Genomic DNA, 123,209 nt, shown 5'->3' on the forward strand with positions numbered 1-123,209 from the left:
TCACAGTGCAGGGTACTTGACAACAAAATTCTTTATCTGTTTGAAAGTTTCAGTGATGATAAGAAAATCAGTGTGGTCGGCAGTTAATTGAGTTACAGTAACGAGACAATATTAATATCAGAAGACTTATTATTCAAATCCATTTGTAATGTTCTAATTTTTACTGATAAATCAAAGACATTTTTACTTTCATCCATGATCAATATTTGCAGCTTCTCACAGATTTTCTCACCCAAATTTTTGCAACTTCCCTGTCTTTAGTACTTTAACCTGTTTGCTTGAAATGCCATATTTAGTCATTTTCAGTGCACACAAACATGCAAGCATGCTTAAGCATACAAAGAAACAGACATGTATTTTACCATACACCATGGAAGTAGGTGGGCTTCTGAAGCAAGTTGTTCAATATCACACTCAGACTGTGCACAACTTACCATCCAGATTTGCATCAGAATTGTCTAAGATACTTTTAACATGCACTGTATGTACTTGATAGAATTTTTGGCATCATTCAAAATTTCATTGGCTGTACCCCCAAGACAAACATCAGAAAAGATTTTTTCCATGAAATTAAGTCTACTCTAATTTTTCTAGAGTAGAGTTACATAAAGCAAAATCTGTATTCTAGAGAAGTACCATAATTTGTATGGGAAGTGCTGTAACCAAATACTGTATGTAAAGAAAAAGATCTCTAATTCTAAGGCAAAAGTATGTGTAACTATTCTCAGTACCAAAGCCTAGCTTATCAGTTAGGATGTCCAACGGATTGAATTATTTAAGGGGTCATAAACAGCATGTAGCAATAAAAAGGCCAAGAAAGACTAGACCATTCTAATGTTCATCTCTCCCTCATCCATTATAGCTTTAATGAAAGTGATAGTATAGCTGTTGTATTAAATGTTATTGCTTTTTCATATTGTATCAGCTTATGATCAAGGCTGAACTGTATAGACCATATTATGGAAAATACAAAACAAAATAATTTTGTAACATTTATAAAAAAAAAAAAAACTGTAAGGATACTCATAAAGGATAAATAACATCAACAGAGAAATTAACATGAAGGTATTACACATTGAAAATGTAAGGAAAACCAGACAGAACTAAATCCTCATGCAACAGAAAACTTTAAAAAATGAGAAGAGACTAATGGGTTTTAGTCTAAAGCTTTTATAACTTGGTACTGATACTACTCACTTCATTCTAAATACATGATCCTGACTGCTAATCCATAAATCATTCGCCAGTACATAACTCGAATACAGAATGAAAGCAGTGCCCAGACTGTGAAAAAAATAAAACCCTTAAAAAAATGAAAAATCCAAATAAGAAAAGTACTCTTAGAAAAGTTTCTTGAAACACCCCTGGTTCAGCAATGAAACATTGCTAACCAATCAGTGGGCCTGAGGTATCAATATATACATGTGCCAACTTACCAGGAGCAGCAGATTATCATCTTCCTTTTTCAAACAGTAAGAGTGATTGTCTAAGCTTTTCACAATGCAGAGATAGAATGTGTTAAAATTATTTGGTTGAAATATATATAGAGTAAGAAAATTGGATAGCTTACTTGTTTAAACACCTAACATAGAAAAGTAGGTAATGTAAGAACATAACATAGAAAAGTAGGTAATTGTAAGAACATATATGCATCCGTAAAATGCTCTCTTTACCTAATTAACTCCCTACATCAAACTTGTGAAACTAAGCAAGAACCCAATATGTATACAAAGAACTGAACTAGCATTTATATAAGCTAAGGAAATACATTCATTCCAAAAACTAGAAAAGCAATTACTAGAACTTGCCAAGAGCCAGTCAACAAGTCTTCGTTACCAGGATAGTTGAACTACCTGACAAGAAGATACTGTACTAGAAAAGCTGCAAAAATTATTAATTAAAATTCAAAAGCATGAATCAGATTAATGGAATAACATCAACACTTGTAATCCAAATCTGGGACATCTTATATGTTGATAACTGGGGAGACACATGTAAAGTAAGGCACATTGCTTAGTTTGTGTGGACCAGTGAACTCAAGTGACACATGTGCAGGTTTGTTCCCACTTACTTTGTCTGTTAGATGAGACAGCAGCATCTGGGGGCATATGAAGACCATGATATGTTATGGTGAAATAAATCAGGTTTTGGAAAGTTTCATTACAGTATATCCAAGTTTTCAGAATTTAAGTGTGGCATTGCATAATTTTGTTGTATTGAATTAGTTTAAAAGTTTAATAGAGGATGAGACTGCCGTTTTAAGTACAATGAAGTTTTAAGAATTTGACTACCATCACTTACGTCAAGCAAGACTGTTATAGAGTTATTTTTTCAGTGACCCTCTTCAGAATCATGATGCATTTCAAGTGCTGAAAGAGAAGAGCCTAACAGATTCGCAGGAAGCTGTAGAAGCATTAGCGGCACATATCATCTCTTTGTTGAATATTCTCCCTACGCTTACTCATCAGCTGTTGAAGCAATACGTTATTCAGTTATTAGAGGTAAGAATGAAAATATAAAAAATTTTTGCATTTCATATCATTTTTGTGGCTAACATCTGTATTATTGAGATAAAACACAGTGCTTGCGTGGAACTGTTGAATATAGCACTATTATAAAACATAAAATAAAGGCTGTTATTATTATATATAATTGGGTTAGGTTCGTGAAAATATATTGTCGGGCAATAGATCTGATTATGACCCAGTTATAACTTGGGTTTAATGGGGATAAGGTAGTAGCCACTCAAAAATATTAAAGAATCATAAAGAGCCTACTCTATACTACATACTATAATGCACTTATTTGCAATGAAATAACTTAAGAAAATGACTAGAAATACAAAATATTTTATGTAGTGTACTTAAATGTAAACAATAGAAACTGTAATTTAATCAAAAGGAAATTAAAAGATCAAAGAGAAGCACAAAGAACCTGAAATTAACAGAGTGGTAGCTGATTAGATACATGATGATGATGAAAATGGAGTATTCGGTGGTGTCAATTTATGTTAAGTATAGTGTGAATTTATTTTGTATTTCAGCATAAAATGACTTCCAAAGGCTAGAGTTCATCATAAAGCCCCTATAATTTTTATAGTATGTTCATATGTTTGCTTATTTGAGAGCACCTCGTATTTTTTAATGTTTGTTCTGTCTTCTACAATATACAGAAGAAAAAAGTTGTCAGCTATTCAGTATCTCATAGTAGCAGGAATGGTATCAGTTACAATTTTGACCTTTTTTATCGGGTGCCCAGGGCATCGTGGGAACTATCAAATACCCAGTGAGCAGGTACAGATGCCAATGCTCCTGGATCACAATTTTTTTTTTTTTCTTTTTTTTTTTTTTTTTTTTTTTTTTTTTTACCGGATTTCCAGCTGGCACTAGAAGATTATCCTAATGCTAAGACCGAAGGTTTGTTATATATGAAAAATACAAATTGAATAAAAATTTGTCATGTTAGTTAAAGCATTAATAAGAGAGATGCCTAAAAGAGTTACCGTATATTTCGGCGTATAAGTCGACCCTTTAGCCCCAAAAAATCATGCCAAAATTAGGGGGTCGACTTATCTAACGGTAACAAAAAGTGAATCTTGATTATTTTGGCATATCGGTACAGGAATCCAGGCTTTACAGTTGGCTAATAACAATGACAGCCTTGTTGAGGTAACTATGTATGTAAATACCAGTATTAAAACATTTTCGCAATGTAATACGACAACTAATAATACATTAGAACATCCATTACTTTTAAATAAAATGAAAAGAAAATCAAAGTAACTTGAAGAAACACCAATCGCACAGCAAGTGTAAACAATTGCTTAAGCCATTTGAGTACCGTAACTAAGAAGGATGCGTTCACTCTGACAGTTTTGTATTACGGGGTATTGTTCAAAACATTTTATATATGGTAATCAAAAATCTTTATTTATCACATAAAATAAAAATAAAAAAATTTGTATTTATGGTAAAATAGTATTTAAAATCCTTTTAACAACCAATCAAATCATTAACTTGAGTGGCAGTTTGTACATACATATATACGTAGGCTGTTATGCAGCGTTAGTTAGCGCTTTGTTTGTTTACATTACACACGTAACGTATCTTTCGTTATATCATTTCTAATCCTATTTGCCAGTATCCATCTTTTATATATTACACAGATTTTTTAATATACCGAGTATATTACCAGTATTTCATATGGTAAGTAGAGCAACTTATGTACCGTAATAACCAAGGTATATAGAATAAGGGAGATATACCTTGGTAATAACATTCAGGTTATTTTATATGATACGTTTTACCCTGCTGCTTATTTTGAGCGTACGGTTGGCCTCACATTTTATAGGTCGACTAATATACCCGATATTAGTTAAAATCATAAAAATTTACTCAGAATTGGGGGGTCGACTTATCTTCCGGTCGACTTATACGCCGGAATATACGGGAATTAATGTTAAACCATTGAAAATTATATAAAATTAACTTTGTTATTTCTTTATTTCAGGTTACGTTATGGGGCAACAAATGTGACTTGAGCATATCTGGTGGTGCTGAGGTAGCTCAGAGTTCTGATTTTTTGAAAAGTTTGGACGAATTTAGGGAAAACAATTCTTGTGAATCAGTCAGAATCCTTATGGCAGCTCCTAGTCGCTCTTCCTGAAGACCAGAGAGATATTGGTAATTACTTTCTTTAGGCCTACTAAAGCTTAGATTACTATCTTAGTCTTTACATATTTAAAATGTCATCTTTTCATACAGTGGAGGCACCTGAAACTCTTGTTGTCTTTGTCTGCAGTAAGTTTTTCATTAATGTGCTTACAGATGTTTACAAATATATTTTAGATATGTCTTGATTTTAATTCCCAACTTCAAGAAATATAGGCGGCCATAATAATTGAAGAGTCCTGATTTATGGGTCAATAAATGTTATAGCATTCAAGTTATTGCCCTCTCATGCCACTATCCTCAGTGATTCATATTCTTTTCTTCCTTATAATCTTTGTAACATTTGTCTCATGTTTATTTTGTAGTCAGAGAGGGATATGTGTACATACATGGAAATGAAATGTGAGATAAAATTGTGTAATGAAAAGAGAGAGAGAAAGTGTGTGTGTTCCTGGTGTAAAAGATTGGGTTATTTTTCCTTTAAATATTTATAATTATTTTTTAGGTCATAGTAAGGAAAATTTAATGGTTCAAGTGTATGCTGAAAGAGCAAATTGGAAAAAGTACAGTTTTATGGTAACAAATAAGAAAGTAAAAAGAGAAGATCCTGAAACCACTCATAGTTCAGCCTGATACTAGTTTTGTTTTGGGTTATTTTAAAATCAATGGAAGCAATCAGCTTGTGTAGGACTTTCCTCATCACTGCAAAGTGAGGAAATGCATACACCTCCATATTGTCCCTTCAATGTGTGAGTGCATCCACCTTCCAGGCAGTCAGTTCTGCAGTGTTTGAACAATAAACAAGTAAATTACTGCTAATGTTGGTAAACAAATTTTCACAGTATCTTGCAAATATCAGGATGAATTTACCATTTCATGGATAGAACCTGATTCCTCTTGGTGAGACTATGCTAGACTATTTTGCATTCCAGAGACAAATCTTGGAATAATATTTACTTTGTGTTCCTCAACCCATGAATAAATTCCCATGGCTGGATGAGTTGAGCTTACTAGCCACTGTCTTCTTTACTTTGTTGCTGACCAGGATGTGACAGTCCTGGCTCGAAGATGAAGAAGAATTCACTCTTATCCTCTTGGCCCGAGGATCAGTCACAAAGTCCCGTGTCCTCCAACGCTTGACTGGTACACGCAGTGACATCGAACTTTGCGATGACACTGAGCTAGAGGAAGAAGACGAAGAAGACGATTCACGTCTCTTCTTTTTGTCTTTCTTAACTATCTTCTCCTCTAGATCTTGTAATTTCTTCATGACTGGGTGTGTACCAACGAGTTAGAAAGTGTATTTGGCTCAGGAGGCAACGAAGTAGATAGAGAAACAGTAGGCTATGACGTCATCGCGTCTGCCATGTCAGTGTGTGACGCAGGTTGTGACGTCACCAATCTTGTAGGGAGAGACTGAGCGTCTGCTGCTGGCAGCGCTGCGTGTGCTGCAAAACTACCTCCAACATTCTGCATCGCCGGAAACATTGATGTCGTTGCCATGGCATTAGCTCCCATACAGTGCAGGCCAGGGGGATGAGGAACATTCAACGTTGTCGGGCCCTGATGGAATCACGACGCCATATAAGGAGATAGCAACCCCTCCAAGGTTGGTACGCCTGGTAGCCCTAATGCCGATCATGTTCCTTCCATTCTCTGCGCATCAGGAGCCGACACCTGGAACAAAGATGGCGATGCTCCCCCTCTCCCTGCCGGGAATGACGGAGCATAATTATGCATAAAACTGCCCAAAACCCCTCCTGGCGTTTCCAATAATGAATCACTAGAAGAAACTGAAGGAGTATGGGAAAAATCAAAAGCAGGCGATGAAACATATGGAGCAGTCTGGTGTATTGCTGATACAAAAGAAGCCGGCGACGCTTGGTCATCCAAAGATGACGTTGTCTCCTTTCTCTTGTACTGGCCTTTCTCATAAAACTTCCTCCACTGTTCCACCGACCAACCACGACAAACTGAACAAGGATTAGTAATAGTGCATACGTTTGCTCTGCACCTACTGCTGGATCTGTAGACACCGAAGTTATAAAATCTTGAACAAGGAAACACACTCACTCCAGAGCATTTCCTTTGTCTCTTCCAAGAACCCGAAGAAATTTCCATTGGTGAAGCAAAATTCTCCATCTCACAACGTACACACACGTAGCAGATCACACCCACACTGAGAACACCCAGAGAAAGAAAAATTAAAAAGTGAAAAAATGAATAAAATCGGGCAAACTAAAAGCGGCTTTAAAACAGATAGAAAGTAATCACGTCCTATCTTAAAGGTGGTAGGAAAGTAACTGTTGGGTCACGGGAAGCCAAGGGCATTCTGGGTACTACATGCCCCGTGACCTGGTATGGATACCAATAGTCCCTGGATCTCACAAGTTTAATTTTAATTCTACCGGTTTCCAGCTTGGCGCTAGTATTATCCTAATGTTAAGACCTCAGGTTTGTTAGTTATGAAGAATACAAATTGGTTAAATATTTGTCATGTTGACCTTGATCTATAAGCCAAAAGGCCTGTTTAGCAGACTTATCAGAATCATAGTGGACAGAAGTCAGACTATTGCAATGTGGTACAAGACCTCTTTATAATGCCATTTCCTAGACACCAAACTACTAAAAATTAAGTTATTTTCAAAGAATGCAGAGCTTGTTTGTTTTAAGCAAAGAAACTGCAAGGAGATAAAAGTGGGCAACTTTTGAATCATTGTCAACAACAGAACCCCAGTGTGTGGCAGTTGGAGGAAAATAGAAAAAAAAAAAAGATTGCCGAGAAGTTTGCTCTTAATCTTCAACCAGTGGTTGAAGTTAGCAATGTTCATGTAACCATTGTTAAGGATGTTGGTAACATAATTGCAGGACATTTTGCTTGGGTCTTCAAAAGCAGACATTTCCCAGGATCCAGTTTAGAAGAAAGGAAGAACAGCAAACCATAGGCTTTCCCTTAAGTAGGGGTGAATCTTCAAACATACCCTTTACAATTTGATTCTGTTTTTCTGTGACTTGCTATGCTGTTCTTGGTCCAGATGATATCCACAAGAAGTGTTTAGACTTTAGACATTTCACTTTAACTGCTTAGTAGTAATAATTATCAGGGAATTCAGAACATTTCATTTTTACAAGAATGGTATGGTATGTAGTTTAATAATGTTCTTTCACCTACAAAAGGTAGATTTTGAAAAATTATTCCCTCTTTAAGCCCCGTCCACACGACGGGCAAATGCCCGGCAGGCAGACACTATTCCCAATTCTCTGTGGTATGAGGTGAAGTGACGAAGCTATACTGGTAAAATAAAATGTCAGGTTAAAGCAGATCATCTTAATCTTCAGGTCAGAGTGTTATGTACACAACACTTTCCCCTTTCATTTTGTTCTTAGCTTTTCCAAAACTGATGGAGAATCTTGGTTGGGATTGACGAAATATAGTAAATGTAGTCATTAATTAGGATGTTGTATGGAAAATGCGTATAGTAATGTCTGTTAATGTACATCATCCAATGAACAAGCAGATAAGCTATATACTTGTAACTTGACAAAACTGGAAAATAATGAAATCCGGATAATTCCGTTACTTAATGATAAACATACTTAAATGCCTATGTGTATGTTTTGCACACATGTATGTATGCATGTGTGTTTTTCTGTCTACGTATGTATGTGTACTATTTGTTCACATGTATAAGGTCAGGGGACTTACTGTAACCCTTCTTATGGAGAAATTATTGACATGGATTAACCAAACCTTTAGCCTTGACACGGAATCCAGAAGCCATCAATGTGTTGTTTACATTTTTCGATGTTTCGTAATGTAGAAATATTGAGTGACAGATGACAAACGATTTTGACACGTTCGGGGATGCAAGTGTGCTGGTAACTCTGCTCTTGTTATCTTTTAGTATATTTTCCACTGGAATATATGATAGAACTAGGATTTTGCTAACTGAAGGGAAGGTTATCTCTCTCTCTAGTTGCTAATGGTTGCGTGAACTCTTGATTATATTCCTGATCATTTTTTCATTACCAGGCGTTGAAGCAAATGTTAATTGGGCTGTTTGATCTGGTAACACTGTTTCAAAGCGAGAGAATTCCGGGCAAATCAGAGTGCCTGCCGGGCATTTGCCCATCGTGTGGACGGGGCTTTAGACACATTAATGCAACTGGAGACCTCTGTATGTGAAGCATTTGCCTCCAAACAGCAACATGTCACTATATTCTTTTGATGGATAGAGGGCATATGATACTGATTTGTGATATGGAATTCTCTGGAGATATTTCTACTAGATCAAAGTTGGAAGTTGGTAACATTTCATTTTATTAAAAGGTACTATGAAGGTTTCCTCAGGCTAGTGTACATACTTGGTGGTTTTAAAGTTTTGCCTGTGCTGTTAATAGTATTGCATCTTGTCATTCCTAACAATGTTTTAAGTACTGCTACTGTACAATGTAGATAGTGTCTCAGTATCTTCAGCTGTGTCGTGATTAGTTGTAGCTGTAAGGAAACTTCATTAGTTATAAGCAAATTGAAAGTGGAACTGATAAGTGGTACTTCCAAATCTACAAGCAAGGCTGCAGTTGTACATTTTAGTCTTATTTGAGGATAACATCCAGACATGGACCCTTACTGTATGGTCATGACATTACATTTGTTGAGGAAGCATGTTATCTAGGATTGATATTTTATAAGAAACTGGTGCTCCTCATCTGAAACATATTAAAACTAAATGTCTAGAAGCCTTGCATACTCTGACAGTCATATCTCACACTAAAACTTGTATATTCCTAAAGTCCCCAAGGATGATAATTATATTTGCCAGGTATGCCTAACCAAATGGAAAGTTTAAATTATCTCCTTCATGCTGGCATTTATCTTGCGACTGGAGCTTTTCCATCCCTTCCTATTTCTGGTCTGCTTATGGACACACTTCATTGCCTTGAGCACTGAGTGGCCAAAAGTACCCCATATGCTTGACTTGACAGCTTAAATCTCAAAAAATAAGATCTGATCAAACATGACTAGTATACACTTCCCATCCTCACTGCCTCAGATGTCATTAAGTCAGACAGTATGCGAAATTTATGTTAATCCAGTCAGTACTGGTAAAAGAAATTAATTATTGTTTTTTTCTTTTCAGTATTAGTCCTAGATAATGCCGGTTTTGAGTTGGTTAGTGATCTCTGCTTGATGACATTTCTAACGGAGGCAGGTTTGGCAACAAATGTTGTTATACACACCAAGACCCGGCCCTGGTTTGTGTCAGATACCACATACAGAGACTTTACATGGACATTAGAAAAAATGAAGTAAGTGAAAGATAAAATTTATTACATATTAATTGTTGACTGAACTGTACCTTTGGTAAGAATTGGTATACAAGATATTCTTTCATATTAATTGTTGACTGAACTGTACTTTTGGTAAGAATTGGTATACAAGATATTCTTTCATGCCATTTGTAGCAACGTGTGCTATGTTTTCATCTGCAAAAGATAGAAAAATTTTCTTTCAAAATGCTGTACATAGTTAGCAAGCAGCCACTGAGATGTAATGGGTGTGTGTACGTACTAAGCAAGGGTTAGTAATCATGGGAAGGTTAGGTGGACAGCATTTAACCTTGATTTTTTTATCATAATTCTTGAATTGGTCTCTGAAGAGTAAATTCATGATGCGTCTGATACCTTAGCTCTTCCTTTTCATTATACATACTACTGTACAGTAATATGAGAGTATGTTATTGATAGTTGTAGATTAATAAAGTACTTAGAGGAATTATCCCCATAAGTAGGAACTGTTTGCCTGAATGCTGTAGTGCTTGTCTTTGGAGTCTTTAGAGTGTAAACAGAAGCAGGAAGATACACTGGTGGAACTGTCCCTTATTACTATACATAGACTTAATTATTAAAATTTTGATTAATGTTAATGATTTGTTTGATTTTTGCATTACTGTTATAGAGATATTGCAATTTTGCAGTTTAAAGGAATTTTGTTGTTTGTTGTGTTTGCTATGGCAGTCACTTAAATGATGTTGGGTAGCATATTTATTATGAGTGAAGCAAAGTCTTACTGGAAACAGGCTCATTTCTGGCGACCCGGCCCTAACGCTATTCAAATACTAATATCTCCAAAAGTATTGAAGATAAAAGAAAAATCCTTTTGGCAGATAAAGCCTTAATCTTGAAATTTCATCCCATATAAGATTTATTTTCAATCTTAATTTTAAAATATCGTAAATTCACATTTAAATTGTTTTAATTATTGCATTAGTCCCTAACGCTATTCAAATACTATTACTATCTCCAAAAGTATTGAAGATTAACGAAAAATTCTTCAGCAGATGAAACCTTAAATCTTTAAATTTCTTCCCACATAAGATTTATTTTTTAAATATCACAAAATCACACTTAGATGATGTTTTAATTATTGCTTTAGGCCCTAATGCTATTCAAATGCTAATATCTCCAAAAGTATTGAATATAAAAGAAGAATTCTTTTGACAGATAAGACCTGACATCTTTAAATTTTATTCCATATAAAATTTATTTTCAAAATATCATAAAATTTAATTTAAATGTTGTTTTAATTACTACATAATAATTTTTGCCAAGGCTGGCCCTAACACTATTCAAATGCTAATAACTCCAGAAGTATTGAAGCTAAAAAAAAAATTATTTCAGCAGATAAAGCCTTAAATCTTTAAATTTCATCCCATATAAGATTTATTTTAAAAGATATTAGTCATACTGGAAATGGGCTCATTTCTGACGCCTCCTAATGGCATTCAAATGATTAATATCTCCAAAAGTCTCGAAGGTAAAAGAAAAATTCTTTTGGCAGATAAAACCTTACATCTTTCAATTTCATCCCATATTAGATTTATTTAAGACTACAGTAGTACCTCGAGATACGAAAGGCTCAACTTACGAAAAATCCAAGTTACGAAAGCCAATACGAAAAATTTTACTGCTCTACATACGAAAAGTTTTCAAGATACGAAAGGTTGTTGCTATAAAGTCCCGAGATTTGCCTGGACCACCGAGAACAATTTTAAAACTCCCGCGCCGCCAACTGAGTAAACTCGCCACCATCCTCCCGCTCTCCCATGGGTTCCTGATGCTAGTCACCCCATAAGGTCCTGCTCTCCTATTGGTCAGCATCTACCCCTTGTGCTTTAAGTATTCTATTGGTAAAAGGTTGCTGTAAATTGAAAAACTTAGTATTCATGCAATACATTTAATAAAAAAAAACATTAGGTAATGATAGAATAAAGAATAGAAATGAATGGTTATTATACTGTTTGGTAGTTTCAGTAGTTGAAGAGAGAGAATGAAAATTTATGGCTTACTGTGTTAAAGTGATTGCTTGGCGATCGTTCGATACTCATAAGTGCTGGATGTAAACAGACGTTTGGAAGCTTTTTTTTTTGTTTGTTTGTTATAGTTAATAGTTACTTAATAATTATTTGAAATGAGTACATGCAATACATTTAATAAAAAAATGTGAATTAGATATCATAAAATATAAAATAAATCAGACTGCCAACAAATACGCATTTTTTAGAATTCTTCTTCTGTTTTATTATTACGTTACGTATACGTATTACATATGTTTCATTATAGCTGTCAGTAACTCGGTATCTCCGTTAGGTAAAGATAGAATAAAGAATAGAAATGAATGGTTTATTATACTGTTTGGTGGTTTCATTAGTTGAAGAGAGATACTAATGACAATTTATGGCTTACTGTGTGCTAGGAAAAATGATTGCTTGGCGCTCGTTCCATACTCGTAAGACGGGTAAGATCTGAATGTAAACAATCGATTGAAAGGTTTGTTTTTTGTTTGCTTGTGTATTATAGTTAATGATTAATTAATAATTATTTGAAATGAGTACATACTGATTATTTATACATTTTATTGGCATATTCTAAGCTTTTAGCTCATAGGTTTAGATGTCAGAATCATAGACTAGGCTACAGTAGCAACTGCTAACATAGGCTAGGCTTATTGCTAAGGGACATATGCCAAAGTCCTAATATATGCAGTAAAAATGGGGTTGAATATTATATGCAGTTGAATAATACTCAAGTATGTACAGTATTTTGCCTTTTTGGAGTCATATTTCTTCCGTCGTAACCCAAGAACATGTGTTTTAGGCCTGGAAATATAATTTACTGGGGTGTTTTTGGAGGGCTTGGAACGGATTAGCCATTTTACATGTTAAATGTGTTCCAAGATACGAAAAACTCTTGATACGAAGGCCGTCTTGGAACGGATTAATTTCGTATCTCGAGGTACCACTGTATTTGAAATGCAATTAATGTAGCAGAGAGTTCAGAGATACCTATTTAACCCTTTTGATGATTTAACTTGAAGCTTCGTGAGTATAATCCTCTAGGGTGTCCTACTGGTGTTTAATAATTATGTCTGTAGCATCTAGTATGACCTGTCTGCCTTTTTGTCTTGTTTATCTGTCCAGTTCTGTGTGCTTTTTCATTTTCTAAAGTGGAAGTTTTGTAGAGTGCATCAATTTCAGTATTTGTAAAGCTGAAGACTATGAACTTTATATGATTATTGTGCTGTTGAGGAGGGTTCACAGTTTTATGTGGTGGATTTAAGTTTGTCATATTAAGAGATCAAAAGCCAAATTGAAGTTGAACTTTGTCTGTAACGTTTGAATTATAGAAGGTATATCATAATTATTTGTTATGCTTACTCCACTAATGAAGCCAATGTACAAATGACATTGTGGAAAAAGTCATAAGAGTTTAGATCAAAATTTAGTTGTTCTGACAGGGATACAAACCTACACTAACCCTTAAGAGCCTGGCAAAAAAACAACATGCAGTACCCCGGGCTAGGAAAACTTTGAGGTCAGTCAATAAAAAAAAAAAAAACACATTAATGGAAAGAGAAAGACATGCAAATGCACATGATGTAAGAAGAAAAATTCTAAACAGTTCTCCCTACCTTCCACGGGAAGTTGAAAGGGACTATTTGCTGCTCCTTTTTGTGCCTTTTTACGTGACAGTTGTAAGTTTTACCAATTTATACATGTTTCCTTAGGAGCAGAGGTCAAGGGGGCTGTCAGTAGGTTGGCCGCCTCTCCCTCTCCTGTGCCACGGGTGGAGGGTTGCCTGGCTGGCCATTGGGCCAAGTGGCAGTGTTATGGGGCGGAGAAGTGAGTGGTAGATGTCCTTCGGGTGGGATACCTGTTGCCATTCGACTTCTCTCCTCCTCTGTCGGACAAGCCGCAGCTCAGGAAGACGTATCCCCCAGAATCTCTGAAGTTCTTGGCTCTTCAGGAGGAGGTGCAGAAGATGCTGGACAAGGATGCAATAGCGGAAGTAGTGCGTCCGTCCCCGGGGTTTTACAGTCACATCTTCTTGGTGCCCAAGGCATCGGGAGGATGGAGGCCTGTGACCGACTTATCCACCTTGAATCACTTCATCAGAACGACACGGTTCAAGATGGAGACCCCGCGATCGGTGTTGGCAGCCGTGAGGGAAGGCGACTTCATGCTGTCGATAGACTTGAAGGACGCATACTTCCAAATCCTTGTTCATCCCACGTCCAGAAGTTTCTGTGCTTCTCTCTGGCGGGCAAGATCTTCGAGTTCAAAGTCTTGTGCTTCGGGTTGACCACAGCCCCTCAAGTGTTCACAAGGGTCTTCTCTCTCATGTCAAGTTGGGCCCATGCTCAGGGGATCCGTTTGCTGAGGTACCTCGACGATTGGTTGGTCTTGGCAGTTTCCAGGGAAAAGCTGCTGCAAGACAGGGATCGTCTTCTTCGGTTCTGCCTGGACCTGGGCATATTAGTCAACCAGGAAAAGTCAAACCTCGCACCCACTCAAAGGATTCTCTACCTGGGCATGGTCATCGATACGACAGTGGCGAGAGTTTTCCCGTCGGATCAGAGATTGGAGAATTTGCGGGCTGTGGCGCGCAACTTCCTCTCAAAGTCGCATCAGTCAGCTCATCAGTGGCAGGTTCTTCTGGGAGTGCTATCTTCCCTGGAGAAGCTGGTCCCTCATGGGCGTCTTCATCTTCGGTCTCTGCAATGGAGACTGGGGGAATTCTGGTCTCTGGCGGGGGACTTTCCCCTGTTTATGGTCCCACTGTCTTTGAAAGTGAGAGAAGACCTTCTTTGGTGGCTGGACGACCAGAATCTATTGGAGGGCGTCCCTCTGCGCTCTCTCCCTCCGGACTTCCTTCTGTTCTTGGACGCCTCCCTCGCAGGTTAGGGCGCGCACTTAGGCGGCCTCATCGCTTCAGGCGTTTGGGGTTTAGAGGACAAGCAGCAGCATATCAACGTCTTGGAGTTGAAGGCGGCTTTCCTGGGTCTGAAGGAGTTTCGGGGGATGGTAGAGGGTCACTCTGTCGTTCTCATGTCGGACAACACCTCGGTGGTAGCCTACATGAACAAACAGGGAGGCCTAGTTTCTCAGCAGCTTCATGCCTTGACCGTCGAGCTTTCAGCCAGGCATATCCCAGGGAAACGGAACGTAGTCGCAGACAAACTCAGTCGCCGGGATCAGATCTTAGGCACATTGTGGTTTCCTTCGTCAATTGGTGGCGGACAGGCTTTTCCAGATTTGGGGGATACCCATGCTGGACCTTTTCGCGACACGTTACAACAGGAAACTAGAAGTGTTCTGTTCAGTGGTCCTAGATCCCTTGGCATTGGCAGAAGAACGCATTCCAACATCCTGGACAACCTGGAGGTGTGTGCCTTCCTCCGTTTTTGTTTGATCTGTCAGGTTCTGAACAGGCTGTTGGGTTCACAGGGTCTCCAGAATGACTCTGGTGGCCCCTCTGTGGCCTCAGGCGGAATGGTTTCCAGATCTGTTATCGTTGTTGTCGGAGTTCCGAGGAGAATCTGCCTTGGCGCCATCTCCTGTGTCAGCCTCATGCAGAAAGGTTCCACTAGTCAGCAGAATCCCTGTCTCTTCACGGTTGGAGGCTATCAACTATCTCCTCCGAGAGAGAGGCTTTTCTCAGAAGTCAGCTGGGCACATGTCCAGCAGTCTTAGGAAGTCAACCTCCGCAGTTTACCAAGGCAAATGGGCGATCTACTGTGATTGGTGTCGTTAACGAGGTTTTTCTCCACTCACGACCTCTATTCAGCGAATAGCAGACTTTTTAACCTTCCTCAGAGACAAGAAACGTTTGTCTGTGTCTGCTATTAGAGGGCTACAGGGCGGCTCTGTTTGGTGTTACGCCTGAAGGGTATCGACGTCTCCTCTTCCTGGGGAACTTTCCCTGCTAGTTAAGGGGTTTGAGCAGTCGTCTTCTCCTAGAGAGCTCAAGCCCCCAACGTGGGATGTTTCCTTGGTGCTTAAGAGCTTGACTAAGAGCCCATATGAGCCCTTGTGCCGCTCATCTGATAGGAACCTGACGCTTAAGACAGTTTTCCTTTTGGCTTTAGCATCTTCCTAAAGGGTAGGAGAGCTCCATGGTCTGAGTTATGAGGTGAAGCGCACCAGGGGTTGGAAGTCAGTGTCCTTCGAATTTGTTCTGGAGTTCGTGGCCAAGACCCAAAATCCCTCGGTGCATGATGACAGGTTCGCTTCGTTCTCCATTCCCTCTCTGACTGGCTTTGTGGTGGTGGTGCTCAAGAGCTTTTGTTGTGCCCTGTCTGGGCCCTGCGTTACTATCTTAAAAGGACTCGGCACCTTAGACAAGGCTGCTGCAGGTCCCTCTCTGGCTTTCAAAAAGAACTTGGCTGTACATAGAGTGCTGAGCGCTGGTACTTGGTTACGCCAGTCCACGTTCACCTCTTTCTATCTTAAGGATGTTGCCCACAGATCTATGGACACATTTTCCCTGGGTCCTGTGGTGGCTGCCCAACAGGTTGTGTAACTCATAGTTGCCCTTAACGGGGAACCTTTGTATCTTACCTAAGATGATTGTGTGGATGAGAGAATGAGTGAGTTGGCTGACCTCCTTTCTCTTGTACCTTTCCTTCTTCCTTCGGGCGGTTTAAGGAATTGACACGTCATTTGCTGGACTGGTCTGATACAGGTGAATGAGGTAGTCATACTGGTAGTGTGGTCGTGCAGTATTCAATATCTTACCCACTATTTAGTAGCATAGGCTCCGCTCCTGGGCAAGGAGGAGTCGGGAGTACTACAAACCCCTAGTGCCCTGGTTTGTTTTATGGACAGTCACAGTTTTTCTTGGTTCCTTATACAATAGTTATCCCATACATCATTGTATGTCTCTCAGGTTCTGAGTGGTTAGATTTTTGGTGTATCTAGCTTCTCAACGGCTTCACTCCCTCTCTAGAACTATTTCTTTTGAGAGCTGGACTGGCCGGGTAGGCCCCCCAGCAGGTCCTGTAGGATGTCTTATACCTCCCTTCAAGTATGAGTATCCTATTTGTTAAGACCAAGGGTTTGTTCGCGTATGAACAAATGACAAATTTTCTAAGACAATTGTATTTTCATAGCTACAAACCTGAGGTCTTAATGTTATACTGCCCGCCTCTAGCCGCCCCTCTTTTTGTTAAGTCATCCTGAGTTGGGAAAGACTGGCGTAGATGTTCGTCGTTTGACCACTCTTCACCCGATCTACACATGCGTTGCCAGATACCACAAGATTTCTTGCTTTCATCTACTTTTTTACTGGATCCAGTTAGGCACTAGAAATTATCCTATTGTTAAGACCTCAGGTTTGTAGCTATGAAAAATACAAATTGTCTTAGAAAATTTGTCATATTTTGTAAAATTATTATTACAGGTCACAAAATATTTTAAAAGATAAAAACTAAAATCGGTAACAAATTCTGAGTACTATATTTGTTGTAAAATATTTATGTAATTATACTGAAATTGAAGATGTAGTAACTGTTTTGGATTATACATGTTTTTTTTAATATTTCTTTGCAAAATTGCAATTATAACTAATATACTATCATAAAAGCTAAGAACTAAAACCAACAGTAACCCCTGGGTATATTTATGAGCAAAGATTTTATAAGTTGTTATTTGAGAGAGAGAAGCACAACATGCCTCCTTCAAGTCAAGAACACAACTGACTCATGAGACACCCACAAACATTGAGCTGAGCCAGTCTAAGTTGCCATTAGTAAATTTATAGACCATTGAAGTAATGGAACTTCTTTCCCGCCCGATTCCTACAAGTCAATGGCATGTAATATTGATACTCACCATGAGATAATCCACCCACCACTCAAAACCTGTTATTGTTACTCATATGATAGTATCCATCCATTAATGGTTAATACTGGTAAATGGAGTTACTCTCACTGGCCGCACTTCAGCCGTCTTGACTCAAAAACAACATCTTTGTTGAAAAAGGAGCTTCAAATCTGATTCAGATCTGCAAGAGGAAGCAAGTTTTATTGGAGGGAACTCTCAATATAAATAAGCAACTTGTATGGAAAGATTAATTTTGTTCTCCAAAAAAAAATGTCATTTATTTCACTACAAACTCATTACTTTTGATTAGCACTTTAGTTGGGAAGGATCTGTTTGCTAAAAATACTCAGATTGACTGACTGAGACTTGCAGGATCTGCTTGAAATCACATTGGTATTGATCTAAGTATCAGAACCCCTGCCTTTTATACGGAGGAGTTAATTTGAGACAGTGTGTGAAGTACCACTAGAAGGATGGTAATTTGAGTATTGAGCCAAGTTTCATAACACACTTTCCAATTCTGACCTGACGAGATTGTAGGCAAAACCTTAGGCAGACCCAAATTGTAGAGTATGTGATAATATAATACCTCCCAATGGTATGAAATGAATTACAACAATGCAGTCACTGTATTATCCTCCAAAAATTGTTCAAATATGCTTAGTAGCAGTTGAGGGTAGAAGGTCTGCATGGCTTGGAGAGATTACCAGCCATCTATAATGATAAGTATGTCTGAGAGACTGCCAGATGGCCTCTAAGCATGAAAGTTAAATGGAATTTAATTTTAATGGTAGTTGAGCTTAAACTCTAAGAGCCTTTTGAGGCAATACATCAGCTGCCTCAGAAATGGCAAACCTCTTCCTATAGTCAAGAGGAGGCCAGGGTCAATGACTAGTTCCTAATGCTCAGGATCTTGACTATTACTGGCCTGATCTTGTTGAATAATGAATACGTATCCAGGAAAGTGTGTATTAGAGCATCTAACTCCAAACTTATATGTTATATAAATTTTCATGGAAGGTAATCCAGAACACCAAAATATTTTATGAATTATAGTAGTCAGTTGTATGCTTTTTAATTTCTCCATGTTTAATATTTTTACTTTATCATAATTGAGGCCTTGGTTAAAATTGCCATAAAGTTATACCAGAATATCAACTCCTTCCACCTTTATTTGCACTGTTCAGAATATGTGACACATTGGGTCTATTTTATACTTGATGAAACATGATGATCAATTTAAGAGCAATTTCAGTGTACATATATAAAAAATTTATTGAAACGATAACCACCTCATCCCCTCATGGTAACTTGCATTTACTAAGTAACTATTAGGGTATCAGTGATTGCTTTTGTTGATATGAATGATGTTTTTCCACCATGGACAGATAAGTCTATATAAAATTTAAGTTTGTATATTTGATTTTTTAATCTTAGTTATATCTTGCTTAAACTTAGTTATATTTTGCTTCAAATTTGCAGAGATATTGGTAGTTCTTCAAGAGAACTGTCCATTAGATGGTCAAACTACTTGTCAAGTGGCAGATGGAAGATAAGTCAAAGAATGTTTTGGACAACGCCATGTGACTACACATGTATGAGTGAAGTTGAACCTGATCTTTATGCAGAACTCAGTAAAGCTTCATTGATCATTTTCAAGGTAAGACATGACATTTTTTAAATTTATCCAGAGTCAAGTTTTGTTATGAAATAAATATATATATAAATTAAGAAGGAATTAATGAGTGAAAAATGTAAGTGGTAAAATAATTAATTTTAATAAAGTAAATTAATATCATTAATGTAAGTGCAAAGTAACAAAAATATACAGGCCACTAGTAATGCACATACTCTTAGACTTTCGAACAGCAACAAGTTAATATACGTAATAGGCACTGTAAATTCAGAGTTAGTAGAAACAACACAATGAATAGCATACTAAAGACAGTAATATTACTAAGATAATGAACAGATTGACAGAATTAAAATATTAGATTTCCTATAAAAAAAAAATAATAATAGTAAACATAGACATCATATGACATACCCTATTGACGAAATAAAGGCATACGTACATAGATGTAAGAAAAATAAAAATTCAGCGGCCAGAAATTGCTCAAAAGAAATGAGAAATCAAACTGTTTCAAAATATTTTCAGCGCAAAACTTGCAGAAACTAGGACCGTTATAAGAAAAAAATATTTAGCCAAAAGGTGCATTGTGCCAATCAGGTGATCATACAACTGTGTAGAATCAGAGCACCCCCAACACAAATCAACTTTGTCCAAAATCATCAAGCTTAATCTAATGGATTTTCATTTTATATTTATAGATTTAATACTGAACTTAAGATCTTACAAAGTAGAACAGGTATGACTTCAGGGAAAGTCAAATTAGGGATTTCAGTAATTCATCCAAAAATTAGAATATAAATAATAGCATCCCAAAATGTTGAAATTGGCAAACAAAATAATCCCTGCATGTACGTATCCTGAACATCCTAAGCATCATACAATAAAACAGTTATGAGTTCACAGTATGCAGTGCATATGGATGGATCAATATTTATTTTGGCATATGATTCACTGCAATATTGTCTAGTGAAACAAGTCCGTTTTCATTACCAAATAATTAAATGTTTGCAATATTAGTTACGAGTTAAGATTTTCAATGACTTCAGGAATGCTTTAGATCTTGGAAAATTATTAACCCTTAACGCCGAAGCGGTAAAAAAAAATGTCTCCCGTGTGCCGGAGACGTTTCAGAGTGAGCGCGGGAGCGGAAAAAATATTTTTTTCAAAAAACATAGCGCGCTTAGTTTTGAGATTAAGAGTTCATTTTTGGCTCCTTTTTTTGTCATTGCCTGAAGTTTAGTATGCAACCATCGAAATGAAAAAAATATCATTATCATATATAAATAATGCGATATATGATAGCGCAAAAACGAAATTTCATATATAATTGTATTCAAATCGCACTGTGCGCAAAACGGTTGAAGGTAACAAGTTACTTTTTTTTCGTTGTAATGTACACTAAATTGCGATCATTTTGGTATATAACACATTGTAAAACGATAAAAGCAACACAGAGAAAATATTATCACAAAATAATGCATGAATTCGTAACGCGCAGACGTAAACACATATTTTTTTTTTTTTTTCAAAAATTCACCATAAATCTAAATATTGTCCTAGAGACTTCCAATTTCTTTCAAAATGAAGACAAATGATTGAATATTACTATACTCTAAGAATATTAGCTTACAAATGCAGTTTTCGACATATATGACGAGTTAAAGTTGACCGAATGTCGAATTTTTTTATATATTTTTTTTTATATGCAATTATTTCGGAAATAAGAAAAGCTACAACTTTCAAAATATTTTTTGTTTTATTCTACATAAAATTCCGCACATTTTCATATACAAAACTCTATGAAATGCCTAATATGAAACGGAGCAAATATTCCGAGAATGGGACTTAGCATTTCGGAGATTTGTGGCGGAGAATCCGCGCGCGGAGGGAAGGAAAGTTTTTTTTTAAAAATTCACCATAAATTTAAATATTGTGCTAGAGACTTCAAATTTGTTTCACGGTGAAAGATAAATGACTGAATATTACTAGACTGTAAGAGTTTTATCTTACAATTGTGTTTTACACATGCAACTTACCCGGCAGATATATACTTAGCTTATGTCTCCGACGCCCGACAGAATTCAAAACTCGCGGCACACGCTACAGGTAGGTCAGGTGATCACCCCCTACCGCCGCTGGGTGGCGGTAATAGGAATCATTCCCGTTTTCTTCCAGAATTTTTCTGTCGCCGGTGCTGACAACAACTTTGTTGTTAGCTCCTGATTAGAATTTCTTGCTTGCTTCGCCGAGGATTATTTGGGAAAGTATTTGATCTTTGGTTGTTGGCATACGCTTTGTGTTAGTAATTATGTCCGAGTTAACACCTGGAACTCTGTTTAGAGTATGTGTAAATGAGGGATGCAAGGTGAGGTTGCCTAAGGCTACTTTGGACCCTCACACTGTTTGTGTAAAATGTAGGGGGAGAGGGATTGTTCGGTTAATGGATACGTTGTGTATGTGAGAACTTAACTGAATTACAATGGAAAGAACTAACTTCGTATGTTAGAAGTTTAGAAAAGGATAGGATTAGAAAAGCTTCAGCTAGAAGTTCAAGTAGATCCTGTTCTGCGGAACAGGATAGTATTTCTAACCCTGTAGTAGCTTCGCCATCTTCCTTTTGGTTTCAGCTCCTTCCCCCGCAGCGAACCCGCAGATGTGTCTGTCGAGAGAGCCGCTGTGGAAGCTTCAATCCGCAATTTGCAACAGCAATTGCGGGATATGAATCAAGGTAAGGGTGAAGTGTCTAGTGATAAATGCAGTGTCCCCAGTGCAGTGGAGGGGGGCGTCTGACCGACTCCGCATCGCTCCTAGGCCTAGACCTCTTTCAGACTCCCATGCCCAAGGGAGGAGGAATGTCGAAAGCCGCAAGGGGGATGTAGAGTATCCCCAACGGTCAGGCGTCCTTTCAGCAGGTCCTGTAGACTCGTCCCAGGCTTGCTATAGAGAGCTATAGGAAAAGCCTCTTAGGAAAGTGTTTTTCCGACTCTGATTCGTCCTCTCCTAAACGAGGATGGAGCTCTTCTTACAAATCGCGCCCTCTCAAGAGAGCCTGGAAACCTCCAGGAGTAGGCGCTCTAGACTCCAGCCCGGAGCCTTTTCCGGAGTATTCTCCTGCGCCTAAGAAGGCTATGAAGGATCCGGAATCCTCTCCAGAAGGGATTCGGTCATCTACTAAGAGATTCCTGTTGGATCTCCAAGAGAATCTCTCTTCGTTAGTAGGGCCGCTTTCGACTAGTAGGCGCAAGGAGCCTGCTCGCAGGAAGGACGCCTCTCTTCCAGTCAAGAGATCTGTTAGGAAGGAGGAGTATGATAGACGATCTTCTCCAGTAAGAGCCTATTCGCCTCCTAGAGTAGACGACTCCTTTGAAACTTCGTCGAGGCAGGGAAGATGGTATTCTCCTCGTAGAAGCTCCGGAAGCTAGGAGTCATAGCGCACGGCAGGAAGGAGTCGCCTTGCGAGAAGACGATCGGTTCGTATCTGTCGAACGATCTCCGAGGAGTAGGATCTCCTCTGCAAGTGGTAGAAAAGGACGAGAACGCTCTAATAAGAGAGATAGAAGCGAGAAAGGCTCTCCTTCTAAGGATGAGTCTAGAAGGCGCCAACGTTCGAGAGAGGACGACTGGATGATCGAGGTCTCGTTAAGTTACTCAAGACCCTTATGGTAGACTTTCTTCGAGGGAGTCAAGCGCTTCTCCTAGTAGGTTCCAAGAGTCTACGAAGAACCTAAACAGGGGTTCGCGCCCTACTCCTGGAAGAGTATATAGAACGGACGCTTACCGTTCTCCTAGCAGGCTTCGAGAGCCTGAAAGGAGCCTAATCGAGGATTTGCGCCCTACTCCTGTAAGACGTCAAGAGTAGGCGCAAGCGCTTCCCCTCAAAGGCAGCAAGAGCCCTAAAAAGAGCCTTTCCAAGGATTTGCGCCCTAATCCTGGTAGATCAGGAGTAGGCTCTGACGCCTCTCCTCGTAAGATTCAGGAGCCTGAAAGGAGCCTTCTGTCAGGCGCTCTCCCTACTCCTAAGAGTTACAGAAGAGTAGGCGCAAGCGCCTCTCCTCACAGGCACCAAGAGCCTGAAAGGATCCTGACTTTGGATTCGCGCCCTACTCATAGTAGGCGCTCGAGAATGGAAACGAGTTTTTCTCCGGATAGGCGCCAAGAGCCTAATAACTCAGGCTCTCGATCCTCTCGATCCTCGCCTAGTAGGTATCAAGAACCTAGGGAGAGAAGTAGCGGACTTTTGTTCTTTACCGAGGAAACAGATCTCGGGGATTGAACGAACGGCTCCTTCGGACGAGCTCTTGAAGGATAAGAGTCACATACCGGCCAGGACTTCTTCACCGAAGAAGTCTCCCTCTCCGAATGTAACTTTGGAGGAAGTCTCGGGAGGAGGAAGAGACGAAAGAAGTAGGAGTCTCTGATTATAAGAGACTTTCTGCATTACTTCTTCAGGATTTGTTTTGGGGACTCACTTTGTTCAGCTGATCCTCCTTCTCCGGGATCTTTGCTATCAAGTACGAAGTTTGGCAAAAATAAAACCCCTTCTTTTGTCAAGATGCGGCCAACCCTTTCTATGAGGAAGCCATCAAGAATCTGGAGAACTGGCTCCTTGGTTAAGAAAGGAGGCAGGTAAGACGGTGTTTTTGTGTCCATCCGTCTAGATTGACAGGTAAGCAGGGTCTGGTACGACACGAAGGAACCCATGGGGTTAGGCCTTCCGGCTTCTGCAAACGCGGATTTTTCTGCTTTAGTAGAATCTTCTAGAAGACGCTCTCTACTGTCGGCTAAAGCGTCTTGGGGAATGTGCGAGATGGACCATTTACTCAAGGGTCTATTTCGCACACTTGAAGTCTTCAACTTCATGGATTGGGCCTTAGGAGCTCTAGCAAAAAGAGCGCAAGATCCGGAGTTCGTGAACTATGGAGGTGCTATCAAGTGTCCTTTCATGTTTGGACAAGGCAGTCATGGATGGATCCACAGAAGTAGCATCTCTCTTTGGGGCAGGAGTGCTCAAAAAGAGATCTGTTTATAGTCCGTTCCCTCTCCAAGTCTGTTTCGCCATTTTATTGCAGAGATCCTCTTTGCTTTTTTCTCCGCTATAGGAATACCTTTTTCCTCAGGAGACAGTGAGGGGACATTTACAGATCACTGTCGGAGAAAGCTACGCAGGATCTTGCTCAGTCCGCCAAGAGGCTTAAACCGGCGGTGCGATGGCTAAGAGAGAGGGAACAGCGAATAAGGTGTCGTTCCAACAGCCCTTTCGAGGAAGAAACAACCTCAAGACCCGCAACTAAGAGTAGAAGGCCGTTCAAGAGAGGAAGATCTTCTCGAAGGCCATTCTCGAAGCCGCAGTGAGACAGGAGTTCTCCAGACTCCAGTAGGAGCCAGACTTTTGATGTTCAAATCGAAAGTCTGGGATCAGAGAGGGCGGACAACTGGTCCCTCTCGATCCTCGAGAGAGGATACCTGATCCCCTTCAGGGAAAAACCGCCCTTAACTTCCACTCCAAGGGAGTTAGCGGCAACGATACAGAGATCCTTTAAAAAAACCAAGCACTATTACATCTGGTGCAAACAGATGCTAGAAAAGAAGGCGATAGAAAAGGTGTTAGACAATTCACCAGGATTTTACAATCGTCTTTCTGGTACCAAAAGCCTCCGGGGAGTGGAGACCAGTGCTCCGGACGTAAGCGCTCTTGAATCAATTTGTGATCAAAACAAAACGTTCACGATGGAGACGACGTCTTAGTTCTTTCAGCGCTGAGAAAAGGAGACGGATGTTTCATTGGATCTCCAAGACGCCTACTTTCATGTAACCATCAATCCATCGTCCAGAAGTATCTAAGATTCAGATACAGGGCCTAGTATATCAGTTTCGCGACCTTTGTTTCGGTCTTTCCACAGCTCCCCAAGTTTCACGGGATTGATGAAAAATGTAGCACATTGCTGCATTTAAAAGGAATAAGGATATCGCTGTATCTCGACGATTGGTTGATTCGCTCGCAATCCAGGGATCAGTGGTTCTGGAGGACCTAAGATCAACGTTGGACCTTGACTCAGTCTCTGCGGGACTGTTAGTGAACCTCGGGAAATCCCAGATGGATCCCCAGCAAAGCATTGTCTATCTGGGGATTCTGATGGATTCTCGGGGTTTTCAAGTGTTTCCGTCCGTAGAAAGACAGGAACGGTGCATTCTAAAGTGAAGACCTTCCTAGAGAAAGAACAATGTTCCGCGAGGGAATGGATGAGTCTTCTGGGGACCCTCTCCTCTTTGGAACAGTTCGTTTCTATAGGGAGGCTTCACTAAGACCTCTTCAATTCTTCTTGAAGGAGAATTGGGACCAGAAGAATCAGGATCTGTGGGGGAATCTTTTCCTCTGTCCAGAGAGATAAAGAAAAACCTCAGCTGGTGGTTAGAACCAGGCAGACTGAACGAGGGACTATCGCTGCAGTTACCGAACCCCTCCCTCCCTAGTGTTGTTTACAGACGCATCGGAGACGGGATGGGGGGCGACGTTGGGACCCGAGAGAAGTGTCAGGCACCTGGAGTGGGGAACAGGTGTCCTGGCAACATCAACGAGAAAGAGTTAGTGGCGGTTGCATCCTGGCTCTCGGCAATGGGAAGCCCAAGTCGCAAACTCAGTGTTGCAGGTAAATTCCGACAACACGACAGCTCTAGCCTAACGTAAGGAAACAGGGGGGGACTCACTCCCGCTCACTGTACAAGAAGGCGAAAGAGCTTCTTCTATGGTCAAAGGAGCGGAACATCACACTCTTGACGAGGTTATACAAGGCGAGAAAAACGTCAGAGCAGACTTGTGAGCAGGAGAGATCAAGTCATTTCCACGGAGTGGACTCTACACTCAGAGGTCTGCAATCAAATTTGGAACCTTTGGGGAAGGTCAAACATAGACCTGTTTGCAACTCATTGGAATGCCAGGCTGGAGAACTACTGCTCTCCGATTTCAGATCCAAGAGCAGTAGCGATAGACGGCCTACTCCTAAATTGGGAAGGAATAGACGGCTACGCTTTTCCTCCTTTCAAGATCATAGAAAAGTAATAAGGAAGTTTGTTCTGACGAAAGGAGTAAAATTGACCCTAATCGCCCCATTTTGGCCAGCTCAAGAGTGGGTTCACAGAGGGTACTGGGAATGGATGATAGATTTTCCAAGGTACCTTCCTTTACGGAACGATCTTCTCAGACAGCCCCACTTCGACAGATACCACAAAAACCTCCCCGCGCTCGGTCTGACTGCCTTCAGACTGTCGAAGGACTCGTCAGAGCGAAGGGATTTTCACGCGCTGCGCAAAGGCAATGCAAGGGCCAGGAGGCCGTCAACGATACGCTTGTACCAGTCGAAGTGGGAAGTGTTCCGAAGGTGGGCCAGGAATCAGAATGTATCCTCTTCCATTGTACCTCGTGACGGAAATAGCGATTTCCTCTTATATTTGAGACTAAAATGTAACCTTGCAGTCTGACTATAAAAGGTTATAAAAGTATGCTTTCCTTGGTGTTTAGACATACAGGGCTAAACATCACAGATGACAAAGATTTACACGATTTGATTAAATCATTTGAGACTTCGAAGTCCAAGACAGCCAGAACACCCAGCTGGAACCTGGATGTGGTACTGAGGTTTCTCATGTCAAAGAAATTTGAACCTCCCAATAACTCAACGTCAGAGACTTGACTAGAAAATCAATTTTTCTCTTTGCATTAGCATCAGCTAAAAGGATTAGTGAACTCCAGGCTTTAGAAGGCACGTGGGGCTTCAGAAAGGATCTGCAGTGTGTTCATTTAACCCCCTATTTTTAGCAAAAACTGAGAATCCTTCTAAGCCTTGGCCAAGGACGTTTGAAGTTAAAGGATTGACTTCCCTGGTAGGGAGAGAAATAGAGAGAACTTTGTGTCCGGTAAGGAGCCTCAAGTTCTATCTAGAGAGGAAAAAAAACAAATGGAGGAAACTCAGAGAGCCTTTGGTGCTCGGTAAGAGATCCGAGAAGAACGATGTCAAAGAATGCACAGGCATTCTTTATCAGAGACTATTAAAGAAGCACATGTTGCCTGTGAAGAGGAATACCTCGGGCAGCTGAAAGTGAAAGCACATGAGGTCAGAGCCGTAGCAACCTCATTAGCTTTCCACAAGAATATTGTCGTTAAACGATTTTAATTGGATCCCCCAATATTGAGATGCAATTCTGTTTGCGTCTAACTATTTGAGACGATGTACGTGTGACTTATGATAAGTGCTTCTCTCTCGGACCTTACGTGTCTGCGGATTCGGTGCTGGGACAGGGGGCTGAAACCAATCTAGCTTAGTTTAGATAGATTAGGGATTTTAATCTGTGGTGTTGTTTTTATGGTCGATTGAAAGTGGTCAGGAAAAAGTACCATTTCAATTCGTAGTGTATAACAAAGTAGTGTGGTCAGGTGGTCGAGATTGGTTGTTTCATGCTCCTTGTAATGTTTTGGACCTAGGCTCTGTCTTGTAAGAGGGTTAGTCCCCGTTGATACGACCAAAGGTGAAGGCTCTACCATGTAAGTGGGATAGGCCCCATTGGTATGATCCAAATAAGGCTCTGTCGAGTAAGCGGGCTCGCCCCCATTGTACAATGGAATGCCAGAAGGGTTTTCAGTGTAGGTCTCATCCTCACTGGAACTCTCGAGGCAAGCAGACTCATAGACAGTTCTCATGAAGTCTTCTACCAATAAGGTAGGAATAAGGTAATTAAGTTATTTTTTAGTATACAACAAAAGTTCGTTTTCCTGTTTTTGCAATTGCTATTCATATTGATTAACTATCTCTTACCCTCCTCCAAGGGTGTCAATCAGCTAAGTATATATCTGCCGGGTAAGTTGCATGTGTAAAAATGAAATTGTTAAGATACAATAAAGTTTTACACATACTTACCTGGCAGATATATACGTTTTAATGGCCCACCCATCCCCCCTCAGGAGATAGGAGGAAGAAAAATTCTGTCAGAAAACGGGAATTGATTCCATATTACCGCCACCCAGCGGCGGCGGGTAGGGGGTGGATCACCATGACTACCTGTAGCGTTGCCGCGAGTTTTGAATTCTGTCGGGCGTCTGGAGACATAAGCTAAGTATATATCTGCCAGGTAAGTATGTGTACACTTTATTGTATCTTAACAATTTCATTTTTTCGACCATTTCGGTAGAGTCAATCAAATTTGACCGAGTTCGAACGTGGTTTTTTTCTTTTTTTTATTTAATCGTGATTTATATGCAAATATTTCGAAAATGAGAAAAGCTACAACCTTCAACTATTTTTAGTTGTATTATACATGAAATTGCGCACATTTTCATATATAAAACGTTATGTAACGGCTAATTTAAAATGGTGCAAACATTACCACAATCGCACGTATGATTTTTTCGGAAGAGTTACCGCGCGACGTAAAGAAAATGTTATTTTTTTCATAAATTCACCATAAATCGAAATATTGTGCTAGAGACTTCCAATTTGTTGCAAAATGAAGGTAAATGCTTGAATATTACTAGAATATAAGCGTTTTAGCTTACAATTGCGTTTTTCGGAACCATTTCGGTAGAGTCAAAATTGACCGAAGGGTGAAAATTTGTCACTTATCATTTTTTATATGAAAATATTTCAAAATTGATAAAAGCTACAACCATGGGTTGTTTTAGTTGTATTGTGTATGAAATTGCGCACATTTTCATATATAAAACTTTATGTAACGGCTAATTTAAAATGGTGCAAACATTACCACAATCGCATGTATGATTATTTTCGGAAGAGTTATTGCGCGGATGTAAGAAAAAGTTTTTTCATAAATTCACCATAAATCAAAATATGTGCTAGAGACTTCCAATTAGTTGCAAAATTAAGTTAAATGATTGAATATTACTAAAATATAAGCGTTTTAGCTTACAATTGCGTTTTTCGACCATTTCGGTAGAGTCAAAGTTGACCGAAGGTTGAAATTTTGGCACTTATCGTTATTTTATATGAAAATATCTCAAAACTGATTAAAAGTTACAATCATGAGTATTTTTTGTTGTATTCTACATAAAAATGCGCACATTGTTTTCATCATATAATAGTCCATGTAACGGCTAATTTAAAATGGTAAAAAAATTATGTCAAAGTGGCGAAATAATTTCCGAGATGTGTCACAGATAATTTTTAGTGCGGCAAGAAAGAAATTCGCGCTTGCGCGCCTGCGTAACGATTGTAAAACAAACAACACCTTGATCTGTGAACTCCCTGCATTCCCCAAGGCGCGTGATTCAAAAGTTTTCGGCTGGTAGGCTAAAAGTATTTTTCCGCGAAGTTTTAAAAAAACTTTTGTATGTCGACGTAAAATACGTCCAGTCGGCACCCGAGAGACAAAAAATGTCGACGTAAAATACGTCCAGTCGGCGTTTAAGGGTTAATCTAGAGATCCTTTTGCTCAGTAGTACATATATTAAATTTTCATTCACAAATCATATATAGCCACTATAATGCCGAAATATTTTTGGTCCTTGCACATGATGGCATCAAAGGAAATGATGCTGATAAAGTATGCAAATCTGTTATTAGTATTTCTAGACCAAATACACCTTTTCTGTATGTGATTTGTCATTCCTAAAACCCATTTTCATTAATAAATGGCAGGCATGGTGGAATACTAGGTCTGGAAATTGAAAATTAAAATAGCTAACTAATGGCTAGTGGCTGTGTTGACGTTGTTGCTCTTAGTCTAGTAGAAAATCCACTTTGAAACAATTTTTCCCGTCTTATAAGATGATAACTGACAAGACACTCCCCGAATGCAGATCTACACTTAGTCAAATATTTCTCAAAATACCAGCTCCAATTTACAGAATACTAATTAGGGAAGTGTGCTCCAATTATGCTATAGCACATATCATTATCAACAAATAGTGTTACTGTATAACTGAGTTTACATTCTTAACTCTCATAGGGCTGGCCAGAAAGTTTTGCCTTTAATGAATATATTAGATCTTGTTTAATATATTCCAATGTTACAGAAACTTTGATAATGGAACATTTTATGATTATTAATATATAATATAATATATATAATATATATTATATATATATATATATATTTATATAATATATATATATTATATTTTAATTTATTTATTTATATATTATAATATTGCAATACACCCCCTGAACACCTGAACTAGCCCTGGTCACTTACCAGCCCGAACCCATCATTTATTAAAAATTTACCAAATCTTTGGTTAAAATAAACGATCAGTGTTGCCAATCTCCTGGCAAACACCCTCGTTACCATAGTTACCAGCCCACCGCTAGTAGCCCTGCCTCACGGGGCCGGTCACACCTGCCCTCTCACGTCAATCACTTATCGTTCGCGGTGGAGTACAGATGATCCACAGCGAACTCCTTTTTTGGTCTTGCCCGGCCTTCATTTGCACCTTTGATTTGATTGAATTTGGTGACGAATTACGCATCCCTTTGGATTACGGTTGGATTGCTCTTAATACCTTGTCATTAGACATTGATTCTGCAAAGGAGGAAACAACACAGGCTACGACAACGACTACTGCATCCTCGGCCACGACATCACAGAAAACGACGAGCGGGAGTTCAACAACGTATCGTCTTTGCCAACAATGCAAGAAAAGGATGAGTACCCTATGACACGATAGTCATTCCTTATGCGTAAATTGTAGGCCTGTTCAATATAATGTAAAGACCAGATGTTTGGAATGTCAGGAGTGGTCTTTGGACCAGATGTTAGGGTATCTCAAACATAGGGAAAGGTCTCGTATTAAGAAGTAACTGTAGGCAGGAAGAGACTAACGTAGATCAAGATAAAGACTTAGAGACAGTGCTCTTTAAGAGACTTGAGAGTATGCTGACATCGAGTATGACATCTCTGTTACCGATTTTATGTCAAGATTATGTGAGGATAGATCGAGCAATAGGGATAACTGAAATACTAATCGTTCTGTTCCAGCTCCCCTGCCTGTTCCAGAATCAGCCCTAACCGGTGCTGGGGGTTATGGGGATCCGCAAGCCCACGGGCAGGATCCGCCGTCCCCCCTGGCGCGGAGCAGGCAGTGTTGGCAGCAGATCCCCTTCCTCGATGACATCTGTTACCGATTTTAGGTCAAGATTATGTGAGGATAGATCGAGCAATAGGGATACTGAAATTACTAATCGTTCTTTCCAGCTCCCCTGCCTGTTCCAGAATCAGCCCTAACCGTGCTGGTGGGGGTTATGGGGATCCGCAAGCCCACGGGCAGGATCCGCCGTCCCCCTGGCGCGGAGCAGGCAGTGTTGGCAGCAGATTCTTCCCTCGATGTGTAAGTTCTCAGGATGATAAAACTTAGGTCAGATATAGACGAGTAGGGATAATAGGCTACATAGTGTTTAGTTTAGGAAGAAAACAGTGCAGGCTTCATTTCGGCGGCGGTTTTCTATTAAAAGTAGTTAGTTTTTAGAGAGCACAGTGTCCTTAGAGCATCTTTAGGCTTTTTCCTGCTTCGAGTTCCTTGCATCAGAAGCTTTTAGGCCAGGGTTGGTCTTTCAGATATGCTCCTTCGTCTTTAAGGTTACTTTCCTCTACGTATACGATATGATAATTGTTAATATCAACTAATTCTCCGTTCAATGCATATTGACTTACGATATTCAGTATGAAGAGAAATCGAATAAAATTAACTACGGTTAGCCTAGTGTTCACGATGATATATCATATGCATATTCAGTAGCCTAGCCTAAACCTAAAGTATTTCGCTGTACACATATTGGCGTGTATAAACACTAAACTCGGCAGTCATTCACGCTGGAATCAGCGGATGACGAATACGGGTTTGCGTCGCCGTATCCATCTCATTCTCTCCTGATTGACTAAAATGACTAACGTAACAACACACTCACTTATGCCAAGTTTGTACAAACGTCTTAAAGGAGACGTGTCTTCAACTATGTTGACATTTAATATAGTCAATGAGGTATCTATCTTGGGGCATATAATCAGATGTCAGATATAAGGAATTTGTATGTATGACGTCTTCATACGTTTAACAGACTATTGCCGTCAGTATTTACATTGAGCTTATGTCAATTACAGTTACCAAAATTATTACCAGTCGTATTATCAAATTACAATGACACTGAAATTTAATATTAGGCCTAATAAGTTAATTTAATTACCTTTAAATATTATTTTACTTACTTCAATTCAATTATTAATTACACTAGCTTGTCGTCAAACAGCACTATTGTAAGGAGGTGTGGTTTAGACAGACAAGGATGCCGGCTAGTCTTATTTTTTTTTTCTCCTTGGCTTCAGATTCAACCATATCACTTGGTCTCGGCTAATGTTTTTGTCCTTAGTTAGCATATTAATGAATATCTGGATACTTAACTTATGTAACGAAGTCATACTGTTCGTCTTACGATGTAATTTAAGACCAAAAATTTTGACTGATACGTCTCATCGGAAGCTAGTTTTTTCCTCGGGTTAGATGGCGTTAAATTTAGGATTCCGTTCGTTTTTTCACTAGTTTTCATAGGTATTACGAACCTTACACTTTATATACGTTATTAATCCTTTGTCTGTGTGAAAACAACAGTAATGAGCTCTTTCATGCTATTAGTTTCTTTTACCACGGCTGCGTTGGAATTCATACATAAGCTCGGGGACTTTCTGTCCAGGTTGCTGATGAACGTAATTTTGCCTTATTAGCTTCAGCTGCATTTATAACATGAATACAGTAATTACCGTCCCACGCGGATTAATACAATAACGGATGTTGCTATCGGATTCGATTACTGTCACACGCTGATCAATACAATAAAGTGATGTTGTTATAGGAGTCGATCGCATTAGCAACAAGTTCTCGTTCGGTTGTTCATAGCTGTACGGAGTTATACGAGTATTATCGTTAAGATAATACCCTTTTAACTTGCTGCAATTTGCGGAGGTGGAGATATTAGACGATCGTAATTTCTCTCTCTCTCTCTCTCTCTCTCTCTCTCTCTCTCTCTCTCTCTCTCTCTCTCTCTCTCTCTCTCTCTCTCTCTCTCTTTTCCCTGATTTTATCTCTCTCTCTCTCTTTTCCCTGTTTTATATTCTCTCTTTATCCTAGAGATTGTGTTTCTCTCTCTCTCTCTCACTCTCTCTCTCTCATCTCTCTCTCTCTCTCTCTCTCTCTCTCTCTCTCTCTCTCTCTCACTTTTCTGATTTCATATTCTCTCCATATTCTCTCATCCTATGTTTTCCACGCTCTCCTAACACTGGACTCATTGTGCAACAGAGGTTTTTCTTCCTTTCACACCTTTTCAAACTTTCTCAATTTCCCTTCAGCGCTGACTGACCTCATAGGTCCCAATACTCGGCCTTTGGCCTAAATTCTATTTTTAAACCCAACAATCTTGCTGTCTGAGTTAGTATTAGAGTAGGGAGCGAATATTCGGAATATGTATAAGGTATTCATGATATGATATATCACAAGAGGATTTTAAGTATTAGGAAAGATAGGAAAGAACATGTTTGGGTCTATCTCAGGGTATTCTTCCAAGTGCCAACCAGGCAGAGTACAGACAGGCAGGTACAACACTACAAGAGAGGACATCACTACGATCGACGACACCGTTGTCTCCTCCGTAACACTTGAAGAGGCCTTAAGGGCACATGGGAGGCTCTTCCAGTTACCCTCCATCTCTTACATTGGGACGGAATGGCCCGAGAGCCACATGGGAGGGTTCTTGCAGATTCCCTACCATACATGAGAGGGGCCGAGAAGCCACCAATGGGGAGGGGGTCTCAGATTCCCCCACCTCCATACATTGAGAGGCGGAAGGAGCCACATGGGAGGTCTTCAGTTTTTCCTCTACTCAGGCGAGGCACATAGCCAGCTGAGAGGAAACAGGTTTGTATCCCTTCCGCACTCAATGAGGTTTTGAACCTGGGGGGGGACCTTAGGGTAGAGGTGCAGAGAGTTTTTCCCTCCACATATGGCAGGCCTAGAAGGCCACATATGGGAGATTAGCTTGGACGAGTGACAAATGAACTTGAGACTGACTCGCGTACTCAATTATATGGACTGACAACTAGTACAGTGGAGGGCGGGCAGATTTGATTCCCCACCTCCAAATTAATGTTGTTAATCGGGCTAGTTCAGGTGTTCAGGGGGTGTATTGCAATATGAAGTTTTTTATTGTAAAACTAATCATTGTAATACCTACCTGAACACTCGAATGAATTCCCACCCTCCTCCCCTCTCATACAGAGTTATTGAGTTATGATTGACGTGAGCAGGTGGTGACCGGGCCCGTGAGGCAGGGCTACTAGCGGTGGGCTGGTAACTAGGTAACGAGGGTGTTTGCCAGGAGATTGGCAACACTGATCGTTTATTTTATTTAACCAAAGATTTGGTAAATTTTTAATAAATGATTGGTTCGGCTGGTAAGTGACCAGGGCTAGTTCAGGTGTTCAGGTAGGATTACAATATTAGTTTTACAATAAAAACTTCATATTTATTATATGTATATATAATAGATGAGCTGATTCGATACAGTTTTGAATATGCCTTTTCTGTGATAGTCAGAAATCCAATGAAACCGTTATAAGTGATACTGAGTGTATGTGTAACAAAACAAGTCAACTGCCAAAGACGTTACAAGTTGGCGTTGCTTCGGCAGTTTCAAAAGAGTGCCACGCATCTCTATATCCCTTCTTGATTGGCCCTTGTGTCTAAGGAGCCAGAATAACCAATCAGCTTTTGGCATAACGATGCCATCTGAAAGGGGGCATTTGAAACAGGCTGCACTACCGGTCAGATCAGTTCGTAGTTAGGTAGCGGGTCTCATACAGTAGACTGGGTCGAGACACGAATGCCCAGTGCCCGCATTCCTGTCGCCGTCGGCCGCCACACAAAGACGTGTGTCATCATGAGTGTCAATAAGTCTGTGCACTAGTATAGTTAACGTAATAATTACAGGCCACCTGCGTAGCTAAGAAGAATACACCTGTGTTAAACGTTTCATCGATTATTATTTTTGCATGACCTCTATTGCATGCACGTGAACTTACCTCTCTCCTGTTTTTTCCTTCATATCCCGAACCCACAAATGACCGAGATCAGGTCATACTGTACAACTGAGTTTACATTCTTAACTCTTATAGGGCTGGCCAGAAAGTTTTGTCTTTAATGAATATATTAGATCTCGTTTAATATACTCCGTTGTTAAAACTTTGATAATGGAACATTATATATATATATATATATATAATATAATGTTCCATTATCAAAGTTTTAACATTGGAATATATTAAACAAGATCTAATATATTCATTAAAGGCAAAACTTTCTGGCCAGCCCTATAAGAGTTAAGAATGTAAACTCAGTTTGTTGATAATGATATGTGCTATAGCATAATTGGAGCACACTTCCCTAATTAGTATTCTTGAAATTGGAGCTGGTATTTTGAGAATTGTAAAATGGATTATTGCATTAAGTATGTAGTTGTAAAATAAATGACAGTATTTTATGGATGGTAAGTAAAAGGCATAATTTGATGAAAAAATATTAAAGATGAAGCAAGTGTTTGCTTCATCTTTAATATCTATTTTTATATATATATTTTCTCCAGGGAGACTTAAACTACAGGAAGTTAACCGGTGACCTTAACTGGCCCACGACCACACCATTCAAGGCTGCCTTACGGAACTTTTGCCCAGCTCCTTTGTTAGTTGTCCGTACTGCCAAAGGGAGGGCCAGTGGTGGGGTTAGAAGCTGAAGTTGCTGAGAGAGTAGCAGCAGCATCACCAAATTGGAACATATCAGGTGACTTTGGAATGCTTCAACTATGTACATCTTGATATGTGGATGCTGACTGAGAATGGCACTGGTTACAGTAATATTGTTGCCTTTTCTTCCCTGTTTGTATTTTTATAATATGTTTGTAAGTATATTTAAGTATAGCTAATGGTATTTATTAGGCAAATTTGGGGAGTGTAAGAAAAGTCCGGAAAAATTTTCCAGCCATATGTCAGCACATATATAGAATTGCCATAGTTTTGTGACTGAAAAATCTCTAAGTGTTTTATTGTTGATGTTGTTATAGTTTATTTTCATGGCAAAATAGCCCATGTGCTATCCTGAACAGCTTTGAAGTTATTCAAAATATTTCTCTCTTCAGTGACCCTCTGGATTGCCAGTATAAGTTAAATGGTGGATTTTTATCTATGTAAAAGCAGTTTAGGATGAAAGGAGAAACGTGTCTCATTTGTTAAAAAATAAATCTCGGATAAAGTACTGATTTTGTATTGCTCTTATGATCCTAATAACAAAGAACTTTGTTACATTGTGATTTTATACTGATTTTTATCTTGTTCAAATGTTAGTTGTTTCATCACAACCCCAGTGACCATGTATATGTACCTAATATTTATGTCCCAAGTGTTCCTAAATTAACCAGTCATTTTTTTTAACAGACAAGGGGAAGTGTTATTTCACAGGTGCCATTTGAACCCACACTTAGGTGTCAGTCTTCTAACTCACTTTTTGTGAATCTGGTGCAATGATGGAAACTATTTACTTTTCCCTAGATGATAGTTTATTTGAGAAGTTCCAGTTCTTCTTCATTTGAGGTCTTTTAAGCATTAACAGTGTTGCCTTTGTGAGTTTTTAGTCTTTTCATCTGTAAAGGAATTTAAATTTTTTTTTTGCAGTAATTATTTCATTGTTCTAGTGTCCCTTCATATTTTGTGAAATTCCTAATTTATCGTAAAAGTTTTGTACTTGCAGTACTTAGTATATTAACAGATTGTTACATAGTTAGCACCAAGGAATATGTAATTATTTATGCTGGTTTTTTTCCCTCATGTTTTTATGTACGTCTGAAATGAAAATGAAGAGTAAGTAATGTATTTGCTTTTTGCTTAGTTTTGTAACATTTTTTTTTTTGGATAATTTGCATCAAATGTAATTCTGCTTTTTAATTCTTTGGGCTACACAAAATGTAAACATGCCAACAACTGATTTATCATATAGCTCCAAGAAGTATGCTGTAATTTATGGTATCCTCTTTATTTACCCTTTTCATTTACTGTACTGTACTGAAGAGTTCATTTGTTGCAACTATACTAGGAAGATGGTGCTATTTTTGGGCAGGTGTCTGTTCTCCAGATTGCAGTTGTCATTTTAAGCTTAGCTAATGTAATGATGAAGTACAGTCGACCAGCTAATGTAATAATGAAATTTTTACAGTTGACCACCACTTATTCACGGGTCAGTATTCATAGATTTTGCTATGGAAACATATATTCCCCATATTTTCCACAGGAAATTCACCCCATTCGCAGATTTTTTTTTCATAGAGCAATTATTGTATATTTTCATATTTTGTGACTAAATGTTTTAGGATGATAGTTTAAGGTGTATTTGGTGTTTGAACTATCAAAATAGGCAGTTACATGCGTTGTAAGAGGCGGTTTTGGTATTTGCAGATTTTTGTTATTCACATGTGGAACACTGGAGACAACAGTAAAGGATCTCTTTGATCTCTTTATCTCAAATCCTTTGGTTCCATTCCTTTTCTCTAGACAGATTGGTCATGAAGCTCAATTTGTGACCAGGGCTTTAATTACTCTTATTAGTACTATTTTGTATCTTCCAAACAGCCATAAGCATCTGGAAGATTTTCAATGGGCCTTACCTCCTCTACTCAGTGACTTGGACAGCCAAGGACTTCATGTACCCTGTATATGGAGGTTTTACCTTTCTAACCTTATCAGAGGTTTTCATTTGAGGAAAAGCCCTTTCTCTTTCAACAGAGCATTTAAACTTTGTGATTTACGGACACAACTTTAAAAGGTTCATGCACAGCTCATGAAAGTAGTATATACGTACATCGCTGGCAAGACAAAGGCGTCAGAAATTCAAAATACCTCAGCCAATGGAACAAGTTTGTGAGACAGATACCCGTCAGGATACAATGTGGGTGAGTGCTTGGATCCCTTATAAAAATAACTTTCTTGAATTTCTGTAACTGGAGGGAGTTTTTTCATATCAAAATTCACCCATCCTCAGGAACAATACCTTAGTTTTTTCTGGGCTGGATGGAAGGTGTTCCATGTTTTAAGTGTTGGGATGTGTTTTCTGGCAAACAGCTCTACTAGTCTCTTTACGAGAATCTTGGCCCCAAAGACAGCCTGGGTGCATTTGATCAGTATGTGAGATGTTTCAGTGACGTTTTTTTGGTGGTAATAACAGCAGTAGATTGAAGACTGTTTTATTTAATTATCCAAATAGAGGGGGAGTTGAAAAGTTTGTACATAATTGTGAGTTGACATGGCATCTGTTCCATAGAATTTTCTTCTGGCTGAAGAGCAAAAATACTGGTGGTTCAAGGAACACTTGGGACTCAGTTGTTAAGCATATGTACAATTAATGGGTTTGTATGAAAGAATTTTTTTTTATAAAAACATAATTTTTATGGTTGTAGTTATACTTTTGTAATTTTAGGAGTGTGTGAAACATAATTACACAGGACCTAACATTTTGGTAAATGCTCAGACAGATTTAGAATTTTTATAAATTAAACACCAAGCCTTGAGGTTGCAATGTTAGATTTCCTCAATTATGATGAACATTGTTTTCATTCATATTCTCACAGGATTGCCATCAAGTAAAACTTGTTTTAATTAATGATAATGTACAGGCAGCTCTCGGTTAACGGTCTCTCCGGTTTTACGGCACTTGTCTAGACGACACTGTTAACTCACTGTTAACTGGATTTTTTGCGTCGATCTCTGGTTAGCAGCGCCAATCTCCCAGTTAGCAGCGCCAATTTATAGTTAACAGCAACCCCGATCTCTGGTTAATGGCACCACTGTTCTGTTAACAGTGCCGTTTTTAAGCAGGGTTTTAGTGCTGTCATTGCTGATTTTCGGTTAGCAGCATCAATTGGGAATGGAACCCCCATGTTAACCAAGGCTGCCTGTACACTCAATTTTAAGACCTTGGTGGTGGGAATTTTTTACATAGTAGTAAGTACTTTTAATCTTGATTATTGTAGGCACTTAGTAGTGTTGCTAAACTGATCTGTTAAAAATTTTGTTGGTGTTAAATTGAAGATGTAGGCAGCAAAGTTGATATACTATGTTCAAGTATTGGAGATCAAATGACCGAATCTCTGTATAATTCAGGTCATGGTCCTTGAATCTCCATTTAGCATAACATCAGTAAGGTAAATCTTTTTAAAGGAAACATGTATGGTGCCAGTTTTATTGCATTATTTTTTATGTGATCTGTTCTATTCTATTAATTTTATTTTACAGTACAATATATTTAATTATTGGAATATATTGATAAGTAGAATGCTGGTATAGATGTAAATATTTTCTTTGAGATCTCAGTTGCCTCACCTCTCAAAAACATGGGGACATTTGTGAACAGGTTTTTTTTTTATGCAGTTTCATGACATTTTTGAAGGTAATGTAATTTTTAACTTTTTATTTATTGCTGAAGTAGATCATGAAACAATGTAGTTTAATCCCTTTGACTCGCAGAATGTTTACATCACAACGAACTAAAACCCTTGAACACCTATGATGGGTTTGTTGTAAAATATTTGTTGAAATAATGAATAAAAATTGTTTACATATCATAAGAGGGAAATTTCTGTGTGATGTCACCGTTTTATGAGGGAGGTACGGGGCAGAACTTCGAAACCGTGCCTGTTTGCCTGAGCTTGTGAAAGTCAGCTAGTATATTAGTTTTTTTTAGAGGACGCAATCACACATTCTCTCTCTCTCTCTCTCTCTCTCTCTCTCTCTCTCTCTCTCTCTCTCTCTCTCTCTCTCTCATATAGTTTACATTTGATTTTTGTTGTTTTGTTGGTTTGACCATACTAGAATGAGGTGCAGTTATTCAGGTTCAGAACAGTGCCAAAACCTTTTGAATCTTAATATAACTTTACAGACTGTATTGAAAGGCAATATCATCCAGCGCTTACATGCCACTTTAAACACTTTGTATTTTGTACATGGAACTTACCCAGCAGATATATACTTAGCTATAGACTCCGTCGTCCGACAGAAATTCGAATTTCGCGGCACACGCTGCAGGTAGGTCAGGTGATCTACCGCCCCCCGCCCTGCGCTGGGTGGCAGGAATAGGAACGATTACCGTTCTAGAACCAGATTTTCTCTGTCGCGGTAGTGTCAACATACGTTGTTGCTACCTCCTGACTTGATTTTCGTTTTTTCATCGCCATCGACCTTCTGGGCTGTTTCTTTTGCAGGGAAGTACTGGGTCTTTGGTTTGGCATACCGCTTTTATAACTTTTTAATGAATTTGGCTTCGAAATTTCGAAGAATATATTACGTGAAACTACCGAATTTTTCGGTAGACACTTATATTTTGCAATAAGGGAATAGAACTTGATGAAGGAAATATAAGATCTAACTTCCTACTTTAGGAAGTCAGAAAGCATATAACTAGATACGCTTCCTTAGAAGCCTTAAGAGCTCTCGTACTACCGAGCAGTTAGAGTATTGACAATTCTAGTAGTGTTTGCATCCTCATCACCACCTTACTCCACAGAATCTACAAATTCATATGTGCAAATTTGAAGATAAATGGATGGAGCTCAAAAGGCAAAAGAGCTCTAAAAAGGTAAGAAGTGAATATAGTGTTCCCAGTGCAGTGGAGGGTGAGTCTGATCGGCTCCGTAGCGCTTCCAGGCCTAGACCTCTTCCAAACTCCCAGACCCCAGTGGAGGAGGAAAGTCGACAGCCGCAGGAAGGTTAGGGAGAACCCCCACCGGTCAGGCGTCCCTCGGCAGGTTCTGTAGAACGTCCCAGACTGCCAAGGATAGCCATTGATAAGGCATCCTTAAAAAAAGTGCGTCTCTTCATCTTACATCCGAAAAGACGAAGAATGTATGTTTGGAGTGATCTAGCGGCGTTCTCTGAAAACTAAGAGAACACTGAGCAAGAGCCAGCCGCTGCCAGCCAGGAAGACCGCGTTCCAGCAAGCTAGCGTTCCAGCTAACAGACTAGCGCGAGCCTGCGTTCCTACAACCAAACGCGAGCCGCGCTTCTAGAAAATTTTTCTTGGCGCAAGGCGCCTTCAAAGAGACGAAGCGCCAGCCTGGCGCAAATTGCGCCAGAAAAACAGACGGCTAGAGCAAGGAGCCTTACAGTAGAGTGGCAATCAGAACGATCCTTCCATTGAACGTTTCCGGGCAAGAGGTTTCTAAAAGGGGTCTAGTAGCGCGCTCGGACTGTCGGGCGGTTCAGCACGGGACCTTCCACGCAAGCGGAACGTTCCAGGAGCGAGTCTCCTTTCTAGCGTGCGGAACATTCCAGGCGCGCGGAACATTCCAGGCGCTAGGTGCAAGGATCCTAGGCGCCAGAATATCCTTTCTCTATCTGCCTCGGCAGGGAAAGAAGGTAGTAGAGTATCTGCTGTATGAGAATACGATACGGCAAATCATAAGCACATACCGTAGTTACTTCTTTGCTGAGCAACTCAATTACCAGTATCCTTCCAGGAATTTCCTAGGAAGGACTACGCTGAAAGGGATTTGTTAAGACAACACCTACTTAGCTTCTAGATTTATCGAAGTCTTGTTTTCGCTTAGATATGCATTATAAGAACTTCCTGAAGTTCGATAATAATGTTATAAGATTCCTTTATAAAGGATGGAGTAGCTGGCAACTCTGGAAGAGTAAGGCCAGTCGGCTAACGAGACTGCTATCGCTTAGACACCAACGCAGTATCTTGTAGGTGTCGGTCATGAGTGGGCGGTAACATGTCTCTCTCCTGCGGGATGGAATGAATAACCGTGTCTCTCCCCTACAATCGAGGTTAGCCTCGGATTGAGGGGATAGTTAAGCAAACATAAATAAATATTGTCTGCCTTTTGCTAAGAAGCTTTCAATAAGAAAGATATTACATTTCAATGCTGTTTTACCGTGAGGTAACATTTTTAAAGGATTCTAACGCAGCGAAACTCTATATTGTATAATGCTCTCATGCTTACGAAAGCATGGCTTATTAGAGTACATGCTTAGTGAGAAGATGAATGTAGTAGAGAATTCACTTTAAGACTACGGTATGGTCAAGTCTTATGCACATACCGAGGTTAACTACAGAATTCCTAGTATCCTTACAAAGGTTTCCTAGATTAATGCTGTTTACCACAATGTGACAGTATTATAAAGGATTCTAATACGGCAGCGCGCGATATATATAATTCTCTCATCCTTTCGAGAAACGCACACACCCTTTTTAAATTCGGATATTGCTCAAGAGAAGTTGGGTGAGTCGGATGGGAAACATTCTCTTAGTGGCAGAAGTTGTTCCCTGAATGGACTATACTACGTATATAAAAGTTTTTTCCCACTTAGAACGGAATTAACATGTGAAGGATGTCGGGTACCATAAAGGCATAGATGTTATGGCACATAACCTAAAAAGAACTAGAAGGAAGCGCCAGCCTGGCGCAAATTGTGCCAGAAGCACCATCCAAGATATTTTCTCGTTTTAGCGAGTTATTAACTTAAAGAGTCCAGTAGCCTCTCGGACAGCAGGCTCGGTAACGGCAAGATTCGTTCCTGATTTCGTACCCATTTAATCGAAAAGTGGTCGCGTTACAAGGAATGATGAAATGATTTATTTTTAATCACTTAGGCCAATTCCACGACTCTCTCATATCGCAAAGAGCATCGAGAATCTCTTTTTTTTCGCCCCGGTTCGCGTTAACAAAAGAGAACCTATTTGGGAACAGACACGGAACGTAACGATCCTTAAGAGGTTCGATGCAAGATTTTGCATGTCCGTGAGAACCTTCTCGATCGAAGATAATAACTGTTAACGTATGTCTAACATTTATTGAAAAGAGTTGTGAGAACCTGCGGAAAGTCTTCTTCATAGATCTCTTTGTAAGGTAGAAGACGAACAGGCTTCCTTTAGACTGCTTCTTTTTTTCCTCGAACCAAGAGAGGTAGCAATATAAGACATCTTTAAATTAAAGAAGGGGAATAAACTTTATTTAGCCTTTTTTCCCCTAGTTATAAATTCTTAACAGATATTAAGATAATTGGCGTCAAAGGAAGAGAGGATGTATGCCTCGTTTTGGCCTTAGAGAGGTTGATTCACAGAAGTCACGTTCTTCTACAGCATGTTCGTAAGGCTTTTCCAAGAGTATCTGGATATTCTATCAGAATCTATTATAAATAGACCTATAAAACCTCTCCACTCTGAGTCTGTCCGCGTGCAGACTGACCAGAAGTGGACATGAATGAGAGGTTTTTTTCAAGGTAAATGACAATAGTCATGGCTTAAAACATAGAATTGCTGCAGATCGTGTTAGGGAATGAGGAAACTGTCCTCTTCCGATACCTCTGTGAACCACATAGCGAGGTTTTTTCTTCCACTTTCAGAGGGAAGAATCACCTATGTATATCTGCTATCAAAGAACGCAGTTAAAGGCCATAACTCCCTGTCTCTACAAAGGGAATTAGAGATAACAAAAGAGGATTAAGAATCTTCGGGATCTTATACGATACCGCAATACGACAAAGAGTAGGATATCATGTACTTCGAATGGGATTTTTTTTTTTTTTTTTTTGTGGCCACAGATTCCGTGTTCCGACAAAATGGAACTGCTCCTCATCTGACTTCTTTGAGGAAGTTTATGAAGGAATTCTTTGTTTCTCTTAGCCCTAAACGACCAAGAAGACAAGTGAATTTTTTGGTGCATTGGAATCTCGCATCAGATTCAATGGAGACTCGGCAATGGTTCTTGCCAGCATAGTATGTCGGGCAAAGAAATAAATCCCTCTATTCCTGACGCAACGCTTTCAGAGAGAAGTTTAGTTGCCCAGGCAGGGTACTTACATTTTCATCTACAGAAGAAGATATGGTTTAAACGTTTGCCTACAGAGTCTTCGGGGTGCGATGAGGGCTCAAAATGCTTCCCAGAAGGTATTCAGAAGGATACAATAAAAGAGCTAGAAATCAGGGTTCCGCCCAATTTTTTCAGCTCAGAGTCTCCTTCGACTTCCAGACTCCTTCCCTTCCTTCGGGCAAGGATAGGGAAGATTCTGCAACGAGGAACCTCATCAACATGTAAGAAGAGATCTCGTTAGCAAAAAGAAGTGTTCACGAAGGATCCTCCTCGGAGGAAGACTCTTCTCTCTCGTGTTGTTAGATATCCTGTCGTCTACTGGGTGTAGCTGACTAAAATCACCTCCCCTGGCCAGGGGCCAAAAGCTCAAAGGGGAAGAATTTCTTCCACCCTTCTCCAGTCTCCTGATAAACTATGTGGTTGTTCAGGACTCTCGGACAATGTAGCGCCAGCCAAGCGCCAAATGCCAATACAGGCGAAAAACGCCAGAGGCGGACAGTTCCACGGAACTCTGTCATGGTCGGATACTGAGAAGGAGCGGGCCTCCAACCTGGCGCAAATGCGCCAGTGGCGAACAAATCGGACAGATATAAGAGTGCCCGATGTGGACATCGTCAGACAGCCTAGAGACTCTTCCAAGCTCGAAGCTCCAGCAAGTGTGGAGGAGCCAAGCCAGGCGCGAGGTGCCAGCCAGGTCTAGGAGCCAGCCAGGCTCTAGGAGCCAGCCAGGCTCTAGGAGCCAGCCAGGCTCTAGGAGCCAGCCAGGCTCTAGGAGCCAGCCAGGCTCTTAGGAGACCAGCAGGCCCTCTAGGAGCCAGCCAGGCTCTAGGAGCCAGCCAGGCTCTAGGAGCCAGCCAGGCTCTAGGAGCCAGCCAGGCTCTAGGAGCCAGCCAGGCTCTAGGAGCCAGCCAGGCTCTAGGAACCAGCCAGGCTCTAGGAGCCAGCCAGGCTCTAGGAGCCAGCCAGGCTCTAGGAGCCAGCCAGGCTCTAGGAGCCAACCAGGCTCTAGGAGCCAGCCAGGCTCTAGGAGCCAGCCAGGCTCTAGGAGCCAGCCAGGCTCTAGGAGCCAGCCAGGCTCTAGGAGCCAGGCAGGCTCTAGGAGCCAGGCAGGCTCTAGGAGCCAGGCAGGCTCTAGGAGCCAGCCAGGTCTAGGAGCCAGCCAGGATCTAGAAGCCAGCCAGGCGCCATCCAGGTGCCAGGCTCCTTCCAGTAAAGAGAAACCTAAAGCTCTGTCATGTAAGAGGGCCAGTCCCCATTGATATGATACAGGTAAGGCTCTGCCATGTAAGTGGGTCAGCCCCCATTGGCACGATCCGAGAAGGCTCTGTCGTGTAAGCGGGTCTAGCCCCCATTGACAATGATCCAGAAGGGTTTGTCAGTCATAGGTCCCTACCTCGCTGAAACTCTTGAGGCATGCAGACTCATAGACAGTAATCATGAAGTCTTCTGCCAGGCTCCAGTGGTGCCTTCCAGGCGCAAGGCACCAGCCAGACGCAAGGCTCCAGCCAGGCGGCCGAGGCGCTAGCCAGGTAAGGAGGAGCCAATCAGGCACCAGCCAAGGCGCTAGGCGCCAGCCAGGCGCAAGGCGCCATCTAGGCGCGAGGCTCCAGGGGCCAGGCTCTAGGCGCCATTCAGGCGCAAAGGGCTCCAGCCAGGCGCGAGGCGCGTAGACAGGCGCTAGGCGCCTGCCAAGCGCTAGCCAGGCTTCCAGGCTTCACCCAGAAGAGATCTATATCAAAGAACGCCCTGGCCTTCTTTGAGACATTGTGATCTCCTAAGCACTGATAAGTGCATTGATGATTCCTTCAAACAGCTGAGAATTAAAAGCGCATGAAGTGCGAGCTTTTCCGAATTCTTGTTCTTTCCCTAACAATATGTCATAAGGACATATTAGCTGTCACATACGGGAGATGCAACTCTGTGTTGGACTTCCCATTATCCGAAGGATGTCAAGATAAACCTTCGAGGGATCCTTCTCTCTTGGTTGATACGTGTCTGCGGATACATTGCTGGGATAGGGAGCAGATACTGATCCTTAACTAGTGAGTTAAATTTTATTTAACGTCGTGTTTTTTCTTTGGGTTGTTTGAAAGGAGTTTGTAGATAACTCTTTTCAACTTAAGCACTAACCCTCGTGTTAGGATCAGGTGATCGGGATCGGTGTTGTGCTCCTTAATTATGCCACTAGGCATAGGCATATTGTCATGTAAGAGGCTCTGTCGAGTAAATGGATAAGACCCCATCGACAGACCCACAAGAACTCTTACAGACTCTTACCATAGGTCTACATCCTCGCTGAGGCTCTTGAGGCGAAGCAGATTCCTAGGCATTAGCCATGGAGGCTTCCGCCTGATCAAGTAGGAACCAAGGTTTTATTTATTTATTACCTACAACGTATGTTGTTTACCTGTCTATTCAGTAAATAGTTGTCTCTTTCCCCACCACCAAGGGTGTCAATCAGCTAAGTATATATCTGCTGGGTAAGTTCCATGTACACAAAAATGATATTGGTTAAGATACAATAAAGTTTTTGTACATACTTACCTGGCAGATATATACGATTGATTGGCCCACCCAACCTCCCCTCAGGAGACAGGTGGAAGAGAAAATCTGGTTCTAGAACGGTAATCGTTCCTATTCCTGCCACCCAGCGGCAGGGGCGGTAGATCACCTGACCTACCTGCAGCGTGTGCCGCGAAATTCGAATTTCTGTCGGGGACGACGGAGTCTATAGCTTAAGTATATATCTGCCGGGTAAGTATGTACAAAAACTTTATTGTATCTTAACAATATCATTTTGCAGTCATTCACTACACACTAGCTAAAATGGATGAAAGTGAATTGTACATCACTGCAAAAGTAATTTAACTTAGTTTTACTAGTGTAAAAAAATTAACAAACTTCTATGAAGTTTTGTTTTTTGGTGAATATTTTTTATGAAGTTTATAAATCTAGTTATTGACTATTTTTAACTTAACATATTGACATAATTTTGTACTTTGCTTCTTTGAACTTTGCTACAAAAAAGTGCAAATATTGTGCTTCAAAAACAGTTTCAAAATGTACAGGGTCAAATGGATGTAATGTTAATGGCTTGACATGCTACACTCATAAACGTTTTCATACCCTTGCCCTTATGTTTCTATGCCAAGCAGCCACTATTACACTGTAACAATGAATTGTTTGCATATCATTGGAAGGGTGTTAAGATATGGAGTTTTCATATGGAAAAAATGAACAAGCCTATCATTTTATTTTTGACATAGTATTTTTGTTTACTTGATTTTTCTGGGAATTTTTCTTACATTTGTGTTTATTTTTCTTACATTTGTGTTTTGATATTTTGCAACATATTTGGTGTGCCATCAGCTTCAATAATGATGATGGTAATTCTGCTGTGCCATCAGCTTCAATGATGATGATAATTCTGTTAAGTGATATAGGAATTCTGTTTCCTTAGAACAAATCCTGAATTGTTGGTGTTTTATGTATGCAGTGAAGGTGCAGTGCGCTTAAAAACAGCTTTGGCTAAGAATGTAAAATCATTTTGAGCCATTTGTAAAAGTGATTAAAATTTTTTGTTTTTATCTGATTTTGAATATTTTTGCAGTTATAACTCATACTGAAAGGTTTGAATATTACAATTAAAAGGGAACAAACAAAATCTATTTAGTTGATTTACACAGCCAAAACAAGTTGGACACTATTTTAGCTCCCCCCTCCCATTGTATTGTAGTTTGCAGTGCATTATAATTTCCTTTGATGAAAGCATTTTCTGTTCTATTCATCGGAATCTTAACTATTGCTAATATTCTCACTTTGATAACTAGTTCAATGTGTATGTATTATTGATACATATAGTATTATTATAAATAAAAATAAAGAACTTACATTGACAAAGAAATCTGACAAAAATATTTTTTAATGAATTAGTAGTTATGGAACACAATTATTTGCTCTACCTAATATGGAAATTACTAATTTAAAGTATGGGAGACACATTTTGCCATGTTATTTGTAACTTTGGGTTAAGAAAAGATTTCATTGAAGTAGTATGATGCAGTGATAGTCAATTCAGGAGGGAATAAGGATGATAGGATGTTCCACTCATTCCAGGTATTTGTAAAATAAATTTGAAGGGGAACAAGTTTGAGTTTGATAATGCTATAGATTATAATTGAATGGTAATTGTACTGTTAGGATATTTGTTGATAGTTATGGGAAAATCCTTGAAGAGATGGAAAGAGGATATAAAAATTTGTAGTTTATGTAGCTTAATACCTTTATTTTTAAGAGCAGGGGTTTTCTCCGAGTCTCCTACTTCACTGAAGTCCATGAATAATTCAGTATTTAGTCAGCTGCAAAGAAAAAACTGTATGAATTGGAGCAGACAGGTAACAAAATTGAAACCAGAAATATCGATGAAGACAGATTGCTGAAAATTCCAGTTATTTTTTAAAAGTTAACAGGTAAGTAATGCTTCTTTTCAAGAAAAATTGTTCTGGTGTTTTGAGAAATATTCTGCTTTTTCTGAGGAGACAAGAGGATTTACTTTAATATTCTTTTGAAGAACAAAAGACTAGTTTGTAAGTAATGAGGCCTTTGACATTTCATGGCATAAGTTTGCCAGTGCCCTATTTGTTATTGGTATTATCTTAGAGCTGTATGTTATAACCATTTTGAGCTACTTATATGATGACAAATTAGTACTTTTCCTTCACTAGGAAGCAAGAGGCTAATTGAATAAGGTCTCCAACATCCCTTACCTCTTGTTAGTCCAATATCAGATTTAGTGTTATTTGGAGTTTCAGATTTGATATATATTCTATATCTTTCATAAAAAATACTTTCTTAAATGGATTTCCATCATGAAGGATGTTTATATCACAATATTTTAAAGAAAGAATTTTGAAGCTTAACCCTCTTACGCCGAAGCGGTAAAAAAAAAAAATTGTCTCCCGTGTGCCGGAGGTGTTTCAGAGTGAGCGATGAAGCGGAAAAAATATTTTTTTCAAAAAATCACAGCGCTCTTAATTTTCAAGATTAGAGTTCATTTTTGGCTTCTTTTTTGTCATTGGCTGAAGTTTAGTATGCAACCATCAGAAATGAAAAAAATTATCATTATCATATATAAATAATGCGATATATGATAGCGCAAAAAAAAACGAAATTTCATATATAATGTATTCAAATCGCACTGTGTGCAAAACGGTTAAAGGTAACAAGTTACTTTTTTTTCGTTGTAATGTACACTAAATTGCGATCATTTTGGTATATAACACATTGTAAAACAATAAAAGCAACAGAGAAAATATTATCACAAAATAATGCATGAATTCGTAACGCGCGGACGTAAACAAATATTTTTTTTCAAAAAATTCACCATAATCTAATATGTCCTAGGAGACTTCCAAATTTCTTTCAAAATGTAGACAAATGATTGAATATTACTATGCTGTAAGAGTATTAGCTTACAATTGCAGTTTTCGACCATATCTGACGAGTTAAAGTTGACCGAATGTCGATTTTTTTATATATATATTTTTTATATGCAATTATTTCGGAAATAGGAAAAGCTACAACCTTCAAATATTTTTCGTTTTATTCTACACGAAATTGCGCACATTTTCATATATAAAACTCTATGAAACGGAGCAAATATTCCGAGAATGTGACGTACGTATTTCGGAGATTTGTGGCGGAGAATCCGCGCGCGGAGGGAAGGAAGATTTTTTTTTAAATTCACCATAAATCTAAATATTTTGCTAGAGACTTCAAATTTGTTTCAAGATGAAGATAAATGACTGAATATTACTAGACTGTAAGAAGTTTTAGCGTTACAATTGCGTTTTTGACCATTTCGGTAGAGTCAAAGTTGACCGAACGTGGTTTTTTTTCTATTTATCGTGATTTATATGCAAATATTTCAAAAATGAGAAAAGCTACAACCTTCAATTATTTTTCGTTGTATTCTACATGAAATTGCACACATTTTCATATATAAAACTTTATGTAACGGCTAATTTAAAATGGTGCAAACATTACCGCAATCGCACGTATGATTTTTTCAGAAGAGTTACCACGCGGACGTAAAGAAAATGTTATTTTTTTTCATAAATTCACCATAAATCGAAATATTGTGCTAGAGACTTCCAATTTGTTGCAAAATGAAGGTAAATGCTTTAATATTACTAGAATATAAGCGTTTTAGCTTACAACTGCGTTTTTTCGACCATTTCGGTAGAGTCAAAGTTGACCGAAGGTTGAAATTTTGGCAATTATCATTATTATATGAAAATATCTCAAAACTGATAAAAGCTACAACCATGGGTTGTTTTTTTAGTTGTATTGTGCATGAAATTGCGCACATTTCCATATATAAAACTTTATATAACGGCTAATTTTAAAATGGTGCAAACATTACCACAATTGCATGTATGATTTTTTTCGGAAGAGTTACCGCGCGGACGTAAGGAAAAAGTTTTTTCATAAATTCACCATAAATCGAAATATTGTGCTAGAGACTTCCAATTAGTTGCAAAATTAAGGTAAATGATTGAATATTACTAAAATATAAGAGTTTTATCTTACAATTGCGTTTTTCGACCATTCGGTAGAGTCAAAGTGACGAAGGTTGAAATTTTGGCAATTATCGTTATTTATATGAAAATATCTCAAAACTGATAAAAGCTACAATCATGAGTATTTTATTGTTGTATTTTACATAAAAATGCACACATTTTCATATATAATACTTCATGTAACGGCTAATTTACAATGGTACAAAAATTATGTCAAAGTGACGAAATAATTTCCGAGATGTGTCACAGATACTTTTTAGTGCGGCAAGAAAGAAATTCGCGCGTAACGATTGTAAACAAAACAACACCTTGATCCATGAACTCCCAGCATCCCCCAAGGCGCATGATTCAAAAGTTTTAGGCTGGTAGGCCTATAAGTATTTTTCCGCAAATTTAAAAAAAAACTTTTGTAAGTTGACATAAAATACGTCCAGTCGGCACACGGGAGACAAAAAATGTCGACGTAAAATACGTCCAGTCGGCGTAAGAGGGTTAAAAAGGTAGGTAATTCAGTAATATCTGTACTGCCAAGAAAGAATGAACTTAGCTGAAAATTTTAATTGTATTTTTAGATTTGGCTTTGACTAAAGCTGGAAAAACAATCATAGTTATAGAGGAATTGTTTTATAATGTTCTTTTTACCAAGTTACAAACTATTTTCATGTATGCTCCCATGATGGCCTAGCACTTAGGTTGGGGGGGTTGATGGCATGATGTAAGGAAGAACTAGGTGGTGGCAGAGGGATAGTTTTTCTATCCTTTCAATTGCAATTACACCACTAAGGTCAGTCAGAACTGGGCCTCTGCTGATCCTCTGTTTTTACTATTCAGTTATTTCTGCCTGGCCTTCAGACCAATGTCTGCACCCTGGATTTGATGAAGGGTGGAACTTTAGTACTTGACATGGTTAGACAAGAAATAACTTTGTCTTCCATGCCCACAGTACTGGCTTTGGTGTTGATGAATTGATGACCCATAAAACATTATTTCAGACTATACCTTTAACAAATGGAAAAAGTTGCGAAAATAAACAGCGAATTAAGCGTTGATTGCCGAGTTATGAATTTTTTGTGTTAGTAGCAGTTCTTTTATCAGTGAGTATGTGTAACACTTAATTTTTTATATCTGCACATGCTGACACTATTCATGTATGTAATTAGAAAAGTTGGTTCCTGGGGTTTTACATGAAGTTCACGAACAACTTTCTAAGCTCCAATGATTGAAATACATAGGTGTGTATTTTTGAATGTGAATCCCAAGTTTTACATGGTAATGTACAGTCTTTACACTTTTTTCTTGGTGTCCCACTTCTCAGTAGGTTTCCAGCACATCATCACCATTCTAGATTTGAATGCTTTTTTTGAAGAAGTAAGACATCTTTCATTGAAAGATACCAATGACCAGTAGTTGAAAATACCAGTGTCAAGTTGTGAAGAACCTGCTGCTTCAGCCAAGAAAATTATTTAAAAAGGACTTTGAGGAACACCACTGCATAAGGCAAGGGAATAAATAATGGTAAAAGCTGGACGTTGGTAGCAGATATCAAAGCTCTTTGATGAAAAATGTATCAGTGTGAGTGGACATTGTGCTACCTAGTTGCCAGAGTTTAGGGGGTAGAACAGGAAAAATAGTTTGTTATATGAGAAAAGGATATAGGACCATATTAAGAAATCTTCTTCCTTGTCTGGTTAGAAAGAAGTTGCATGTTGTCGACCATTGTTTTAGAGAAAAGCAGTTGGTTGGTCAAGGAAGCTACTTCATGGTCCAACAGTTGCCTGTTATTGGTAAAGAAGAAGAATGGGGACTCTTTAAATGAGTGCTTCTTGCATAGGATTGTTCCCCAGCCTCATCTTGAATGTGACCATGAGATACGTTCTTAACTCAATTCAGAATGGGGAGTTCATTTTTCTATAAACTTGAAAGCTCTGTACCATGAAATGCCAACATGTCTCAGCATTTACATACTTGGAATGTAACATCCAAGACACTGTCTCTATTTCCTAGACCCCATCCACATGGTCGGGCTTTGCTCGACAAACTGTTATTCGATGTGACATCAGAAGTGAGGAAAGTGAACTTTTCCTGCTGTGTCTCAGCCTCTTAACGTCACATCGAGCAAAGCTCGCCCGTGTGGACGGGGCTTGAGAGACTAGTTTATGATAAGGTATCTTGACTGTTATAATGGCAGCAGCATACCAGTAGCTTAATCAAAATGTGAAATATATCCTAGGTACATTGCATCATATAAAGAATTTGTAGAGCTCATACATGGAACTTTGCTGAATAATTCTGAAGCTTTAACTATTCTAGGTGTAACTTTAGATTCACATCTTAACTTTTGAGAAACATCTAGTGAAAGTTTCAGCAAATACATCACGAAAGTTAGGTATTGTTTGTAATACCTCATATATTTATAATGGTGATAAAATCAATGCAACTTGATTTAGGTCATTTGAATACATCCTGTACTGTAATACTGTTCTCTGGTGTGGATGTCTGTTTCTGCCAGAGGCTTATCTCTTTTAGAAAGAGTTGTTGGTGGTGGTAGGTTTCTGTTTCCTAACAGTAGCAGTTATGACTTGAACCATTGACAGATAGGCTTTTGTTTGTCACTTTTTCATAATTTGTATTTCAACAAAGATTTTTCATATTCAAAATTGAACCTTGATCCCCTTTATTTGCCGAGAGCAACCAGATTTGCTGAAAAGCAGCACCAATGTGCAGTAAATGTGCTTTGCTATTGAACTTCACAGTTCCAGAGATCCTTTATTCCTCACACCGTTGGACTGTGGAACAGCCTCCCGGAGGATGTCATGGAAAGAAGTTCAAGTGAAAATGCAATGCATTACCACCCTAATACTATTCTTCTTGCATTTTAATACATTTTATCTGTTTATTAATTTATTTTGTTATTTTTTAATAATTGGTATATCTTCTTTCTGTATTTCATGTTACTTCCTCTTGCTTCTTCCCAATGAGCACCATATTCATTGGAAGCTCAACTTTCAAGTCATTGGCCCCTGTGGACTTGTTCTATATGATTAGGTTTCATCTACTTAATAATAATAATATGACAAATTTTTAATCAGTTTGTATTTTTCATAGCTAACAAACCTAAGGTCTTGACAATAGGATAAATCTTCTAGCACCAGCTGGAAACCGGTTAAAATAATAAAAAATTGTAAATGCAAGGAATCTGTGGTACCTGGCATCCGATGCATAGTTGAGGTGGAAGCACGTCGAGAGTGCACTGAATCCAGGAATTCACCAGTCTTTCTTCTAACCCTGGATGAAACATTAAGACCTCAGGTTTGTTAGCTATGAAAAATACAAACTAATTAAAAATTTGTCATTTGTTCGTATGTGGAACAAACCTTTGGTCTTAACATTAGGAGAGACCAATACTTGGAGGGAGGTATGAGAATCCTGAACCGATGTTGGGTATGGCACACCTGATCATTATTCTTGGAAATGAGACTGCTAAAGAAGAATACCTAAGCCTTTGAGATGTTAGATATTTGGATATCTAACGCCCAGTCCACAGGGTTCAAATACAAAACATTACCAGATTCATTGCATTCATGGAAGTTCAAAAGAACTATATATCTGTTCAGGCAATAAACTATATCGGCCACAAGAAATGGGTTTGCCACCACTCCTCACTCCCCTTGCTGGAGAGGAGTTTTAGCTACTGAGAAGCAGATTTGCATGCATGTTGCATGGAATGTGAAAAGTGCAGTAACCATATGGCTGCAACACTCACCTTCATCAAGCCAGTTCCAGCATATGATGTGTCTATTCTTCAAACTGCCCAAGGAATAAAGAAAGGAGAAATGGGAAAGAACAGAAGCCAGTAAACTCCTCATTCCCTACTCCGAACAATCATCTTAGGCAAGTTACAAGCTGTCCTGCCAGGGGCACTGGATGAGTCACAATTGTTGAACAGCCACCACTGGACCCTAGGAAAACGTGTCCAAGGATCTGTGGACAACATTCTTCATGCAGAAGAAAGTGAAAGTGGTTTGAAGCAGTCATGAATCAGCATTCAAAACCTATAAACAGATAAGTACTGTAAAATACTAGGGAGGAACGTATTCCTCTGGTGTCATGTGCTTTTGCATGCTCCCAATCGGTGGGAGAAGATGATGAGGAGTTGATTTGTCTAAACACCTCAGGTAGACAACCAGAAGGGTGTACTAGGACACCTCTTTCTTAACCTGGCCTGCGTTAACATGAAGTCTACAACACCTAACCTATAGTAGACAAGACATTCAGATAACTGTACGGTGCTTGAGGGGACCTTGAAGCTTTCCAACCCTTTCATGGAAGCATAGATCAGATGGAAAACTGCTTACAAAGTCAGTTTTCTTGGAGATGATTGACGCATGGGCTCGAAGGAGGTTGAGAGAGGAAACTCAGAACCAGAGTAAGGTCCCATACTCAGTACCAGAGTAAGGTCCTAAGTCCACGTCCAAGGTGAACAAGACCGCTCCGAGCTCTTAACCACACTGAGGGTTCTGAGCATTCCGCATCTCTCAGACAAATGAAACACAAGTAAGCCCTGTAGCACCTTTCCAGTATCAACAGAAGGAACTACTTCTGTTCTGGAAAACATTCAGAAGATCTTGTTAGCTAGCGATCAGGAACTCTGAGTGGAGAGGAACCATTTTGATATCACCAATCACAGCAGCAGACATCTCACCTTGTATATGGCTGACGAAGATCCTCCAAAGTAAGTTGTGAGTTGCTGTTTCGCAGGAAAGATCTCTTGTAAGGGATACTGGATAGACTCTTAACATGAAGAGATAAAAGATCTAGTGATAGGAGGCATCTCCCCACAAGAAACTGGTGAAGAAGGTTGTGGTAGGTAGGAATATCTCTCAGCTACTCAGCTTAGGTTAAGGAGCTACTAGGATTAACCAGAGCCTTTGGAGCTTGACAAAGGTCATAGCCCTTAAATTACCCCTCTGAATTGTTCCTGTACATGTGAGCCTCCTCCAAAGGTTGGGGTGCGCATCTCGAAGAGCTGGCCTCAGGGCCATGGAGCATACAGGACAGCCAAGTCCACATCACAGTGGAGTTGAGCGCAATTTCCTTGGACTTTAGAAAATTCGAGGAAGTAAGGTGTGGGCACTCCATCATTAAGCCTCCCAGAGAATTCCCAGAAGGCAGAAAGGATCATTTAAAGCATAATTCTTGCTCTGAAGTTGTAATCTAAGCGACACATCCAAAATGATGGAGTCCCTCCACCCCATGGATTGGTCATGTCTTATTTGGAATTTATGCCCTCTTAGCAAGAACCCAGCCCTGTGAATGTTAAGAGTTCCAACTTGGTGGTGTGTTTTTTATAACTAATTTAGATTGAAAACTGGATTCAGGATGTATCATGACCCTTCAACACCACTGAAGAAATCAATTGTGAAACAATAGTATATAGCCGTGAAACTATGTTTTTTCTCAATAAAATATATACCATAAAGTAGACGTGATAAATAACGGGTTCAGAATGATAGAAAAAATTATTTCATGGAATCTTTTATTTTAATACTAATGGGAAATGCTTTCCCTGTTCTTCATGCAAAATATTTTCTGCAGTATTGTATTACCTTCTTATTTTCTGGAACGGTATGTGAAACGGAAGTGTGATGTAAGGTTGTCCACTCTAGGTTTTGTTAGTGAGATTGCACCTGCTATGCATTATTTATTGTTCTTTGCAAATTTTAGCATCCAAGTTAGTATGAAACAGATTTATATTACTGGTAGAGTGCCTCCATTTACGAGCACTCAGTTTATCAGTACAAAATGCCTTTAGTTTATATGTTCATAAATTTTAATTGCTGTGTTTGGTCTAGTCTAGTTTGTTAATTGCTAATCTCATGAAGTTTGAGTTGTCACCAAAAGATCAATGTAAGTCTGAATTATTATGAGAGGTTATTTTGGGACATCTCATGGTTCTTATTAGTTCACAGCGTGGAATTTGGGAATATACTTCAATCGTATAGTTATCATAGGTTAGTGATTTGTATATCAAAAGGTTGTACATAATGTCCAAAAACTATACTAAGGAACTTTGGCTGTAAACAGATATAATCACTTTATTAGTCTTTGTCAATTGCACTAATTTTAAATTTTACTCACAACTTAGATCTATTATACTGCTTAGCCAATAGCCAATCTTTGCACAAAATTTTTCCTCGTCCCCTTTTCCTATTCTCTTACACGTTGGTGTATATTTGGAACAAAGCGTAATACAGCTGCACTACTATGAGATTCAGGGCCTCTGTAACACGGTTTTTTCACAATAACTTTTATCTAAGCATTTCATAAATATAACGCTTATTCAGAATACATATTATATCTACACATAAATTTTGACTGTATTCTGCATTACGTAGGTTGAATAAATTTGGTACTTATAATGTAAAAGTGACTTTTTTTTTGAAGACGGGCCAACTTACTCAAGAAAAGGTTTCGAACGCACTCGTTACGTAACTTATGACAGCATTTCTTCCCTCTTTCTCGATGGATGATTGGCTATATGTAACGAAGGCTAAACCTCTGGCAACAATGACATACAAATTTAAATACAAGCAAAGCAGTACATCTTTATGAACTCTGGAACACCTCCACTGATAATTGTCATAATGAACAAACCAACAAAATATGTTAATAAATACAAAAGCACTCCGATTATTAGTCTAACTCCCAAAATCGGTTTCCTAAGAAATTAGTCTATTTTATAGGTCACAATCAGATTGACGAGATGTAGGGAATAGTTGGTAATTTTCAAAAACATAGTAGACAAGCTTGATTTGATAACTGCTATATCCAATGACAAGCAATTTTTATTTATTGGCTATCTACCTATTTACTGAAAAAAAAAATACCCGGTACCTTATATTGGCTTTAAACCTTCACCAATAATTATCGTCAGAATGATGACTTCATGAGGCTCCACCCACTTTCGCCTCGTTATAATTCAGGATAACACTGAAGGCTACCATGGGCATTGTTGGATTAGAATATTTAACTTCTGGCTATAAAAACTGATTTCTCAAGTAGTTGTAAGAAGTGCTAAATGATCCTCAAGGATCCCAGCAGTTGGCCTAAACATTTTAATTCATGTATATTACTGCTATACGGTTGCGGCACTACTGCTACAGTAGTATACTATGCTAGCACTGATACCCCACCCACATCTATGTATCGTTCCGCCATTCATAAAGTCTTTGGGTTTCAGAGCCGATGGAGTTTCTGTCTGGTGGATGGGCGGGGCAACATTTCGTCAAAAGGTGTGTTTACCTTGCTTATGTAATTAATGTTTTTCGACTTGGCTCGTAATCATTGGCCATGGCGTCAGCTAGATCATTTTTACTCTGTAAAAATTAAAACTGTCGGGTTTAGGTTATTGATAATGCTGACAAAATTTGTGTGTGGTTGTAAAATATACATATGTCAACTTTCAGCTACATCCGATGCTTTGACAAGGAGCAAAGTCCAAAAAACCGTGTTACAGAGACCCTGAATCTCATAGTAGTTAAATAATACCTTTCTCATTTGTAAACCTTTAGAACAGATTAGATTAATTGAATTTATGTGCAATCATTTTTGGTCTTGCTTATCATTTCTGCAAAAAACTACTTTGTTTCCTTTTTCTACATTGATATAAGTCAAATATTTATTAGTTAATAGCATCAACAACATTTCACTTTATTCTTGCTTTAAAAAAGTTCATTTGCTGCATTGAACTTTTTTAGATGGTTTGGTAAGGTTGTTTTTGAGTCTTTTTGCACTTTTAACTACGGTTTTGGAAGGGTTCTAAAAGGTTCACTAGCTCAGTATAAGTAAGTTGTGCAAAATCTGTAGCTAAAATATGAATTATCTTTGGGTTCTTGTTATGCTGACAATATCTGAACATGTTACCTCCTAGCCTGGGGATGATGCTAAGGAGTGATGTATTTTAGTCTTTGACCTTCCATTCAAATAAAAATTATTAAAGCCTGTTTTGAATATTTAACTTATATTCAACCCACCTTTAGATTTAAAAGGAAAGTGGTGCTGTAATTAGATTGGTCATAACCTGTGATGAAACCGTTCCCAACATTAAATTGTCTTGTTTGGTTTAATACAAATATTCTTAACTACAGTTGAGAAGATGCTGAGCACAGTAGTATTCAGATACCAGAGAAAAGTTGATATCAAATAGGACTGGAGAAGCTTAGGCAGATTGATTTTATTATGAGGAAAAGATATACAACACCTTGTCCTAGGCAAGGTATGCATAACACAATATACATTGCTATGCACATAGTGGATAGCTGAGGGATACCATATATAGGTGTACATGTTTAAAGAGGGCAGTTAAAGAGAATATCACCATCATACTTTGATAAAGAATATGCAGGCAGAAGAGGACCGAGGATAAGTGGTAGATGGCAAGAGCAAAGGTGTAAGGACTAGAATTTCAGCACAGCAATAGAATTAGAGAAAACTTTTTCAGTAAAGTGGATGAGGTATTATAAATTTCTACCTCACATCAGTTGACCAAGTTCAAAAAACTTTAATTAAACTCCTAGAACTTTTGTAACTGCTTCTCTGAAAGAGTGAGATGATGTGGATCAGCCATCAACCTATTGTATATGTTTTTAGAGCCTCAGCTTATCATTCTCGGCTTCAAGCCCAAGACAACATCCAATGTCATGTTGGAAAAAGGCAAGCTAGAAACCAGGTTGGCTAGGTTAATCTTGGCTTCTGCACCTAGAATCCACCCTCATTGATTCATGACAATCCTCTAACTTGAAGCAGTAGACCCTAGCCAATATCTCCAAAAAAGAAGACTCATCCAGCTCAGCCATAACTGATTCAGGTTCATGTTCATCAGGTTAGTCAGTGTCTGTCATCCACCCTACTTTTCTGTTGAACCTAGTCCTCTTGCCCAAGGTTTTCAATGTCCTGGAAGTCATGAAAGGGAGAATAGTGGATTTCCTGCAATAGTTAAAAAAATGTCTTCTTTGATTATGAAGTAACACTATAAAACCTCTAAACTGGGAAGGACTACTCATCTAAGGCCTTTTAATGCCAGTTGGGTTCTTGTCTGATTGGTCAAAGTATGATACAAATATCTGAAAGAAATTTTGTCAGAATACCTATCATTTTCAGTTTGACCTTTACAGTACTACATTTTTAATTAATGCAATATGTTGAATAAGATATGCTATAAAGATTTAATGCAAACCCTTTAGGCCACCTCTATAGATTTAAGTGTCAACTCAGTGGTCTAATTTAACAATTTATTTATATTAAAAACAGTAGCAGTTTCAACAGCGTCTAGCTTGTAGAGTCTTCTCTACTCTTATATTCTCGTCAGTAGATAGATGTAATAAATTTCCAAAGGACATTGGAAAGATACTCTTGCAGCCTCAGCTCTTCCCTTTCTGGTCTTCTCTGGCATTTGTGGTTGTAGTGATTAAATCTTGTATATTACACAAGAGATATTTTGATAGTGTGATAGATGTTATCCTTAAACGTATATGAGCGGTGATACCTATCCACTAGGCATATGAACTTGTAGATGGCTACTTTTATTTTAAATCTATCTCAAAGGGCACAAGGTGGTTATTCATGAAGAGATGGAATTTCCACTGCTGTGTCACTCATGATGATTCTTGTTTGTAGTTCAATCATTTTGTTTGAGAACATGTTGCTTATGATTAGTACTATCTGTGTACGTACGCTGTTCCACTTGGAGAGAGAATACCAAGCAGATCGAGACATTGGCATAGACACTTAACCCTTAATGGACGGATACCCTCATAAGAGTAGCGATAACAGTTTTTGGGTGGTTGATGAATTTCATTCATGGTGAGCATCAATATTACGCACCATCAATTTGGAGGAATCCGATGGGAAAGAGGTTCCAGTACGTCTGTTCCCCATATATTCACTAATGGCAACTATCAAACTGGCTCAGAACAACGATTAGGCGGCTCGTTAGTTGTGATCGTGACTTCAAGTAAGCATATGCTACCTCTCTCTCACATGACATCTTTTTATGTATTTGCTCAAAAATATACTCAGGGGTTGCTGTTGGTTTTAGTTCTTATCATTTTATAGTACGTATGTCCATTATAACTGTGTGTATTCTGCAAAGAAATTTTAGAAAAGACATCTATAATCAAAAGAAGTTACTGCATCTTCGATCTCGGTAAATTTACGTAAATATTTTACAACAAATATACTATAGTTTGTTACTGATTTTAGTTCTTATCTGTTTTGATATTGTGTAAGCTGTAATTATAATGTTACAAAATAAAATAAGTTAGAAAATAACATGTATAACTTGGTATAATTTACGACTGTCTTGTAAAAGCACCACAATAAAATTAATCCTTTATATAATAATAATACATAATGTCTTGTAAAAGATGCCCCACAAGGGGTTGTAAATAGTCTTTTCAAACTTCTTATAGAAAATAGGGAAAATTTTCCTCTTTCCATTTTTTCTTAAATTGGCTGACCTAAAGTTTCCCCAGCCTGGGGTGCTGCATATGCTTTTTATAGCCCAGCTCTTAAGGGTTAAACAACAGGTTCACAAATAAAATACAAGAATTACAATAAATAAGGGCTTGCCTGAAGGATCATTTTCTTGATTAAAATATGAAAATTGGACAAGACCCATAAGGAGGACGATCAATTGGAAAAATTAAGTTCAAAAGGCCACAAAGTTCTGTACTAATCCCATGCAAGGTACATTGTAGGCAATACCCACTTTTGAAGCTGGAATTTACATATCACCAAATCAGTTGTTTTTAATCACCTAAGTATACTTAGCTTCTTAAGTTTCCATTCCATAAGGATATTGTGGACAAGCTGCTATGCATAGTATGAACACAGCATAACAATTGACTAGCCTAGTTATGAACTGGTATTTGGTAACCTAAAGGTGTACAAATGAAAATGAAACAATTTTTCAAGTATAATTTCTTGACAATGTACTTCACAAAAATAAGTAACAAAATGACTAGGAATGTATGACCATTTGATGTCTATAATACTACATATCTTATAATTTAATATCACAGAATAATAGTGGAAGCTAATGAAGACAATATATATTCGTAATGTATAGAAAGTGCAAGTACAAAATTGTTAAGTTCTGTAATACAAAAAATTATTTTAGCCAGCCAACATGAACTTTAATATAATTGAACAAAAAGTGTCTTCATTCACTATACAAATTTACAAAAAAAAATTTCCTTATTAATGCAAAATTACTCATTTTCTATATAAACATATTACAGTGCTTTAACAAAGCCTATTTATACTTCTCACACAAATCCAAGATATAACTCCACTTTTTTATGAGTTGAAAGATCTGGTCACTCAACTAGGTTAGTGTAAATACCTATAATCCCTTAAATCACTAGTGATTAACTGTCTGGTTGAACTGTGACAGAGCCATGGGTTGTGTTGTGTTGAAAAAAACTGTACTAAAAAAAAAAAAAAGTTACATCATATATCGCCCACTTTTGACAAACCATTAGTCGCAACTTAGTGGGTGCACAACTGTACTGCTAATAAGAACAGAAAGAGCAAGGCAGCTCCTAGGCAAGGACAAGTACAGAAACACTAGGGGATAAGTAAACAGCACGGAAGTTCATAAAACTCAATAGCAATTCACTGAAAATCTCAACGTTGATTAATGCTACCTCACCAGAAGGACATCAGGCAATAAGACAATGAAGAGTAAAATTGGAGAAAATATTGAAAAAGAAATGGAGTACAGTCACCTCTAATTGTTCATGTGTTTGTTGGCCACGAGACTGCCACCACTGCAGTCTCTTCCTCCTCCTCTTCCACCCACAAACTTACTAGACTAGTCCTGTTACTGCCTTCTCCTTGATCACTGCTGTTAAGTTGAATGTTTATGTTTAATGAATATATTTTAGTGCTGAAAAAATACTTTACCTATATCATTACACTGGTTTCCTATATAATCTTAAAGGAAAAATATGTTTTGTAACCACAATTTTGGTATCCACAAGAGATGACTTTAATGGGAATCTATGAGACTTACTCTACTGACTGGCACACTTAGAATAATTCAGCTAACTACCAAAGATCCAAGGGTAGGCACATGAACCAGCCTTCTTGAGCCAATGGATATTTTTTTCTCATACAACTGGAGTGACACCTCTAGAATTTGCATGTGACAAGAATAGGCTTGTTAATGAAACAAAATTACCAATGCGCCTTCCAACACATTAAAGTTCCTCATTGGACGAGTGGTTTACATGCTCGCCTACCAATTCGGTAATCCCGAGTTCGATTCCTCGCTCAGACAACGTGGAGTCAGAGAAATTTGTTTCTGGTGATTAGAGACTAATTTCTCAATATAATGTGGTTTGGATCCCACAATAATCTGCAAGTAAGGTTGCTAGGTAACCAGTTGGTTCCTAGCCACATAAAAATATCTAATCCTTCGGGCCAGCCCTAGGAGAGCTGTTAATGAGCTCAGTGGTCTGGTTAAACTAAGATATACTTAACTTAAAAAACATTAAGAATAGATATCTGAATATAAATAACATTTCAACAACATAAAACCATTTTTATAAGTATTTACCTTTATCAATTTTCCATAACATTCTCACATCCACGTCACAACAAAATATCACCCAAATAGCAAATTAATAGAAGTGTTGAATCAAGTCTTAAAACTGATATTAAGAACTGAACATAAAAAAAATAATAATTTTACAGGCCCATAAATACAAACCCAATATTTTGCCTTGGTTATACTACCTGTAGCTAGGTGGTGTTAGCCAAGAACTGATGAGTTTCGTTTTATTAAAGTAAACCTAATATTTGTTGCCATTTGCTTAGGTTAGGTTAGCAGAACCAGCTGCTGGTAAGAAACCAATAGGAAGGGCCAGAAGGAATCAAAATTATTCTAAATTTGTCTTTACAATGGCTTTATATTTAATGTGCTGTCCCTACAATGCACAATCCTTTTTGTCTAAAGTTACTCATGCACAGTTGCTATTTGAGAGTGGCACGCTATAGCTCCTCAGTATTTCGTCTGCTATTGATAGTCTACTTTGAGAATCAGTAACCTTGAATGATCTTTGAAACTTTCAGTGTCTCTGGAACAGGTATCATAAGTATTGCTCACCAAAAGGTATAATAAATGAAAAATATGTAACCTTTGAGAGATGTGGGCTGATCCATATTTATGTCACCTGGCGATTACACAAAAAGACCTTTAGAAACTCCAAGTTTGAAAAGAGACAGTGGGAGTGTCCCCTAAGAACCACAGAAAACTTTCCTGTACATTTCAAATACTAAATTAGGGAGTCTGGGTACAGTAATACGTAACAGGTAAAATTAAAAGGAAAAACTCGTGGATTGTACTGTTCGTCATTCCTCATAAGTGTTAAGCACCATGTACACCCACTGAGATACAACAAAGCTTCTCTCACTTGAGCCCTGATCTTGCTGTTATGTAGGACAATGCCACTGTGATTACTTTCTAATGAAAGTGTGCCATACTCCTATTGAATGTTTAAATTTGCTACGCCCATCTTAATGGTATCTATAAACCATCAGTTTGCAGTCCCCATAAATTCACAAGCACCTCGCCATAATTGTCTGATGTGTGTAAGGGCACCTCCTGGTAAATTCTTCCATTGATTTCTCAATTCTCACCTAACATTGCTGTGTCCCAGGTCGTATAACATTAGGAGAAAATAAGAGGGTAATATATTGTAGGGGTCAATGCCAAATTAACATTGTAAATATAAGAAGCAACTACATCCCACAGAAATGTTCACAAAAATGCTACGAATATGAAGTGATCAACAATGTATCTGTAGTGAAAACATTACGCTGTTCACACAGCACATAAAAATAACTGTCACCTTTGAAACAGTGTCCAATCAATCAAAAATAATATCGTGTCGTCACTGAGCACATACTCTGCATCATAAAACCCTAGACAAAAGTTTTTTTCACATTACTAAAAATTGAGGGAAAACTGGTACCCTAGCAAGTATGTATGAGGAGGGATATCTAACCAACGGTACTTACAGCAAATTCTTGTGTGAAAGGTTATTACTGTACACTGGAATTCTGATATCTTTCAGCAGTGAATACAGTAATTGTAATAAAGTAGCATTTACATTTCTTATTGTTATGGAAAAGTATTTTTTTTCTTTGGTGGTAATTTCAACTATCAAAATGTTTTGTTGGTGGTGGTGATTTATAACACACTGGAAAACTGTATTTCCAAAAAGCCTCCAAAACATCACTGACAGTAAAAATGGTACAGACTGTAACAGAACATAATTATGTTGCCCCTTAAGAAATAGCTTAACTGAAGGAAATATAACATTTGAAATAAATATGAATTCTGGAAATTTAGCAAATAATTCTAATCTTTGTATTGTGTGTAACTAACTCCAAACAAGTTATGAAATAAAACCAAACTCGTTTACCTAAGGCCAAAAACAGGTAATACCTATCAAATTATTAAATGTAATCAAGGCTGGATTACTTGATGTAGACAACATCTAATTCCAATTACTTAGGTTATAAAATATAAACAAAAGTAGACTACTTAAAGCAAAAAAAAAAAATTGTAGACAGTATCAAACTTGGATCGACTAATACTAAATTTTCCAGGACCTAGTATGTACAGTATATATATTACTGAATAAAAGAATATATACCACTGTACTGTAGTTTGAATTACTAGCGTCTATTGAAACCTATGAAAAATACACTTAAGAGAAGAAGCCATACCTGTTAATATGAAAGCACTAAAATATCACAACTTGCATAGTTTTTAACTTTTCCACTAATTGATAAATGCTCTTGAGGAAAATATAGCTGCTCTAGCCACAAGACATAACAACTTAGGAAGTTACTGGATCAGGTTGGTTAACTATTACTCCGTCTTTTTTATGGGTAGCTAAATGTTTCTTCAGTTTTTTCATTGAACTGAAAACAAGACTACATTTTGAACAAGGCAACTCCTTATTTCTTTGATGAACTACTTTATGTGCTGCAAGCCTGTAAGCATGAGCAAAACTATGACCACATTCATCACAGCAATGAGGTTTTTTATTACTATGCCTCCTATAGTGTGTTTCCAAACGTTTCTCTGAAAGGAAACGGGCACCACATATATCACATTTGGGGCGTGATGCTGAATGTGTTTTCATGTGGGCTGCCAATCCACTTCGCCATACAAAACCTTTGCTGCAAATTGAACAGACGTGCTTACGAACATTCACATGAATCTGCATGTGGTGATTCAGAAGACTAAGGAAACGATAACCCTTTAAACAATGTGTGCAATGATACCTTTTCGTGTTATGGTGATGTGATGCCTTGTGTATCACATATGATTTGTGTCTTTCAAAAGTTTTGTTACAAACTGGACATGTGAACAAACCCGTCAAATGTAGCTTTAAATGCTGCTGTAATACTATTTTTGTTTTGAAAGCTTTTGTGCACATAGAACACTCAAAAGGCCTGGCATCTGAGTGCATGCTCTTGTGCCTTGTAAGTCCTGCTCTTGTGCGGAAAGGTCTATCACAAACAGCACATACATATGGTTTCTCTCCTGTATGAATCCATAGGTGTTGTACTAGAATACTGCGACTTGAGAAACTCTTGGAGCAGTAAGGGCAAGCATGGGGTTGAATATTATGATGGCTTTTCAAGTGAGACTTAAGACTGTTACGACCCTTTAACATCTTCCCACAGATCTGTTGGAATGAATAATTAGGTGAAAATCATTTTTTACTTAGGTTACTTAATATTCAAATGTAAAAATACATATAAATAAAACTACAAGCATAATTTAAATATTGTACATGCAAGTAACTTTTTTTTTAATAAAACATACAAACATGATTCAAAATATCATTTGCATGAAAATTAGATTTATTAAATCATTCAATGATTTACTTAGAAAACCAAAGGGTTAAAACTTATTAAAGAATGACTTCAGGAAAGGATTTTCAATAATGAATTATAAGCCAAATGTTAACAAGAGTATTGATAGTACTCCTCTGCCATTAATACAAGTTTAAGTTCCAAACCTCAATTGATGCTTTATACTGTAGGCAAAAGTCTTGGAGAGAAAAACAAAGTACTAGCATGAATACAACAATAATGTACATTTATTAATGTAATGAAATAATTTACAGCTGTTACACTAGGATAGAAGTGGCAAAGCGCTCAAAATCATTGTGTATTTCCAGCCACATGTAGCCAGAGGGTGTACCTACTCAAACTGAAGGAGACAAACGATGCCATCATGTTGACGTTCTTTGTTCCTACCCCAATTCCTCCCTGACCAAACTAATTGAGGTCCATATTAGAAATGAGTGCAGACATTCAAATTCAATCCAAAAAATGCAACATATGGCCATTTGAATGTGTACTGCCCACATGAAAAAGGAAAGCTATCAATGCTCAAAGAATCAAACTGAATGCAGTTTGCAAATGCTTTGCACTATTGTCTAACATTTATGTGAATAAAACTACTTTCCCTCTGCAAAGAAAAATATTAGAAACTGCATATGAAAAGAACTTAAACATACGAAGCCAAGAAGGCAAGTGATGTGATAAGTGTCAATAATGAAAATGAGTAATTTTCATGTGCTGTTGTAATGAAGATAAAATTAATGAGGAGAAAGGAAACGGAGGAAACAAAATTGACACAGGACACAGCATGTATATTTCCTATATCTCCTCAAATCAGTCCCACTAAAATCAATAAATCAATAATGACTGATGTCTTGAGTACCAACACCAACTCCATGCACTTTTGAAAGACATTAATACCAGCTGAGTCAGTGAACAGCAGTCAGAGGAACATAACTTCCAAAACCAAATATCTTACAAGGTGCAATGTTAAAAGGTATTTTACAATGTGAAATATTAATGGCATAAGTAAGGAATATAGATATCACAGATGGTGACTGGAGAAAAGACTGGTTTAGTAACAGAAAACAGAGCTGTCATTAGGGGGACATCCTTTGGTTAGCAAAAACTCAAAGGTAGTGGGGTCTCATGGTTAGGTGCTTTTTTATTTTCTTTTTTAAATAAACAAACTGATTGATGACACAAAAATATATGTCACTGTTGATATTAATACCGCACTAAAAGTTACATGATTTGTACAGTACATGACTATACTGTGATCAGGATAAAAGCCAACAACTGCCATCAAGCTTGTAATTTATGATGACAACTAAATTTTACAAATGTTCAAATGAAAGTAAGCACTGATTATGTATAGGTAACTCGAAGATGTAGGTATATAACATGTTTGAACTGTTTGTGTTGAGAAATGAAGTTTTTATTGTAAAACTAATATTGTAATACCTACCTGAACACCTGAATAAGCCCTGGTCACTTACCAGCCCGAACCATCATTTATTAAAAATTTACCAAATCTTTGGTTAAAATAAACGATCAGTGTTGCCAATCTCCTGGCAAACACCCTTGTTACCTAGTTACCAGCCCACCGCTGATAGCCCTGCCTCACGGGCCGGTCACACCTGCCCTCTCACGTCAATCATAACTCAATAACTCTGTATGAGAGGGGAGGAGGGTGGGAATCATTCAGGTGTTCAGGTAGGTATTACAATATTAGTTTTACAATAAAAACTTCATATTGCAATACACCCCCTGAACACCTGAATAAGCCCGATTAACAACATTAATTTGGAGGTGGGGAATCAAATCTACTCGGCCCTCACTGTACCATTGTCAGTCAATATAATTGAGTACGCGGGTCAGTCTCAAGTTCATTTGTCACTCGTCCAAACTAATCTCCCATGTGTGGCCTTCTAGGCCTCCCATATGTGGAGGGAAAAACTCCCTGCACCTCTACCCTAAGGTCAAAACTCATTGAGTGCGGGAGGGATACAAACCTGTTTCCTCTCAGCTGGCTATGTGCCTCACCTGAGTAGAGGAAAAACTGAAGACCTCCCATGTGGCTCTCGGCCTCTCATGTATGGAGGGAAATCTGAAGACCTCCCATGTGGCTCTCGGCTCTCATGTATGGAGGGAATCTGAAGACCTCCCAGTGGCTCTCGGCCTCTCATGTATGGAGGGGAAACTGAAGACCTCCATGTGGCCTTAGGCCTCTCATGTACGGAGGAGACAACCATGTCCATCGGTGCGTCTGTGACGGTGTCGTCGATCGTAGTGATGTCCTCTCTTGTAGTGTTGTACCTGCCTGGTTGGCACTTGGAAGAATACCCTCAGATAGACCCAGACATGTTCTTTCCTATCTGTCCTAATACTTAAAATCCTCTCGTGATATATCATATCATGAATACCTTATACATATTCCTAATATTCGCTCCCTACTCTAATACTAACTCAGACAGCAAGATTGTTGGGTTTAAAAATAGAATTTAGGCCAAAGGCCGAGTATTGGGACCTATGAGGTCAGTCAGCGCTGAAGGGAAATTGACAAAGTTTGAAAAGGTGTGACAGGAAGAAAAACCTCTGTTGCACAATGAGTCCAGTGTTAGGAGAGCGGGGAAAATAGGATGAGAGAATATGAAATCAGAAAAGTAAGAGAGAGAGAGAGAGAGAGAGAGAGAGAGAGAGAGAGAGAGAGAGAGAGAGAGAGAGAGAAATACAATCGTATAAGATAAAGAGAGAATATAAAATCAGGGAAGTGAGAGAGAGAGAGAGACCGAGAGAGAGGAGAGAGACGAGGAGAAGAAAGAGAGCCAGAGAGACGAGAGAGAGAGGAGAAAAGAGAGAGAGGGAGAGGAGAGAGAGAGAGAAATTACAATCGTCTAACATCTCCACCTCCGTAAATTGCACCCTCTTCTAAGTTAAAAGGGTATTATCTTAACGATAATATACTCGTATAACTCCGTACAGCTATGAACAACCGAACGAGAACTTGTTGTTAATGCGATCGACTCCTATAACAACATCACTTTATTGTATTGATCAGCGTATGACAGTAATCGAATCCGATAGCAACATCCGTTATGTATTCATCCGCGTGCGACGGTAATTACTGTATTCATGTTATAAATGCAGCTGAAGCTAATAAGGCAAAATTACGTGCATCAGCAACCTGGACAGAAGTCCCGAGCTTTTGTATGAATTCAAACGCAGCCGTGGTAAAAGAAACTAATAGCATGAAAGAGCTCATTACTGTTTTTTTTTTTTTTTTTTTTTACACAGACAAAGGATTAATAAAGTATATAAAGTGTAAGGTTCGTAATACCTATGAAAACGAGTGAAAAACGAACGGAATCCTAAATTTAACGCCATCTAACCCGATGGAAAAACTAGCTTCCAATGAGACGTATCAGTCAAATTTTGGACTTAAATTACATCGTAAGACGAACAGTATGACTTCGTTCCATAAGTTAAGTATCCAGATATTCATTAATATGCTAACTAGGGACAAAAAACATTAGCCGAGACCAAGTGATATGGTTGAATCTGGAGCCAAGGAAAAAAAACAAAAACAAAAACAGACTAGCCGGCATCCTTGTCTGTCTAAGCCACACCTCCTTACAATAGTGCTGTTTGACGACAAGCTAGTGTAATTGTAATTTAATTGAAAAGTAATAAAATAATATTTAAAGGTAATTAAATTAACTTTATTAGGCCTAATATCAATTACAGTTGTCATTGTAATTTGATAATACGACTGGTAATAATTTGTAACTGTAAATTGACATAAGCGCAATGTAATTAACGACGGCAATAGTCGGTTAAACGTATGAAGACGTCATACATACGAATTCCTTATATCTGCCATCTGATTATATGCCCCAAGATAGATACCTCATTGACTATGTTAAATGTCAACATAGTTGAACACACGTCTCCTTCAAGACGTTTGTACAACTTGGCATAAGTGAGAGTGTTGTTACGTTAGTCATTTTAGGCAATCAGGAGAGAATGAGATGGATACGGCGACGCAAACCCGTATTCGTCATCCGCTGATTCCAGCGTGAATGACTGCCGAGTTAGTGTTTATACTACGCTAATATGATGATACATATAATACAATTATAATGCTTTAGTCGGACAGAATCCGATCTTCATTCTGTTCGATTACATTCATATTAATTATCCTCAGATCGGATTCTCGTTCGTTTTCAATTACACCTGTACTGAATTATCCGAAGTCAGAATGCCTTGAGCCTACAGCGTTAGCCAATATAAAATAACTATCAATATGTTGTACTGTGAATACTTTAGGCTAGGCTACTGAATATGCATACGATATATCATCGTGAACACTAGGCTAACTGTAGTTAATTTTATTCGATTTCTTTCCATACTGAATATCGTAAGTCAATATGCATTGAACGGAGAATAGTTGATATTAACAATTATCGTATCGTATAAGTAGAGGAAAGTAACCTTAAAGACGAAGGAGCATATCTGAAAGACCAACCATGGCCTAAAAGCTTCTGATGCAAGGAACTCGAAGCAGGAAAAAGCCTAAAGATGCTCTAAGGACACTGTGCCTCTATAAACTACTACTTTTAATAGAAAACCGACCCGAAGAAGCCTGCAATTCTCTTTCTAAACTAAACACTATGTAGCCTATTATCCCTACTCGTCTATATCTGACCTAAGTTTTTATCATCCTGAGAACTTACACATCGAGGGAAGGGGAATCTGCTGCCAACACTGCCTGCTCCGTGCCAGGGGGGACGGCGGATCCTGCCCTGTGGGCTTGCGGATCCCCATAACCCCCAGCACCGGTTAGGGCTGGTTCTGGAACAGGCAGGGGAGCTGGAAAAGAACGATTAGTAATTTCAGTATCCCTATTGCTCGATCTATCCTCACTTAATCTTGACATAAAATCGGTAACAGAGATGTCATACTCGATGTCAGCCTACTCTCAAGTCTCTTAAAGAGCACTGTCTCTAAGTCTTTATCTTGATCTACGTTAGTCTCTTCCTGCCTACACTTACTTCTTAATACAAGACCTTTCCTACGTTTGAGATACCCTAACATCTGGTCCAAAGACCACTCCTGACATTCCAAACATCTGGTCTTTACATTATATTGAACAGGCCAACAATTTACGCATAAGGAATGACTATCGTGTCATAGGGTACTCATCCTTTTCTTGTATTGTTGGCAGAGACGATACGTTGTTGAACTTCCGCTCGTCGTTTTCTGTGATGTCGTGGCCGAGAATGCAGTAGCCGTTGTCGTAGCTTGTGTTGTTTCTTCCTTTGCAGAATCAATGTCTGATGACAAGGTATTAAGAGCAATCCAACAGTAATCCAAAGGGATGCGTAATTCGTCACCAAAATCAATCAAATCAAAGGTGCAAATGAAGGCCGGGCAAGACCAAAAAGGAGTTCGCTGTGGATACATCTGTACTCCACCGCGAACGATAAGTGATTGACGTGAGAGGGCAGGTGTGACCGGCCCGTGAGGCAGGGCTATCAGCGGTGGGCTGGTAACTAGGTAACGAGGGTGTTTGCCAGGAGATTGGCAACACTGATCGTTTATTTTAACCAAAGATTTGGTAAATTTTTAATAAATGATGGTTCGGGCTGGTAAGTGACCAGGGCTTATTCAGGTGTTCAGGGGGTGTATTGCAATATGCCAAAGAAATTAACTTCATTTGGTCAACAACCAACCTCATAGTGCTAATAAAATATCACTGTGCTACATGTCTGGATTTAAAAAACTTGATAAAGTAAGAGAGATATTGGCTTACCAAAACATATAGTTGTACATGCTATATTTCTAGTCCACATTTTTCTCAACCCATCAGGTAAGCCAATAGATTAGTAAGTCAGTGATTATGAATAAATTGTGGAGAAAATGTTAATAATAATGCTCTTCTAAAATGAGTCACCTTATGTTAGATTTGAAATACATAAACCTAATACCTTATATATTGAAACCAATCATGCAAATTATAAAGTTGTTAGTAGTTATCAGTGATTGATGGCTTTTATTTGCAACAAGCCTATCAAGTACAAATCAGATTTATTTCCTTAATATAGTAAACATTTTTGTTCCATACTGGCTGCAAAATGCCAGTGTAGCATCTAAGACTCTTGTGAAAAAATTTATCAAATAGAACAAATATAATATCAAAAGTGTTGTTTCTCACTTTTTCAAAAGTTTCACTAACATTACGAGAACACAGTAAGCATGTACAACGCTGGTAGTAGTCACAACAACTACATACACATACCATAATAACGTAACCAAGCTATTGAAAGGACGCATACAGTAATGCTATTTACATGTAGCTGTAACATATGAGAATAACAAAACACCTTCACTGAAAAATTAATCCATCTACAGCAAAAATAACAAAACAAATGATTATGAAGATTCAAGATTTTAGGTCAAATACTTGAGGGAGCAATGGTTGCATTTCTTGTATATTTATGACCTATAAAGGTGTTCATGAAATAATTATTTTAATTGAATAAAAATACACAATGGTTTTATAATTGAATAGAAAATGCAAAACAGAATAAACAGTAAAAATGACTATGATTAGCCTACCTTAACTGACATGTTCTATGTACATATACTGTATTGTCAATACCACAAAGAGCTATTAGTAACTTTTCTATTTCTTAGTGTTTTGGATAAGCTTTAAATTAAGAGCCTTAAATCTGAGATAACATATCAATAGTAATTTACCACTCACTTAAAATGCAATAATATTCAGTTTCACAGTTGAAATCCTTACCTGGCATAACATATCCATGTTTTTCTTTAGTTTGGGTTTGCCACTGCAGGAAGAAATATCCCCTTCTGGTACTTGGGTGTTAGGTGTTTCAAACTGGCTCAACACCTTGTCAGTGAGATGATGCTCCTCAGTAAAATAATTACTGTGTGACGAGTTTGTAATCTCCTCAGATATTGGTTCATCCTCCTCAATCCAGAATTTTTCCTTCAGTAATGTATCTCGACTTGATTTAGATACTGAAATTCAAATATGTATAACCTCAGAAAATTACTTTCCCTGGAAAATCCAGGGGTGGGAAAAAGACTGTTCAAATCCATCAAACAACAAAAAATGAGATACTGAGTATCCATCATAAACAGTTAATAATAAATAAAGAAAATATGAAGAATATTATAAACTTTATTCAATCTATTCCCTGATGACTGAGACTTAAACAACAACTTTGAAGTTTAAAGTGATCTGGTCTTATTTCCCTCTATTAAACCATAGGGATGTACCATTTACAGCATGACTTGCACAGATGTGATAGAGGGTATTAAAGTTCTTCACAGTCTCTTTACCACCTTGTTGTTTACCTTTTAACTTTTTTACTATTATTTTTACTTCTTGTTGAAGAAAATATAAATACTCAATTTAAGATTTATCTCTTAAATACTTACCACTCTCGATTATATAGCTTCTACTTCTGCACCAGCGGTAGTTCAACATATAAAAAAATAAAAAACGAGACACTTGGTTTCCTATGAATATCTGTCTCCTATCCATCTACTTCCCCCAAGCCACCAACTGCAAGGAACCGATAGGTACAAACACTTGTAGCCGGTCAGTCTACGTATTTTGGTCCACTTTGAATGTAGCGAGGTTGGGAGGGCAATTTATATAACGGATATTCCCACATTTGAAAAAGGTGGGCAAAGTGGAAATCAGCCAATCCTTAAAAGGTTACTTAGTGACACATTTTGTACAAAACAAGTGTTCGCTTTAATTAGTGAATTCAATACACAGGTTATCAATGCCACCTTAGGAGGATTGTCATTCAGTTACAAGATCCTCATCATGAATATAGCCGAGATCTCCTTTGGAGGATGACCCCTTCAGCAAAAGATGGATTGGGTTACTGTGCCAAAACCCTGCAGAGCCACAATGGATAACTAACAAGTACATATGTACAAAAAGGTAAGGTACTTCTAATACTCAACCCTGAGCACCTCCCAGCTTCCCAAAAACCACAACCAGGTTTAAAAGGCAGTAAAACAAAAAAGGCTACGTATCAATTCAGGACATAATATCCCCTGCACAAATGAGATGAGTTAATGCTCTGTAATAATCTTATTTAATTCCCACACCAGGAAGATAATCCAAAGCAAATACAACATTACTATGACACTGAGTGACTTCAGTATCTTAACCAAGGATAAGTTTTTTTTTTAAATATACCAAATTTGTAACTCATTTGTATTTTTCATAACTAACAAACCTTCGGTCTTAACATTAGGATTTACTAGCGCCAAGCTGGAAACCGGTAGAATTAAAATGACACTTGTGAGATCCAGGGACTATTGGCATCTATACCAGGTCACGGGGCATGTATACCCAGAATGCCCACGGCTACCTGTGACCCACCAGTTATTTTCCTACCGCCTTTAAGATAAGACGTGTTACTGTCTATCTGATTTAAAGCCGGTTTTCACATGTCCAGTGGCTTACCTTCCATTAAGGATAGAAATTAGCATGAAATCATTAACCAGGGACCTAATGAAAAGGACATTACATTCCTGCTCTTTGGAAGCTCCAGTTTCCAGATCACTAAACACAGAACATTTACAACAGTTTAATCCAGGCAAGGAAAAGATACTGTTGTAGTTAAGGGTGTAGCCCAAACCTGTACTTATCCCAAACTAAGGGAAAGATAACTGCTTTGTTTTTAGCAAAGCCTACCTTATCTGACTAAGATTGTGGATCTCTCTCTCTTTAGCTGTGTCTATGGGTACTGTAAAGTTTCCATAGAAACTTTTTTACAAGGAGCTTGTTCTAAATGGTTCAAAGGTAAAAAAAAAAATAAAAACTTAAGAACTGCATACAGAGTCCCAAGTAAAGTACAGAGCTGAGGCACACAAGCTATAAGCATGCATGCAAGAGGCATACAAGCCATACGGACATGCGATAGGCACACAAGCCATGGGTGCACACGCAATGGTTGAGCAAGCCATAGGTACACAAATACATAATTGCTCACAAGTTATGGACAAGAACAAGTCAGGCATGCATGTGATAGGCATACAACCAATAGGCACGCAAGCGATAGGCATATGGGTAACCGAAAGACATGCATGTGCAAGAATGTGGGATTGTGGCAAAATGCGCAAATTTGTGCTAGACATATGCTACTGGTGCATCAAAACAGTGAGGCTGAAAAAAATCCGCAGCACACGGGAAAACCGAAGGCAACCTCAGCTTCTAACTACAGTGGTACCTCGACATATGAAAGGCTCAACTTATGAAAAACTCGAGATACGAAAGCAAATACGAAAAATTTTACGGCTCTACGTACGAAAATTGCTCAAGTTACGAAAGGTTGTTGCTGTAAAGTCCCGAGATTCGCCCGGACCACCGAGAACAATTTTAAAACTCGCACGCCGCCAACTGAGTAAACTCGCCACCATCCTCCCGCTCTCCCATTGGTTCCTGATGCTAGTCACCCCATAAGGTCCTGCTCTCCTATTGGTCAGCATCTACCCCTTGTGCTGTATGTATTCTATTGGTAAAAGGATGTTGTAAATTGAAAAACTTATTCATGCAATACATTTAATTAAAAAAAACATTGGGTAAAGACAGAATAAAGAATAGGAATGGTTATTATACTGTTTGGTCGTTTCATTAGTTGAAGAGAGATAATGAAAATTTATGGCTTGCTGTGTACTAGGAAAAGCGATTGCTTGGCGATCGTTCGATACTCGTAAGTGCTGGATGTAAACAGAAGTTTGGAAGCTTTTTTTGTTTTGTTTATTATAGTAAATGGTTACTTAATAATTATTTGAAATGAGTACGTACATGCAATACATTTAATAAAAAAAATTGTGAATTAGATATATCATAAAATATAAAATAAATCAGACCGCTATCATCGAAGCCAACAAATACGTATTTTTTAGAATTCTTCTGTTTTAATATTACGTTACGTATGTTTTATTATAGCTGTCAGTAACTCGGTATCTCCATTAGGTAAAGATAGAATAAAGAATAGAAATGAATGGTTATTATACTGTTTGGTAGTTTCATTTGTTGAAGAGAGATACTAATGAAAATTTATGGCTTACTGTGTCCTAGGAAAAGTGATTGCTTGGCGTTCGTTCGGTACTCGTAAGAGCTGAATGTAAACAAACAATTGGAAGGTTTTTTGTTTGTTTGTTTGTGTATTATAGTTAATGATTAATAAATAGTTATTTGAAATGAGTACCTACTGATTATTTATACATTTTATTGGCATATTCTAAGCTTTTAGCTTCTTAGGTGTAGATGTCAGAATCATAGACTAGGCTACAGTAGCAACAGCTAACATAGGCTAGGCTTATTGCTAAGAGACATATGCTAAAGTCCTAATATATGCAGTAAAAATGGGGTTGAACATTACATGCAGTTGAATATTACTCAAGTATGTAGAGTATTTTGCCTTTTTGGAGTCATATTTCTTCCGTCGGATCGGCGTCTTAACCCTAGAATATGTGTTGTAGGCCTGGAAATATAATTTAATGGGGTGTTTTTGTAGGGCTTGGAACGGATTAGGCATTTTACATGTAAAATGCGGTTCAAGATACGAAAAACTCATGATACGAAGGCCGCCTCGGAACGGATTAATTTCGTATCTCAAGGTACCACTGTAGAGCCTAACTGATCAAAGCAAAAGGTAAGTTTACTCAATAAGACCGCTTTAACTCACTTAAATACTACCAAGCCAAGCCAATACAGTAAAATTAGAGAGAAAAAACATTGGAAGACTCCTCCTCTTCTTACCGGAGCGATCCTATCGGAGAACAAATCCTGGTGCTAGAACTGGCGCCACTAATGCCCAACCTGGTGCCCCACCAGACCGAACAGAGGAAGGGGACAACAGGCACATATCTGCATTGCTTTCTGACATGTCCCAGTTCCCTGTCACTCCATGCCCCAAGGGAGTAAGACAGGATGTGCCAAGGACAAGGCAAGAAAAAGGGGGGCAATGACCCTTCCTCCAACATGGGAAGCAACCCAAACTTACCGAAACTTACAGAGAGCAGTGCAGAAAATAAAAGAACAAACCAACAGAAAACCAATTTCATTTGACGAACTCCTACTGAAGCCAGCGACAGAAGTAGGCTGACCAGCTACAAGTGTTTGTACCTATTGATCCCCTGGTAAAAGGTGGGGAAGACGATGGATAGAGACAGTGCTCTCATTTTTTTTTTCAATCTGTCGAACTACCGCTGACCCTGAAGTAAAAGCTATATAATGAAGAGGTAAGGTTCATCTAAAAAAAATTATTTGGAAGCCTAAGAGTCTATAAATCAAACTTATTGGTCTTAAGCTACATTAGAGTAATAAGTTCCTTCACAGTTACAACAGTTTACAAATGCTTGATTCTGAAAGATCTTTTGTTTTAACATTCAGCAAATACAAGCAAGTAAAATTTTATTTTTGCATTAAAAAAATTATCATTCACTCTTTCAACAAGACAATTACATGTTAACTTACCTGAATGATTAAGAATATCTTTTGCTAGCTCCTTCCTCTTCATATACACTTTATTTTGCTCCTGATGAGGTATAAACCATAACTTTTCAGCTTTCTCGATTAAGTCATGTACCTTGGAATTTTCACCATTACCACCTTTCCAACTGTCTATGTTTGAATCCAACCCAAAGGTGTGGTGCTCAGGCAAGTCTTGCTGATCAGTTGTTTTATAAGGTCGATTTCCATGAGATTCTTGCTCCTTATAATATGTGGCACTTGCGAAGGAAGTTGAATATGAGGCACTCTGTGTGTTACTGTGACCCTGAGAAGTACTTGCACTTGGAAGATTAAACTGATTTTCCATAGGTGGTGGGGCAGCTGGTAAAGGTAACATGGGAGGAGTGTTTGGAAAAAAACTTCCAGTGTGTTCTAAAGGACTATAGTCTTGGGAGTCATTACATATATCTGGAGTAAATGAATAATTCAGATGATGAGTTCCAGGTGTTGTTTGCGTATCTGATACATAACGTAATGGTGGAAGGGGCAAAGTTGAAGATGTGGATGTGGGATATGCCGGGGGAGCTCCCATGTTGCTTTTGTGATCTACTAAAATATTTGGAAGATTCTGTCCATCATATCTAGAAGTATGATGATATAAAGAATAATCCTCTGGAGTTGAAGGCTGCTGGGAATGTAAATGGTTATGGGAGCTTGATGATGAATGACTAGCTGCTGAAAAAGACAGTGCATTTTGAAAATGTGCCTCGTATGATGGAGGACTTAAAGACCTTTCTGCAGATAAATCAACAGAACTAAATTTGTCACCATCACAAGGATGTTGCTCTGGAGTTAAACTTTTACCCACCACTACATGCTGTGATTCTGTACTTGAATGGTGGTCAGAACTATCAGCATACATGTTAGCATTTGTGGATGCATACTGAGATGAGGATGACATATGTGGAAATGAATATGGAGGAAGAAGTGGTGACTGACAATCCTTTTCATAGTCACTGCCAGCTTGCCGTGAAATAACTGGTGTACTGTTAGGTGACTGACAATAGCCAGGCTGATGTGGTGAGTCACTGTATCCTTGGGGATTTGGAAAATGGTGCCGTAAAGACTGAGGATTCTGTAAGCTAACCCCAGAATGTGGTGTTGAAACTGAAGGGGTCACTGCCTGTGGGGAAGGATATATTGGTTGGTGTGAATGGGAATATGATGATGATGGTTGTGGAGGACTATAAAAGTTTTGCTGTGGAGACTGTGTGTATATAGATGCTTGTGGAGAAACATCATAGAGAGAGGAGTGTGACGGTGCAGTATATGAGCTGGGCTGAGGTGAATGAATGTTGCTGTATGAGTTCATTTGTGGAGACTGACTGAATGGAGCTACTGGAGTTAAGGAACTAGAGTAAGGTGAAGCCTGTTGAGAGGCTACATGATATGAACCTTGTGATGAATATGACAAAGGAGTTGCACTTGGTGAAACAGGGTATGATGTTGATTTAGTAACATATGTATGAGAACACTCCTGTATTGACTGACTGCAAGACTGGGAAGTTGAACTGTCAGACATCAATGGGACAGATGACAAAAGAGGAGGTCCCATATCTTCTCCACTGGTGCTAAGCTTTCTTACTGCATTTTGCATCTCACTATGGGGAGAAGGTGAAGACAGCTGGACATGAGTATTTGTTGAAGTAGTAAAACCAGTGACAGAGCTATGTGGTTGAATGTTTTGAGAATGAGTCGATGCAAGGGACTGTGAATAGACAGATGAAGTGCAATAATTTCCTGAGTAAGAGGAAGGCAGATGAGCTGATGAAAGTGGTGTCTGATACTTTACTGAATGAGGTGAAGAATATGAGGGGGGATCCAATGTTGGAGTGACAGACCTCGAAAAACTGGAACTAACAGAGGCTGGTTTAAATGGAGACAGGGAACACTCAGATGTTTTAACATAGGAACAACATTTAGAAGAATCAGTAGGAGAATGACTCCCATTCTCAATAGTATAACTTTGAGACAAAGTACTTGAGTGATTAGAAACAGAATTTGAAGTATAAACAGAACACTCCAATTTTGTAGAGCCTGTATATGATTTTGAAGGCACTGGTGGGTTGCATGTTTGATAATTATCTGGTTCAAAAAAGTTAGTAAACTGAGGTGGGGTGGAAGGATCTCTTTCTTTCACAGTTTGCTGGGTCTTTAACGAGGGAGAACTTTCACTAGAGAGCTTATTTATAAAACACACTTTTTCTTCATCAGTCTGTTTAACTTTGACTTCAGAAGGTGCACTGGAATGTTCACTTAATAAACTAGGGTAAGGTGGAGGTGGATGGTGAGGAATATCTTGCTCTGAAGGGTAAAGCTCATTAGGCTGTAATACAATGCCCTTTGAGGGTCTTTGTGTACTCTGAAAGGAGCCAGTTTTTTCATCAAGACAAATATCATGAAAACTACTACTGGTATCTTCTGTTCCAGTACCATCCACAATCCTGTAACAGGAACTGTCTCTTTTGCCTCTTATTTTCCTATCACCTTTAGCAGGTGCTTTCCTTTTCCTTCTCTTAACATCTGTTACAATACCACTAGTATCACTTCCATTTTTTGGATTTATACTCTTTTTCTCACATATTTTCCGCTGAACATTATTACCACTAACAACATAATTTGCATTTTTTTGTAAAATAATTTTACACTTTTTGTCACTACCAGTTTTTAAAGCATCTTTGGGAATTAATGAAGATGATTGTGAGATTACGGGCGATGGTGTGCTAGACAAGAAAGTAGGTGCCGGAGGACTAATTATTATCAAAGTCTGTGCATCTACTTGAGAGCCTTTGGGAAGGATATTTTTCACATTTGATCTCTTCAGTCCCATCCCTTCCTTTACCCTCTCTTTCAGAAAACTAGTCCTTGCTTGATCTGACTTTCCACTTGGCAGTGTCTGCTGTGCTCCACAAATCTGAAATAAGTACAGTACCAAATAAACTTCATGAACTATCCATCACATTTCCTTAACCTTAAATGGCTATTAACTATAGGCAAAAATAAACCAAGATAAAAATACATGAAGAGCAACAGATATTTAAATAAAAATATACATCAACTTCTTAACTATCTGTATACAGTATGTTAAAAGAAACTGTTGAGTCTGGAGACACTCCAAATCATGACTGTAGGCATAGACTATATGACTGATGGGGTGTGATGAATAAAACAAGCATACTGGAGTACACATAAAGCAATACAGTAAATGTCTCTATCCAAGACTAAAGCAAAATCTGAAGTAAACATCATTAAAGCTTTTACAGAGGTGCACAGAAAGTCTGATTTAAACCCCTACGACTTTGTAAGACTTTCAATGACAAGCCAGGTGTGGCCATGATCTGAGAGACAGGCAGACAGAAACAAATAAACTTTACATCTCCCTGAAACAAATATACTTTACATCTCCCTCCACAATAACACCAGATGAAAGTCTAAATTTTACTAAATCTGATAAAATTCCCTTCAGCCACACAAGAACTGCAATAACAAGGTAGGTGGGAAGCAAAGACAACTAAATTTCATAATGAACAATCTCCATCCAGGCACATGTATGCAGGGAAATTTATACATAGTTTGGCTGAAATCCTTTCCACCATGCAGATGCAATGACAGGTACACATGACAGACAAGCTGATGGACAGACTGACAGAAGCTCGTATGAATAAAGTTTGGTGGATTACACGTGTGCTGGCACATATTATTTATCAAGGAAAAAAATTTTTAAAGTGAAAATGACTAAACACAATTACACTGTGCCTTCCAAGTGATATAAACATTTTAGTCTTTGGCTTCATATGGCCTGCACTGTGTATTAAATAACACACTGTAGACACAGCTGCACTGCTTTCTGCCTTCAATGTTTGGACATTCTCTTTTCCCACCTATTTCCAATTTACATTTACATTTAAAACAAAAAACAAATCTTACTGGTACTCCCCCAGAAGATCAAGAAATGGTACTCTGTAATCTTGTTAAACTACTCTAATTTAATAATTTAAATTTTGAGTGGAAAGGGGAACTGAAAATTAACCTGGAAATTGACAAAGGATTACTCACAGTTTTTGATACCAAAGTAGGGCAAGAGGTAAGTTTTGTGGTTGCTAAAGGAAGTATGACAGGAGTTGGCTGTGGTAAATTCTGGAGAGCAATACTGGAAGATGGCAATGCAATGCTCTGGGGGTGTTCTCCAAAGCCTCCTCGGACTATTGGTGGAGCTAAAATTATTGTGGTTCCTGGGGCTGCTAAAACACTGCATACTTGTGACAGTCCATTTCCACTTATTACCGTCTTGGGAAGAATCTGAAAATTAAACCCGGGTCCTAAGAAATTCTTATAGAAAGTTCATATTTTATTCAAGTATGTAATTTTTAAACATAATGAATTTTGTTAAACTTACAAACCCATTATAGTATTTATAATTAGCCTATACAGTATTCATGATCTTCAGATATCCCAAGACATTTCAGTATTATCAGATGAAAGATGAGCAGCTGTAGCCCTGCCTTTTTACATACAGATTCCTTAGTCTTGAACAGTTAACTTCTGAAATTTCATACACAGCAGTCTCACTAATTAGCTGTTAAAAATCAACAGGGCTGAAAGAAAGAAACTTTGTATTACCTTGTACAAGTACTAATGGGTTTGTATAAGAAAACTTTTCAAAACATTTGATTTTTATCACCAAAAATCTAGTTCTAATAATTAGCACACATCAAAATTGACATGGGAAGAGTCAAACTGATAGGTACTAAAAAATTGGATGATTTATTTATTGCACGATTCATTGACTTACCTTGGTTACAAACCTCATTCATTCATAGCTCTAAAAAAAACAGGGGGACATTTTCATACCATGCTAATTGCATTTTTCTTATATTTACAAGCCAGAAAACTTTTAAGTAGAAGTATCTTTGGTGCCTCCTGGAATTGGTTACTGATGCTAGTTATAGAGGAAACTTACTTGGGAGGTCATCCTGTGGAATTTAACTGACAATATTCCTTCACCACTTGAACATTTTGGTAAAAACTCTTGAACTTCTTGAAAATTTTGGTAAAAACTCTTGAACTTAAAGAGTTTGTATTCCGACTCGTTCAGAATAAGTATAACATTTTGAATCGCAAGAGATCGTATAGTCTAAATGATTTGAAACGTACTAACCTAAGTTTTATGCTATGACACCCAGGTTACTTCACTCATATTCTAATTCACACTTAAAACATTGCATTGTGTTGTGTATATTATTTAATACAATGAATGATACGAACTTACTGTTAATTCAAATGAAGGATTCATATTCTTAGTCTGGCTGGGATCTCAACTATGACAGAATCTTCTGATTTGTTCCTAGGTACAGTTACATTGCAACAGAGCATAACAAGACTGATTGTTATCTCGTTAACTGACACCAAAGCAATATACTAACTACCAAACCAACAAACAATTGCCGAAACTTAAGCACTATTACATGTACACTTACAATCTAATAATGAAATAACCAAACACAATTCTTTTCACAATTGAATACAAACGCAACAAAACAAAATCTTTCTTCTACACAATGGAATTTTTATTCTAAAATTAATATTAATAATACTTACCTGTATAATTTATCTAGCCCTAAATCCCCAAAAACCGCACCAAAATTTACCACATTGGCAACCCTGTTACCTCCTATTCTGTCCGCCAGTTGGCAACGCTGTCGTTGACAGATACAAAAACCCTCCCTCAAATCAGTTGTGATAGGCAGATCGTGGGGTAGGATGGGTGGGACTAGATAAATTATACAGGTAAGTATTATTAATATTAATTTTAGAATAAAAATTCCATATTAATAAACATTACCTTAATATAATTTATCTAGCCCGATTAACCACATTGAAAAGGAGGAGGGAATCTGAATACAATTTCCCCTTCGGACAGAATAGGAGAAAACAAACAAAGAAATATATATCATAGGCAGTCAAAACTCAACCCAAGGTCTAAGATACTAACAACTCAAAGTCTCCTACCATAATGCCACCAAACTGCGGTAGCACAGGACAAGGAGTAAGTGCATAGTCAGTCCGTCTGTACTAAAGTCAGGTGACCAGTCAGACGAATTGCGGACAGCAAGGCTGCACCCTGAAGACTATCAAGCTATTCTTTCCCTAAAGGATGAGTGTCTGGACTGTCTGGCCGATTCAAAGCTAAGCAAACCTTGGGGGTGTATCAACGCAACCCGACGTCGCCAGCAACGAATCGGCTCATGAGCAACTCCTAACTCGAGCTTTCTGGTGCCAAGAGAAAGGGGCGCGGAGCAAAAAGGCGATTCAGTCCCGAAGGACGAATGCCTGACAGTCCAACCTGGTCTCATGTTACACGATCATCGGGGGTGTATCAACGCAACCGACTTCGTCAACAAGAAACTCAGGGCTACTAAATGTCGCCTGATCTCACACGAGTGTCTGACTCCGAGAAGACAGGTGAGACAAAAAGTAGATGGTGAGCGAGTCACCAGATGACAGCAGACGATCCATCGACTAATTCCCTGTCCAGGACAGTGGAAGAAGCAGGAGTCGTCAGGACAAGCGAACCAGTGGCTAGTCCTTGGTCAGCATCGACTCTGGGAGAAGCGTAGTCGCCAGTGCCGACAACCCAGTGGCTGGAACCATTTCACACTGAAAATGGAAGCAGCATGAGTTGCCAAGCAGTCAGTCCTTGTCATCAAAAACACCTAAATACCAAACTGCCTAATTCCCATTATAACTACGTCAAAAACTGCCATGGGTTATAATACAAAAACAAAAAATATATACAACAAAACAAAAATTAATGAATAATATACAGGTAGCAACCAAACGTAAAACAGGAAGACTACCTAATTCTCCTGTCTGACGACCTGTCCTGCCATCACCAACGGGCCCAAAGAACGAAGGTCGCCTAGAACTAGAGAAATATCCCTCAAGTAAAAAGAGGCAAAAACAGAATTAGAACGCCAAGTCGCCGCCTCAAGCACCTTGGCGACTGAGACGTTCTTCATAAAAGCTACTGATGTAGCAACTGCTCTAATACTGTGTGCTCTCGGCGTCTGGTCTTCCCCAGCAGCCGAACCACCAGTTTTAACGATCAGATCTCTGAGAAAAAAGGATACACCATTCTTTGAAATAGGTCTCTTGACATTTCGGGGTGAAACAAACAGATGACGGGGACGACCTGAATGTCCTTCGTGCGGCGTAAATAACATGAGAGCGCCCTACAGGGCAAAGAAACTAAATTCCTCATTTAAATTACCAACAAAGTCGACCAGTGACTTCAGTACAAAAGACCTGGGAATGGGATTATCAGACGATTCAGTCTTTGCGACAAATTCAGGAAGGTATGACAAAATCATGTCTTGTCCAGATCTGGCAACCAGAAAAGAGAGTGCTTGCAGTTCACCCACCCTCTTGGCTGTAGCCAGTGAGACAAGGAAGAGTGTCTTAGAAGAGAGGTCCCTAAATTTGGCAGAATTCAGAGGCTCAAACGGAGGGAACCTTAAGGCTTGAGGAACTTTGTTAACGTCCCATGTCGGAGGCGAACACTGCGGCCTGGGTCGAGATAGGGAAAAAGATCGAAGTAAATCTCTAATGACATAAGACGAAGAGATCTCAGGAAGCCTTGCTTAAAAACATAGGAAAGCATAGACCTATAACCCTTAATGCACGAAGGTGACAGGGCCCTGTCATGATGTAAATGAACTAAAAACTCCGCTACTTTCGGTAAGGAAGGTCTAGAAATTGAATGTCCTTGAGACTTACACCAACATCTGTAAACCGACCATTTAGCCTGATAATTTACTCTGGTTGATTGCCGTCTGGCAAGAGCCAACTGTCGCGCCACTCTGGAGGAGAACCCTTCGTGCTTGGAGAACCTCCTGACAGTCTCCAGGCATGAAGATGAAGCATGTGGAGCCTCTGATGGAACCGATGAAAATGGGGTTGTTTGAGAAGATCTGGTCTCTCTGGCAGGCGAATAGGGGGTTCCACCAGTGCTTCCAGAAGGTCGGGAAACCACTCCCTTCTGTGGCCAGAAGGGGGCGATCAAGGTGAGATCCAGACGCTTGGTTGCCCTCACTTTGTTGAGGACTGACCTCACCAGAGAGAACGGAGGAAAAGCATAGGCTTGAAGTCCCTCCCAGTCCTGCAAAAGAGAGTCTGTCCCGGCACTCTGAGGAGTCTGGTAAGGGGCGAAGAATATCTGGCACCGAAAATTCAGTGGGGTGGCAAACAGATCGACTGTGACAGGCCATTTCTTCCTGAGGCTGTCGAAGACTTCCTGGCAAAGTGTCCACTCCGACCCTTGAACTTCGTTCGGTCTCGACAAGGCGTCTGCTAAGACGTTGTGATGGCCCAGGATAAACTGAGGGACCAACGTAATCCCCCTGTCTTCTGCCCAACACAGGATTGATCGGGCTTCTTGAGTGAGAAGATCCGACTGTGTGCCGCCTTGGTTTCTCAAGTACGAGACTGCTGTGGTGTTGTCGACAAAGATCGCGACAACCGACTCCAACAGTTGTTCCTGAAATGAAAGAAGGCCTAGGTACACTGCCCTCAGTTCCCTCCAATTTATTGACATGCTTCTCTCCTCCTCTAACCAAAGGCCCGAAGCGGCTTCGGAGCCCAGGTGCGCGCCCCAACCTTGATCCGAGGCGTCTGACCAAAACATTAGGTCCGGAGGAACCGAAAGAAGAGATGTCCCTGACTTGAGGTGGTGAACTTGCATCCACCAATGGAGATCCTTCCGACATTGTGGAGAAGAGGCGACTATTGTGTCCTCGGACACGAAATCCCATGACTGGCGAAGTGTCGACTGAAGGGACCTCATTCTGAGACGACCTCCGGGAACCAGTTGGATGAGGGATGACAAATGGCCCAGGAGAGACCTCCAAAGAGAAACTGGCTGCGTTACGGAGGACAAAAATTCTTCGATCAGACTCAGAAGCTTGTCTATCCGTTTCTGAGCGGGAGAAGCCCTCAAAATCTGGGAATTCAAAACAATCCCCAGATAAGTCATGATCTGGCAAGGGATTAGATTGGACTTGTCGAAGTTGACACGAATGCCCAACTCGACACAAAGAGACAGAACTATCTCCCTCGACCGGAGACATTTCTCTAGAGATTCGGCCTGGACTAGCCAATCGTCCAGATACCGAAGCATCCTTACATTTAACTGATGCAGAATAGCTGAAACAGGAGCCATCACCCGAGAAAAGACCTGTGGAGCAGTGGTGAGGCCGAAACAAAGGGTCTTGAACTGGAAAACTCCCGAGTCCGTGAAAAACCGAAGGTAAGGTCTGCTTCTTCGGATGGATGGGGATTTGCAGATAAGCATCCTGCAGATCGATGGAAATCATCCAGTCCCCCCTCCTGACGGATGAAAGAACCGTCTGGACCGTCTCCATCCTGAACTTGGACTTTAGAATGAACTTGTTCAAAACCGAAAGATCTATGATGGGGCGCCAGGCACCCGAGGCCTTTAGAACTACAAACATCCGAGAGTAAAACCCGGGAGAAGGAGGAGCTCGCTCTATGGCATCCTTCTCCAAGAGGGCCGAAAGCTCCTTCTCCAAGGCTTGACCCCTGATTGAGTGAGGGGAATAACTGCTGAACTCGAGAGGACAATTGGAAAGTGGAGGTCTGGAAACAAAAGGGATCTCGTAACCTTCCTTCAGGACCTCCACCACCCAAGCATCCACCGCTCTCCCCTGCCAAGCTGACCAATGGCGGGAGAGACAAGCTCCTACTGCAGTCCCCAGGCGAGGTGATGACTCCTACTTCCGAAAATTCTTACGCAGAGACAAGGAAGAAGAAGAAGAAGAAGAAGAAGAAGAAGGTCCTCCTGGAGGTTGAGCTCTTTCTCTGCCCTTAGAGCCACGCCAAGAACCTCTCCCGCGTTTCAAAGGGTGAGCACCAGAGGATGAAGAAGAGGCACCAGCAACCTGAGATGTACTCTGGAAAAAAGAGCCAGAAGGAGGTTGTTGGGCTGGAGCAGAAGGTACAGATCTGGTCCTAAACTTACGCTTACTCCTTGAAGGAACGGGAGGAAGACCAGAGGAAAAAGCTCTTGATAAGGCCCAGTGAGCTTGGGAAGAGGCATCACCTTGATGTTCCTTCAAAACCTCAGAAAGTACAGAAATATCGAAAAGGAAATCGCCAAAAGGAGAAGAGGACAACAGACGGGTTCTCTGAATCTCCGATACAGAGGAGGGTAACTGCGACAAATACAGGTTACGCCTTAGAGAAACAAGAAAGGCCTGCATTGAAGCAGCAAGCTCGTTCTGATGTACAGAAGCGATTGAAATGGATGAGCAAAATTTCTCAAAAGAGGAGCATCAGGAGGAACAAACCCGGAGTCCTTGATATACATTAAAAGCCCTCCGAGGACCCACATATTGAAGGATTGAGCTTCTTGTAAGGAGCTCATAACAGACTCCATAGCAATAAAATCTTCAATTGAGACAGAGACCGAAGCCTTAGAAGGCAAGGGTTGACTTGAAAGTCGGACAAAATCAGGATTTGGCTTGGGGGGTCGAGAGAATGAAGAATCATCCGCCACCTGGTAAACTCCTCTCCAGTGTCGTAGAAGAGAAGAGAGCTTCCTCTTCCCTTCCCCGATCACCTTCGAAAGTTTAGCGGCAACGTCCGCCCTCACTCTCGCAAACCTCTGGGCAAAGGGAAAACGTAAAAATTCCCGTGACCGGGAAGGACCGTCAAGAAAAATCCCTTCTGTAATACAACGAGGCGGAGGCTGCTTCTGCTCTTTAGGCCTCGCCTGAGGAAGAAAACTCAAAATTAAATCAAAAAGTTTCTTGAATTCTACATCATGACATCCATTAGAGGAAACATCAATATCACACGAATCCGCGTCATCATCATCATCATCGTCAGATCCTAACTTAGAAACTTCCCCTGAAGTAAAATCCTGACGACTAGCTATCTTAGGTCTGACACTAATATCCCTCCCCCCTTCTCCTAAATAAGCGCCCTTTGGCACTGTTACGGGACTAACAGGGGACACGTTGGGTAAAGATTCGTTAGGCACCTGCCCGGACCGGATCCCCCCTAGCCTTCGCCACGACGGGGTTCACAAGCCGGGGTATCTGTCGCACCGTTACCCATGGTGCTGTCGACAGGTACCTGACGAGGAGCTGAAAATGAATCTAAAAGTGTGTTCGACATTCTAGTAAAGGCTTCTTGAAAATTCTCTGACAGATTGTTAAACTTAGCTGAAATATCTCTATCTAGACTAAGCTGTAATTTCTTAAAATTCTGTTTCCAGGTAGTTTCCATTGCCAAAATCTTTGAATCCACATCAGAAATAACTTCACTAATTACCGGTTGTACAGGGGGCAAAGCATCAATTAATTCGGAATTGGAGTCATACGATACCGAAACCGAAGAGCCAGAACCATGAGCGCCCAAGTCAAAGAATTCGTTAGATACAGTTCTAGCAATCGATTTCTTTTTCTCCTTAACCGATCTTTTACGCTGCAAGATTGTTTGGCGTTTCATATAAGCAGTCATATCCTCGTCAGACCAGGGCTTACATACGTCACAACGAGAAGTCAAGTCACAAACCTGTCCACGACAAGAGCTACAAATGTCATGGGGTTCATACTCCCTGCTACCCATCCTTGTCCCACAAACCGGGCAGTTCCTGATGTTGCTGGCAGAAGGAAGCATCGTAATTTCTTGGTAATCCATTGTAGAATTGGACAGGTCAGTAGTTCCGGGTCGCGCAAAAGTTCGTAATTTAAGATAAGAACCACAACAGAAATCAAAGTTAATTCACTATTTCGTGATGTAATGCGTGAGTGGTAATTCATATAAAGTCTCATTTAACAAATAATGAAAGCTTTAAAGGCACAAAAATGTTTAAGGAAATTTATAAAGAGCGGCCGTGATGTAAACAACACGGGCGCTCGTTAACAACTGATTTGAGGGAGGGTTTTTGTATCTGTCAACGACAGCGTTGCCAACTGGCGGACAGAATAGGAGGTAACAGGGTTGCCAATGTGGTAAATTTTGGTGCGGCTTTTGGGGATTTAGGGCTAGATAAATTATATTAAGGTAATGTTTATTAATATAGGCATTTCCACTTTATGTAAATAAGGAAAACACGTAAAACTATACCACTACCTGTGGAAAAGTACAATCTCTCGTCAAAGTTTCGAGTTATGATTAAGATGCAAGGGCAGATAGTGCCCTGTGCCACAGTGAAAATTCTATGTAGTAACTGTGGTAAAAATAAACCTGATTCATATTATTGGTCTCTATAGCTTTTGTTTACTTTCGTGGTTCCTTGCTGACGTGTCTCGCATTACAGCTGTAGACTCGCCAGATTATGGTACATTGCTTGTTTCTTTGTATATGTTACTTATGATGTCCCTTTGTATGTTATATGTTTTGTGTATATTCTTGGTTATATTGTCTTTCATAAGGAGTGTGATTTATGTGCCTTCTTAGTTAACACAAGTGTTTATTTATGTTTATGTCTGTGTTCAACAATGTGCTTGTTTTATTTGCAGTGTACTACTGTAGTGGAATAAAACCTAGATTCTGGTTACACCGGGTTTACTTCAATTTATTCAGTAAAACAATTCAATCGCCATGGAACGGCTTCTACGCCCTCCCCGGTTCGAGGTGGACCCTGACTCTGCCCAGGCCGCCAAGGAGTGGACACACTGGCTGAGGACGTTCACGAACTTCATTCAAGCAGTGCAGCTGACTACCCTTATGCTTGACAAACTGGTTCTTCTCACTAACTATGTGGCTCCTAGTGTGTATGACTTTATTTCTGAGTGTGAGACTTATGAGAAGGCTGAAGAGGTTCTGACATCTTTGTACGTGAAACCAAAGAATGAAATATTTGCCAGACATTTACTTGCCACTCGCAGGCAAAACTCAGGTGAGTCCCTGGGTCAGTTCCTGCAGGCACTGAAGCTACTTGCTAAGGACTGCCAATTCAAAAGTGTAACTGCGGAGGAAGCGTGTGACAGTTATGTTCGGGATGCCTTCATTAATGGTTTGGTCTCGTGTGCAATACGCCAGCGTCTGTTGGAGAATAGGACACTGAACCTAAATACTTCTTATGAACAGGCCCGCACTCTGGAAATGGCCCAGAAGCATTCAGCCTCCTACTCTTCAGCAGAGCCTGTCAATGCTGCTGTGTCAGCAGTGAGTCGAGAGGAGGAATCATCTAGTGCTGAAAATAACAGAGTCTGTTTCTGCTGCTACTTCTGGTGCTCGATGTTTTTTTTGTGGGAACAACCGGCATCCCCGGACTCAGTGTCCTGCTAAAGACGCAGTGTGTTTGAAATGTAAGAAGCAAGGGCATTATGCTAGGGTGTGCCGCTCTGTGAAACAGGTGAGTGGCTCTTCTAGCCCAAAACATTCCGCAGCAATGCTAGCTTCAATAGTGGGGGCCTCCCCTAAGTGTCTTGAAAAATCCATAACACTCTCAAGCTTAATGGTAGCTCTGTCAGTGCCCTTATTGATACTGGGAGTTCAGACAGCTTTGTGCGTCATGATGTAGTGTACCTAAACAAACTAACTATGTCTCCAGAGCATGGAAAAGTCTCTATGGCTGATGAATCCCTGTCCTCAAACATCTTAAGTCTGTGCACTGTGGACTTGGAGTTGCAAGGAGAGACTTATCACGGTGTTGAACTCAAGGTGTTACAAAGCTTATGTAGTGATGTGATACTAGGGTATGACTTCCTGAGGAAACATTCTGGTCTGGAAATGGATTTTGGAGGAGAAAAATCTCCCCTGAAGATATGTTCACTATGTGTTGTTAAGGTGACCCCTCCTTTCCTTTTCAAGAACCTGACACCAAATTGTAAACCGGTGGCTAATAAGTCAAGATTATACTCCTTGAATGACAATAAGTTCATTGAAGCCGAGACTGAGCGTATGATATCGGAAGGAATAATAAGGCCTAGTAATTCATCTTGGAGGGCTCAAGTGCTGGTGACATCAGGGGAGAATCAGAAAAGGAGGATGGTTATAGATTACTCTCGTACCATAAACAGGTTCACTGAGCTTGATGCCTACCCCCTGCCAAATATTGACGAGATGGTGAACACCATTGCACGGTACAAGGTGTTCAGTACCTTAGATCTGAAAAGTGCTTACCATCAGGTTGCAATAAGAGAAGAGAGACCGTAAACTGCATTTGAAGCTGGGGCAAACTTTATGAGTTCAGTCACATTCCATTTGGAGTGAAAAATGGAGTAGCAGCTTTTCAACGTGTGCTTGACGAAATCCTTAAGAAAGAAAAAGTAGGTGGTAATTTTGCTTATGTTGACAATGTTACTGTGTGTGGTGAGACAGAGGAGGAGCATGACCAGAATTTACGGAGGTTTTTGAAGGTGGCTGAGGAGTACAACCTCACTCCAAACCACAACAAGTGTGACTTCAAAGTCAGATCCATTAAATTACTTGGGTATTCAGTAACGGATGGGGAAATCAAACCCGATCCGGAACGCTTGCAACCACTGTAGAATCTTTCACCCCCTAAAGATGCAGCTTCTCTTCGCATGACCATGGGATTGCTTGCACATTACTCAAGATGGATACCAAATTTTTCAGAGAAAATCCGCCCTCTCACACAAGCCAATGGTTTTCCTTTGTCCACTGAAGCACTGCTAGCTCTCGGGAACTTGAAGAAAGACATTGCTAGTGCAGTGGTAACGGCCATTGTTCCCTCCTCTCTTTTCACTGTGGAAACGAACGCCTCTGATCATGCGAAAGCAGCTACTCTGACACAGAATGATCGCCCAGTGGCTTTCTTTTCCCGCACTCTCACTCGCAGTGAACAAGGACATTCCTCAGTGGAAAAGGAAGCTTATGCCATAGTGGAGGCATTGAGGAAGTGGAGACACTACTTAATTGGACACCACTTCAAGCTCATCACTGACCAACGTAGTGTAAAGTTTATGTTTGACTCTAAATCAAACAGTAAAATAAAGAATGACAAAATAGCGAGGTGGCGAATTGAACTCTCATGTTTTCACTATGACATAGTATACCGTCCAGGAACAGAGAACATACCAGCTGATGCTCTCTCCCGCATCTGTGGTGCCACTACTTCAGATAAACTCCGAGAACTTCATGAAATCCTATGTCACCCTGGGATATCTCGTATGATGCATTTTGTCCGGGGGCAGAATCTACCTTACTCGGTAGAAGAAGTGATGAAAATTACCACCTCTTGCCAAGTGTGTTCAGAGCTCAAACCTCGATTCATCAAATCCTCGGGACAACTGATCAAAGCAACCCAGCCATTCGAGAGGTTGAACTTAGATTTCAAAGGCCCAGTTCCCTCTCAATCTAGAAACAAGTACCTCCTCACAGTTGTGGATGAATTTTCAAGGTTCCCGTTTGTTTTCCCTTGTGCTGATATGACCACTAGAAATGTCAGCAGTTGTTTGGTGCAACTTTTTGCTTTGTTTGGCATGCCAGCAAACATCCACACTGACAGGGGTGCATGTTTTATGTCTGAAGAAGAAAGGTGTAGCTACCAGTCGCACTACACCTTATAACCCTAAAGGGAATGGTCAGGCTGAAAAATATAACGGAGTTATATGGAAAACTCTGACATTAGCCCTTAAGACAAGGAACCTTGATGTGTCTTAGTGGGAAACTGTTCTCCCACATGCTCTCCATTGTATACGCTCCTTGTTATGCACTTCCACGAACTGTACTCCTCATGAGCGCCTTTTCCTGCATAGTAGAAGGTCCACCACCGGCCAATCGTTGCCTACTTGGCTCATCCAAGGAGGGCCTGCTCTCCTGAGACGCCATGTAAGATACAGCAAGAATGACCCCTTGGTGGATGAGGTTGAAATCGTAGAGGCGAACCCCGAGTATGCTCATGTGAAGCTTCCAGATGGTAGGGTGACTACGGTTTCATTAAGACATCTTGCTCCTATGGCTAGTGACAACCATGAAAGTACAGATGCTGGGGTTCCTGTATCTCAGTCCGAGGTTCCTGAGGAATTGTCAGATGCGAATGCTCCTCAGGAGATTGCACGCGGTCTCTCCCATGTGGATATTGCTCCTCAGCATGACACTCTTCAGGAATCCCATACAGTCCCTCAACAGGTAGCCTCACCTCCTCCACTTCGAAGGTCAGAGAGAGTGAGGCAACCTCCAAAGTACCTTCAGGATTACTCCACGTGAACTTAACTGAGAAGGGAAGAATGTGGTAAAAATAAACCTGATTCATATAATTGGTCTCTATAGCTTTTGTTTACTTTCGTGGTTCCTTGCTGACGTGTCTCGCATTACAGCTGTAGACTCGCCAGATTATGGTACACTGCTTGTTTCTTTGTATATGTTACTTATGATGTCCCTTTGTATGTTATATGTTTTGTGTATATTCTTGGTTATATTGTCTTTCATAAGGAGTGTGATTTATGTGCCTTCTTAGTTAACACAAGTGTTTATTTATGTTTATGTCTGTGTTCAACAACGTGTTTGTTTTATTTGCAGTGTACTACTGTAGTGGAATTGTTTACTGAATAAAACCTTGATTCTGGTTACACCGGGTTTACTTCAGTAACAAACACTGACTCTTCAAAAAAATTCAGGAGAAACTTGTCTCTCCCTATTAAGTAAGGGAGGTGTAAGTCAGCAGACATGGAATATTTATTCTAAAATTAATATTAATAATACTTACCTGTATAATTTATCTAGCCCTAAATCCCCAAAAACCGCACCAAAATTTACCACATTGGCAACCCTGTTACCTCCTATTCTGTCCGCCAGTTGGCAACACTGTCGTTGACAGATACAAAAACCTTCCCTCAAATCAGTTGTGATAGGCAGATCGTGGGGTAGGATGGGTGGGACTAGATAAATTATACAGATAAGTATTATTAATATTAATTTTAGAATAAAAATTCCATAAACATATAATAACATTACCTTAATATAATTTATCTAGCCCGATTAACCACATTGAAAAGGAGGAGGGAATCTGAATACAATTTCCCCTTCGCGGACAGAATAGGAGAAAACAAACAAAGAAATATATATCATAGGCAGTCAAAACTCAACCCAAGGTCTAAGATACTAACAACTCAAAGTCTCCTACCATAATGCCACCAAACTGCGGTAGCACAGGACAAGGAGTAAGTGCATAGTCAGTCCGTCTGTACTAAAGTCAGGTGACCAGTCAGACGAATTGCGGACAGCAAGGCTGCACCCTGAAGACTATCAAGCACTATTCTTTCCCTAAAGGATGAGTGTCTGGACTGTCTGGGCGATTCAAAGCTAAGCAAACCTTGGGGGTGTATCAACGCAACCCGACGTCGCCAGCAACGAATCGGCTCATGAGCAACTCCTAACTCGAGCTTTCTGGTGCCAAGAGAAAGGGGCGCGGAGCAAAAAGGCGATTCAGTCCCGAAGGACGAATGCCTGACAGTCCAACCTGGTCTCATGTTACACGATCATCGGGGGTGTATCAACGCAACCGACTTCGTCAACAAGAAACTCAGGGCTACTAAATGTCGCCTGATCTCACACGAGTGTCTGACTCCGAGAAGACAGGTGAGACAAAAAGTAGATGGTGAGCGAGTCACCAGATGACAGCAGACGATCCATCGACTAATTCCCTGTCCAGGACAGTGGAAGAAGCAGGAGTCGTCAGGACAAGCGAACCAGTGGCTAGTCCTAGGTCAAGCATCGACTCTGGGAGAAGCGTAGTCGCCAGTGCCGACAACCCAGTGGCTGGAACCATTTCACACTGAAAATGGAAGCAGCATGAGTTGCCAAGCAGTCAGTCCTTGTCATCAACAACACCTAAATACCAAACTGCCTAATTCCCATTATAACTACGTCAAAAACTGCCATGGGTTATAATACAAAAACAAAAAATATATACAAAACAAAAATTAATGAATAATATACAGGTAGCAACCAAACGTAAAACAGGAAGACTACCTAATTCTCCTGTCTGACGACCTGTCCTGCTATCACCAACGGGCCCAAAGAACGAAGGTCGCCTAGAACTAGAGAAATATCCCTCAAGTAAAAAGAGGCAAAACAGAATTAGAACGCCAAGTCGCCGCCTCAAGCACCTTGGCGACTGAGACGTTCTTCATAAAAGCTACTGATGTAGCAACTGCTCTAATACTGTGTGCTCTCGGCGTCTGGTCTTCCCCAGCAGCCGAACCACCAGTTTTAACGATCAGATCTCTGAGAAAAAAGGATACACCATTCTTTGAAATAGGTCTCTTGACATTTCGGGGTGAAACAAACAGATGACGGGGATGACCCTGAATGTCCTTCGTGCCGCGTAAAATAACATGAGAGCGCCCTAACAGGGCAAAGAACTAATTCCTCATTTAAATTACCAACAAAGTCGACCAGTGACTTCAGTACGAAAGACCTGGGAATGGATTATCAGACGATTCAGTCTTTGCGACAAATTCAGGAAGGTATGACAAAATCATGTCTTGTCCAGATCTGGCAACCAGAAAAGAGAGTGCTTGCAGTTCACCCACCCTCTTGGCTGTAGCCAGTGAGACAAGGAAGAGTGTCTTAGAAGAGAGGTCCCTAAATTTGGCAGAATTCAGAGGCTCAACGGAGGGAACCTTAAGGCTTGAAGGACTTTGTTAACGTCCCATGTCGGAGGCGAACACTGCGGCCTGGGTCGAGATAGGGAAAAAGATCAAAGTAAATCTCTAAAGACTAAGATGAAGAGATCTCAGGGAGCCTTGCCTTAAAAACATAGGAAAGCATAGACCTATAACCCTTAATGCACGAAGGTGACAGGGCCCTGTCATGATGTAAATGAACTAAAAACTCTGCTACTTTCGGTAAGGAAGGTCTAGAAATTGAATGTCCTTGAGACTTACACCAACGTCTGTAAACCGACCATTTAGCCTGATAATTTACTCTGGTTGATTGCCGTCTGGCAAGAGCCAACTGTCGCGCCACTCTGGAGGAGAACCCTTCGTGCTTGGAGAACCTCCTGACAGTCTCCAGGCATGAAGATGAAGCATGTGGAGCCTCCGATGGAACCGATGAAAATGGGGTTGTTTGAGAAGATCTGGTCTCTCTGGCAGGCGAATAGGGGGTTCCACCAGTGCTTCCAGAAGGTCGGGAAACCACTCCCTTCTGTGGCCAGAAGGGGGCGATCAAGGTGAGATCCAGACGCTTGGTTGCCCTCACTTTGTTGAGGACTGACCTCACCAGAGAGAACGGAGGAAAAGCATAGGCTTGAAGTCCCTCCCAGTCCTGCAAAAGAGAGTCTGTCCCGGCACTCTGAGGAGTCTGGTAAGGGGCGAAGAATATCTGGCACCGAAATTCAGTGGGGTGGGGGGGCAAACAGATCGACTGTGACAGGCCATTTCTTCCTGAGGCTGTCGAAGACTTCCTGGCAAAGTGTCCACTCCGACCCTTGAACTTCGTTCGGTCTCGACAAGGCGTCTGCTAAGACGTTGTGATGGCCCAGGATAAACTGAGGGACCAACGTAATCCCCGTCTTCTGCCCAACACAGGATTGATCGGGCTTCTTGAGTGAGAAGATCCGACTGTGTGCTGCCTTGGTTTCTCAAGTACGAGACTGCTGTGGTGTTGTCGACAAAGATCGCGACAACCGACTCCAACAGTTGTTCCTGAAATGAAAGAAGGCCTAGGTACACTGCCCTCAGTTCCCTCCAATTTATTGACATGATCCTCTCCTCCTCTAACCAAAGGCCCGAAGCGGCTTCGGAGCCCAGGTGTGCGCCCCAACCTTGATCCGAGGCGTCTGACCAAAACATTAGGTCCGGAGGAACCGAAAGAAGAGATGTCCCTGACTTGAGGCGGTGAACTTGCATCCACCAATGGAGATCCTTCCGACATTGTGGAGAAGAGGCGACTATCATGTCCTCGGACACGAAATCCCATGACTGGCGAAGTGTCGACTGAAGGGACCTCATTCTGAGACGACCTCCGGGAACCAGTTGGATGAGGGATGACAAATGGCCCAGGAGAGACCTCCAAAGAGAAACTGGCTGCGTTACGGAGGACAAAAATTCTTCGATCAGACTCAGAAACTTGTCTATCCGTTTCTGAGCGGGAGAAGCCCTCAAAATCTGGGAATTCAAAACAATCCCCAGATAAGTCATGATCTGGCAAGGGATTAGATTGGACTTGTCGAAGTTGACACGAATGCCCAACTCGACACAAAGAGACAGAACTATCTCCCTCGACCGGAGACATTTCTCTAGAGAGATTCGCCTGGACTAGCCAATCGTCCAGATACCGAAGCATCCTTACATTTAACTGATGCAGAATAGCTGAAACAGGAGCCATCACCCGAGAAAAGACCTGTGGAGCAGTGGTGAGGCCGAAACAAAGGGTCTTGAACTGGAAAACTCCCGAGTCCGTGAAAAAACAAAAACCGAAGGTAAGGTCTGCTTCTTGGATGGATGGGGATTTGCAGATAAGCATCCTGCAGATCGATGGAAATCATCCAGTCCCCCCTCCTGACGGATGAAAGAACCGTCTGGACCGTCTCCATCCTGAACTTGGACTTTAGAATGAACTTATTCAAACCGAAAGATCTATGATGCGCCAGGCACCCGAGGCCTTTAGAACTACAAACATCCGAGAGTAAAACCCGGGAGAAGGAGGAGCTCGCTCTATGGCATCCTTCTCCAAGAGGGCCGAAAGCTCCTTCTCCAAGGCTTGACCCCTGATTGAGTGAGGGGAATAACTGCTGAACTCGAGAGGACAATTGGAAAGTGGAGGTCTGGAAACAAAAGGGATCTCGTAACCTTCCTTCAGGACCTCCACACCCAAGCATCCACCGCTCTCCCCTGCCAAGCTGACCAATGGCGGGAGAGACAAGCTCCTACTGCGGTCTCCAGGCGAGGTGATGACTCCTACTTCCGAAAATTCTTACGCAGAGACAAGGAAGAAGAAGAAGAAGAAGAAGAAGAAGAAGGTCCTCCTGGAGGTTGAGCTCTTTCTCTGCCCTTAGAGCCACGCCAAGCAACCTCTCCCGCGTTTCAAAGGGTGAGCACCAGAGGATGAAGAAGAGGCACCAGCAACCTGAGATGTACTCTGGAAAAAAGAGCCAGAAGGAGGTTGTTGGGCTGGAGCAGAAGGTACAGATCTGGTCCTAAACTTACGCTTACTCCTTGAAGGAACGGGAGGAAGACCAGAGGAAAAAGCTCTTGATAAGGCCCAGTGAGCTTGGGAAGAGGCATCACCTTGATGTTCCTTCAAAACCTCAGAAAGCACAGAAATATCGAAAAGGAAATCGCCAAAAGGAAAAGAAGAGGACAACAGACGGGTTCTCTGAATCTCCGATACAGAGGAGGGTAACTGCGACAAATACAGGTTACGCCTTAGAGAAACAAGAAAGGCCTGCATTGAAGCAGCAAGCTCGTTCTGATGTACAGAAGCGATTGAAATGGATGAGCAGAATTTCTCAAAAGAGGAGCATCAGGAGGAACAAACCCGGAGTCCTTGATATACATTAAAAGCCCTCCGAGGACCCACATATTGAAGGATTGAGCTTCTTGTAAGGAGCTCATAACAGACTCCATAGCAATAAAATCTTCAATTGAGACAGAGACCGAAGCCTTAGAAGGCAAGGGTTGACTTGAAAGTCGGACAAAATCAGGATTTGGCTTGGGGGGTCGAGAGAATGAAGAATCATCCGCCACCTGGTAAACTCCTCTCCGGTGTCGTAGAAGAGAAGAGAGCTTCCTCTTCCCTTCCCCGATCACCTTCGAAAGTTTAGCGGCAACGTCCGCCCTCACTCTCGCAAACCTCTGGGCAAAGGGAAAACGTAAAAATTCCTGTGACCGGGAAGGACCGTCAAGAAAAATCCCTTCTGTAATACAACGAGGCGGAGGCTGCTTCTGCTCTTTAGGCCTCGCCTGAGGAAGAAAACTCAAATTAAATCAAAAAGTTTTTGAATTCTACATCATGACATCCATTAGAGGAAACATCAATATCACACGAATCCGCGTCATCATCATCATCATCGTCAGATCCTAACTTAGAAACTTCCCCTGAAGTAAAATCCTGACGACTAGCTATCTTAGGTCTGACACTAATATCCCTCCCCCCTTCTCCTAAATAAGCGCCCTTTGGCACTGTTACGGGACTAACAGGGGACACGTTGGGTAAAGATTCGTTAGGCACCTGCCCGGACCGGATCCCCCCTAGGCCTTCGCCACGACGGGGTTCACAAGCCGGGGTATCTGTCGCACCGTTACCCATGGTGCTGTCGACAGTACCTGACGAGGAGCTGAAAATGAATCTAAAAGTGTGTTCGACATTCTAGTAAAGGCTTCTTGAAAATTCTCTGACAGATTGTTAAACTTAGCTGAAATATCTCTATCTAGACTAAGCTGTAATTTCTTAAAATTCTGTTTCCAGGTAGTTTCCATTGCCAAAATCTTTGAATCCACATCAGAATAACTTCACTAATTACCGGTTGTACAGGGGGCAAAGCATCAATTAATTCGGAATCGGAGTCGTACGATACCGAAACCGAAGAGCCAGAACCATGAGCGCCCAAGTCAAAGAATTCGTTAGATACAGTTCTAGCAATCGATTTCTTTTTCTCCTTAACCGATCTTTTACGCTGCAAGATTGTTTGGCGTTTCATATAAGCAGTCATATCCTCGTCAGACCAGGGCTTACATACGTCACAACGAGAGTCAAGTCACAAACCTGTCCACGACAAGAGCTACAAATGTCATGGGGTTCATACTCCCTGCTACCCATCCTTGTCCCACAAACCGGGCAGTTCCTGATGTTGCTGGCAGAACGAAGCATCGTAATTTCTTGGTAATCCATTGTAGAATTGGACAGGTCAGTAGTTCCGGGTCGCGCAAAAGTTCGTAATTTAAGATAAGAACCACAACAGAAATCAAAGTTAATTCACTATTTCGCGATGTAATGCGTGAGTGGTAACTTCATATAAGTCTCATTTAACAAATAATGAAAGCTTTAAAGGCACAAAAATGTTTAAGGAAATTTATAAAGAGCGGCCCGTGATGTAAACAACACGGCGCTCGTTAACAACTGATTTGAGGGAGGGTTTTTGTATCTGTCAACGACAGTGTTGCCAACTGGCGGACAGAATAGGAGGTAACAGGGTTGCCAATGTGGTAAATTTTGGTGCGGTTTTTGGGGATTTAGGGCTAGATAAATTATATTCAGGTAATGTTTATTAATAACTAATTTTTATATAAGTAACTTACTACTCAGTACATTATTACTCAGCATACAATTTCTTGCTAGCTAAGTAATTATGTACTGAGTACTCAGTACATATAATTACTCAGCAAATAATTTCTTGCTAGCTAAGTAATTACGTACTGGGTATGTATATAGTATACTGTACGCCAAATTTAAAATTTAGTATGTATGTTTTTTCTAGGAATATGAACCTCCGCTTACATAAATGGAGTATTCCAGCGCATCTTGCATTTTGGCTGTTCCTGACTAAAAAACAAAAGCCTATCGGATAGATCCAGGTTTCACCTGACCTGTGTTGGCCTACTTTGTGTTCTCAGCTGCACTTGCAAATGGGTGTTACTATGTGTCATCATGTGTCAAGCCAGATTCTGTGTTGCATAAACAGTCATAAACAAGTCCATCAAGGAGTACCACATACTTTCCATAAAAGTCATCAATATGCAGGGAAAGTATCTGTTCTCTCAAGGTGACTGTATAACACTTGCTAATTCTGAGCAATAACACACAGTATGACAGTGAGTATACTGCCATTCATGAAAACTAACTACCCCTTTTGATAATATCTTCAATCTAAGAATGATTAACTTCAATACATTTATAGTACAAAATTGAATATCCTTTTTATCATAAATACTCAAATTGCACTCACTGGCTTCATCTTTGTTACTTCTAGTTATCTCCTCTTACAGCACCCCAGGAAACTGAAAAGTAAAACAGAATTTGTCATGAAGCATTTGATTAAAGGAAACACAATAATAAATAACATGTATCAAGGTAAAAGAATCATATCTGAAGGCTAATTCACATAGTACTGTGCTGCTTATCAATCAACATCTTTCTGAAGCAATGAAAAAAATTGACATTTGCAAAGGCAAGAAAATGTTCTGTATTCATCTACAAGCATTTATTTTAAAATCTATACCTTTCCATCATGGCTAAAGAGCTATCTCAAAACTGAGAACAAAAACAAAAAAAAAAGGCCTCAAAATCTTTTCCAGTTAACATCACCTGGAGATTACAAGTGTTTCAGGGCATCATATCAACTGAAATTCTCAGTAAAGAAAGTCAACTATTGTATTACTATTGTTAATCAGTGTTTACAGCAGATTAAGCTTTAAAAAATGACATTTTTACAACAAAATATAGTTTTATAAATACTTACCAACTAGTAATCACATAGCTATAGTTTCTAACTAGTATGACAGCTTAATTCAAATTTCGTGGCAGCGATTCCAATGTTCTGTGAAGATAACTAGTCCCGCCCACTAATGAGAATATTATGAATCACTCAGCAGATCACCTCATTCTGCTTTATACTTATGTCCATCACAGGGAAGGATGGGGGGCTCCAGCCATGAAATTACTTGGTAAGTATATACTATAAAACTTTAGGGGAGGGAGGGCTCCAATCATGTAATTACTTGGTAAGTATATATAAGTTATTTTTATTATAAAAATGTCAATTTCATATAAGTAACTTACCAACTAATTACATAGATGAATCCCACATTAACAGGAGGTGGAATATATGGATATATGTATTCTATTCGCAAAATGATATTGTTAAGATACAATAAAGTTTGTTCATACTTACCTGGCAGATATATATATAGCTGTATTTCTCCGAAGTCCGACAGAATTTCAAAACTCCCGCTCACGCAGTGGTCGGCCAGGTGGTTAGTACCCATTCCCGCCGCTGGGAGGCTGCGGTGTCAGGAACCATTCCCATTTTCTATTCAGATTTTCTATTCCCACTGTCTCCTGCGGGGAGGTGGGTGGGTACTTTGATTATATATATCTGCCAGGTAAGTATGAACAAACTTTATTGTATCTTAACAATATCATTTTGGTTCATGAAACTTACCCAGCAGATATATATATAGCTGAATCCCACCTTTGGAGGTAGGGAGAGACAGAAAAGGATTTTGGAAACATATTACATGCAGATGAATAACATCTTGGTTCCTTACCTGTTAGCATAGCTGACTTCGTGATTACTGTCACCCAAGTCTGCTACTGCTTTACTAGAGTCTCAGCAAGGTAGTGACCTATATAGATGGTGAGTTCTAGATGATCTGTCAACGGGAGCGTGACCACAATGTGACTAGACCATTTTGACCATACTATGAGGGCAACGAAGTAAAAAATTCACCACCTGACCAGCCTAACAATTTTCATTCCCACATCACTTAGGCTAAAGGAAAGGAAGTCCGGCTCAGGCGGACGACCTTACAACCATAAAACAATCCATAAAAACTCCACGCCTACCCATTTCCTACAGGTTAGGATGAGTGCTACTTTTTCAGCCCCCAACCAAAGGTGGTCTGCTGCGACGTATGGTCCAAGCGCATAGCAGTTCTCGTATGTCGTCTTCACATCCCGCAGGTAGTGTGAAGCGAACACCGAGTTGCTGCGCCAAAAGGTGGCACTCAGAATGTCATTGAGTGCCATGTTCTTTTGGAAAGCTACCGAGGTAGATATAGCTCTCACTTCATGGGCATTCACTTTCAACAGCTTAACATCACTGTCTTCGCAAGATGAATGTGCCTGTCTAATGGTGTCTCTCAAGAAGAATGCCAGAGCATTCTTCGACATCGGTAAATCTGGTCTTCTGACCGAACACCATAAGTTGTTAGAAGGACCTCGACATTCCTTCGTTCTTTGTAAATAAATCTTGAGAGCCCTGACAGGGCACAGGACTCTCTCTGGTTCGTGTCCAATGATTTCCGCCATACCCTTAATCTCAAAACTTTTGGGCCAAGGGTTAGACGGATTTTCATTTTCGCTAGAAACGTAGGACTTAATCAGCAAACAGCATTATGTCCCCTAAAACCAATATGCTTGCTAAAGGCTTGAATTTCACTAACCCTCTTCGCCGTCGCCAGAGTCGTTAGGAAAATAGTTTTCTTAGTAAGATCCCTTAAAGAGGCATTCTGAAGGGGTTTCAAACCGATCTGACATTAGGAATTTAAGTACTACATCCAAATTCCTTGATGGTAACTTAGGTTGAGGAATCTTTATAGTCTCGAAAGACCTTAAAAGATCGTGGATATCCTTATTATTTGCCAAATCAATTCCTCTATGTCTAAAGACTACAGATAACATACTTCTGTAGCCTTTGATTGTTGAGACTGCAAGCTTTAGGTCGTTTCTCAAGTAGAGCAAAAAGTCCGCTATTTGGCTCACAGAGGTCGTGGTAGAGGAAATGCGTGTTCTTCTGCACCAGCTCTAAACGAAGCCCACTTCGATTGATAGACTCCAAGCGTGGAAGCTCTTCTCGCATTGGCGATTGCTTTTGCAACTGGTCTAGAAAAACCCCTCGCTCTGACCAACTTTTTGATAGTCTGAATGCAGTCAGACTCAGAGCGGGGAGGTTTCCGTGGTATCTCTCGAAGTGGGGCTGTTTGAGTAGATCTGTCCTCATGGGCAATGTCCTCGGGAAGTCTACTACAAAGGTCATGACCTCTGTGAACCACTCCTTTGCTGGCCAATAAGGAGCGATTAACGTCAATCTCGTCCCTTCTGACATTGCCAAACTTCTTCATTACTTTCTCCCAGAATCTTGAACGGGGGAAATGCGTAAAGATCCATCCCTGTCCAGTCCCAAAGAAGTGCATCTATTGCTATTGCTCCCGGGTCGAGCACGGGGGAGCAATACAACGGAAGCCTCTTTGTTCTCGCTGTTGCAAAGACGTCCACTAGAGGACGTCCCCATAACTTCCACAGCTCTCGACACACATCCCTGATGCAGAGTCCACTCGGTCGGCAGCAGTTGACCTTGCCGACTGAGGAGATCTGCCCGGACGCTCTCCACGCCCTGCAACGAACCTCGTTAGAATCGTTACTTTCTGATTCTCGCCCATACAGGATCTCTCATCGCCTAGATTGAACAATGGAATCGCGAGGTGAGTCCCTCCTTGTTTTTTTATGTATGACAGAGCTGTGGTATTGTCTGAATTTATCTGAACTATCTTGTTTGCGACTTTTTCTTTGAAAAACTGAAGTGCCAAGTATATGGCCGCCAGTTCTTTGAGATTTATGTGCCAGAACACCTGTTTCCCCTCTCCAGGTGCCTGACACTTCCTCCCTCCCTAGTGTAGCTCCCCCCCACCCGGTGGTGGACGCGTCGGAGAACAACACTAGGTCGGGGCTCTGAAGTTTGAGGGAAGTTCCTTCCGAAAGTTTCACAGGATCGAGCCACCACTTTAGGTGATCCTTTACCTCCCTTTTGAGATCCTCAAAATTCGTCTCCACCAAATTTCTTTTCTTTGTCCTCCCAATTCTCCTTCAGGAAAAACTGGAGAGGTCTGAGATGTAGTCTCCCCAAGGAAACAAACTTCTCCAGCGAGGAAATGGTGCCCAGCAGACTCATCCATTCCCTCACCGAGCATGATTCTTTCCTTAAGAAGACTGATATTTTTTCTAATCCTTGCCTGTTGACGTCCCCTGGGACGGAAAAGCTCGAAAAGCCACCCTGATCCATCTGAATCCCAGATACACGATGGACTGTGTGGGGATCAGCTGCGACTTTTCGAAATTCACTAGAAGTCCCAGGGACTTTGCTAGAGTTAAGGTTGATTGAAGGTCCTTCAGACACCTTCTTTCGACGATGCTCGAATGAGCCAGTCGTCTAGATATAGAGAGATCCTTATGTTTGCAAGATGAAGCCACCTCGCCACATTCTTCATTAGAATTGTGAAAATCATTGGTGCTGTACTCAGACCGAAGCAAAGAGCTCTGAATTGGAAAACTCTTCCCTTCATAACAAAACGCAGGTATTTCTTCGATCGGGGATGTATCAGGACGTGGAAATATGCGTCTTGCAGGTCCAGTGATACCATCCAATCGTTTGTCTTAAGGCCGCAAGCACTGACTGAGGTGTCTCCATCTTGAACGTCTGTCTCTCTATAAAAAGGTTTAGACTGCTCACATCTAAAACTGGCCGCCAGCCTCCCGACTGTTTCGGCACCAGGAATAACCTGTTGTAGAAACCCGGGGACTGAATGTCCTCGACTTGTTCTATTGCTTTCTTCTCGAGCATTTGTTCTATCAGATCGTACAAGATCTGTTGTTTTTCTCCATGGTAAGAGGGTGATAGATCTATAGGTGTTGTGCACAATGGAGGAGGCTTCAGGAAAGGTATTTTGTACCTCGCTCGATGACGTTGAGCGACCAGCTGTCTGCCTCTATCTTCTTCCAGGCTTCTGCAAATAAATGAAGCTGGCACCTACTGGCAACTGAAGGACTCCCTCCTCATTTTTTACCTCTGGACTTAGACTGAGCTCTGCCTCTAGAGAGTCCTCTTCCTCTAGGAGAAGGTCTAGAGGATGCTCCACCTCGAAAGGGCTTTATTTTCTTAGAAAACTGGGTTCGTGTTTGAAGTCGAAGGAACCGCAGGACGTCTAGAGATTGTGCTAAGAGATCCTGAGTAGCCTTTTCCTGTAGACTTCCAGCTACATCTTTAATCATAGCCTGGGGGAAGAGATGGTCAGAAAGAGGGGCGAAAAGCAAATCTGCCTTCTGTGTTGGAGACACTGCTTTGGTAGTAAATTTACAGTAGATAGCTCTCTTTTTCAGGAGCCCTGCACAAAAATGTGAAGCCAATTCCTCTGAACCATCTCTGACGGCCTTATCCATACAAGCGAGAACACTGGATAGCTCCCCCAAGCTAATTGAGTCTTGACTACGAGACTTAGTGTCAAGCAGCCCCAAACACCAGTCTAAGAAATTAAATACTTCAATTGTCCGAAAAAGACCTTTCAGATGGTGGTCTATCTCCGCCGGTGTCCATGTTATTTTAGCTGACGAAAGAAGAGACCTTCTTGGTGCGTCAACCAGACTGGAAAAGTCACCTTGAGCCGATGCGGGAGCCCTTAACCCGACATCCTCACCTGTATCATACCAGATCCCAGCCTTGCCGCAAAGTCTTGAAGGAGGCTGGGCAAGTGAAAACTTTCCTTGAGCTTTTCTAGACTCCATCCAATCTTGCACCTTCTTAAAAAGCTCTCTTAGTTGAAAGAGACTTTGTCATTTTAACAAATCCAGGAGTCTTATTTGTTTTTGACAACGAAAACTGAGAAGGAGGCGACCGAGGTGCTGCGGGTTGAAACTCTTCTCCAAATGAATCCCGAAGCAATCGAACCAAAACTTGATAATCGGAAGAATCTGACACAGCGGGTTGATCCTCTTCCGTTTCTTCTGAAATATTACTTAATCCTTCCTCATCTATAGGAGTGACCAAGGGACTCCCGAAGCTGGTGGTACAAGTCCTTTCACTCCGAGCTTTAATGAAGATCGTTGTTTGACGTGCAAGGAGCATTCTGAATATTAATATCTAAAGATTCAGATAAAGCGGTACCAATTTCTTGCTCATTCTCTCGATGGGAGTCTCTTCGAAAAGCCGATTGCAGTTGAGGTTCCATACTAATACCTTGCTGTGATACCTGATGGATATGCAACAAAGCGTCCGTTGAATGTCTCGCTTGGCATCCGTCCGAGCGTCAAGCTTGGCGTCCAGCCGAGCGTCACGCTTGGCGTCCTGCCGAGCGCCACGCTTGGCGTCCCACAAAAGGTTGGGAAAAGGCGGTCACGCACGTCGCTCAGCCGAGCGTCCCGCCCTGAGTCCAGGTGAGCGTCACGCTCGGCGTCATCGAGCGCCACGCCTGGCGTTCCAGGTGAGCGTCACGCTCGACATCTGTGCCGAGCGTACCGCTTGTCTAAATAGGCGTCCCTGTGAACACTCCGCTCCTTCCAAGCCGAACTAGGAGCGTCGAGTTTCTCAGACTGTAGACGGCCTCGTTTCGCAACCATAGGATCGTCCGTTCTTGTATAAAGCGAGCCTCGAGAGTCTGGGCGAAATTTCTTCCTTTCGATCTCAAAATTCCTCGTAGGAAGTTTTTCATGCCCTTTCTCCACTGCAGGTGAGACATACGAAAATCTAGAATGAGTAACTCACAGGCGAAAGAGACGATAGGTCCACCCGTGCGGGAGACCTCTTAGATGTTTTAATCTGTAATCTATCATCTTTTCTTCTCGGACGAATTTCTGATTCTCTCTCAGCCAGCAACGAAGCAAGAGTTGTTGTTGCATCGACCTGATAACACTCTTTGTAGTAGAAGATTCTTTTTCAGGAGAAAAACTGATCCTATGAGAAGGCGAGGGGCGAGGGGAAGCCCCTATCCCTTCTCACAGGACCCGTTCTAGTTCTATTCTTAGAAACGACTAGGCCGCTCCAAGGCGTCCTCGTCAGATGACATCATAATTCTCCTTTGAGGAGTCCATGCAGCAAAACTCTCCGGTGAAGACCGCAAACCAACAGGAGAAAAAGGACTTGAAGCGTCTTCTTCACTGCGATCGAAGACTCTGGCCGCCTGTGCGACACCTTGAGTTTTCGATCTTTTTTGCGGTGGAGAGTAATCCAAGTCTCGAGGGCGAAGCCCGTAACGAAGAAAGCAGCACAAAGAGACTCTGCGCCCTCCTCTGAGAGACTACTGACGATAGCCGCCTGTGCGACATTTAACGTCATAGCTCTTTTCAGAGGACGTGAGCGTCTTCTCATGCTCCAACTCCTGTTTAGGGGAGGACGCCTCCGAGGACGAAAAGCACTCGCGGAGGATACGCGCACTCGCACACTCTTTGGCAGCCTGGGGATCGTCTACAGTTCTGCCGAAGGGACGCCAGATCGGTGGGGGGGTTCCCCGTAACCCTCCTGCGGCTTTCGACATGTCCGTCTTCCTGGGCTTGGAAGTTCGACAGAGGTCCAGGCCTAGAGGCATTATAGGGCCGATCTGACGCCCCCTCCACAACACTGGGGGCACTTTCACTGCACTTTTGTTCACTTAATAATGCTTTTACCCTCCAAAGCGAGCACTTTAGATTCTAGGTTTCGTATTGATTCCAGAATCGTAGCAAAGGGCATGTCTTCCACTGATTTTTCAGGGCCCGAAGGCACAACATTTTCAGGGCCCGAAGGCACAACAGATTTAGGTGTACCAACTACTGAATGTATAGTAGGAGAAACCTTACAAATACCCTTACTTCTACTGAACTGATACACTCCTGGAGGAAGATCTCCGTGATCCTATCACGCTCCAATTTCCGCACATAGGATTCATAAGCCTTCCAACCCGAATCAGACAGACATTCACACTCCTTTACAACGGTCATTTATAACACACGTATGTTCTCTACAATTATTACATATGTGTGGGTCTACCAAACCTTTCGGTAGCCTCACCTTACAACCTTCCATACAAACACACTCTGGTTGCTAGATAAACTAGTCCCAGACATCTTAGTTAAAGGAAAAAACCAAACCAAATTCAAATCCAATCCACTATCAGCGTAAGCCTAGTCACAATCCACGTTCGATAACCAAAAACAAACAGGATACTCAAGTAACAGAGAAGTTTCGAAAAATCCTAGACGGAGGTGTTGAAAACAGTTGTTATCAACACCGGCGACAGAAAAAATCTGAATAGAAAATGGGGAATGGTTCCTGACACCCGCCTCCCAGCGGCTGGAATGGGTACTAACCACCTGGCCGACCACTGCGTGAGCCGGGAGTTTTTGAAATTCTGTCGGACTTCGGAGAAATACAGCTATATATATATCTGCTGTGTAAGTTTCATGAACAAAACATTAAGTACAATGTAATAACAAAAAAATGAAATTAGAAATAGAAAAGTTGGCTAGTATTGAATACAATGCTTGTAGTTTCTTGTTAGTTAGGAGAACCTGCAGCAGAAACTGCCACTGGTTGGTGCTCAACTGTAGTGCATGGTGGATATAGCTGTAGGCTGCCTCTACTTCAGTGGGAGCTTTTCAATGGAGTAGTACTCCAAAATTGCCAAAGCATTAGTGGAAGTTTTGCAGTGAAGGAGTTAACTGATCGCTAGCAAAAACTTAAAAAAATGTAACCTTTCCCTGGGCCCACCACACTGCAATAAAAATGACAATTTGTCGAAAATTGCATTTTTCCTAACTATACAAACCTGAGGTCCTTTAACAATAGGAAGTAGCTAGCGGCAGCTGGAAACGGTCGTAAGCTTCGAACAAGGGGAGAACGGTAGTTAACTGCTTGTCCGACAGTCGCGCGCCGCGCGACTGGGAGGTAAACAAATCACTTTTGCTTTTGGCCCATGCAAAATACGCAGAGTGAGGGGTGGCATGAGGAGGGACTATATGTAAAGGACCTCAGGTTTGTATAGTTAGGAAAAATGCAATTTTCGACAATTGTCATTTGTTCCGATACGTGATACAAACCATCGGTCCTTTAACAATAGGAAGACTCACTTCTTGGTGGAGGAATCTGAGTCTTTTGATGACAGACTGGTGTTAGTCCATACCTGAATGCCTCCCTGGTCGTAAGAGCGAGGGAGGGGGGATCCAAGCCTCTGTCCGATTGATCGGGGTGTTGCACCGCAGGATCAATGGTCAGACCTCTGGGCCGAGTACTAAGAGAGAGGCAAGCGTATCTCTTCGTACCAGCAAGCAAGAACTTGTTCCTGTTTGCAAGAGGCAACATAAAGTATGGGTTGTCTCAAGCTGGCATCCACTTCCTCCCCCTTGTTGGGAGGAAGTGGTGGGGATATACGCTCCTATCCCTAGTGAAAGGATAGGATGGGGCTCTGTTGAGTAGCTCACCTGCATCTTGTCCTTATCCCGCAGGTGACCGACCGTGTCCCCTCTAACCACAGGTAGAGGGGAAGAAAAAGATGGGAAGAGAGCCAGTCCCACACTCTCATTCACCATCCATTCTTACGGTCACACCAGGACTCGATGCTGTTCAGCCTGCGAGGGTCTGGGTTCGCTACACAACGTGTTGAGCAGCCACCACGGGTCCCAAGAAAAAAGATCCAAGGACCTGTGGGCAATATCCCGAAGGTAGAAGGAAGGGCATGTGGTCTGGTTGGACCAGACCCCTGCCTTCAGTACCTGCGCCAAGGAGAGGTTCTTGTGGACAAGGGCAGCATCTCCTTCGCATCGAAGGCGGTGAAGTCCATTAGGGAGGGGATTGTGAACGACTCGAACCAATCGTCAGGGACCGAAGGGTTCTGAGTCTTCGCTACGAAGTTCGGTACGAAATCGAGCGTCACGGATCCCCATCCCCTGGGTGCCTGACTTCGCAGGAGAAGTCATGCAGTTCCTCAGAGGAAAAGAAGGAAATAGTCGCATGACCTATCCCTCTTCTCTACTTCGGTGATGTCCAGATACCCATACTGGTCTGTCCGTTAGCAACGAAGTCTCTCGCATCCTCCTATCCCATGCAGCGAAGTTCTCGGTAGTGGATAGGACACCGACACTCCATGGTGGGTGTCAATGGTATGGGTACTGTGACAAGCTATTAAAACGAAGTAATGGTTGCTGTGTAACAACCGAACTAAGTCAACAGCGTAATTCGTAACTGACTCGGGCGCTCTGACAGCTGCCGACTGACTGCGTTCGGTAGGAGGCAAGTTGTCAAAGCATCCGAGTAAGTCACGTGACCTTCGCCTTTTAAAGGGTTATGCCGAGAGACCAAACCAAATGATGTATTTGTTTGTCACCAAATGCCGGACAGCGAGGTGATGATTCTCTTAAGGCATGTACCCAACAGGCGAAAGTCAATTGCCTTCTAGAGACCGAGGTCCCTGAAGGTAAAACATCTCATGTTTTGTTGAATCTCAGCTAAGGAGAAACAAACACTATGTTACCGTTGAAGACGAAGGTAGATATTGAATGCAACCTACGTCTTCACATATGAATCGAGAGAAGGATCTCAAGATTCATAACCTGTGCTTACAAATGACTGAAAACGCTAACCGCTATTTCATTGCTGTCCGGTGAGAAGTCGTAGTTGCAATGAAAGCGGGGCGTTCTTCGGTAATGAAAACACAGGTGAAAGCCGCCTGAAGAACTGCTTCTCATGGGCTGAACATTTGGAGGAGAGCTGTCAGGTCGGAGAGTAGGCGATGTCCTTCTGACACATCTTGTAATTCGGGTTCTTGAACAATGAACAATTGTACACCTACGAACTACGAGATATTTTGAAGACAAACTCAGATGTCTGCAAAATCATTCGCATTATCGCAGTGCGATGCAGCGGGAGACTTGTACAGACTTCTGTTTACCGTGCGGTAAACAGAAAGATGAAAGAGTCCAAGAGATATCTCTGTTGAAAATTCTCGCAATGTCGAAGGCGATGGAATCTAGCGTCACCCGCAGTAGATGGTCCTCAATTATTGCGAGAATCCCCGTTAATCAGAGACCTAAGTCCATGATTGTTAGGCAGAGATACGGTTCGGTAGTCAATCAAGCAGGGGAGAGAGCGACATACATGACCGTGAATCTCGGAGGCCCAGCTGATACTGAGCTGCTATCAGGCAGTTCACAATACGCAGTGGTTTTGAGCCTGCTGACTCGTCATCCTGATTGCCTTAGGTATCCATTATTCCACGAAGGAATGCGTTCGGCTAGAACTACCGAGCATAAAAGATATGCTCGGGCAATTATATTTAGGCGAAACGAATTTCGGTAAATAATAAAAGTTGAAATGGTGTTGTCGTGAACAAACATAAGTATATAAAATTGAAACTGAAAACTCCTGGGAGGTTGCAGGCAACCCCGAGTTGCAGTTCAATTAGAAATACTTCTCGTCTAAGTCGCAATCCGTAGAATAACTAGGATATGCGCCTAACCCTTTTCGGGACAATTTCAACTGCTTAGCAGAATCATGTCGCGAGGTTAATATACGTTAGTATATTTGTAGGATTCTGAACAACGATCTCCATCCTAAATTCTTTCCTTCAAGAAAACAAAATAAGGATTGGAGATCGACCACCTTCGTTCTCTATCAAAGAAGAGTGAAGGAGAAGTCTTCCTCGAAGGAAAGCTTCAATGGTGAACAGAATCTAAGGACGATAGTTCAAGCCAAACTGGATATTCCCGTCCGATCTCCTCTATTCCAGGTTGGGCCGCCTACTGTGAGATAGTTTCTTTCAGCAGCAGTCTTCTTCACAATGCTAGAAATTCCAGGAATACGAGCATAGGCGAGGTTCCCGATTATCGTGTAACATATAGGGGATTATCGTCTCGCTCACTTTGGACCGTGGTCTCGCGTAAGTGTTTGAAGATCGTAAAAAAAAACTCGAACACTCTGAATGCGCTAGAATTCCGTAGAATTCTAAGCAGTCTGCGTAAACCCCCACCGAATTCGTCAAACGATATCGGCTGGTGGTCCTCATCTCGATTCCCGTAGAAATCGAGAATGGAGCAGGATTCCTCCTCAACGACCGGGGCTTACGTCAGGTAGGACCCGAAGGTCCCCCCGGTAGCGCAGTCCCGAACGTGGGATCCTACAAAGAAATCTCTGTAGGATCCTTCCCCTTTCCCTCGTAGCCGTAAGGAGAGAAGGGAATGGGGAAGGAATTGGATACTCGCTCGCCTTCCCAGTGGAACTAGCAGTTGGAGAAGAGTAGGAGCAGCCATCGCCTTGCGGCGATGGCCTCTCAGAGTCTGGGAAAAACCGTATCGTCAGGAGAAAACGTTTTCCCGCGGAGGGTTACGAACTCTCACTGTAGGTAAGGGTCTGCCGCCACTGTGAACGTCGTCTGGGTGGGGCTGATCGACACCTGACAGGAGAGAGCCGAACCGTCCTCCGACTCATTCCAGTCCTCGTCGAGGTCGAAACCTCTCAGGAGGACCGAAGGAGTATTTAAATACGGTGTCGAAGACACGTAGAAAACGCCGCTGTCGCAGTAGAGGAGGTGGAAGTAGCTTGATCGACCCGGCCAGAACTGAGAGAGCCTTCTTGTCCGGAGACGAGAGACACTGGTTCGAGACAGAATCGGCAAGCTCCGATCGCGGCAGACCCACCGTCGGTTTGGGTTCCCTCTCGGGCCCCAAACGACTCGAGCAGAGACGTGGGCTCTGCTGGTGGGAGCGGCAATCTTTCCGCAGGGTCATTATGCTGACGAATCAGCTTAATGACTTCTGCAAATTCCTCTGTATCTCGGGAGTAACGCGTCCTTGCGGAGTAGGACCGTCCAGTCCCTCCAACAAGAACAGATCCCTAGATACTCCTCCTTCAGAAGGAGGAAGAAGCGGCAGACCCCTGACGGTCGCCTCCAGCTAATTGCGCGTATGTCCTGGTCGGTCCTAGACCGTGCCTGGTCCATACGGCGTCATAGCGGGGTCGCGAGCGGCGCACCTCTCGCGATCACTCATAGGTACCTCGCTCTCCCGCGTAGCCCGAGGAGGTTGAAGGTACAGGAGAGGCAGACCTGACGCTCCCCCCTAGCTCGCTGGCAGGACCAGCGTGCTTGGAGGGCTGCTGCTGATCGTCAACCCGCGGTGGCGATCGAGCAGCATGCCTAGCCTTGCCGCTCGCCTGAGGCGAGAGGCTTGGCTGAGAACGTCGACGCTGATCTCTAGCGTCAGGCGAGCTGTTGCTGGTTACCGTCTCCGCCCGGTCCCGATGGGAGCGGCGTCAGGTGACCTTGCTAGGCCTCGCTGGTCACGGTGAGACCGGCGAGCGTCCTCTCGGCGCGTCGAGCCGCTTGGTACCAGCCATGGCTGGTACCAGACGGCCGCGGGGACCCCTTCCTCGCCTCAACCCGTTATGGGGAGAGGCAGACCTGACGCTCCCCCCTCGCTCGCTGACAGGACCAGCGTGCGTGGAGGGCTGCTGCTGATCGTTCAAACCCGCGGTGACGGTCCGAGCAGCAGGCCTAGCCTTACCGCTCGCCTGGGGCGATTGGCTCTGGCGAGAACGTCGAGACCGATCTCTAGCGTCAGGCGAGCTGCCGCTGGTCACCGTCTCCGCCCGGTCCCATCGGGAGCGGCGGACGGTGACCTGCTAGGCTCTGTGTCGCGTCGAGACCGGCCAGCGTCCTCTCGGCGCGTCGAGTCGCTGGGTGACCAAGCCGTGGCTGGTACCGGCGCCGCGGGGACTCCTTCCTCGCCTCAACCCGTGGCTGATCAGCGACCGTCACGTTAGCCCGAGCAGCCAGTTGATCGCTGCGAGAGCGTCCACTGGCCTGGCGAGAGTTGTGTGCACGACTCTCGCCAGTCTTCTGCTCCGCGCCGCTGTCTTGACGGCGAGCGAGCTCGGGCGTCAAAACTTTGGCTGGACGGTCTTCTTGGAAGAGCGTCCACTCGGTGCTTCTCGCGAACGAGAAGCGGCCGAGACGGAACCTGGTTTAGCGGCAGACCCGCTAGCACCAGGTGAGGACGCACCAGCCGAGGCTGGTGCCCTCTGGTCCCCGTCGACTTCTTCTTTGCAGAAGAAGCGACGGGCCCCCGCCCCGTTCCCGAAGGAACAGGAGGACCAGCAGAAGAGCTCCCCAGCTCGCCTGGGCGAGCCGGGCCCTTAGAAGATCCCGAAGGAGTCTTCTTAGGGGGGAGGAGGCAACCTTCTTCTTCTTCGGCTGTTTGGCCTTAGAAGTCGAAGGGGAAGGAGAGGCAGCGGACGACGAAGAAGACGACGACGACACCTTCTTCCTCTTCCTCTTCTTCTTCGCCAGGCTCCGCAGGACAGACGTCAGGTCTTCCATCCAGGAGGGAGCCGGGGCAGTTGCCGAAGCAACAGGGCCCGACTGCACCTGTCCCGGAAAGACCTGAGACTGTGACAGCATCACCACAGCAGGAACAACAGGAACAGGTCCAGGAACAGCAGGAACATCTGAAAGTGAATGAGCAGCAGGCACCTGATCTGAAAGGGATGAGCGGTCTGGTACAGCAACAGGTACGGCAGGCACGGCAGGTACCACAGGAGAGACAGGCGTCCTGTCGGCAGCTACCGTCATCCTCGGCACTGGCGGCAGGTCCAGGTGGGGGGTACTCTTTGGGCAGCGGCAGTCCGGGGTCGGCAATACAAAGAACCCAGGTGGCGGTGGCACCGTCCTGATTGGCACGGCAGGAATTGGTTCTGGATTGCAGCCGTGGGTGTTTACCGACATGACATGTGGTGTGTACACCCAGGTGCGGTGACATCTCATATGCTGGTGTCGAGATTGTGGTTGTTGTAGTTGGTTACCGTATCATGAGTGACCACTGACCGACCCCGCCAACCGCTGAATCAACCCCTGCAGTCCCCAGCGACTCCCACACCTGTTCCAGGTCGTCCTCGCTGATGGCAAAACCTGCGGAAGCAAACAGTCGGGTTAGTTAGAGGGCTTCCTCGCGCCTGGGGGGAGAGAACCCCCCCACCCAGAGCGGACGGAAGACCCCGAGTACAACTGGACGTCCGTTACCAAAGGAGTCACTGGACTTTCCGATGACTTCTTGTGTCCTCGTACAGCACCCACTGCGCCCTCTGACGAATGCATACACGTTACACAGGGCTCGTTGCGGAGCACTCTCGCCCCCCCCGACAACGAGTACAAACCTCGTGAGGATCTACATCTACATCCAAGGTCGTCTCCCACACATGTAGCACCTGCGGTAACATAGATAGATTAGTAAGAGGGGTTCCCTCACGCACGGGGGGTAAGACATGCCCCACCCCGAACGCAAGGAAGACCCCAAATACAAAATACAATGAAGAAGCTGAGCGGGGGCGAGAAGGAAGACGAAGAATCGGCTACCAAGGAGTCGCGGGAGAGCTTTCCGACGACTTCCTGGCAGACCTTCGCTTCCCCCACCCCCGCACAGCAGTGAAAAGTAATATGAAAAATGAAACAGAATACTGCCCTTGCGATTCACTTCATAGAACTTAAGGAGAAAAGATCAATTCCCGGTAAGAACGGAAACTTGATCCAATAATATGATGCTATCATAAAATATATATGAAAATGAAACAGAATACTGCACTTGCGATTCATTTCACATAAAATCGTAAGGATCAATTCCCGGGTAAGAACGAAAATTGATCCAGATTAAATTTCATGCAATCAATAAATGAAAATGAAAGAATATTGCAATTGCGAATCCACTTCCATTGCATTCTATTATAACAAAATTAAAAGTTCGTGCCGAGCGCAATCACACTCTCGTAACGAACGCACAGGGCAAAAATATAATGAAAAAGTACTTACATTTTTCAATTACACCCTTTCGCCCAAATACATGACTCGGCGCGAGCGCGCCCGCCCTCGGCACCGAGACATAATTCAAGGGTTCATAATTAAGTAATGAAAATGAAAACAGTGTACTTACAGTTTCATTTTCAAGTCAAACAAACCATTAGTAGAAAACACAATATAAACAAAGCATACGACGATGAAGCGGGCAGAGAGCGATGACGAACACGTCCTTCACACCCGCGGCCGAAAGCAAAAGTGATTTGTTTACCTCCCAGTCGCGCGGCGCGCGACTGTCGGACAAGCAGTTAACTACCGTTTCTCCCTTGTTCGAAGCTTACGACCGTTCCAGCTGCCGCTAGCTACTCCTATTGTTAAAGGACCGATGGTTTGTATCACGTATCGGAACAATAACCAGATAACACTGCTACCTACACTAAAATAAAAACCACAACCCCTCCACTGAGAGTGGTGGGTGCTCCACGTACACTGTATCCCCTCAGCTCGCCAAAATCTCGGCACCTTACTACAAGGAGAAGAGATTAGTAGGATAAAATCCTATGCTTCCTTCCACAATACTATGCTAGTTACTAACAATTGCAAGGTATTGATAAAAATTTTAACAAGTTTCACTTCCTGAAAATAGTGAGAAGCGAAGATCGATTACACTTCCAGTTGGACGACTGTAGGTGCTGTGGTTAGTCTGAAACAGAGGACTTTGAACTGAAAGGTTCCCAGTGGACCCGAGAAACAAAGAAATCTCCAAGATTCCGGATGTATTGGAACTTGGAGATACGCATCCTTGAGGTCCACTGACACCATCCAGTCGTGTTTTTGAACTGACCTCAGCACCAACTAAGTCATTTCCATAAGAAACTTCGTGGAAACAATGAAATGGTTCAGGCCCGAAAGTTCTAAGATGGGCCTCCAAGAACCGTCCGCCTTGGAGGTTACAAAGATTTGACTGTAAAAGCCCGAAGTGGGGGGGAGCTAGTTTCAACACTCCCTTGTCCCACAAGGAACAAATCTCCGTAGCCAAAGCTTTCCCCCTGATGGATGACGGGGAATAGCTTGAAAGAACTATCGGGGAATTGGATAGTGGAGGGGCCGAGTGGAAAGGGATCTTGTACCCCACTTTTAAGACCTCCACTACCCAACTCTCCGCACCCCACTTCTCCCACGTTGTTACAAAGGGGGACAAGCAACCTCTTATTGGCGTCGACGAGGGCGGTGTCTCCTATCTCTGAAAACCCTTCTTGCTAGAAGAGGGTTCACACTGGGATCTGTATCACTAAAGGACAAGGAAAACACATCCCTATGGATGCTTTTCCAATGGCTAGCCGCTGAGACCTGTAGATAGCAGGATCGACTTTTGAGTAGGAACCCGGGGTCAAACCCCTTCAGACTTCTATCAACTTCAGTATATGTACCTCTTCACTGGTGCATGGGAGTCTGATAGGGATTGGGTTTAGGAGTCCAAGGGGCCGGAAAGTCATATCCTTCACTACATGTCCAGTAAGACACCTTTCCTGTGGGTGTTTGTTGATACCTGGGACTGGCAACAGTCTCGACTGAGAGGGTTACTACCCGTGTGTAACCCCCTGAATTCCCTTGGACCTCCAATACATCCCTTTCCAGGTTTAGGGGAGTTTGACAGGGACTTTCTTTTTTGTCTAAGAGCATCGATGGATGAGTAGACACCTGCACAACACTTCACAAGTTAACAAAAGTTAACATACTTCACAAGTACGTTAACTTTTGTTAACCCAGACACAAGACTGGCAATGTTATGGGAAGGGCGCAGGAGCAAGTAGAAAAAAAAAACTTGGATGCAGGGAGAGTTGGCTGCCAGGCTGTAAATGGCAGCAGGCAACTGGGCATCAAGCGAGCTTGGTGAGTGCTCCTGGACGCTCGAAGCCAATTAGTATTGGCTGTCGAGAACATCAATTCTTCCAAAAGCCCAGTGCAACCAAAATAAGCATAAATTCTCTCCTTACTATGTTCTAACCTTACACTTATTCAGTTCTCTGCAAATAAAGTGTAATGTGAAGATGTTTAATTAATTCTTCACCAAGAAATGTTTGAAATACACACAGTACTATCATACAGGCAATTCTAATTACCGAAAAAAAATCAGCCCTGTAGTGAACGTAATAGTTTATGTTTTACTACGTTACTTACTAAGATGATAGCAAATACAATGCTTACGTTTTATTATATTACTTGGAAAAGATGGTAGCGAACAAAGTTATTATTATCAAGCTACTCGGCAAAGATGGTAGTGAATGCAACGTTTAAGTTTTATTACGCTACTCGGTAAAGGTGGTAGTGAACAAAAAGGTTATTATTATGCTACTCGACAAAGATGGTGGCTAATGCAATTGTTCACATGTCTTATTACACTACTCAATGAATAATCAACCACTCTTCAGCCAATAATTTAACTAACTTTTACCCTCCTGCAAGTCTGCCTGAGTTATCTCTAGTACTCAGCAAACAGTCCATAGCCCAGCTATGCTAGGCTAATAGACAACAACTCCTCCTATATCACTAAGTAGCAGCTTTTCTACTTATGACGTAGATAACAAAGATGTAAGAAGTTAATCAATTTGCGAAAAATTATAAACTTGAATCAGATCTTAACAAATTATGATCCCAAAAGATATAAACTTGAAGGTTACTCGAAATCAGCGATAATACATCACCAAAATCTGGTAAGATAACCGGGAAATTATGATAAAAGCTTTTGAAAATATCGGATGTTTACATCAAGGATGACAGAGACAAAATGAGGTGGTCTGCTGAGTCATTCCTAATATTCTCATTAGACGACAGGACTAGTTACCTACACAGAACATCAGAATTGCTATCATGAAATTTGAATTTAGGCTGTCATACTAGTTAGAAACTATAGCTACGTAATTACTTGGTAAGTTACTTATATGAAAACAAATTTTCTTTAAATTTTTAAAGGGGATAGTGGCTATGGTATGCTGATTGGAAGCTCTCCAATTAACTTCAGGTATGTAGACAGAGAACAACTTTCATCTGCAGATCAACAGTATCTTGGAAATGAGTGCAAAGCTGTTAGCCCTACAAACATTCAAGGATTGAGTGATGAGTCACTATGTTCAGTGTTTTTGCATGACAACTTTACTATAATGGCGCACATCAAGAAACAAGGGGAATGGTTTCACTTTACTTTTGCCAGAAGGTAATGAAGATGCAGACTACTGAACTGCAGCCAGGTATATTTTGAAAAGGAGGAATAATTTGGCAGACCAGCACAGCCACCAGGAACACTTATAATCAACCTGTCTACCTAAACTAACCAGGCTCCCTGTGTTGTGCTCTCCAGTTCCAGACCCCTAGGCTGCTCTGGAGGACACCTTCCAGAACCCCTGAGAAAATCTGGACATTTAAGCCTTTCCCCTTACTCAGTCCACATATGACAATTTGTCCAAAATTGCATTTTTCCTAACTATACAAACCTGAGGTCCTTTTACAATAGGAAGGTACTAGCGGCAGCTGGATAGGTCGTAAGCTTTCGAACAAGGGGTTCGGTAGTTAACTGCTTGTCCGACAGGCGCGCGCGCGCGACTGGTAGGTAAACAAATCACTTTTGCTTTTGGCCCAAGCAAAAACTGCAGAGTGAGGGTGGCATGAGGTGGGGCTGTGTAAAAGGACCTCAGGTTTTGTATAGTTAGGAAAAATGCAATTTTGGACAAATTGTCATTTGCTCCGACACGGCATACAAACCTTCGGTCCTTTTACAATAGAAGACTCACTTCTTGTGGGAGGAATCTGAGTCTTTTGTGAACAGACTGGTGTTTCGCTCAACCTTGGAATGCCCTCCCTGGTCGTAAGAGCGAGGGAGGGATCCAAGCCTCTGTCCGATTGATCGGGGGGGTGTGCACCGCAGGATCAATGGTCAGACCTCTGGACCAAGTACTAAGAGAGAGGCAAGCGTATCTCTTCGTACCAGCAAACAAGAACAAGTTCCTATTTGCAAAGAGGGCAACATTAAAGGTAGGTTTTGTCTCTTGTTGGCATCCACTTCCCCCCCCTTGTAGGAGGAAGTGGTGGATATTCGCTCCCATCCCTAGTGAAAGGGAGGGATAGGATGGGGCTCTGTCGAGTAGCTCACCGGCATCTCGTCCTTATCCAGCAATGGTGATGACCGTATCCCTCTACCCACAGGTAGAGGGGGAGAAAAAGATAGGAAGAGAAGCCAGTCACTCTCTCATTCATTTATCTATTCTTACAGTCACACCAGGACTCGATGCTGTTCAGCCTGCTAGGGTCTGGTTTAGCTAGACAACGTGTTGAGCAGCCACCACGGGTCCTAAGGAAAACGATCCAAGACCTGTGGGCAATATCCAAAAGGTAGAAGGAGGTGCCGGTGGTCTGGTTGTACCAGACCCCTGCCTTCAGTACCTGCGCCACGGAGAAGTTCTTGTGTAACTCGAGGGAGTGTACTTCTAGGTCATCTTGGTGCTGACGAAGAGTCTTCAACACTCAGCCTGGATGTCGAGTTTCTTCATAAAGCGCGGTCCGCGCTTTCACAGGACAAAGCAGCATCTCCTTCGCATCGAAGGCGTGAAGTCCATTAAGGGAGGGGATTGTGAAGGACTCCAACCGATCGTCAGGAACCGAAGGGTTCAGAGTCTTCGCTACGAATTCGGTACGAAATCGAGCGTCACGAATCCCCATCCCCTGGATGCTTGACTTCGCAGGAAAGTCATGCAATTACCTCAGAGGAAAAGAAGGAATGGTCGTATGACCTATCCCTCTTCTCGACTTCGGTGATGTCCTGTACCCATACTGGTCTATCCGTCTGCAGCGAAGTTGTTGTTCTCGGTAGTGGATAGGACGACCGAAACTCATGGTGGGTGTCGATGGTATGGGTACTGTGACAAGCCGTTAGGACGAAGAAAAGATTGTTATGGAACAACCGAACTAAGTCCACAGCGAGTTCGTAACAGACTTGGGCGCTCTGACAGCTGCCGACTGACTGCGTTCGGTAGGGAGGCAAGTTGTCCAAGCACCTGAGCAAGTCACGTGACCTTCGCCTTAAAAGGGTTTATGCCAAGAGACTAAACAAATAATTTGTTCGTCACCGATGCCAGAAGGCAAGGTGATGACTCTCTTAAGGCATGTGCCCAACAGGCGAAAGTCAATTGCCTTCTAGAGACCGAGGTCCTTGATGGCAAGATATCTCATAGTATAGTTGATTCTCGGCTAAGGAGAAACAAACACTATGTGTCGTTGAAGACGAAGGTGTACAGAAAATGCAACCTACGTCTTTCACAGCTGAACCGAGAGAAGGATTCTCAAGATCTGAACCTTGTGCTACAAAGACTGAGAACGCTAACCGCTATTCATTGCTGTCCGGTGAGGATCGTAGTTGCAATAAAAGCGGAGCGCTTTTCAGTAATGAAGACAGGGAAAGGACTGCCTGAAGAACTGCTTTCTCATGGGCTGAAACATTTGGAAGGTAAGGAAGCTGTCAGGTC

The 123,209-nt window shown here is 41.0% G+C and overlaps 1 protein-coding gene across 1 annotated transcript; it reads right to left on the minus strand.

The window, feature by feature from the left end:
* Positions 1 to 61,908: 61,908 nt before the first annotated feature.
* LOC135222950 (mucin-3B-like) lies at positions 61,909 to 102,417 on the minus strand. Its single transcript, XM_064261401.1, has 5 exons — positions 102,342 to 102,417; positions 82,511 to 82,753; positions 78,419 to 81,368; positions 73,691 to 73,926; positions 61,909 to 66,716 (listed from the first exon to the last, which is right to left on the minus strand). Exons 1-5 carry the CDS (start codon positions 102,348 to 102,350, stop codon positions 65,859 to 65,861), a joined length of 4,296 nt encoding a protein of 1,431 aa, XP_064117471.1. The 5' UTR covers positions 102,351 to 102,417; the 3' UTR covers positions 61,909 to 65,858.
* Between the last annotated feature and the right edge of the window lie 20,792 nt (positions 102,418 to 123,209).

Source organism: Macrobrachium nipponense, chromosome 8 (genome assembly GCF_015104395.2).
Source record: "Macrobrachium nipponense isolate FS-2020 chromosome 8, ASM1510439v2, whole genome shotgun sequence".
NCBI lineage: Eukaryota > Metazoa > Arthropoda > Malacostraca > Decapoda > Palaemonidae > Macrobrachium > Macrobrachium nipponense.

What these genes read in the sequence shown, in the direction of transcription:
- LOC135222950 (XM_064261401.1), bottom strand. An exon ending in CTACTTTGGTATCAAAAACT is followed by an intron (nt 81,369 to 82,510) that starts GTGAGTAATCCT and finishes TACTTATTTCAG; the next exon opens with ATTTGTGGAGCACAGCAGAC. An exon ending in ACATGGATATGTTATGCCAG is followed by an intron (nt 66,717 to 73,690) that starts GTAAGGATTTCA and finishes TCATTCCAACAG; the next exon opens with ATCTGTGGGAAGATGTTAAA.